Source organism: Trachurus japonicus, chromosome 9, assembly GCF_045865225.1.
Source record: "Trachurus japonicus isolate A0001 chromosome 9, Traja_1.0".
NCBI lineage: Eukaryota > Metazoa > Chordata > Actinopteri > Carangiformes > Carangidae > Trachurus > Trachurus japonicus.
The window spans coordinates 37,872,469-38,016,647 of NC_140915.1; the positions used below are offsets into that span (position 1 = coordinate 37,872,469).

Here is a 144,179-nt window from a genome sequence, read left to right on the forward strand (position 1 = left end):
CTAGTGTAGCTGCTTACCTGACTAGTGTAGAAACAAGCATATTGACACACTAGCTGTCTGCATGTGTGTGTACATCCATTAAAACGTAACAATGACACCTCCCAGCCGGTTTAACTGGCCTGTGTGCTCATTAGAACTAGAGTGATACGACATTTGTGGCGACCTGCACCCGGCTGATAGATTGTTGGTCTGAGCCAAACATGTCCTCACACAACGCTGTTAGAAATCTTCATTTAACGTTCACAACACAACTTAACACCAGGGATTGGTGATGTTATTTCAGTTGCGTCTGGAATTAGTAAAACTATGTTCAAACAAGTAAATCTTTTCTTCCACCCTAATGGCAGTTTTCTTCCATCTTAGGAAAAGTAAGATTAATGTAATAAAAGATTTAGAGACTTGTTAAAAGAGGCTGCTCGAAATGACTCACAAACATAACAGAAGCTACTGTGAAAACTGCCAAACAACCCCAAACAGGCAGCGACAGCAATGACAGCATGCTAACTGCCCCTGTAATTTACCTGCGAGGAGTCAATTATCTCCATTAAAAATATGGAACATGTTTTGCACCATATCTACATAATAACTGATCATGAGCAACTGTAATTTATTGTTGTCAGTCTCACGACAAGTCGGCCTGGCTGCCTCATCAAAGGAAGCAACGCCTCAAAGCGACAATGATGACAAACACGGGCGGTGAGAAACTAAGGCGAGGAATTAAGCAGATGATTTACACCGGAAAGCTCTGCCTCCAATAATGGGTTGGCCTGAGGGATGACTCACATCCAGCGGAGAGAGAGAAAGAACGAGTATAAAGACAGTAGCGAGCCTCGATTCCTCTTCATTGTTTCCAACATTTACTCTCCAATGTTAAATTCCTCATCTGATGAAGAGGTAAATCCTGCTGGTCTTTTATTCAGAGCTCAGTATAAAGGAGGGTGAGCCTGAGAAGTCATTCATACACCTGCGCAGGGCGTAATGCCTCCATCCTTCTCCCTCAGGGTCAAACAGGCAGTAAATCTCTTTGCAGAATAACTTCCTTTCAGCGGCCTCGTAGCAGATGTGCCTCTATAATTCTCATACAGATACAGATGATGTCCTCGGAGACGGAGGAGGAGGAGGGGGGTGTCAAAGAGCACAAAACAATAAAGAAGGAAGAGGAGGAAGGAGAGACGAAGGGGAAGCGCAGAGAGGATCAGGATAGAGAAAGGTAAAGGCAGAGGAGGTTGGAAGCAAAGTTGAGAACAGGATTGTAGATGTGGTTTGATGTCGGTATTACTGGGAGCAAAGTGAGAGGTGGCGTAATGTGTAAAATATGATGAAAAGGAACCAGCTGTGGATTTTATTTTTTTTTTGCTAAAAACAATTATAACCCACTGAATTCATACCACAACATAGAGGTATTAAATAATGAGCTTAACCCCCCCCCTACTCCCCCAAACACAGATAGAGGGATATTTGTGTACACCTTTTTTGATCTATGTGAGTGTAAGTACAGTATGCTCTCCAGTGTGTGCGCTCATGCTGGTGTGTGAAAGAGAGAGAGAGAGAAAGGGAGTGAGTGTTGTATTGGATTTGCAGGGAAACATGATTTATGTTGTGGAACTTTGATCTTCTAAAAGGCTTTGGGATTTTACACAACAATAATTCTCCTTGGCCTGAGCTTAAATAAACGATGTGCCTGTGGCAAGTGTCCAGAATAGGTTTTAATAGACTTATCGGTGTTGGACACAGACACAGAGGTGGGGGGGGGGGGTGGCTGTGGCTGCACTTGACATTTCTGCAGGTTTTTGGAGACCTCATTTCAAAGATATGGGATGTTATAAGATCAAGTTACTTTATGTGAAAACAAGGCCTATAAAGGGAATGTGCGAGTCTTCTGAGGCCCCATTTATTTGAAATCAGAAAGCATTTTAAAATAAATATGCCTGTCTTGCCTCTCTCTGTGTTAGGACAAACTGATACAGTGCTCACGATGGCTGTTATATTTAGATCCTACATTCATGGCAGCAGCACCGACGACCACCTGGCACCAAACATGCACGCAAGCAAGGCCTTATCCAGCTATCTGGTCTTCGTTCCACTGCAGCCAATGTGCACTAATGAAATCAATGCAGCACATTAAAGTTGAGGTAAAAGAACAATTGACTGTTCACTATGCCCCACCCCCTTAGTTTCTGTTGCTATGGCTCTCTATCCTCTCTCTGTCGCAATTCAGGGAACGCATCCTTCAGGGGCCGCATTTGAAGACCGATTGCATCACGTCGGCGCGACCAGACCGTCCCGTCTCTGAGGCCTCCTCAAATGCAGCCTTCTTTTCCTGGGCAACCAAAAGATCCAAGGGGTGGATCCTTTGTGGCCCAACGTATCCAGAGATTCGAGGCGCACTGGTAATTAAAGCAAACAACACTGACAGAAATGTTGTGTTCCAGCTCAGTTAACGGCACAATGGTTGAAACCAAGGGCTTTAAAAGTACTCCCTTCCCTCAAAAGTTTTCCAGTTTGATGGCTACATGGACAGTGTTGCACTGGTAGACTGAGGCGAAGGCTAAATCCACAATCCAAGGTTTTGATTTTAAAACACATCACTTTTGGGACATGTACACCTACATTACACTACTACAGCCTGTATAATGGAGACTTTTGGATCCTGCTGACTGCAATTTCATCGCATGCCAGGATTACGTTGTAGTCTGGACAGGCAGAAGCAGAGACCTTTGGAAGTGATGATGCAGACACCCACAGTCGCCTTCTCATTGGGTCTTATCAATCATGACTACCTGTGATAAATTACAACATGGACTATGAATTACAAGCAATACTGACCTCATTGTCTTCGGTAGCAGCTTCCAGGTAAAATCCTGCATTTCAACTAAAACTGCTTCTTCAGAGTATTTTCTACAACTGACCATCTGCAGAGGAGACAATGAATCTGCTCCCTGTTTACATTGGAAGCTTCCTGCACAGAAATGGACAGAGATTGTTTCTGATACAGAGCTACAACACAGCACAAGACTTACAATGAAAGATAATTAATCTTAATTTAACAATTTAATGCGGACATATCCTAAAGTCACTCCACCCAAGAAGTCAGCATCCTCATCAGCTGAAGATGCTGACTTCTTGGGTGGAGTGACTTGGAATAGAAACAGAAGAGCAGGACTGTTTTTGTTCTGCAGGACAGAGCTGGTCAGACAACAGAGTTGTATTCTGTTTAAGATCAGAAGTCATTTCTCTCTCTGACTTTAACCTTGTTTGGATATTTCCAGAAAACAAGTACCACAGAGGTCATGAGCGTTACATTAGGTTTCCTCACGGTTTTGCTCTTGTTTTTTTGATCTTGTAAAGGCTGTAGAAACAGATTAGTTCTGTTAATTGAGTTAATGCTCTTACTACTGCGCCATGGTGTCAATGTACAGTACAGAGAAGTCAGAACAAAGAAGCCAGAAATCAGAGAAAACTGTGTCGGAGATATACACACACACACACACACATGCAGCTGGTCACTGGAGGCAAATGTGTTTCTTTTCTATTTGCTTGGCCCCAGTTCTGAGAAGGTCAGAGGTCATTTTTCAGCCACAGAGCTGCAGCCCTGAAGCTGGTGGGACTCAGTGCCTTTGCTCTGGGGCTCCTCAGCAACAGCGTATGTTTGCTGACTCCTGGGCCTTGGTCGTCCTGTTGAAGGGCAGATTCTCCACTCTCACTACACATAAACAGACACAGTGCACCAGCTCACCACCACCACCACCACCACCACCACACAACAGGAAGCATCATGTGAAGCTTTGTTTCTGCTGTAGAAGAACGAGTTTACAAAAAAAGAAAAAGAAAAAAGCCTTAAATCATTACCAGAGATGTGGGATTTGTGTTTGTGTTTGTGTGTGTGCGCATGAGAACAAAGTCTGTGTTTCTCATTAAGTTTTGTGTAATAAGCAGTGATGAAATTGCTGCCTGCCGACTGCTAACCAGGTGTGTGCAATGCACCACACACTCACTTTTACAGCTGTGTTAGAGGATGAGGTCACCTACAAATGAGCACACACTCTCTTAATCTACCTTATAAGGTCAAAACTGCTGACAAAAATTAGAGTCGCTTAAAGTCAGATCACTTAAAACGGAACATAAGCACACACACATCCTGCTTATACACAGACACAGACACATATGCACCAATAGTAGATAAAGGAACTCATATGCCTATCTGAGGTCTGAGGTAAGATATACTCCTCAGTAGGAGGTAGACATGTAGCTATAAAGGTAAGGACGGGTCTACTTAACACCCTCAATAACAACCACTTCCTATCTTTCTGTCAAACTACTGTTTAAGTTTTATCTCCTTTTTTACTCAATTTGTAGGTTATCATGCTTTAAAATTACACTTCATCACTTTCTTGAAATTTCACTATAAATCAGATGCAAGGACAGTTTGATGTATATACATGTACAGACTTTAATTTTCTCCTGTCTGTCATTTCCCCCTCTTACTGAAAGAGCAGGCGGTCTGTCAGGAGGAGAATTCCTCCCTGCAGGACTCCTGAAATGAACGACCTTGGCCTGGCCATGGATTTGGTTTTAATAGCGGCTCACACAAACACTGTAAATTTACAGCTGGGAACCGCTTACTGAAAAGAACTTCAAATTTGCCAAAGCCATAAGTCCAGTCAGCAGTCTCTTTCTCTAACCGTGTCTCCGTCCTGTTCTTTCACACTCCTTCAAGTCACTCCCTCTCTTTTTTTTTCCTTTCTGGATTACAAAAGCGTTCAACCTGCCTATGGCCATCCATACCAGGCTGCTTTGAAAATGTTCACACAGGACTAAGTACTTAACAGGGCTAAACATGGCCACACCTAGCTATAGAAATTGTCTTTTTAGCTCAGACTACATGATCTCAGATGGGTCGTCATGACATTTAGGATGATTTTTTGTCTTTTCTGCACCGTTAGTTTGTTCAAATACCTGCAAAACCATTTCCATCAACCTAATTTTCTTATTAGCGACACTGAACTAAGATACTGAACCTGCTAACATCATGTAAGCTATCAGTTTGCATGTTGACTGCAGTGTTTAGCTCAAACTGCTATAGCCCTGAGCTGCTAGCATGGCTGCAGCCTTGTGACACCCAAAATAGCAGAAGGTGTTTATGATCTTCTGCACACCAGAGGAATGTTTAACTTTATTGTGTCTTGATGAACGTATGAAGAAAAGCACTTTGAAACAATGCAGTTACACCTACACTGTAGTCCTAGTACAGTGTGATCACCCCCCCCCCCCCCCCAACCACTGCAGCGACAGAGTGTATCTAGCTTGATTGACAAGTGGGACCAAGGTAATCCAACTGAAAAATACATTTTACCATCATCTCAGCGGTCACAAAGTTCTTTTGTGGACTCCTTGTTTCTGTTGTTATGACCACCCATGGTGAATATCATATTTTGTGATGAATGAGTCACCGCCAGAGTTTTTTCCATATAGAAAACCTATGTACGAACCGCAAAACCCATGCACGGGTTTTGGGCTCCATGTGCTAAAGGAGTTTCTCTGTGTTTCCTGGTTGCTGGCAGCTGGAGGTACTCAGCACTGACTCTAACATAGAGCTTTGAAATAGCAATCAATGCCTTTATACTGCAGGGAGGGCTCGTAAAAGTGTCGTTGGGAGGAATATATGATGTCGTATTTCACCCTCCCCTCCCTATTTTTAAACACTGAGTTATGGCTGCAGAAATGTGTACCCATTAAAGGTGATATGATGTATTTTCTGCCTTGTTCAGAAACTCATTCATCACCGTGGACCAAAGAAAACTGCACTTACTCTTTCACCCCCTCTCCTTCCTCTCCCATCTTTCCTACGCTCCTCACCCGAACACCCTGCTCAACCCCCCACCCCGTTCTTGTACGCTGTCTTGAGTAATTTACGATACACCGGTAGTGCAACCTTCTGGCAGTAGCTGCAAGAGCAGCTTGCTCTTTCTCCTGGCAACTAAATAACCTTTTATAAAAGACCAAACTTGGCCAAGTCATCTGCTGCTGCACATGAAGACAGACCAGAGCTGGACAGAGACTGTGGCGACATACAGGACAGAGGTGGCATCCTGATGGCTGATGTCTGCTCTTCTTCAGTGTTAGGACACCATGGAAGGGTTACAAAATAAAGGTCATAAACATGACTTCATGAACCAATTCAGTTTCATTTTTTAAAAATTGTTTACAGGATTTGAAATGTACAGAAAGCAAAACTTTTAATATTTGAGATTTGAACGATTTTTTTTCACGTTTGCATAACTTATTCAGCTTGACTTCATCTCAGAACACGTGACTGCGTAAGATGATCGGACAGAGGTCTTATCAGTTCCATTAAAGCTCATTTGATTATCTTTGATAGGCCAAATGTTGAGGTTTGGATTGTCATCTTGAATCTGGTGTCTGAATTTATGGCTGGCACATTTTACTTGATGGAGACAGTAGGGAAGATTTTTTTCTGGAGCTTGACAAGTGACGTTCATGAGCATGAAATATGTTTGCAAACGAGGTCAACCTTTTACTTCCTCAACTACATTTACATATTGAAAGAGACTGTAACATGTAATTTAGATACTACCGTACCAACTTGACATCTTGCAGTCTCTCAACTAGAAAACCCTGTCCATACACTGTAAAACAACATGTGAGTGTTTGTTGAAGATTTAAAATTTCTTATTTTTATTTTCCCACTCAATTTCCCAACAAACTTGACTTGATGTCTTGAACAGAAATGAGAGAGCTCACTTGGCTCACTGCATTCAGTAGAAACATCAGCAGCATATAAGCAGACTCTCCACTCTGCTGAGTGGTTTGAATAAGATATTCCAGGTGGAAATTGAAACTGCATAATTTTTGTGTAAACAAATTGCAGCTCATGTTGATGTTACCAATTATCACGGACATGATAGTCAGTAATTGTTTTGAATGCAGAGGAAAGGCTTTGTTCACCTTGCTTAATGTCCTCAGTTGGTTCAACACAGTCTCAGCAGAACTCGAAAAGCCCTAATGCAAACTGTTGCGTTAACATTTGTTTTCAGTGTGTGTGTGTGTGTGTGTGTGTGTGTGTGTGTGCTGATGCAGTCTGCTCCCAGAGTCTGCCGACAGAGGATTAATCTCCCCAGCTGAGGCAGTAGCTAAGGTCAGCAAGGGAAATATTTCATAAGTGTCAGCTTGGCCCGTAGCCCTCAGCGCAGAGTTCGAAATGAGAATGCACAGTCGCATAACAAACAGCCGTGTGTGACTTTGTGAGGCTCACATGGAGCACATGGGGGGGGGAGGTTGGGAGGCGGTGTGGGGGTGATATATTGCAGTGCTTCTCTTTCATGTATTCATCTGAGCTGGTGAATTACTGCCAGGAACAAGAACAGTGCTTTGTCACCACAAGGACCCGGCTGAGACAAATATTTTGGCCACACCAGGTCTGTGTCTGGAATGTCTTTTCCATTACTGCCTGTTCTCAAACTCCACTTTTTTTTCTACTTTTTTATTTGAGGAGAATTCATAAAAGTTAATACCAACTTCTTTTACACCACGTTTAGTTCAACTCAATAAAGCAGAACAGTTAAACACAAAGAAATCCAGCACATGTGTTGTTTTCCATCAGGTGTAGAAATGGTTTTCTAAATGGACTTTGTCACATTGGCTGCATTTAATACTCTCACTGTTGCAGGTTTTTCTGCTCCTGCGGTGACCCAGGCTTGTCAAGCGTATGCAGAGAGATTAATGACATGGGCGGGCCGCCTCAATAACCGTTTGTTTGATGTGTCAGGCATGAAAGGCGCTGATTTACTTACACATTGATAGGTTTTTAATTGAGCGATGCCATCCTTGTCACATCAAAGCCGTGGCAGCTGACATGACTCGGCGGGTTGCTGTGATTGACATGTTCTGCTGAACCCGGCCTGTCCCATCAATCATCATCATCTCCAGTTATGTTTTGCTTGGCAGAAACTTTGCGCATAGACGCTGCCTCCAACTACTCCTGTTCTTTATCAGGTCATGAACGCGGGAGAAAGGCCGGTGGTGCTGAGCCTCACAGGCTAATCGTGATGAGATGATGAAAATGTGATGCGGTTTTGATTTAATTAGAAAACAGGACTGGTTTCAAAGACGGAAGGAGAGAGTCCGTGCAGCCGCCTCCTCCGAACAAAGGTTGGATGATGAAGACACAGACGCTGTGACTCTGACTGTGAGTGGAGGAAGCAGAACTGACTTTAACAAGCGTGAGGAATGTGCCGGGGAGATTTTCTTTGCACGGCTTGTTGTTGTTCCTTCAACCAGACCTGTCATGGGTCCAGCTTGTGAATACCTTGATTGTGCTTCTATCAAAATGACCCCCCTCTGTTTTCAGACCAGTGGAAAATAAAACATCTTTTGATGTCATCTGAAATTTCACACAACAATGCAGGATGATCTGATTTGAGTCAGACGCTGTCTGGCAGTGCGGGCCCGTCCTTCCCTCCTCTCTTCCTCCTCCTCCTCCTCCTCCTCCTCCTCCTCCTCCTCTCTCCGTGCTCTCGATAACTTCTCCGTGTGGAGGACAATGGCAGCTTTTGTCTCCCCGTGTGGAGAGGACTTCGGGTTGCACGGGTGTGGGCGGTGTGTGTGTGTGTGTGTGCATCCTACGTGCCTGTCTGTGAATGCGTTTCAGGTGTAGCGAGTACGACAAGGCGGAACCCTACACGCTGTAGGATTCAGAAATAAAAGTGCCAATCTGCGAACACAGAGGGAAGCCTATTATCCCAGTGTGATTATAATGCAGACAGATAGACGACAGGTAGGCAGAGTGGATAAGAGCGCTAGCTTGCGAGACGCGATGAGCTGACAAGAGAGACAATCTCCCTCCTAAACTGGAGAGATAAGGTTGTCAGCCGCAGCTCTGACTCTAACACACACACACACACATACACATACACACATACACATACAGATATAGCATGTAGGCAGTCAGATAGAGGATAGTGCACGAGAACTACAAAAACACACACTTCATAAGATGGTATCTTGGACAGTGTGGCCTGTTTTGTTTGTGTTTGTGTGCACAGGCTGCATTTTCATGTGTGAGTGCACGCACATTCAGCTGTGAAAGGATTAGTATGTGTATGTCAAAGACAGAGGGAGAGGCAACCACAGAAAGATAAACGAGGAAGTGTGAATACATTAAGTACACTGTGTAGATATTGTTTGTGGACCTTTCAGCTCAAGGAAATCCTTGTTTCAACATTATGTCCTGGCTGGAATGTTGCCTGCGAGGCTCTTTTTAAGTGTTTGGTCTAAATGCCATGTCTGCTACACCCCATGAAACTGTCTTAATCCACTTTTTTCCCCTGGTTTTATTACTGCTGGAGAACACATAGGGGTAGAGCAGAGCCCCAGCCTCAGGCCTCTATTCCCATTCCACACACCCCATAAGTCAGTCACAGATAATTAAATAGGAGTTATTTACACTCGTTTTCCCTCCTCTGCCTCTCTGGCACTTTTATCATTTCTCTCTCCTTCTCTTTGTACAGTGCTGCACACAGCCAGACCTTGTCAAAGACTGGCTGACACCAGCGAAGGCCTGTGGAAGTATAATAACTTGAAAAGAAGAAAAAGGGAAGAAAAAAAAAACGAGACTCTTATGAGCTCACATGAATGTCAGCCCCTCATTAAACAATCACACGGAGCATCTACACAACACTAATCCCCGTGTGCGCCGCAAAATGCCTCGGCACTTCCAAACATGGAGCAAAAGACAAACGAGCAGATGAGGATTTGCTCGAGCCAGGTTTGAAAAAGTCAGCTGCCTAATGTCAGCGTTATATATTTACTCTGGAGTCAGGCAAACAGCAGCTTTTCAACACGGGGATGAATTAGGCCCCGCCACAGAGCTATGGCGTCTATTACAGGCCTCAGCGGCTCTATAAATCACAGGATCACAGGGGCATGTGGGGTCTGCTCCTCCTCACTCCTCCTCAGCCCCTATCAGCCCCATCCTGGGGGTTTTGTTTGGCTGCTGTTCCAGCCAAACCCACTGCTTTGATACAGCCATGGAAAGGCATGGAAATGCCCCGAGGGCCAGTGGGACCTGGACATGCTGAGAAGCCTCTTTAACGGGAAAGCTGTCCCCTTAAAATATCCACAACAGGAAACAGCCATCAGTCATCGACACGCCAAAACAGCTGTTACCAGCCTACATCAAGGGGACACATGAAAGGAGCTGCTCCCTGTTGTTTGAGCCCTCCCTTGTTTCATTCTCTCGCTGCCTTTGTCTGGCTTTTCCCAGTGCCCTCCTCTTTGGTCTCCTTTTAAACGCCCCCCTTCCTTATGCAACCCCACCCACACTGCAGCGTCTTACCCACTCACCCTTTTAACAAGTGGATGACTGCGTGATAAACAAGAGCACAATCGGAAAAGCTCAAATCTTAACTGGCAGCCTGTGCTGTAAAAAAAAGAAAAAAAATGTTTGAGATTCCCTTTAAACTCTCAGTGTTACCTTTAAAGCTCAGGGTGAGAACGCAGTTGTTATGCGTCACCTGTTTATGTGTCTCGGCCCGAGGTGGCGACAGACGGCTTTAAACAAACAGACACCGATTCAAAAGAAGATTGTGCAGCACTTAGCCCAGCGGCGTGCACGTCTGCTTCACATATTCTTGGATCTCTGCAGGTCAGTGAAGCGTGAGTGGCAGTGCGTGGGTGATGAGTGACGGCTAAGCCTAATGATGACAGGTCAAACAGTGACTCTGTTGAGTGAGGCTGAAGTGACTTCATCCTCATCAAGCCGCCTTTCCTCTCAGCTGCAGATAAATGGCGGCAGCCATTATAGCCGGGGAACGGTTTGATGTCAGTAGCTACAGTTTGATAAGACCCGTCTGTGCTGTGAAATGTCAAACAAGTTTACCTATTAAAGCTCAGAAGAAAAAAAGGCTTGTTCTGGTTTCCTTTAGCCACTGATCAATGATCTGTGACACCAATTTAAACAGACAGTGTTTTATTATGGATCAGGTAGCTCAAGACAAGCCATCAGATTAGTTGAAGAGGTGGAAATTCCCCTGGAAAACAAGGCGTTTTGTTTTTTGTTTAATGGCGAATGAAAATAAGTTATGAACATGCGAGGAAAACTTTCACGCTTGCATGCTTTCAAATGTAAAAATAAAACATACGGTTGGAGTCGCTCGGAGGGAGTGGATTGAAATGCAAAAACTAAAGATGTCATTTACCATTATGGCAAAAATACATAAAAATGTAATCATGTGAATTTGCTTTATGCTGGATAAATTGAATTAAGCCCATGCAGTGGCAGTTTGGCTGCTATAATACAATAAAGCCATTAACATACCAGAAATGTCCAGAGACAGCAGGTTATTATTTAGAATTAAATGCAGCTGTTTACAAGAAACATTCCTTAGAAAACTTAACACAGTTAGCTGAGGTGTTGACCCTCACCAGGAACATTAGTGTTTCATCTCACAGAGAAGAACCGCCCCCCCCCCCCCTCCTTGGTTTCCCTGTTTAACCCGCTGTCATATCTGAGGTAGGAAATTTGAATGTTTTCAGTGAAGTTTGTGTGTGGCTTATGGAGGTCACTGACACAGATTTCCTCAGCACATTACAGCCTGGGTCTGAGTATGACGGTGAGGGTGAGGCTATGGGAGACAAGCCGCGCCCCCCTCCCGTTAGTCCCGCCCCTGGTTATGAATGCGGGCACTTGTGATTGGACGGCGGCTCTTTGCTTTGAAATCCCTCCCCTCCCCGTCGCTAGTAGCCTATGTGGAAGAAGTGAGGTACTGTGAGGCTGCTGCAGAGGGAGAGATACGCACACCAGAGGACTGACTGACTCACGCACTCACCATCCTCTGCGGGGATATTCCTTCACTTGCTCCGTATTTTGATGAGCAGTGGCGACTTCTGCTGTTTCCTTTTGTTTTCCTCTTTTCCTCAACACTGGATGAAGGAATATCTAGCAATAATTAGCGGGTGGTATTAAAGAGCCTGATAAAGGATGACATCTCAGCGATTTGTTCGTCTTTAGAGACAGTTTGGGTCGGACACGGAGGACGCGCACTGCGCACATGCCCCTTTTGGATTACCGCACTCTCTTCTATTGAATCAATCATCATGAAACGTGCTGGTGAATGAGTTTCGGCCCCGCGTCCTCTCGTTACATGCCGTCTTCCCAACTCTCCCCCCGAGCCAGATGAGAGATCTCCCCGGTGGAGCTGAACCGCTTTTACGCAGCCAGTCCCCGGAGCGCAGCGCCGCCGACGCCAGCGGCTTCCCACACCCCAGGACCGGAGCGGAGAGACCGTCCGTTTCCACACCCACGTCGTCTTCCTCTCCCTCGGATCCTTCGCGCCAGGCCAAAAGACTTCCCATCCGGATCGTAAAGATGTTGACGGCGCACAGCGGCCACTTGCTGCACCCGGAGTATCTCCAGCCTTTAACATCCGCGCCAGTCAGCATCGAAGTAAGTGAAAAAATAAACTCAAACTAAAATGACATATTGACCACGATCTTATTTTATCGTCTGATAATACTTTATCATTAGTTCATCAAATAATATTGGACACATGGCGTCGGTTGCTATGGACGTTCTTCTGGCAAAAATGTCAGCGTATGCGCCATTTTACGCACAGCGATTATTGGCAACTTTGCAAGATACCACACTTTAGAAATGTAAAATCACCGCAGATAATGTCCTGTTTTCCTCGTATGAGTACAATTTTATGGATACAACATAATTATATATTCCCCTCATATTTTTTTTCACATGTTTTTTTAAATTCCTCCTCTTTTCTTTTCGTTTCTTTCTCAAACTTGGCTTTAGCTTTTCATCCTCTCACTTCCTTATGTAAATGCAAAAAAAAAAAGTGAGGCTGTTGTGGACTTCCCTGGTGTTTAGATTCTGACAGGAAAATATACTGTCAGGAAATAACTGCAATTATTGAATAGTTCAGTTATCTTTGTGATAGAGCTGGTATGGAGCTAAAATTGGATTAACTCTAAAAACAAACAGTTTGTTCACCTTCTTGCTCTCTTTTTTTCCTCCTCAGCTGGATGCCAAGAAGAGTCCTTTGGCTCTGCTAGCCCAGACCTGCTCTCAAATTGGCAAACCAGACCCCCCCTCTTCTTCCAAGTTGGCCTCCCTCTCCTCCGGCAGCCTGGGAGACAAGGAGTCCTCCAGCCGGTCATCCAAGTCTGGAGAGCAGCACCAGTCCCTGGAGGACAAGTCCAGCTTCAAGCCTTACTCCAAGTCATCAGGCGACTGTCGTAAGGACGTTCTAGTGACAAAGGGGCCTTCAGATAAAGCTTTCCGGGTGCCAAATGGAAACTCCGGAGGTGGCGGTGCTTCGTGTCCGTCATTTCCTCCCCATTCCCAGTCACCCAGGTCCAGCTCTCCTCCACTGCACAATCAGAGCCAGCCACACAGACAAAGCCATTCTCCCTCCACGCAGCCCCCGCCACACTCCCAGGCCCCGCACATGGACAACAAACCTGGGGGCTCGGAGCAGGCCAGCTCGGATGCTAACAACAACAACAACAGTGCTGGCAAAAAGGACTCGGATGCAGCTAAATCAGGGATGGACGGGGCTCAGTTAGCCAACTCCAGTCACGTACGAGCTAGCGCCAACTCCAGCAACGCCAGCTCTGCCAGCAGCCCGCGGCCGGAGAGCAAGGCCGACCCGCAGGCCTCTTCCCAGCCTGGCCTGGGCTCCGGGCACATCGCCCCCGTCTCCCCCTTTAAGCCAGGACATTCTGTCTTCCCCCTGCCTCCTGCTACCATGGGCTACCACGGCTCCATTGTGGGGGCCTACGCTGGCTACCCGTCCCAGTTTGTTCACGGTTTGGATCATACCAAGTCTAGTTTGGGGTTAGGACTTCCGGGTAAGCACCCCAGCTCCAGCCCGCTCACCGGAGCCTCCCCCCCCTCTCTGATGCAGGGCTTATGTCGGGACCCGTACTGTCTGACTTACCCCAACGCGCCCCACCTGGGCGGCAGCAACTGCTCCACCTGCGTCCACGATCCCTCAGCCCTCAAGTCCGGTTTCCCCTTGGTTTACCCCTCACATCACCTGCACTCCTTGCACTCCAGCGCCTTGTCCTCCAGCACCACCCCCACCCTCTCCCACCCCCTCTACACGTACGGCTTCATGCTCCCCAACGAGCCGCAGCCCCACGCCTGCAACTGGGTCTCGGTCGGAGGTCCCTGCGACAAGCGTTTCTCCACGTCAGAGGAGCTACTGGCCCACCTGCGTACCCACACGGCGCTGCCGGGGATGGTGGACAGTAAGCTGCTGTCGGCCTACCCCTCCTCCGTCTCATCCACGGCCTCCTGCCATCTCCACCTGCCCCCCCCCAGCAGCCCAGGAACTCTGCCCAGCTCCTTCTCCCTACGAGGCTCCCCCGGGCTGGGCCTGGCCCGGTATCACCCCTACAGCAAATCCCACCTGTCTGGAGCCCCGGGACTCCCCATGCCATCCCTCCCCTCCTCTTCAGCCTATTATTCCCCCTATGCCCTTTACAGCCAGAGACTGGGCTCAGCCTCGGCCCTCGGATACCAGTGATATCTGAAATAACGTTGTTGACGCCCACAGATCGCAGGCACCAGCTTGGACTCTCCGGAGCAGCCCTGAAGGTGGATTCTTGAGATTGGGGTCATCAGCAGTGCGGGGCATCACGCCTGCCAGGACTAGCACCTGTTAGCCTCAGCGCTGTGAAGGCAAAGAGCCAGTGATGGATTGTCAGCACCAGAGAACCAACAGACTTTAGTGATTAAAGATGGTGGGAAGCAGAGCTTGAAATGATGAATATTGTGGGATTATTTCAACCGTTTTGATTTTGTTTTTCTCCATATCTGTCTCCTGGAACTGAAAGTCTGTATTTATTTTTTACTCAAGCGCTTGGTATTCAACTCTGGGGGGAAAGTTTTGCTGTCCAAATAAATTGTTCTTAAGTATTCTAACTGAAAAAGAATGATTTAAGTATAGTACCATTATGCCTATCATACACTCTAAAAATAAAAAACTTGCACCACGATGAAGATGGACTGTGAGGCTTTATTCTGGGGACCTCTTTTGATCTCTTTTCCTCTCTGCTGTTGTTGTTTTGTCCCCCCCCCCCTCCATATTCTACTGAGCGTTCAGATTTCTGGAGAATTGCATGTCCATGAGAATTACCTTGAACAATGCCATTATTTTTATTTGTATATATGGAAAGATGTAATATTTTTTCAAGCTTACTTGGGGTCAACAGGTCGGGGTCACTCAAACAAATGGTACAAAGATAAGATAAGATGACATAAATAAAAACAATTGATGATGGCTGTGCTGTCCAACCAACAGGAAAAGGTCTTATTTTGTTAAATAAATGATACATGAATTTGACTTGTTTTTTCCTCCTTGACTATATATAGAAACATCCTGTGTCACAAACGATGGAGTAAATCCTGCCAGACCGTTGCACTGCACTTATCTAGACCTATCTATCATTATGGCTGTTACAGCCACGCTATATGTGGCTATGTGTAATATTTCATGGCTCATATCAGTTGACAAGGCTGTCCCAAGGAGGGCAGGCCGGGTCACATTAGCCCTGTTAGCCGGTCTCTAAGGACTTTCACTCCTCCGCCTCTCTCCATCACCCACATTGCTTTTGTTGTTGCGAGTGTAGCTTTTAATTGCTGATTCTTGTTTGCGAGGCTTGAAAACAGCCGCCTCAGCAGAGTGGATGGCTGTGTGGAGTGGCCGCTGGGTCACTGGGACTTCAATAATGACCTGAGGGAGATGTCGACCCAGGATCTCCTCACGGTCTGATGGATTGGGCTGCAACACAAAGGCCAGAGCTGACAATGGGAGGCGGTTAATAGAGAAATATTCATCAAAGTCCTGACACCTCCCCTGAGGAGAGCGGGCTCTCTTACAGGAACCACAAACACGGAGCTGTGTGTCCTGATGTGAAGAGCCATTTTCCCCGCTGCCCTGTGGTTTACTGAAGTCAGCGTTCTCCACTCAGCTGTTAGATACTAATTCGAAGGGAAGGAGTCGGTCTATCTTAAAGCCGCACCAGTGCCATTAGAGTGTTTGGGCCCTGATAATGCCTCCGTGTCTCCACTCTATTTGGCTGACAGGGTGTAGGTGGCACAGAGCAAAGAGGCTGTAGTCTCCGAGGCGGCTATTGACCCCGACTCCCAGACTCCTCTACTCTTGCGGTTCATTAGCACTCCAGACAGGGGAAAGGCGAGCACAGGTGTCACTTGACAGGACCATTAACAAAATGGATGACCCTCCCAAACCACATCCAGCCCCTGCCACACCAGCAAGGTCACGGTGCCCTGATCACCGCTCTGGGTAGCTCTTTGGGACACAGCACTTATTTTTCTTCTTTAGAAACTGGAGCTATGCGCTCACATCTCTGCGAGAGGACAGACTTTACTTTTCCTGTTGCTGCTCTTTTGATGATGGAGTTTTAAAAAGTAGTCTAGACTAAATGGGTCAAGGAGATTCTGCTTATAACTCTGCATTGCATTTATGTATTTAGTACCACATATCTCTTGTAGGAGTTGTGCCACGAGGGATACACTGGATTGTGTTGCCCCCTAAAGTTGTGTTGGTGAAGTACAAGTGAAATCTGAATGAAGGCAGGTACGTGTCTCACACATCAGCGGTGTGTTATCTTGCTTTTGATGTGTATAAATGTGAATGTTGGGATGCTCTTTGATAAAGCGTGGAGAGAGGAGCGGGTACGTTGGCTTGAATCTGGAGGTCACGCAGAGGGGAGAACTTTCAATCTTGTCGGGGAGGTGGAATTAATTCCACTGCTGCCAGTTTACACTCGTTCATCAAATGCCTCACTATTCTCCCTATCCCCGCACTCATCAATCTCCTCCATCTATCTTCTCACCCCTCCACTCCCCCCCACACACACACACAGACACACAGCTGAGTCAACACCCACACACTCCATTTATGTCGCCTGTGTGTAAGTGTGTGTGTGCGTGTGTGTGTGTGTGTGTGTGTGTGTGTGTGTGTGTGTGTAAGCATGTGTATTCAGCCCCGATCCTTTGTCCATGGTGGGTGACACATGAGGTTTCATTCTACTGGTCTGTGGAGACACAAATGTTATTCTGCCTTAAAAGTCAGAGCCAAACGCAAAATGTTCCGCTTTTAACCTTTAAGTGCAGGAACACACACACACAAAAATAAATAAAGTTCAGATCCAACTTCAGAGTTTTTATCAGTTCATGGAGAAGAAGCAATTATTAGGCTTTTATTTATTTTTTAAACCTTTAAAGCCAGTATTTGATTGTGGTTTTAGACAAACTGATGATTAAAACTGATAGAAAATACAAATTGTCAAGTAATTTGTCATCACACAGTATTACATATTATTATTTTTTTAAGAAAAAAAAAGGTTGTTTGAAGACATTTTTTAAAATTTAGATCATTTATTCTCCCTCTCACATCTGTTTGTTGAATAAGAAGCCATAGCCTGTTAGCATAGCACAAATGCTAAACTGCTAACCTGTAACAAGATCCACCTCTCAGCACTTAAAATCAGCAAATGACCGGTTACATCTCATCTTTAATTCATACAAAACCAAAAAACGTGCAAAACAAAAACCACCCGACTGTTTTCCATAGTGTTGACCTGTAACAAAGCGGTAATTGTTGGAGGGCAGATAGTATCGGTCTGGAGGAAGTCGGTGGCGGTCATGCCAGCAGCAGCAGTGGTAGAATGATAGCAGAAATCAGAGTGGTAGTATCAGTAGAGGTGGTGATGGAGGGGACTAATATTTTCCCCTCTGTGCGTCAGTGCAGAGACGGTGCAAAGTGCCACTGTGAGGTCCTGAGCAGCGGCTGACAGGCCCGGTGATTAATGACGACAGGGTGTGGAGCTGCTCTTCAATTAGACGCCAGCTCTACCCCCGGCTCACCATCGCTGCTGACAGCTAGGACAGAGGGGGAGAGAGAGAGAGGGAGAGACAGAGAGAGATCATCAGTCTCTCTCTCTCTCTCTCTGTCTCTAGAACAAAACATTAACCTCAACTCCATGACTACCACCTCTGTGTTTAACATCAGGACACAATACAGAGCCCTCGGCATCCAACAGTGACCGCAGTGTTAAAGCAACCCAGATGGCGTGAACACATCCCTCATCAGGGCCTGTCATACAATCTCTGCTTTATTTCTCCACATAACCCCTGTGACTAACTCTTTTACATGGCTGTTTCAGCTCCCCTCTCATTCACGTCTGCAGTCAGGCATGCTGCTGTAGCCTGACGCTCGCTCGCTGTGAAAACAATAACAGCCACATTGCACTTCTTCCAGGTTGTTTTGCAGGTTATAGTATGTGCTGGTCGGAGCGACTTCCTCCCACAATCCCATGAACAGTAACATTTGCCTGCATGGTCACAAAAAACCTGACCTCTCTGTTTAGTTCCCTGTCAATACTTGGCTTTTTGAAACAAATATTACAACAAACTGCTGGTCGCTGCAGACTGTGGATGAAAAACACAGACTAAAGGATGTCGGTTTGAGTGCAACAGAAACCGCTCGAAAACAAAGACGACTCTTTAATGCTGTGAACAGAATGGTTTCTGTATTTACATTATAATCTGTACTGACATTTAAATGAAACTACACAAGAACAAATGAAGGATGAAAAGAACATGCAGGAAACTACTTGTTGGCAGAAAAGACAGAATAAATAAATGTTTTCCCAACAACATCAACAGTTTATGTCTACTGTAGGCCTCCCACCTTGATTCCCCATTTAAAGCCATAGTAAAATACTACCAATCCAATGATAATCAGAATTACCAATCTATTAATGGGTTAGACTGGTGACATTGTGTTTAATTTAAAGCAACACAGCACTATAGTTTACAGTCTTATGCTCAGTATGCTGAAGAGGTCTCTGTCTCCTTTCGGTGGCATCTTATCTGCAGTCTTAGTACGAAACGTGTTGGCATGGACAAAATGTTGGCAGCAGAGGACAGGGAGTCGTCTGAATTACAATTCTTTTTCGCCAGTGCTTGAGGTCTGGACTGACACTGATAACTGACCATTGTCAGCACACTCATCCGCTCTCACCTCCTCCGTGTTTGTCAGTAAGTGTAATATTTGTACGTGAGGTGAACCTCAAGATCGTCCCCCTGTCCTTCCAGTCAGTCAACTGCTAGCATGCTGAAATCAGTTAGTCTTTGTGAAGACACATTGAAATACAACTTTGTCCCAAACACAGTGCCAACAGGTTTAGTCAAATATTGGCAGGGAGGGATATTTCTAATTGTTAGGGACATGTCCCCACTGTCCAAATGCAAACCTACTGTATGTCCTTGAGATAAAATATTTATATAGATTAGATAGAATGTCCATATACATAACAGTTTGTGTTCTTTCTAAGGTTGATGACAATACACCAAAGTGTTTAGTTATTCAAATCAATGATAAAACATTGGCATGCATCATGCCAGCAGAACTCTTAAAAAGCTAATGGTCATAATGAGCTGCTGCACAGATGATCTATAGAGTTGCTTTTTTTTCAGTCATCCCGACCCCTCTAAATTTTGTAGATATTTTAATGATGTTGTGTTAAGCCAGTAAATGTACATTCCACATTTCAGTCTGACATTCACCCATAAATATTCAAGATGCTTGTTTGAATTATAGGTCGGGAAATATTCACACTGTGATGCAACAAATCATCAGTCCTGTTTTGGGTTTATTAATTTATAGATCAGTAACGGAGGAGCTGTCAGCTCGGCTGAGTTCACTTAGAGAAATAGTGCTTTTAATTTAATTTTCATCCAGCCCTGACCTTGGCAAACCTCACTTGGCCTCCACATGGACCGCTGCCCAGAGCTGCTGTGGTCTCTCCCAAGTTCCAGTGGTGTGAGTGCACACCGTTAATAGACATACCCTCCCTAACCACCAGTGGAGAAATGAACATTTCAATTACAGTATGGTGCGCTGCTAATAGCACTTGGACCACGTGTCCAGCTGGATTCCATTTTGTTGCCGTGCCGGGAGATCGCGGCGAAGATGTCACGAGCGCTCGGAAATGAACGTGCCTTGGCGAGGAACGAGCAGCGGCGCTGACGGTCGTGATTCATGCTCTGATTGACAACTTGTTTTTTTCCGTCCACTTTTGGACAGCCTGTGGTCATAATGTACTCACTTTAAGTATCATAGGCCTCACGTCTGTTTTATGTCTCCTCTGGATGTTCATCCAGACTCACCCTGCCATTATGATGATTGTCCTCATCGTATCCTCTGGTCTGCAGGCCAGAACACACAGTTCAGACCCACTTTATATTAGCTGCATAACTTTTCTTGCAGGATTATTGCAGCCACATTAACGGCTGATTGACTCTTTCTACAACAAAAATAGTACAGGCATATACAAGATGATAAACAATAGGAATAGATCAACTGGAATAAATTAGCTTTAAACTCTTAAACTGCTGTAAATGTGAGAGTGACGTAATGTAAATTTGCCTTCAGTTCCTCAGCCAAGCTTTAAAAAATACAGACATCACATTATCTCTCTTCAGTCTCTTAACACACACAAGATGTTTGGCAGCTGACTGACGGCAGAGTGTGACTTCAGCTGCCAGGACCCAACCGTGTTCAGTGTGTGCGTGTGCCACCAGACATACTTGTCTGACAACTGTTCAGACAGACATGCTATTTGTCAACACACTGATGAACATCTGTATCCATTACACATTGATTCAGTAATACGTGTTTGCTCTGTTCTGTGCCTGTGTAATGGTTCATTAAAGCTGGGAGTGAAACTGCCGTATTGGAAGTTGTTTACAACGACAGTGATTGTTACACACAACCAGTCTGCAGCTCATAGGTGTTCACAGCTGATCATTTAATCTGCCTGTAACATAAATGATTGGTCTCGTCCATGATGTGCTCCCTGAAGCCATGGATTGCATGTACTACACCAGAACCATGGGACTGGCTCACATCTGGACCAGTAATATTATCAATCATCAATGGTTTTGTGCTGACCTGTGTTTTTCCTGCTACGGCATGTCATCACGTCTGTCATGATGAGGTGTATCTGTGCAAATGACCATGAAATCTCATCAAAAAGGTGAAAAACCTAGAGAACTGATTTAGAGCTGCAGTTCAATAAAGCTGATGAAAGACAGGAGACAGATTAAAATATGATGTCTAAAATAACTTTACTGTCCTTCAATCAGCAGATCAATACATGCAGCATCCTACGTTTCCCACACCTTCATTTTAAACTATCTTGTCAAATGCCTCAGACTTGACTAAGCTGCACAAAACTTTACACAACTGCTGACTAGTGCTTCTTCCCATGGATAATAATGCACTATATATACTGTAGATGTGTAAAATCAATGCAGTACCACTTTAATGATTTCCCAATCACAACCTTAATATTGATCAGTCCTACAGTAAATTACTAGATGTAAGTAGCTTTATGACTGACATTACACATGAATAATTGAGCGACCGAGGCGGACGGTACTTACTTGACAACTGTTTTAATGTGGCTATATTCAGTTATTTCAGATTAACAGAGACTCACATGACTGTGCATGTGAATGATGTCACTCACAGTGATGATCACCTGACTGATGTGCGTTTTAGCATCTTTCAGTTTATTGTTTTTGCTAATCATCAATTGCTTGTCTGTCTTGGTTCAGTATTAACACTGAGAAAACTGTTTCTTTCATGGCAGCAAAAAGTAAAATTTGCAACTAGCTGGTGGACAATTTAGCAGCAAAAGAGTCAAATATTTCCCTCAGGTTGTTGAGGGTGACTATCTGAATATCGACACACAGACAAACAACTCTGTAGAAAAAAAAAGGTATGTGCAAAAGGCTGGAAAATGTTGTTAAAGGGATAATTCAACATTTTGGCAAATGGGCCCATTGCCATAATCGCTATAGTTTTAGCAGTAGGTTTGTTACCTTTAATTGTCGATGAAAGCTGTTTTTAGAACGGCCGAGCAGGGCCGCGAGCTGCTCAGAGCTACGCTACGGAGGCTAATATTTCTTGGTTTCCCTCATCAAACTCATCAAATACACAATCCAACAACTCAAAAACGCTCTGAAGTTGTGACCTGCACATTCACCACGCTATGAGATAATAACACAACGTTACCAGACAGAGTTAAATGGAGGTAAATGCAGAGACTGTTGATGAAAAACTGCCCCAGACGAGAACTCTGTCTCCGTCTCATAACATTCTGTTATTATAGCGGTTATATATATTATAGCGTGGTGAATGTGCAGGTCACAACTTGTCCACCAGAGCGTTTTGGAGTTGTTGGATTGTGTATTTGATGAGTTTGATGAGGGAAACCAAGAAATCCCATGAGCCTCCGTAGCGTAGCTCTGAGCAGCTCACGGCTCTGCTCCGCCGTTCTAAAAACAGCTTGCACCGACAATTAAAGATAACGAACCTACTCCTAAAACTATAGGGATTATGGCAATGGGCCAATTTGCCAAAATGTTTCACTATCCCTTTAATAAGTTCACTGCTTCACTGAGTTCAGGTTTAAATAAGGAGCATATACATACATTGTTTTCTAAGCCGTCCCATTTTCTGATGTGTATTGTGTAACCTGGCTCTGCTGGCCCGGTCTCCCTGAGGTGCTGCGCTGACAGCTGCAGAGTCGTTGGACAGTGTTGGTCTGGAGCGACACAGTGGCCTGATTCCTTCACAGCCGACATAAAAGCTGTCCTGTCCTGCAGATGGAAGGAGACAGACAGGAAATTAGACAGAAAGTCGTTTTACCCAGCGTGTTCAAAGCATGTTCTGGTTTTGACTGCCTCCTTCAGAAATCATTCTACTTGACCTCAGCTCTAAAACGCATCAGTACGGTACATGTTTTCTAATGGCCTAACATGTACAGGTGGGTTTCCTGATTGCAACGATGTCAAATCCACTATTATTCTGACATCGTCACATTTTTACTTTGCAAGTTCAGCTTATGTTGTAAGGTCCCTGACAACCTGAACACATTAAGGCATTTATGGTTCCTATTAGCGACTCCGCACCACCCGTGAGTCCTCTGTGTTTGATTAAGCAGAACTGTGTCAGAGTGAGAGTGTGTGTTCACATATACAAGTTTATATTAGCGGAGGCCTCGCGGTTTCTGGAGTACGGGTGAAAAAAAAAGAAACTTTTTTCCACAAGCGCCGTGATTATTTTTACTTTTTCAGAGAACCGTTTTAGATGTTTGGAAATCCCTCCCTCACCTCTGCAGTCCCTCCTCCACCTTCACCTCCCCTAATAGTGAATTACCCACATGCCTATGATGGCGCTTGGGGCAAAAAAAGGAAAAAAAAGGGGTAAGGGGGAGGAGGGAGAGCGACAGAGAGCCAGGGAGAGGGCGGGAAGGGAAACAGAGCTGATTATCCAAATACAGTCATTAAAGGGGAAATGTGTTTTTCAAGCTGTCAAGATGATTAATGGGCGAGAGCAAATCCTCACAAATGCTCTTGTTTAGTCTAACTGGCAGACACGATCCTGCCCATTGATTTATGGCAGGCCTGCTGTGTGAGACCATAGTGAGGTTAGAGGGTGTGTGTGTGTGTGTTTGTGTGAGTGTGTGTGTGTAAAGTTAGGGTGTATGTGTTCATGTTTAACTGTGGGTTTGTGTGCGTACGTATGCATGCATGTGAGAGCAGTGTGTCGGTCCACATGAGGGATCAGAGCACAGGGCAGAGCAGTGAGTAAATTCTCCTCATCAGCTTTCACCCTCTGCTCTGACAGAGCCGCTACACAAACCAGGGGTTAGCCCAGCCCCGTTGGATTTTACAGCTCCATGATTGAACATCAACAACGGGATCGATGTGGCATCCAGAATGAATCAAACAGCTGTCCAGAAGTACTTGGGCTTTCATCTGTCACTTGCCAATAACCCTCCTCACAGATGAAATTGGAGCAAAAATAAACAATATTTCTCTCATTGCTCAACTGAAACTGATGTTTATCTGGCCTGCGCTTTAGATAACATCACCCAACAATGCTGCTTAATAGGGCAAGGCAAGGCTCAGTTAGAAGTTAATAAACTGCACGGTGTTGTGACATGTTTTTTAAATAAATAGGCACAGTCCTGAAGGGTTAGGCATTTTAGGAAAAACATGTTTGTTTTCTTTCTAAATTCACTATCATCTTGTAAAAAATGAAGCTAGAGCCATGTTAGCTTAGCATGAAGACTTACACGTCAGAAGCTAACAGCTTTTGACAAACCAAAACCTTTAGTTAAATGGATAGTTTAGGTTTTTTTGACATGGGCTTGTGTGAAGTAGTGAAGCATAATGTCTACATTACTAAGTTTGGGGCACTGGCAGATCAAAGCATAGCACAGGGCCGCTTGAAAAATGTGTTAGACTCTTTTTTTACAATGTGCACGCAAATCCAATAGGCTATCTGTATAAATGTGTGATTAATGTAGAATATTTTCAGCTGCATGTGTATATCTTCTTTTCTGCTGCTTCTTTTTTTTCAACTGCTGCTTTCCCTGCACACAACTGAACCTCCAGAGTGTACCATACAGTATGGGCAAATTGTCCGACTTCCCATTTCTCCACCATACATTTCTATATTTTTGCGTCCATTAGTCTGACCCCCCATTTCTCCGACTTAAGTAACTTAAGTAACTAACCCAATCTAACCCTAAACCTAACCATAACCCTCTAGAATAAGTCGGATTAATCGGAGAAATGGGTGGTAAGACTTTTGAGTGGTCGGACTGACGTTTTCTCATCACCATATACCGTAGGCTACGCCACTTTCTGATTCACTCATCTGACCTTTGGCTGCAGCAGAAAAATTGCACTCCCTCTGCACTATGCACTACACATGACCACATCAATAACCCAAACAATTCCTTTAAAATTAGCATGAATGTTGCAGTTGTCGTTAAAGGCGTCCGTTTTCTCTGCCGCTTAAACGCAGCAATGATAAAACTCACAAACAAGTGTTTCCACAGAAACTCACTGGAAACGCTGCAAGGCTACAGCATGTGTGGTGCTATTTCCATATCAAAATACTTCCTGTTTCTCTCAAGGCTGGAAAGTTTGCATGCATGGAGTAGCAACTATTATTATTTTAAGGAACAGCTGCACATTTACAGAAGTTGGTTTTCTTTCTTCTTTTTTTTATTTGCTGAGGTATCAATACACAATAATTCTCTCGTCTATTCTCTAAATATGAAGGTAGCCTACTGTCAAGCAACAATTATCTTAGCTTATCTTTGTTTAGTTTAGTTTAAATTACAGACTGGAAACAGGGTTGCAGCTAGCCCGGCTCTATCTAAAGTCAGAAAAATCCAACCAGCACCTCATATGTAACAGAATCTTTCTCTGAGTAAGAGAGACAATACACTTATTAAAAAAGAAAATGTCAAATAATTACTTTCAGTTGCAAAGAACCTCCTCCATGAGAGGAGCCTTTTTTGTCATTTAGGTCAAATTTCCTGAAATGTGAGACAACAATCACATGAACAGAAACCAGTTAGCTGAGTTTTTCATGACAAACAGGCGTCTCTTTGTTTCTACTGTTACAAAATGCATTTGTGGATGAAAGTGCATGGTATAAAATGTAACACACAGACCTACTTGTGTAAATATATTTCACTATTACCACTATTCAGGGCCGGCTCTCGCCATTTTTGTGCCCTAGGTGAGATTACTCCCAGGCGCCCCCCCAACAATGATCAATAATGATCTCATAACGATAGTGTATCTGACCCTGAGATACACAACTTGCGCAACAATCAGTAAAATTTCATTGAGTAAATCCTGGGTGAAGACATGAAAAAAGTCTACAGTCATGAGAATAACCTGTTGTGGTGCTTGAAATGGGTATATGAAAGTCTTGACTTCACAAAAGCAGTGGAATATACTGTATGAATTAAGGCTAATAGATAAGTGTGGAAAACAAGTTAAAATTACGTTTTTTGAAATCGCTTTTTGAGCATAAATGTTATCTGTCATTCTATTTTCACCAAATGTCTCAAATGTGAGATAAAGGAAGCTAAATATTGACTTCACATTACATTTCAAACTTCATGAGATGTGTGTAGCCCTAAATGAGAAATTAGCTTTTTTTTGTCCAAACAAAATATCAACTAAACACACAAAATGTACAATATTTAGCCTATATAATGTACCCTACTATTCACTACATCAAAAATATTTCGCTGTTGGTACATCCATGTACAATTGCTGTTCTATTCTTACTGATGGATAATATAATAGGTAAGAAATCTGTGACTGTTTTGCTGGAATTATTCAAATTGATTTCTGGGAACAATTTTCAGACAAAGAAAGAAGCAGCAACATCCACCTGCACTTGTCTGACACAAGATCTCAGCAAAATTAAAGGAGTAACGATGAGCAACAGAGAAAGCACCATTTACATAAATGATCACAGATCCTGGATGCTGAGAGAATAAAGAGCAATATCAGTGCTTTTTTCCCCCAGTTGTCTGGAATACATTTGAATAAATTCCTTAACAAACGTCCAGTACATCAAACCCTCAGATGAAGATGATGGCTGCACACTTCAAAATACAGGAAACTGTTTTTCCTGCCTGTATATCCTCTTTATAGTTGCTACTGCAGGAATCCAGATTTTCCAGTCATAACTGAAGTTTCATTTTATTGTATCTGAATAAACTGAGCCTTCCAGGGATTTTAAAACAAACTCCATGAATTCATTGCAAATACTTACTGACCCTGCACTGACGGAAAGTCCCACTGCACTCGTCCCCCGAAGGTGAATACGTCACCACGGGGCGGTCCGGTCCAGCTTCTCTAGGCTGGTCCAGATGGATGGCTAGCAGCTGTTGGCCCTACAACCTCTTCCCTCAGCACAACCATTAGCCCTATCTGTCTGCAATTTCCTCATTCTTCCTCAGCTCCCTCTGAAGTCGCCTCTGATCGCTTTCCCACACCCCCACAACTCGGCCCACCGCCGCACTGTATGTACACTGCAGTATCGTTTGGCCTGAGCGGACCTGAGCACATTCACAGGACCAATTAGCTTGTCCACCCACATTGTCCATATACGCACACACAGGCATACATGCACACAATCCCACGGACACATGTCCTTTGATAAATTTCACCATGAAGCAGAAGCAGACACCCATGAGGAAGATGTTAAAAGGAGATTTCTGCAACAGGGGGGGAAGATTAATGTCGCACCACAGAGAGAGGCCTGTTGTGTAACTGTGTGCATGGACCTCCTCTGGGACTGTGCAGCGCTGAGAGGAGCAGGACGTCCTAAACCTTCACATATTAATGGTAACAGATGATAGCGAGGAAAAAAGAAAAGAAAAGAAGAGAGGAGGATGAGAGTGGACGTCCAAACCTTTAAAGTTAAATTGTGACTTATTGGTGTCACGACCTTCATGTTGAGCTCCAGCTAGAGCAACAGGATTTCTCACTTTCTATAAAGCTGCCATAATCAATATTTATTTAATATCAATGAATCAAATTAATGTCTCATGTCAAACGGTTTGTTCCTCATGACAAACACACAGAATTACAACCTGACTTTTTAGCTCCTCTCAACCCTGTTGAGTTTTATAGTCTCATTGTTTTTGTTTCTTGGACCACAACTTAAAAGTTTTACTTCAGTTTCACTGCTCTCATTAGTCTAATTCAGGCTGCAGTGGGCAGTTGTTCTAAAAACCCCAGTACCTGCCCAGAACCACACAGCAGAGAAACAGCCTCAGGAGTTTCTGGAGACAAAAACAGAAGAGCGAGTATTGAACTTACATGTGTCAGGTGGCCAAACACACAACTCCAAATGAATGCTAATGTCTGTGGCTGCTGGAGGTGTAAAACGCCAGTTATTTGTTAACCCAGTCCCTGTTTTAATTTAAAAGGTGATATAACTATATATTTGTTGTTTCTGCTGCTTTCAAGTTCCCAGTTTGATGAATGATTTTAACTTTGGTTGGACTTAGAGAAGTATTCCCCCTCCATCTTATTATGGGGTTGAAATAAAATTGTTATTTTGGCCGCATATTAAATTTAACAGAGACAACTCCTTTATTTTTTTAAGCAGTCTGAATACTAACCAAAAAGAGGCTACATCCAAACTAAACATATTACTATTTTTTGCCTCCCTAATATAGAGACTGTTAGAAACATTGCGTGTCCTTTTTTTATTACTATTATTTTTTATTTTTTATTACAGATTGCTACCAGTGGTGATTGCAACACAAAGTACAAGCTTCACTGATCTTATTGTCTTGTTGTAGCAACTGAATTCTGTATTTTAACACTACAACTGTCTTTGCTTTTCACAGAGTTGGCACTCGGCTACAGTAACTATTTAGACCAGGATGCACATGGCCAACTGTGATGAAAGGTTCTGTGATATGTGTGTTTTTAGTGCATTCATGTGCATAGTGATGATTTCAAATCTAAGGTAAAATGGTCACCTAGACTGAGATTCTTTTGATGTTAGATCAGTCATGCATCAGTGTTGATGGAGCTGCAGAGAGGCTTGGGAGCAGAGCAACATTTACCCTGCAAATGGTTTCAAAAAAATTGCAAACACTTTAACATTTCTGCACTGAAACCATGTGTAGGGGCCATTAAGTGCAAAATCCAACCTGAGCTGACCCTGAGTCAGTCAGACCAGCTGACTCCTGTTGGGTTTGGGTACAAATATGAATCCCTGAAATTTAAGAGAAGTATGGGGGCTTGGAATGGGGAGTCCAAGAAAATCTGAGGCATGTTGCCCAGCTGTAAGTTCACTCTGTATATATATGCACTCAGATTCACTTACCGTCTGTATACATGTTCATTTCATTCCAGCTGCAAGCTCTGCACCCGCTCCAAGCCACACAGCTCCATCTGTGTGGAGGAATATATGGGCATGTGCGTCCATGTGTCAGCGTCTAATGATTAATGACTCACCACGCTGCTTTCTTCTACTTCCTTCCTCTCCGGTCGTGTCACACACATCATCACGCGTCACGGTAATGGACGCCGGCAGACGGCCGGAGCAGCTCCTGCTTGGCCTCATGGACACAAACAGACCATCACTTCCTCCACGCTCATACATATACACTCATACATTTAAAGCTGCACTGATACACATGTCAGTAGCTCCGTTATGTGACATCAGGAAACTACAGTATGTCCTCCTCTGACCTCCAGCAGAGGTCAGCTTCATGATGCTGTTGTGACTGGCTGCTCTTTTAACTGCCTTCTGTTACACTTCATTGTTTTTGAAGCTGGTATGAAGTTGGTATGACTCTTGTTAAGAATTGTGTTCAGGTGTTGAATGAAAGTCAAGCTATCAAATATCTAACCAAGAATATTTGTCTTATTTTTAGTCAAAATGTCATTTCTAGTCAAAACTGATCTCATTCGACTTAAAATAAGACTCATCACATTAAAAAGTAGCTTGTTTTGAGACACTTTTTACTTTTTCACTCGAAATAAGTAGAAAAATCTGATAGTGGAGCAAGTTTTTCTTTCTTATTACAAGCACAAAAAACTTGTTTCACTGGCAGATTTTTCTACTTATTTCAAATGAAAATTTGTTTGAAACAAGTGAGAATTATCTAAAAACAAGTACATTTTTAGGTGATAAGTCTTATTTTAAGTGGAAAGAGATTAGTTTTGACTAGAAATGAGACATTTTGACAAGAAATAAGACAAATATTCTTGGAAAGATTTTGAGTTTTTGCAGTGCAGACCAGCAGAGCTATTTCTGATGTTTCTCTGCCAACACACATGGTTTCATGCCAGGAACAGGCAGTGGTGAGTTTGACCACTGTTGTGCTTACAAGACAGGGTTAACCCTAACCAAGCAGACATGCCTAACTGCCAACCTCAAGGTGGACAGCTGGACAATCCACCGCTGCCATGCTGGACTGGGCACCGTCTTCTTCTCCCTCCCTTCCCCCCTCCCCCTCTCTCTGCTGTCTCTGTTCCTCTACCTTTTACATCTCATGTGGTCATGATAGTGCGTGGGAGGTGGCGTGGGGACTCGGCGGCATCGGCCCGCGCCTTGCCCCGTTCTCCCGCTACATCCTATGCTGGCGCTGGCCAGATAGGGGGAGATCCAGAGTCGTTTCTGACTTCACTAATCCAACAGGTAATAAAACCACTCTGTGCAGCACTACATGTAAAGAATATGGATCAGCTTAAAGGGATAGTTCAACAATTTGGCAAATTGGCCAATCCCTACAGTCATAGTCATAGCAGTAGGTTCGTTACCTTTAATTGCCAGTGCAAGCTATTTTTAGAACGGCGGAGCAGAGCCGCTACGGAGGCTCATGGGATTTCTTGGTTTCCTTCATCAAACTCATCAAATACACAATCCAACAACTCCAAAATGCTCTGGTGGACAAGTTGTGACCTGCACATTCACCACGCTATGAGACAATAACGGAACATTACGAGACAGAATTGTTTTCGAGGGAAATGCAGAGACTGCTTGCTGAAAAACTGCCCCCGACGGGAACACGGATCAGAGGTTTTGCATGAATTTATTATGGCAATGGGCCAATTTGCCAAAATGTTGAACTATCCCTTTAACAATAATATATAATTACATGCATGTAGTGAAAATATTCCATAGATCTCATTTTGTTTCTCCACTGTCAGACAGCTGAATGCCATGTGAGCTGAAGGTGGACTGAAGTGGGCCGGCAACTTTTCTCATCTTACACGTAACCTTTAGTTTAGTGACAGCAACAACTTCTTGCCTCAGCTACAGCAAGCAACTGATGATAAATCAATCTCGTTTTAGCAACATTTATATGCAAAAAAAATCTGATAGTCAAGGTTTACATATGGAGCCACACAACAGCTCTAATAAGCTAAGCTAAGCAAAGCAAATAACCTGCTGACTCTAGCTACATAGAAAATCTCTAGAGTCCAGTTTGAACAATTTGATTGTATTAGGATCTTTGTCACTGGCTGTCACCAACTAATTATTCAACATTTACATTTAGGTGTAAATTCTTGAACCGCAAGTGACCTGAGACAGCTATGATTGGACCTACTGAATGGACATAAATCGTACATGTTACATTATACTATAGCTGTGTTAGTGAAGGAAAGAGCTCACATGCTCACATAGAGCCAGTGAACACATCTCATCCATCAAAAAATCATAGACTTTTCCAAACTTGTCCTGTCAAAAACTATTAGGTAGAGATGCCAAAAAAAAAAAGTGCTGCAAGTGTGTTCATGAACACATGTGTCGTGAGCTGTGCTCATGCTGCAATGTGCTATAAGTGTGAAAGACAGGGGGAAGATAGATAAGAGAGAGGGAAAGATAGAGAAAGGGAGTGGTAACAAAGAAAGAGAGAAAAGAAATGGAGAGAGAGAATGGAAGATAATGAAGGAAAAAGAATGAGCAGTGGAAAAAGAGGCAGCAACGAGAAAGAAAAGGGAACAGAGCAGAGAGACAGAAAGCAAGCAAGTCTTGCATGTGTGTTGGTTCCCAGCCCTGTCAGGGCCCTGTCAGACTGTGATTTATGGCACCGAGACTGGGAGCAGTCTTTGCTGCCAGCTCAGTATTGTTACAACTGACAGCTAATGAGGCCGGACGGGCTTTCAAGCACAGCACTTAACAGAGGCCTCCATCTTCACAAGTCACGAGCTCTCCTCTTTCTTTTCTCCCCTCTCTTTCTCACTCCCATTTATTTCTTCTTCCAGGGTGGCAGCAGTGTGGCGAGCTACCACAAGATTTCTGAGGCTGCAGAGAGAAAATAAGGCAGGCCGACAGAGATATATGGGCGACACTCTGTTACTGCTGCACTTCCACTCTCCTCCTCCTGCATGTTATTAAGCCAGAGGCTCAGCTCATATAAATGAGGGAGAGGATGAAATACACAAGGGGAGAGAGATATCTAGCATCTACACTGCGCACAGTGCTTCTCTTCTCAAACTAAAAATATTCTACTCCTGCAATTACCCTGTCATGTTCTCAAACCCCGGAGTTACGTGTGCGTCCTCTCTGTCTGTGATCGTGCGAGTGTGATGTGTGTGAAGGTACCTGCATGAAAATTATAGCCTCGGCTGTGGTGTGTTTTACCTTCAACACCCCTGGCCCGGGCTGCCTGGACCCCGCTCTATAATCACTACCAGAGTCTCTGGCAGAGCGGCCCCCCCCCCCCCCCCCACCTCCTCCCTCGGCCCCTGGTCTCTTGTCAGTCGTGATTAATGGCACTAGGGCCCCGGCGCGGCTTACGCTGCCAGTTCCAGCGATGTTCCCTTGATACTTAATGAACTCTGACAAACTTCTTTTTCCTTGCTCTGTTGTTCCCTTTCCCCTCCACCACCCCGCCCATCCCTGTTTAAAATGCACGGCACAGAGCTGCCACTGCAGCACCTTGGGGTTAGCTCTGGTCCTTTGTAAATTTCTCAAGAGGCCGGTGTCTAAAAATAAAGCACAGCCATTTTAGTGTCAAGACCCCTTGGTTGTGTATCAACTGGAGGCTTGTTGCTGGTTGAAGATGAAATAAATCAACCTTTTGAGTTTTGCAGTGATTGCACTTTTCACTTGGTGGATTGCGACCAATTTTCTTTAATGAGTGTATACTTTCTGTTTGTTCTCATTTCGTATCCTCATTTCCACTGAAAATAGTTAGACTGTTCAAATCAATAAATGCTGCAATGTTATAGGGGGGAAAAAAGCAGTGCAATTTTAAATGCTGAAATTATGGCAGATCAAAACAGGGAAGTCCTCTCAGCCTGATGGAAACTCAGCAGCATGCGTTGACTGGTCTCTGGTGCCATCTGCTGTTCACATTAGGAAAGTGAAATAGTTTTTTAAATCAATGTAAACATTAAATGCACAAGAAATAATATTGCAACAAAAGCGATGGGAAAACATTTGAAAATGACATGATTTTCAATTTAAAAAACCTAAAAAATATACACCATAATAACACAGATCTTACAGACACACTGACTCTCTGTATCTCTAGTACCTGACATACATTAGAGGCTGTTGATAGAATATATTTTGCATTATACATATAATGGAAATTATATCTGATATACTTGTAAGGGAAGGACCCTCCCTTTAATATTAAATATGAATGTTACCATTTGGTGCACTGAACCAGAATTAACTTCAGGCTCATTTTCATTCCTGCAAGTCACAGTTTAAACAGTGCTATAGGCAAAAGACAAACAATACAATATAATACATTTACACACAGCAACACAAATCAAAAGCAAAGATTATTTGATACCAGAATACTGCCACTATAGGATTCACTAGGCAAAAAAAAGTAAAGGAAATACTGAGAGCATTCACCTGAGTAAAAGTCCACAGTGCACTAACCTAAAACATATCATAAAACCATTGGAATATTACAGCATAAATGTACTTGAAATATGAAAAGTTCATATTAGACTTTTATTAGTGATGCATTAGTGTGCTAGTTTCAATGAGTTGTCTATACTGTTAGATAGCGGTTCCCAAACCAGGGGCTTAGGGCTTCGGTCATTCACAAGATCAATCTGAGGGGTCATGAGATGGTTATAAGGGGTTTCTAATAGAAAGTCTCCAGCTTGAAGCACATGTAGCTACAATGAAACACAGTAGGCCTATTGAGTTTATGTTGTTATATGATGATGCAACAATCAGTGATCAATTTATAAAGAGCTATTTGGTACAAGGATTGATTATTGTTTGCTCCAGCCTCCATCAATCTGCTAAACACTAACACTTAAACCTTAATGGAATTCATCAATGTGCAATAGATACACGGCACTTTAATGCTTTGCACATTTGTGCATTTTCGGACTCTCTCTCTCTCTTTGTTACAACCATCCCCAGTCTCCGGGGACCGGCGATGGTTGCAACACTTTTTGTCTCAGCTCCCATAACTTGCAGAGTGTTCATGGTAGAGCTCTCAAATCTTGACACAGAGTACCCTCATTTGTCCTCTACAAATAGCAATGCCCCAAAATTCTCGAAGTATATCACAGAATTCACTATTTGATGTCAAATGCAAGGAGTGCCACTGTTACAACCTACCCCACTACCAGGGTTGTAACACAACCTGGCGTAAATTGTAACAATGAGATTAAAAACTAAAAACTGAGACCAAACCAAAAAAACATTCATCTATGTAAGTTTATTGTGCATGTTCCAACACTAAAGCATCTTCCTATGGTTCAGTATGAACAAAAAGAATTCCTAACATCAGAAAGCTGTCAGTGATGCTGAACATTTATGAATGGAAACCTTCAGCAGGAGGTCAGAAGCAGATCATACAATTACAGGAAAGACGGTGACACTTAATGACACTTTGAGTAATAAAACAATAAAGGTAAAAGGTGTAACCATCCCCACCCTGCAGCCATTGTTTGACTAACTGTACCACCATGGTGGTTTAAAATAAACATGGATGAAATTACTCATATTTTACCTAAGAACCTGCTCTTTCATCTTATACGAGTTACCTAATTCAAACGTCAACGGTATCCATACTAGTCAAAATTTAGGCTTGGTCCAAAATATTAGTTTTTGACCTAAAAAAGTGTTTTTTGGCCGTAAAACCTACAGTAGCTATACACACTTGCTGACACGGCCATGCAAATTCACATGCAATGTCAGGGAGTGAGTGGGTACACATGATATTGATCACATAACTCTAATGTTATCTCTTATTGGTGAAAGTGATGCTGTTACAACCATCCCTTTGTTACAACCATCCCCGGTCTCCCCTACTTGAGTATGTTGTTATATGATGATGCAACAATCAGTGATCAATTTATAAAGAGCTATTTGGTACAAGGATTGATTATTGTTTGCGCCAGCCTCCATCAATCTGCTAAACACTAACACTTAAACCTTAATGGAATTATCAATGTGCAATAGATAGCCTACACGGCACTTTAAAGCAGAAGTAAGCGATCCGGTGGTTTTGGCTAACTTCCTGTCAGCAGATGGAGTTAGCAGTCCCCGCCCTCGTCATGGATCTATTGGTCCTCGTCCCTACGTCACCACATTCACGCGCATCCCTTGGCTGCACACACAGAGAGGACTGCCCCTCTATGCCGTTCTCTCTCCTCATTGGATAAAGGTTGTAGGATACAAGGAATGTTTTCTCCTCAGCTTACAGCAGAGCAGAGTGACTGACAGACCCGTGTTTCAGACCAAACACTCTATAGAAGTGATTGCTGTCGGAAGATATAACTATTTAAGACTTAGATTAACACAAACATTCCGCTTACTTCTGCTTTAATGCTTTGCACATTTTTGCATTTTCGGATTCTCTCTCTCTCTCTCTCTCTCTATCTCTTTGGGGCAATTACTCTGACTGAAACTGGTAAATTGTGTTTACCATTATGCAAAACTCACCTTTTCATTGTTTTAGTATGTGTATTTGTGTATCCAGAGTGCCTCCTCACCCCTTAAACGTCAGTTTTGACAACTAGGGTGAATTCGCCTAATGTGGGACATTTTTTGCAATTTAGACTTCTGGTGTATATTGTGATATGAAGCAAACACTTTCAATCTACATCCTGTACCATTCTGAAATCCTTAGGTTGTGATCTAATGGAATCCAAAGAGAAAATTCTGATTTCACACTCCTAAAAGAAATACCATACATATTTCAACTCTTATTGCAAAGTTTTTTGCGGCAATTTCCGTTCCCTAATGTGAGACAGTCATGCTCCTAATGTGGGACACTAAAAAGTCTGTTTAAAAGTCATCTTAATATACATGATAAATGCTAGATTGCAAACCAGTGTTCAATAATATCACATATTGTCCTAGTTCTGCTTCATCTTCTATAGTATTCATGGTTTTCTACCAACTGTGTGGTGGACGTGACCTTTTACCCTTCGCTAGGGTCATTCCAAGCCCTGGTCAACAACTTCAATTGTGGGACACTACCATCCTCAGTGATCCCCCTATATTCAGTAATGTCTCCCCTCATCCTGTCTTTTTTCCACTGGTTGAGTTCACTTGCTTGATTATTTTCCTTTCTTTTCCCATGTTTTCTTTCCCTGATTTTGTCTCATTGCCTTACTCTTTTTTGCCACTGTGATCTGAAATACATTCAATTTAATTAATCAGTAATGTGCTATCCTTTGATTACTTCTAAACACAACATTTTTCATGAACATTATCAAAAAAGACAAGATTTAGAAACAAGAAAGAAAAAAATTCAGAGCCATTTACTCCTTTAACAGTATTATGGCCACTTCCAGTTAATAAATATAATTTTCTTTTGTTGTAAAATATTCAAAACAATGCATTATAACAATAAAGCCATGTAAACAACCATTGTTATTGTTCAACCTATTAGTTTTACCTGGAAAAGCCCTGTCCCACATTAGGAAAAACCACCTGTCCCGCTTTAGGAAAGCATGTTTCCTAAAGTGGGACAGTAGAAATGTTGATCAAAATCCTAAATATTGAGAATGGTTACACCATATTAAGATATATTTTAATGCATCAACATATTATAAACACATTTTGACAAAAAATTGCAATAATTTTGTTTTTTTTTAATAAATTATGGCCTTAACATTATTTTTGTCCAAACCCTAAGTACCTAGCATTTTGGTGGTCTTCACACAGGGTGCCTCCGGTTTGAAGGCTGTCCCTCCTAAACCTATGATTGGACATTTGGGATGTCATGTGATTTTGATAATGCAATATCACAGCTTGTGTGAGACCACATTTACATTAACTTTCTTTTGCTATAGGAAGACCTACACCCATTTAAGCTTAAGTGTCCCACATTAGGCAGTGTCCCACATTAGGCGAATCCACCCTACGTCAATATTTTGTAAACTGCCATAGTCAGAAAATGTGTCTCTTAACAAGCCGTTTTAATTTCACCCGGCTTATTACATCACAAGCCGGGTGATGTGAATATTCAAGCCCGCGCTCCCATGGTTACCATGGTTACCTCAGCTACCAGAGCGAAGCTTCTAAACCGACCGTTTGGAGCAGGGCTGTGAAACTGGTGTGTAGAGAACCAGCTGTGCTCAATCTTTTGTTTTTTCTGACCAAAGCATACACTAACATTACTTTTAGACATCAAGGTACCATGTCAAGAAGCAGAAATGAGCTGAATATGAAATTAGTAATGATGTTATAAATATGAAGTTAGTATGGTATGGTAGCCTACGTAACATGTCTGTATAATGTCACTCACTCATGTTGCTGGTGGAGGAGGTGGACATCAGCCCCTAACACACTGGAGGAGAGCGCTGTAGCCCACTGTGAAAGACGAGGCCCACCCACGGTCACGGTGCTGTGGGTAGCCGTGTCCCCAAAGATATTCAATAAATGGAAAGATACTCCATGAACGGCTGCTCCAATGATATGAAATGGTATACACTTCCTGTCTCTCTAAGTGGGCGTGGCCAACCGTCACCCCACCTCGTCTGTGAACGTGTGTGTGGATTTATACAATTTGTAGGTAGATGAAAGTGAGATATTTATATTTTCTTATGATAACATTAAATATTTACACTACTAACAGTAATATTTAGCATGCCAAAAATAATTTAAATCATTTTCACGGGAGTTCGCGGGCGTTTGTTTGACGTTGCCTAGGAGATCTGTGCCAAATCTCGCGAGAGTGTGTCGTAGAGACAGAGACAGGTCTGGAACAAAGTGGATTTTCTCCGGATCTCTCCGTCTGAAAATTACCATTTTGGTGTCAAACTGTTCAGAAGAGATGTGGCTTGTGAAAAATGAGTCCAAAATTTGCTTCAGTGACCGTGGGGAGAAAGACCCGACCATAATCGGTGTTCACATTAAATTGTCCCATAGGAATCAATACACTCCAAGCTGCCTCTGGTCTCTCTAAAGGGGCGTGGCCGTGCAGAAGCCCACGTGACATGCATACAGGAAGCTGACTCGTCATGAAAGGTCTTGGTTTATAAACCGTCTTTGGTGTCCCCTCCGGCGGCCAGCGGCCAGCGGGCAGCAGGGGGCGCTGACACCGCCGCCTGGTGCTGCTGCTGCACCATGAAACGAAGAAGAGGGAGGTCCCCCGGTGCCGAGCTACCTGTTTCCTTTCTGTTGTCGGTGTCATCTCGCTTCAAATCACAGGTAAGAGCTGCTAAAGAAACAACAACTCGAGTTATTTCTATTTAAACGCAGTGTGCGACGCCCCGGGTGGTTGGTAAGACCCGAGCACGTCGACAGAAGAGGCGACGAGCTGAGACTATTTTCGCTAAGTTGTAACTCAGGTTAGGCTAATCAATATCTGGCCTTGTGTTGAGCTTCAGCACTGATACTGGGGCGAAGGTTATGACACACGCGTTACTGGTATTATGTGTAAAGTTGTTTGGCATCGGACCAGGCAGCTTTCTGTGAAGCTACAGCTACATGGTATCCTCGGTGCTGCTAATGCTCTTAGCCCCGCTGCTCTGAAAACCAAAACCCACTCAAGTGTCGGGAAATGTTACGTTCACTTGCAGATAAGTCACACGTACCTGTGTTAGTTTCATCATGTCAACACAGAAAACCATTGTGTGTGTTCGTTATTTTCATTCGGCATACATGTTTTACCAACACTGTGTGTATTTCCACGGTGTTGATGTTGAAGCTCCGTCAGGCGGTGGTCGGTTCATTCAAACAGGAAGCAGCTGTAGCTTTCACTTTCCCTCATCCCGGGTTATTTCCACTCACAGTTACGTTCAAGTGAAAAAAGTACAAGTCATCATGTAAACAGTACAACTACAAGTACAAGTCATCATGTAAACAGTACAACTACAAGTACAAGTCATCATGTAAACAGAAAGACCAGTGCAGTGAGCTGCGATGGGCAAAGTCTAAATACAGGCACGTGTTTAGAAGATGCTTTATTATGATGTATTGGTTTTGTACAAGTAATTGATTTTAACAAGTAAAGGGGAAATGAACAGTCTTCATGTATGACACTGGGTTGCAGTGAAGTGCTGTGTTGCTGTGTTGAGCAGCAGGATCACCAGATTGTATCTCTGCAAATCCTTTGAAACCGTAGCCGAGGCCGCTCCTGGTCCAGCATCTCTCTCAGCTCACACCTGCTGCACTAAGAAATATCTATCTGCACACACAACGACACAAACACCATGTCTCAAGGTTGTGGTGACAGACCTGTTGTATATGACGAGCATTCCTACAATGTTTCTGCACTTTAGCCTCAATCCTCTTTAAGTGTGACAAGGTCACTGAGTCCCAGCTGATGCCCGGTTAAGCCTGAGCTGAGAGGAGATAAACCAGTGAGCAAGATGCCAACCCCAAAGTGTTACTACAGCACTACGCAAGCAGGTCATGCTGACTGGATGGCAGTCTGTCTTTCGTTCGGAGTTGGAGGAATATCTGAACGTTTGAGTATAATTAAAGCAGGATATTGTGAAATCCCTCAAAGGGGAAGCTCTGTTCCCATCTGCTCTTCTTCACATGCTGTATCCTCTGCTTGTGTTCCAGGATGGCACAGTGGGGTGCCATATTCTCAATAATTGCTGCTCTTGGAGGAGCAGCGCTTTTAGCATCTGTACACAAGATCGATGAAGGACACACTGGAGTTTACTACAGGTGAGACGGCAGCACACACATGCATTTTCCGTTTTGTGTCCAGGTATAAACTACTGTGCTGAAATAGTGGCACATTAAAGTCCCCCTCCAACCACCCTTTTTAGTTATTTTAAAGCATTCTCAGTGGTCTTTAAATTGTGATAATGAAGTTTTTAGCCAAAATCACGAAACCTGAGCCATTTCCCAGGGCTCTCCTTCTGCAGAGCACCAGCAGCTCATTAGAAATGCGCCTCTGAGTGGTGGGCGGAGACGGCGCTGATCTGCACCCAAGACCCCCCCCCGACCTCGCTGAGAGCTGGACACTGTAGTTCAGCACGTTGAGCGTTTATTAGCGTTCCAGCGCGACCTGCCCATGCATACCCAGGGCCGGTTTTAGCTATGGGCAATATGGGCGACCGCCCAGGGCACAATCTTTGTGAGGGCGCACGAGCGCTCTCCAAAAAAAAAAAAAAAAAAGCAGACAAAACAAAACTTGCCGTCAAGTTAGTGGAGTGGTCGCTGGGGCGCCCCTATGTCACGTCAACTTGCTGCTGAGAGTCGTAGGCCTACTACAGGTTGTGTGTGTGTCAGCAGAGGCAAGGGGGGAGGGGGGCGGGGGGGATCAACTTGCGACTGCTGAGGTCTCGCGTCGGATGCTCCGCCGGCCCAGAGTGCTCTCATGCGGGGAAAGAAATGAGGGTTAAGCGCTAAACTCCTCGCCCTGAAGTTGGCTTCATGTTGGTAATGTTGCTATGGGATGCCCAGCAAATTCCTCTTCTTCCTCTTCAATGTCCGGTCTCTGGTTAACAACATGAATGAACTGCGACAGGATCACGTTATTAAAAGGATCCTGGACTGTCATGATGTTTATAATGAGCGGTTTAACAGCAACGTCACGCTGTTTCCAAAACCACACCGACTTCAGCAGAGAAGTGAGTTTAAGCACATTTTTACTTTAGCCTACAGATGGAACAGTGGTTCATGTCATTACTTTATATTCAAAATATCACCATGTTGCTGGCCCTACACTCACAAACAAAAACTATTGTAACTAAATTGTGTATTTTTTTTTAGAGGTTCAGAGGCTGTAGTCAAGCTGCTCAGTTTTAATATAGCCTAAGCCTATAATTTTATGTGATTGGCTATTTTAAAAAATCATTTAAATATGGCTGGATGATCAATAACAAATTAAACTGTGGTCTGACAAATTCAAACACATTTATTTAATTTAAAGGAACCACGGTAGCCTATAAGATCATGTGTAAGATCAAATTCAGTGTTAAAGGCGCTCAGGCAGGTGATTTTGAAATACGCTAAAAGTAATCCAGAAAGTACTATTAGTATTACTTTACTTGAGTAATCGAAATGCATTACAGATTACAGATTTTGGGACATGTAATCAGTAATCTGTAGGGGAATACATTTTAAAAGAAACCCCCCCAACACTGATTAGAATATATTCTTGTGTTTGTTCGTTGGTGGGTTTTTTTTTTTGGGGGGGGGGGGGGGGGGGGCGGATGGTTTCGCCCAGGGCGTAAAACTAGCCAGGACCGCCTCTGTGCATACCTGTGTGTGTGTCTGTGTGGTGCGTGAGAGAGAGACCGAGTCCAAGTGCAAGTTTTCTGCTGATATGTCTTCTATCATCAGAAAAATTACACAGGACCATGTGAACAACATGAAAAACACGGTTTTCATCGGAGGGGGTCTTTAAAGAAAAGAGCATCTGCTTTAGAGGTGTTTACCTCACACAGGGGTTAAACACCTGGGTGGTGGTAAGAATGCTAAACCCCACCTTTAGTTCTGTGTCCTTGTTCGTTACCTTCTGGGTGCAGAGTCAATAAATTCTCTTATCACCCGGGCAGACAATAACTATAATTAAAGCTTGTGGTTTCAAATCAAAGTTGAATCCAAATGTATCTGAGAAGATCCCTGTTTTCCTTTTCCTACCAGCAGCAGAATAAAGTACAATGAAAGCACCGAGGGCTGCTGCTTACGTTGGCATTGGCCAACAAACAGTCTGTCATCATGTCTAGAATGAGGGCTACATCAAGTTCTGTCATGTGGATCTAGATGCATAGCTTTAATATCGCTAACCACAATCTCAGTGTGGTTTTTTTTATATCAGAAGCTAAAATCGTCCTCAGGATGTACTTAAATCATCTGTTCTGAAGCCTATCCTAACATTTAACGATCACTGTGTGTGTGTGTGTGTGTCTCTCTGTGTGTGTACATAGGGGAGGAGCTCTCCTGACCACCACCAGTGGCCCAGGTTTCCATCTAATGCTTCCATTCATCACCACCTACAAGTCTGTTCAGGTGAGTCATGTCAGTTTAGTTACACAAAGTCATAAATCTCATGTGTACGTTAGACAACAGCTCAATCCCGTTAAGTAGAGCTTGAGTGATTACATAAAGTGACGGGACACACGCTGTAGTAAGGTCACAGTAAGAGGAGAGAAAAACAGAACATGGAGACAGTATCCAACACTTTGTTCCAAACTGAATAATCAGATGATAATTTAATGTTAGTGTAGTGTATGTTAGCGTCTGTTAGCTTCAGTGTGTTCTATTAGGAGACTAGAGTGCTACACGTGAACACAACAAACTCATCCAACCTATCCCGCAGCCGTGGGAGCAGACTGTAGCAGCCGACCGTACGCTCTGTAAACCGGCCATGGACGGACCGAACTGGCCGTGAACGGATGGCCAGTAGCCCCCTGATCACGCCATCGCGTAACCATAGCAAACAAGTGCCTCATCAAACCTGTGAACCCTGGTTTAACCCTTTGTTTTCATGTAACCAAAGTCTTTGGTATTCACGATATCAAAACAAACTGGCTGTCTCACAACATGAACGCATCTTGTGTCACTGTGAGCGTTATCAAAGGCGAAGCTGCATTTTTTTCTTTGGTCCACCATCCCACCAATAAAAAAAAGATGAGCCTATTTTGGTCATTTGAGAGAGAGACAATCAGACAGACACAGACACAGAGAGAATCATCGGTCATGCCGTCGAAAAACAAAAATATAAAAGGTTCAAAAGAGAGTTCTGCTTTTTTTTTTTTTAAGTATATTTTTTTGCTTTTTTGCCTTTATTTGATAGTACATAATGAGATAGACAGGAAAGGGGGAGGCAGAGAGAGGGGGGATTGACATGCAGGAAAGGTCTGCCCGACGCGGGATTCGATCCGGGGACGCCTGCGTTGAGGACTGTAGCCTCTACGTGGGGCGGCCGCTTTAACCCCTGCGCCACGCACCGCCCCCAAAAGAGAGTTCTGCTTGACTGTTTTTCTGAGAATTATCCTCCCAGAATGCTGAATTTGGATAAAACATGCTGTATTCAAATGAGGATATGTGCAGAGGTAAATTCATGCAAAACCGCTGATGCACGTTCCTGTCAAGGGCAGTTTTTCAGCAAGCATCTTTGCATTTACCTCCAAAACATCTCTGTCTCGTAATGTTCTGTTATTATCTCATAGCATGGTGAATGTGCAGGTCACAACTTGCACAACAACATCACAATGAGAGCGTTTTGGAGTTGTTGGATTGTGTATTTGATGAGTTTGATGAGAGAAACCAAGAAATCCCATTAGCCTCCGTAGCGTAGCTCTGAGCAGCTCGCGGCTCTGCTCCGCCGTTCTAAAAATAGCTTGCACCGACAATTAAAGATAACAAACCTACTTCTAAGACTATAGGGATTATGGCAATGGGCCAATTTGCCAAAATGTTGAACTATCCCTTTAACAGGGGTGCAAACTTGTCACCTTTCGGCGAAATTTGCCGTTTTGGATCCCAAATGGGTCATTTGTGTGATTCGTGTAAACGTTTGTGAGCATGGCGAGTGAAAGAGTCGGAGCTAGGAGATGCGTCAGCAGCGTTGTGTAGGTGCTGTATGGGACCGTGTGTGTGTGATGATCGCGATTGCGACCAATTAGCGATTAGCGCGTTTAGCATTTATCAGCGCTGCAGAGCGACCTGAGCAGCAGCAGCAGGAGGAGGAGGAGGTTGACTGACTGTGGCAGGACACCTCTGCCTCCGTTTCACTTTATGTTGCTGGTAAATAATGTGGTTGTAAAAGTAGTAGGCTAAATTTAGTATGCACTAATTAAAGGGGCAGAGCAGACATTTTAGCTTTTATATTTTATAAGATATAAGTTTTGTAAGAACCATATAGGTTTTATATTTCAGTGAATATCTAATTGTTCTTAGCATTTGTTAGATAACTTTCTTTGCCCAATAAATTAAAACATGTTGGAACTATCAATGTCTCCTCTGTTGCAGCCAGAATCTCACCTACTTTTAACCTCAGACTGTCACAATAATGGATCAGATGTCAGACTGCCTCATTCTTTCAGTTTTAACCTGAATATACAAGACATGATTGATTTTCCCAACGATCAAAGTATACCAAACTGAACTGAAAACCATGACCACAAAACCGTGAACCAAACCGAAAAGTGGATTTTGTGAACCGTTCCACCCCTAGTAAATATATCACGCCTGTTATATAAAAATTAGTTGTTTGTCTTTTGAAGACCCTCTTCACATGTTTCAAAACCAAACACAGAGAGACAGATTGTGCAGGTTTAACAGGAGCAAAAGCTGTGCAAACCTGAGTAAATCTGGACCCTAGTCTCATGCTAAAATTGACTGTAAATTCACCTTTAAAGTTGTTGTTTTTTTTAAATTTATGTAATGGTGACATATTGCCACACCTAATTTGCTGCATTTTCCTGTCACTTATCGGCCTCCAGCCACACTGATACTAATATGCATCTCTGTTTGAATGTGTAAACCTTGTTTATTAGTGAATATATGCACTCTTTTGATGCTCAGAGAAAAGAAGTGAAAAGCTTTTGGTCTGTTGGCACACAGCCTTTATTCCAAAGATGAATCCAGTATCCCAGTCCTGTAATGTGAGCTTCCTTTGTAAAAGTTCTAATGTTCAGCGTGTGTTGCAATATTGTGTCAAAGAGCTGTCACTGAAATATGAAGCTATTCCATTTCATACAGTGCTGATGGATTAATTGTTTTTACAATGATGTCAGATATGCACATCTGGAGTGCCTGAGAACAATGTATTAAATGTGCTTCTTAATTTGCTCCTCACAGACAACGATACAGACGGATGAGGTGAAGAACGTACCCTGTGGCACGAGGTGGGTTGGCTGTTTTTGCTGCTTTGACTTGTGTCAGATGTGGACGTGAGACTTCTTACACGTAGGAGTCGCACTCCCACAGTACAAAAGCAAACACCATCAGAGATTCATCAGTCCATGTGTCTAAACCGCTGACAGCTTTAGATACGATCCTTTCATCACATGTACCGGTATGTTGTTTTTCAGTGAAAATGTGTGGTCAATTATAAAGTTTTTTATTGTCTTCTTTTTCAGCGGAGGAGTGATGATCTACTTTGATCGGATAGAAGTGGTCAACTTTCTCATTCCAACAGCAGGTAAACTCTCCAGTGTTCAAGGCCAAAAACATCCATTACTCCATTGTTCTTTTTGTTTTAGATCTTGTGTCGGTCACTCAGGCACAGTAGGGCTGTCACTCTTCCCCCAAATCAGATTGGAGTTTCTAATGCTTCTTACGTTAAATATTCTAATTATATCCGAATATTTAATGGTTTTTTTTGTTTATTTTTAGCTCATTATATACTGTACATCTATACCAGCTTATTATGACGTCCCGCGTCCACTAAAGGGCATTCCAAACAAATCTGTTATGTAACATTTGCAACACACCAACTCAATATAAAACTTCAAGAAGGGAAATCGAGATATTTAGTAGAGGTGCAACAGATCACAGCTGATCCACGGATCCATCGATAAAAACAAAAAAAAGAATGTGTGTGTGTAGTGTGGGAACACGCAGGCGCAGCCTAATAAACGGCAATTAAAAAAACTCTGCTCGTAAATGTGAAGCTGCAGCTCTACGTCGTGCACAACAACTAAATTGTTTGTTTCATCAACATGTTTACCACCCTGAATGATGCGACGCACTACGTTAATTTGCATCATTGTGGAAGGCACACATCAGTTTTCACCTTTGAATATTCTCATTTTGAAAATGATTCAAATTCTGTTCGAATAGCGAAGTTCGATCTGACAGCCCCAGAGTGTGTCATGATGCAGCTGGCTCTAACTTCACCACATCCATCTCTGTGTTGTGTTACTCAAGACTTTTGTTTCCCTCTCTGCAGTGTACGACATAGTAAGGAACTTCACAGCGGATTACGATAAGGCCTTGATATTCAACAAGGTTCACCACGAGCTCAACCAGTTCTGCAGTGTCCACTCGCTGCAGGAGGTCTACATCGGCCTGTTTGGTGAGTGCAGCCGGCTGCAGACTGGCTATAATCTCACTTTTAATTTGAAACACCTTCCCTTCTGTTTGGGTTAATTGTACATTTTGTAAGCCCACACAGCCTACAGCGTCGGCCTCAAAGGACCCTGGATTTATAGTTTACACACAGCTGCAATGCATATGCACTGTGCTAAAACGAGCATGTAGATGCAACCATGGTGAAACTACTGTACAACTTACTCAGGATCATTTATCAGATGAGAAAACATGTAGGGACATTTTTTCTGAGCTGTAGATTTTATGTTATGTGCTCTGACTTGAACATGCAGCGTCTTACAGAAATGTGAAGGTCAAATAAGCAGCGAAGTTATTGAAACTATAAAGTTGGCCTTACGTAAACATAGAGCAACATGTTTGAACTGACAGATTAAATACACATGCTCTTACTTTGTTTTCATCTCTCATGTGCAAATAAGCTGCAGAGGAGCTTCTCGTCATGTTAAACATATGAAAATGTTTTTTTTGGTGCCTCTGTGACAGCCAGAGGTATATCGTTTTTGTTATCATTATCGTACGTCTATCCCGTTCTCATAGATTCAATATCACACTCTTTAAATTCACCACAGACATTCACTTGGATTCAGGGATGAGCTGTGTAGATTTTGGTGGTTAAAGGTTCAAAGTCACAAAACACAGCTTTGTGGATTTACCATCTCAGAGACGCCTCAAAGGAGATTCTTCAAATTTGATGCAAACGTTCAATTGGACTTGAAGACAAACTGATGAGATTTAGATGGTCAACAACTGAATGTAAACACAACTGCTTTTGATAGAGTAGGTGAGTGAAGATGAAAAAAAAATATGAGTTCAAATTTGTCATCTGAGACGTTTGTCCAGGGACAGGAAAACATGGTGCCATCTGCCTTTCTTCACCACATGCCACATACACTCAGTTGGTGCTTTATGAGGAACATTACACCGGCACTGGGTGGGCTGCACCGGGTGGGCTCTCCCCACGGGGTGAGGGGGGATGAAAACCTGCCTGGGACTAGTTCACATACAACATGTGTGACAAAACCGTTACAGTAATCAGAGCAGAGCAATATATAAAATATAAATACCTGCATAGTCAGATTGTTATTTACACAGTCGAATAAAAGATTGAATGAAACGTTTACAGTTGTAGATTGTGTTACAGTCATAAAAACTGGTCATATGCCTTATAACTACAGGTTAGTAGACAAAGAGGTGATAACTCAGACTGGACAGAAGAGTACTAAGAGAAATAAATAAAGTGTGTTTTTTCTGATCACACAGACTTTGAGTATTTAAAGGGATAATTTAACATTTTGGCAAATTGGCCCATTGCCATAATCCCTATAGTTTTAGCAGTAGGTTTGTTACCTTTAATTGTTGGTGGAAGCTATACGGTGGAGCAGAGCCACGAGCTGCTCAGAGCTACGCTACCGAGGCTCATGGGATTTCTTGGTTTCCCTCATCAAACTTATCAAATACACAATCCAACAACTCCAAAACGCTCTGGTGACAAGTTGTGACCTGCACATTCACCACGCTATGAGATAATAACACAACGTTATGAGACTGAGTTGTTTTCGAGGTAAATTCATGCAAAACCGCTGATGCGGGTTCCTGTCCGGGGCAGTTTTTCAGCAAGCAGTCTCTGCGTTTACCTTGAAAACAACTCAGTCTCGTAACGTTTCGTTATTTCGGGGGCGGGACTAGATAAGCTTTTGCTTCTCCCGCTTTCCCTTTCGGCCATGTGTATTGTATTACTTGAACTAAGATGATGTGTGAAGATGATGATCTAACTGACATGCCCGAAATAAACAAATAAATAAATAAAACCGTGGCTGCCCACTGCTCCTCAGAGATGGGTTAAATGCAGAGAAGGAATTTCACTATACTAGCTGTATATGTGATAAGAAAGTACCGTTACCTTTAAATGAATAGAACATTTGTACAGTGAAAAGTACTATTATTTACAAATGCTCCATGTTATATATCCAACAAGAAAATCTGTATTTTACACCTAAAATATCCCCCCAGAAATATTGAAAATACAGATGAGGTGTTATTACGTGAGTCCAGTGTGTTCTCTGTTACATAAAGGTGAACTGTTATAGAGTGTTATTGCATGTGACAGGAAGGATCTGTTTATGAATAAAACCTGTTGCATTCAGTTAGCAGTTTGATGTGTGTGTTTTGTTAGATTCAGGGCAAATGCAACAAAGCTTTGTGCCAAAAGCTCAGAAGCCTGTGCATATTCTCATTTGTCCAGGTCATAGTATCTCAAAGGAGTTTAAATCGAAAGCAACTGGACTTGGTTATTTATCTATGAAGACGTTTCACCTCAAGAGGCTTCATCAGTTCATGTAGCATCTGACCAGGCTGGGACTGGTCCAGCTCAAAAGCTCAGAAGTCTTTTTTTTCCCACTTAGCCTGGTGGCAGAGGGCTTCAGTGTGGAGTGCAGCAGCCAGGTCATTTGAGGAGAGGACAAGAGGAAACAACAGAGTCAGAGGCGCTACAGCCTGATCTCGGTCTGAGAGCTGTGGAGAAACCTGACACCATGTGCACACACTGCGCTACTCGTGTTGCTCGTGCTAGCGGCAACTGGTTCAGTATGTTGGCTCATGTTGACATGACTGCATCACATCATTTCTGCAGATTCATCAGCAGCACTCTCACATCTGCCAGCTCCACTTCTACCTCATCCCAGATGTGTCCTGCTAGATTCAGGCAGGAAGTAGCCAGTAGAGGATCATAAAGGGATGTACGTGGGCAGCAACAATACTCAGATGTGTGGTACTGAAACCACAACTGGTTTGTATTACTGGAAACCAGCAGCAGCAGCAGCCTGCTCTGACCTACCATCTGCTGCCTCAGCTCCAATCCAGCTTCATTAGGCTGGATATGTTTTCCACCCCCCCCCCCCAAAAAAAAAAGAAAAGAAAAGAAAAATTCTACTCTACCAACCATAATGATGTGACGAAACTTGAATGAAATACCTTATCGGACCAGACACACAGGCAGGAGGCAGCAGAAGTGTAGTAGCCAATGAACAGCGCCGATTCAGTGCATTTCATAATAAACAACCCACATTACAACCATCTATAAAAACAAAAGAAAGGAAACCCAAGGCCCAACCTGGCCCGTGTCATTTGTATATCTTTTCGGCCTGAACCAGCATCAGTTTGGGTTGGTCGGGCCGGCCCCGGCCCGTTGAGGATTCAGAGTTGTTTTCCTGCTAAGTGGCAATGAAGCGGTTATTATCAGAGTTACTCTAGACTTTCTGTCTGCTCCAACCAGCTCTCATTAACAAAACATTTCTTTTTTCTTTTCTTTAAGTATTTTTGGGGGCCTTAAATTGACAGGACAGTTTAGAGAGTCAGAGAGGGGGAATGACATGCAGCAAAGGGCGACCAGGGGAATCGAACCGGGGCCGTCTGATTGTATAAGGAGCGCCTGTTCAACCCAGTGAGCTGTACGACGTTCCAAACAAAACATTTCTGTCCAAACAACTGCTGCTCTCTGGGTGTTTATTGTTCCACCACTGACTGGACCCGTGCAGCTCTCTGACCGGACGGAGCAGTTACAACTCTGAGATCTGACAGTGTGATAACACCTGAAAATCACTGGTGTCAAGTGCTCACACAGAGAGTGTGTCGCGATATGACACCTACTTCTACACCTTTTGTCTGCATGAGAGAAACACTTTGTGAAATCAAAGAGCCGCTCAGCATCATCTGACTCTCACTCTGTGTTCTCCACCACAGACCAAATCGATGAAAATCTGAAGCTGACGCTGCAAGAGGATCTGACCAACATGGCACCTGGACTCATCATACAGGTACAGTTAGGCCACTCACTTTGGAAGAGCTCAGAGTATCAAGGTTATTAAAGGGGTACTTCACCCAAAATCTACTCACCGTCATGCCAAGGAAGGGTTTGGAGAACTTTCTGAGTTATCAAAATGCTTTTGGAGTTCCAGGGGGGGTCCGGCTGTGAGATGTTCGTTCGTCATTGTAAACCGTTGGATGTTTGATGTAAACATGGAAGAACATCTCGCAGTAAATCTCGTGCAGCCACTGGGAGCTACTACTTCAACAAGGATAAAAACAGAGATCAAATTAATTTTTTCCGAACAACTTTTTCATGAGGCGGCTTCAGGACACTTGGGACAGTACGGACGAGCAGTATGGAGGTATCTGGATGTTTCATAGTGTGTCGTTTGGACGATTCAAAAGTGAGCTCTATCCGACGCCATTATATGAAAATCTGTTGCCAGCCGGACCCCCCCCCGGAACTCCAAAAGCATTTTGATAACTTCGAGAGTTTTCCAAACCCTTCCTTGGCATGACGGTGAGCAAAATATTGGTGAATTATCGATTTAATAGTATCCCTTTAATAATACTCCCAGTCTGTTGCTCTAAATCAAGCTTTGCAGGATTTACAAAGCCTCCTGGAGCATTTATCATAACGGCACGAAACAAAATTGTTTTTTGCGGAATGTTTAATAAAGAACAACATCACAACTGACTGACTTTAAAAGACCCACTTGTGGTTTCTCCCCTATCCCCCCCCTCTCCTCCATTTCTTTTGTGCCTTTAAAACGCTCCTCTGTGTCCTGTAAAATCTCCAGACACACTTGAAATAACAACTTTCTTCTCTTCCTGAGAATCCAATAGGGTTAGAGTTCAGAGGGTCTTTGAACAGGACCCTGTCTCAGGGCGTTTTGCCAACTGGTGTTTTGTTGCTTAAGAATCCCTTGGTGATTTTTTTTTTTTTTAATCTAATGTTGGCTACACTCCTGCTGTTTTAACAGTCTGTATCTTTGTGTGACTGGTGAACAGGCGGTCCGTGTGACAAAACCCAACATCCCAGAGAGCATTCGCCGGAACTACGAGCTCATGTGAGTTTTCTTCTACTTTTTTTTTTTTTTGCCCAACAAAGAATGTTCCTTGACCTCTGGGGCTTGTATTGTGTATTTATTTTCCCTCCCAAATGGATGGATGTGATCTTCATCCAACTTACTCTGCCAATTCCACTGTTTCATGTCAGTCAGTGAACGTCTTACTTTCGCTTTATGAAGCAGAAGCATCTGCTCAGTCACAGCCACTGTGGTCGGATTAAGAAACATAAGACTTACGGTAAACTCAGCTGGAGCCAGAAGCACTGTGAGTCATCACACATTACATGTTGCATTGACTGAGGGTTAATGGTGAATTGGTTTACTGTACTCTACTTGCACATTTCCCAGAAACTTCTTTTTCTTCTTCATTGCAGATAAGATATTAATTTGGTGCCTTACTCGGGAAATGTGAATGAAAACAGACTGAACGCACAGATAAATCTCTTTATCAGTGACTCACACTGTTTTAGTTCAGAGGAATAAACCTGTAAACACGCAACAGACTCTTTGCTGAGGACCATCTCTCATTGTTCAAAGCTTTCTGTTTCACAACCTGAATCCAGCAGGTTTACTTTTAAAATTCTTTTAATTTAGTCATCTTTAAACCAGCTGTCTGTGATTTCAGACAGAGGTAGAAAAGAAAAAAGCAAGCATCTCCTTCTCAGTGAGCTCCGTGAGCATGGAGAAGTCTCTGGATGTCTGAAGTTGCCTTGTTTTGAAATGAGAATCCTTTGGTAAAACCACCTCTTTATTAGCAGATGCATGAAAAAGTGGAAACCAAAGCTTCATGCTGCAGGCAGGAAGTCAGCATCTCTAACTGGAGTCTGCAATTTAACTAGAGCTGTAAAACACAAGCTGTCTCAGTGGATATAAATGTACCCATAAGTAACTCATTAGCTCTGAAGTGCTAATGAAAATGTGCATCTGTCCAAAGAAAATACAAGTTCTAGTTCAATTCTACCTTCAGAACTGTATTTATTATTTTCATTAACCACTTTGACTGGTGCTGCATATACAACACTTGAGATGCATTAGAAGAAGAAAGCTCTTCCATCACAGGCCCGGAGACCTAAAACTGTACTGATGAATCAGGGATGTCCCTGCCAAGTGATGAACTGAGACACAAACACAGTCTATCAATAACCTGCAGCGGCCTTTTAAGTTCACTTTTATCATCACTGCATCTAAACATGTCACTTATCAGTTGCTATCCAAAAAAAAAAAAAGGTTATGTGCTAACTGAATCATCAAAGTCGAAAGTCAAAAGTTGGACACCAAGTGACTTAGATAGTTTATTCATATGTTCCACAGATGTTTTGTGCAGCTGGACTTTTTTTTTTTTTTTAACTAACTTATACCCTATGTCACAAAATATCCATCTGCCAAAAGTGCAGTTTGTCTGTAACGTCATGCCTGGCTCTAAGATAGACTGTACACACAAGAAACAAATAGAAACTCACCATAGAGCAAGAAAAGTAAGTTTTTGTACTATGTTCAAAATTGAAGTTATTAGACTCTTATTTTGGAATTCAAATGACCTCTTGTGTGCCAGCTTTTCCCCAAGTCATCTACATGAGGTCAATAGTATGTCATATCTTATGATGTGGGATGACGTTACAGATGTTGTTAATGTTGGTTAATGTTTCATCGGTTCACTGAAAGGAAATACCTAAAACCTGAAACAGTACATTGTCCACAATCCTATGACTGTGCATTATTAGTTCTGCCTGCAGACCAAACTATGCGTTGGGAGCTCGGTCTGATCACTTCCATGATGCCCGACCCCGTCACACAACTTAATACTGTGCATCACTTCCCATAATTGTTTGCCGGTGTTGTTAATGACATACTGTAGTCGTCTGCAGTTGCACCTCAGACTGTTTGCAGACGTCACACTGGGTGAACACTTTCACTGGAAATTTGTTGCGTTATAGATTTCAACTGCACACAGAGGTCCCACAGATCCTCATGTTAACGTTTTTTTTTGCTTCTAATGTTACCCTGTAGCAACCATCCACACACACAAATCATTTGTTGCATTTGGCAAATGTTGTTTTAATAATCTGAGGTTTGTCCGGCCAGAGAGAAGAGTTTCAACACGCCTTTCACTTTTTAACAAATGCCATTTTAATAAAGAACATTCACTGCTTTTACTTTCACTTCAGAGTAAAATGGTTCATTATGTGTTTAGATCACTTTTGTTTAAGCCTGTGAGACAGTCTGTGGTATTACTTACCATGGACTGTGTCCATGAGAGCAGCACTTCTCAGCAGTTGAAACTCGACCATGGAAAAGACGGCCTGGACTGTTTGAATAAGCCATTGAAGGACCATAAACATAAGATAAACACATTTCCTTTAAATCAGCACTTAGGTTGTTTAATATGGAGGTTTAGTCAGAGAGAGGAACAGACCCTCTACATCCCACTGAAACCTTTTGAGTCAGACACTTCAAGCAAGAAAAGAAATCCCAGATTTGTTGCATAGGCTGACAGCCATGTGTCCATGATGGTGCAGTATTCACACATGATGAACGGGAATCTTTGAGGTTGAAATCCTGTGGTCTGATGCCAATATCTGGCTTTATGGACATTCTCCAAATGTGTCAGGGTTTAGGACTGTCTGGCTATGCTCAGGGACATTCTCATGGACTTTTTGGACACTTTGTGGCCAGTTTTTTTTATAAATAATGTTTTTGTTTTTTTCTGGGAATATCACCAATTCATTGCCTTGTTATATTAAAAACATATGAAGTCTTAATAGTTGTCACTGCCACTGCTGTTCCCAGTTGGGTCCAGTCTGGTCACACTGACTACATTTTTTAGCTTAGTGGGAATATGTGGTCCCGTGGGTGTGTGTTTTTAGTAGGTGTAGAATAAGCTGAGGACAACAGAGGACACTGAGGTTGGACTTTAAATGAACCAATGAGAGGCTGCAAGTAGTGACAACATTTAAAACAACACAAATAATAACAGGGGTCCCCACAGGAGTAATATGTCAACAATCACATACCGGTACAACAACTTGATCAACACCACCAGGGCAGGGAAGCAGATGAGGCAGATCAAGTGCCGTCCCGGGGACTCTGTGAAGGCCTGTGTGGGTGCACAGTGTGCCCCCCGGCAACAAAATAAAGATTTCTTCAATTTGTTCAGTTGTTAAGTATGCGTTAAAGGAGACATATTATGCCCCTGTTCCACACATTAAAATAGTTCCCAGGTGACATGTCTGTGACATGCTGTGGTCAAAATCCCCCAAAGATCAAACATCACATCTTTTCATCCTCTCAAAACAGCCCTGTTCAGAACGGCTGGTTTCAGTGCCTGTCCCTTTAAATGCAGATGAGCCACTGCTCATCCAATACCGATGCACACAGGTAGTGGTGGTATTATGCAAATTTCAAAAACTAATGACATCATTGTATGACAACGGATGGAACAGCTCGTAAAGCCACGTGGATTTCAATTTAGGTTGCCTGAAAATTACAGATTTTTTTTGTCAAGTCTCACATTTTGGGGGCCGAAAGGCAAGCCAAACACCCAAATATATGTTAAAGGGACATATTATGGAAATATCACTTTTTGAAGGCTCTTTATTTGGGGGTTTGTCTTGCCTTTCGGCCCCCAAAATGTGAGACTTGACAAAAAAAATCTGTTATTTTCAGGCTCCCTAGGTTGAAATCCACGTGGTTTTGTGAGCTGTTCCCTCAGTTGTCTTCAGTGATGTAACTAGATTTCCAATTTGCATAACCCCACCCCTACCTGGTACCGGTAGAAGGGGCGGGGCAAGCAGTGGCTCATTTGCATTCAAAGGGACAGGCCTTGAAATCAGCCGTTCTGAACAGGGCTGTTTTGAGAGGATGAAAAGAGCTGTGATGTTTGATCCTTGGGGTATTTTGACCAAAGCATGTCACAGACATGTCTTTAAGACACCTGGGAACTATTTTAATTTGTGGAAAATAAATGGGCACAATATGTCTCCTTTAAAGAGCCTTTAAAAAGTAAAATTTCCATAATATGTCTCCTTTAATGTTTGCAGGGAGAGTGAGAAGACGAAGCTGCTCATCTCTCAACAGACACAGAAGGTTGTGGAGAAGGAGGCGGAGACGGAGAGGATCAAAGCTGTGATAGGTGAGCAACAACGGGGGAAATAATGGCGGTGGTTCAGGGAAAGGTGCACGAGACGCATCACGGTTAAGCTGACAGCTAAATTATTTTTCTTTCCTTCGCAGAGGCCGAGAAAGTGGCTCAGGTGGCGGAGATCAAGTTCGGACAGAAAATCATGGAGAAGGAAACCGAAAAAAAGATCTCAGAAATCGAAGGTTTGGATGGAACTTCCTCCAATCACTGCACTTAAAGACAAACTTTGCCTTAGTACAGGAGCTGGGGAGTGCTACCGTTTGCATGACAATAGTTTTATAAGCATAAACACTCTAGCTGCCTCTGATTGAGCTGCATCAGATCTGTCCTCGAATGCCCTCAAGTGATGTCAGATGAGTTGGCACAGGCTCTGTCTCAAGATCTTGATGTACTGAGTTGGAAGAAACTCATGTTGACGTGTACTCCTTCAGTTGCCAGGTTTAAACACAGTAGAAGAATGTGTGAAACATAGACAGGTTGAAGGAAGGTGATATTTGCTTTTAATAGCTGACGATGTGCAAACACATACCTGCACATGTACAGTTGAGTTGTGGCACGTTTCAAAGGTTCTGTAGCCGCTGTCTCCAAGACAGCAAGTTCACACTTATTATTCATTTGTAACCGAGCATTAGGCTGGCTGGGAAAACAGCTTCCTTGTGTTGATAACATTATGAGTTAGCCTTCATCTGCAGCAGCACTGCTCTCGGGGTTTAATGGACTCTGACTGAGGCAGTCAACTGTGGCAAAAGAGACAAAGGCTGTCTTTACACTGCATGGTTCAACTGGCCCAAAATCAGAATTTTTTCCTCTCAAGTAGCCCAGATCGGATCTGTAACATGAACGTGTAAACGGGACAAATACTCATGGAATCGGATATTGTCAGATCAGATTCAGGCCCCTATCATATGTGGAAATAAATCAGATACAAATTGGATTCCGGCCAATACGTCTGTAGTATAAACAGACGGATCAGATCTTTCCTGCCAATGTGTGTCGTACGTCATCAATAGTAATATTAATTCCCATGCCCACACGTTTCGCTGAACCTCTGTAGCCTGTGATTGACACGTGGGACTGACCTGGACTAGACTACCATGGCCAGCTGTGGCCAGCTGTGGCCAGCTGTGGCCACTGGTACAGGAGTTATTACACTGTTTCATTTCATGGCATCTGCTTTTTTCCCCTCACTAGTTCTTTGTTCATATAACATTCATTTATATGCGGATCCAGGGAGTGAGTGACAGAGAGAGCGTACGAGAGAAACGCCAGATTTCACGTTTTCCTACCGGCAAAAACTGAAACAAGTCGATTATAAATCAAGAGAGGAAACAAACAATGTACATATACAGTATGTGTCCAAGAGGCTTTGTCACCATCAGCTACTCATCTGACAACAGGTCCGCTCCACGCAGCCACTTCACTAACTTTATTTTTTAAGGACAGACTAGATGTTCACTTTGTAAACAGTGACGTGTTGGATATAAACTCTGAGCACCAGACTCACCTATTCATATGGAATTATAATGTGACCTAATAAATATCCCGTCTTTAAAAAAGTCCACAAGCTTATTTACTTTTCAGCGGGTTGTTTCAGTTAGGCAAAGCAGGTGTAAAAGAAAATATCAGACATGGGACACTTCTGATAGAACATGTAAATAGACAGTCAAAAAAACAAACAAATCGGAACTGGGTATCAAGGCCTGTAGTGTAAAGACAGCCAAAAAGAACATCGTTGCTCACCTGGCACTTCAAAAGAAGATGATCCGTCGCTCCTGACTTCCTCTCCTCGTCTTTAATTAATGTGCTGGGTGATGTTGTCCGATGATGTAACAGATATAATTTGAACATCCTGCCATTTTGACCCACGTTAGTCATTTTAGTATTTTTAGTTTCACATCAAAATGTCCAGTGGAACCAAAACACTGAACCTGAAAGTCTGTGTTGTGGTACTTGGGTCACAGAGTTTTGTTGTGACGTCTGATTCGCCGCTGGAGCCGGAGAAACAGCTGCTCAGTTGGAGCTGCTGCTTGTTTTCGACCTCCTCCCTGCTGTCTGAGCTATAAAGAGTGAACTTTTTACATCATCCTGCTGCTGTTGACTCCTGACAGTGTTTGTTTGTGATTTTCAGACAGCGCCTTCCTGGCCCGACAGAGAGCCAAAGCAGATGCAGATTTCTACACAGCACAGAGAGTAGCTGAGGCCAACAAGGTAAAGAGATGACACAAAGGTAAATCTTACCTCAGCCAGGAGAAACTGTTTCTAATCTGACCTCTGTCACCTCCTCTCGCAGCTCAAGTTGACACCAGAGTACCTGCAGCTCATGAAGTTCAAGGCCATCGCAAGCAACAGCAAAATCTACTTTGGGAACGACATACCCCAGATGTTTGTGGACTCTGGCTCCGCGGGGAACTCCATAAAAGCCTCTGCAGCCATGGACATTATGGGCGATCAGATCCTGGACCTGGATTAAGTTATGGGATCCACAGGACCACCCGGGGGTGGGGGACTATCTGCTGGGGGGCAGGAGCCTGACCCACAGGCGGGCTGAAGTGCAGGTTCTCCCTCTGGCCTAGAGAGGCTCTGCTGACCAGGGCCTGTATTTCTCAGACATCTCAGAACCACTGATAGAAATCACATTGAAAGTTTGAGGAGGAAGTTAAAAAACCTTATAAACCTCAGGCTAAAGGACATACGTAAGTTATTTTTGAAGTTTCCTGTTTGATATAACAGAAAATGCTATAATTTGGATTCAGAACCTCAAGTAAGGTTGAGGAAGCATTAAATAGCACCACCTGGGGGTGTGTGATGAGCTCTTTTAAAACTGACAATTAACCAAAACAGTAATTTAAAAGAATTGGCCCTGCTGTTGCACTGCTGGCACAGTCTGTGTGGTAAGTGTACCCAGTCTAATGTGCTCATACTGTGTTCTCTCTTTGTTTCACGTGTGTCCTCACTGAGCGTTTGACACACTGAATTGTTCTGAAGGATTAAAGTTCAAAATATTTTCCAATCAAGTCACTAGCAGGTTAATATTCATCATAATTAAGCTTTTAGGTGCACTGAATTCAGTCACAGTCATCGACCACCCAGCCTGCGGCTTTTGATGCATTGTCTTGTACATGGAGTCTCATCCCTCTGAGTAAACGATGCTACAAGCTTTCTGCTCCGCAGTATTTAGTGTTTAGTAGCATAACAGTGGGTCTTAAATTACATACATTGTTGGACAAATGTAGATTTTTAATCACTAACCTCCAACAACCACTTTCACCAGTGTTGGCCTAGAGCTGGAATTAGCAGATTAAACTATTTGGTTATTTTAGACATGTATACTAGGGGAGACCGGGGATGGTTGTAACATTTTTTATCTCAGCTCCCATAACTTGCAGAGTGTTCATGGTAGAGCTCTCAAATTTTGACACAGAATACCCCCATTTGTCCTCTACAAGTAGCAGTGCCTTGAACTTCTTAAACTATATCACAGAATTCACTATTTGATGTCAAATGCAAGGAGTGCCACTGTTACAACCTACCCCACTACCAGGGTTGTAACACAACCTGGGGTAAATTGTAACAGTGAGATTAAAAACTAAAAACTGAGACCAAACCAATAAAACATGCATCTACAGTATGTAAGTTTATTGTGCATGTTCCAACACTAAAGCATCTTCCTATGGTTCAGTATGAACAAAAATAATTCATCACTGACGGATAAATAAGCATTGACAGTGGTGTGGATCCTAACATTAGATTAAAGTATTAAGTATTAAAGAACATACTGGTATTTTGATAGTACCAATGAAGGGTGTGTATGAATGGAAACCTTCAGCAGGAGGTCAGAAGCAGCTAATAATCAGGGTAAAATTCTAGGAAAGATTGTGACACTTAATGACACTTAATAAAACAACAAAGATAAAAGTTGTAACAAACATCCCCTCACCTGTCAGCCATTGTTTGACCAGCTGTACCACCATGGTGGTTTGATATAAACATTGATGAAATTACTCCCATTTTACCTAAGAACCTGCTCTTTCATCTTATACAAGTTACCTAATCCAAACGCCAACGGTTTCTGACCCAAAAAAATGTTTTTGAGCTGTAAAACCTACACACTTCTTCATAGAGCCATTCAAATTCATATGCAATATCAGTGAGGGAGCGATAACATGATATTGATCACATCACTCTAATGTTATCGCTTGTTGGTAAAAGTGATGCTGTTACAACCATCCCCGGTCTCCCCTATATGTATTGATGACAGCTGTCCTCTGCGGAGTTGAAAGGATTTATCCAAAAAGTGGCATCATTTCTTAGGTCCCTCTTTGGGATAAAACCCTCTCTGTATGTAGCACCAAATGCACTGAATTGGCATCACTGCAGCTTGGGAACAGCAACACTCTGCTGAATTATTTTGAAAGTGCAACGACCAACGAGGCATCGGCTGTCTGGCCAATGCTTCAAATTCATAACTCTGTCTTTGACTTACTCAACCAAAAACATTCAACTCTTATTTTAACCCCGTTTTTCTACTTAACTGAATGCAACTTTAATTAATACTTGATACAAACAAACAAAACAATATGTTTTTACCAAATATGAAATGAGAAGATGCTGGATGAGGGACCATTACAGTCTGATGTTAACTTAGACTCTGACCTGCTTCGTCACAGAGGGCTGAACTCTGAAGTAGACGTGCTAATTCTGCTATTTAACGTAAAATAAATAAATAATGTGGTTAGTTAATAAATAATTGGTGAACTCGTGACCCTGTTAGCCTCACATGCTAACAACTGCAGCTTACATTAGGAGTGGATGAGCACATTGATCAGTTCTAACACATTTTGTTTCACCGAAGGACAATCACTGTTTAGTGGAAAAGTTTAACCATCGGTCAGTGCATCCAACAATCTCCGATAAGTCCAGTGCAGGGCAGCTGAGAAGCTCCGAGACCCTGGAGGAGATTAGAAAAACAAAGCAAGATTATAACACAACTATTACAATGTTGATTCTCCCACGAGAAACACCAAATATGGGTCTTCTTCAGCTTGATAAATACTGGCCCTGGGCTAACCACAGGGATGAGAACGTACTGTGTGTGTCTAGGATATGACTTCATCACTCCATTTGTTTGCTTTATTATGTTTTTGTAAACACTTGTTTTCAGTGTAGAGGGCACAATGGATATTAATTAATTATAAATTGCACCACATTTTGCTATAAACATGAACACACCGTTGCTTTAATGGGGATTATTTGTGCAACTGTTGGTCTTGTGTGTGTTTGATATATTTTTATTCTGCACAGCGTCCGTCTAGAACAGACCATGTTCTGATGTCACAGATTTTGTACTCCGGTCTGACAACCAAACGACGGACAAATGACATCGGCTGCATTCTGCCATGTTTTAAAACGATTCAACAGAACCATTTCATGCTCGTCCTGTAAGAACGTTTATGGGATACAGAGTCATGAAAGTCAAACCTTTTTATTAACACAAAGCTGAACCCTGTCTGGACCAAAAACACGGTGCGAGGTGTTGCACTGGATGCAGGGCTGTGATGTGTTTCTGAAGAACACTTTACACACTGGAGAGAACCGACTCATTTCATGTAGCCCGAGGCAGGGGAAGGTTGCACCATACTTGTTGGGCATGTTTAGGCGTTGATTCAGGGACCTTGGTATGTTTTTTTTTGTTTTTTGGGGTGTGTGTGTGTGTGGGGGGGGGGGTCATTTGTTTTTCCTTGTGTGTGATAAATGTTAATTTTGCTCAAGTTGAATGTCATTTATTCTGAATTCACTGTGACTCAATACAATTTCCATTTAATCTTGTTCACACAGTCCGACAGTGTATTCCATGTTACTCACACTGCTGACGGCTGCTCCGGTCGCCTGGTGTGGCCAGATTTCTCTGATTAAATAGGAGTTAAAACGGCTTGAAAGGCAAATGTGTTGCACTGATTTGGTCTTTGATTTCAACTGTGAATTTGTAATTGAGATGAATAATGAAATGTGCAATCAAATTTTTATTTACATTACAAGTAAGAGGTTCCTTCGTGTTAAAGGGACAACGAGGAGTTTCTATTTGGTTATAAAAAAGTCTCACGTTAATGTGGATGAATCTCCGCTACCCACACTTGTTAATGGGCCCATTTTCGATAAATATATCGTTTTGTCTCTATCGTTATTTTGTTATTATTAGTGGTGATGGAAATGCTGGTCGAGCCGACCAACGTTTCCTTACTTTCGGTTTCGTGGCGAGTCATGAGAATAACGCAGTCGAATCGCCGTTTATGGTTGCAACTACGATGGTATGTGCTCGTCTTTGAACCTCTGACTTTAATTCTTGATGAATGAAACATAAATCTGTCTTGCGCCGGTCAAAGAAATGTACAGTGCGCGTGGAGGCTCATAAATGTAGTGTGAAAACGCTTCGCTTTTACAAAACCCCTCGTTGTCCCTTTAAAAAACCCATCACAGATAGAGCTGTTAAAAAAAAAAAAAAAAACATTACAGATAGAGCTGTCACAATCATGACATTTTAATTGACAATTCATTGCCAAACAAATAATTGCAATTAAAAAAACATAGTTGAATAATGCACATACAGCTTATGAAGAAGAAGAGCCCATTATTGGCGTTGGAACTAAATCCATGATGCTATTGTCAATAGATGCTTATCAAAATGCGGTTGTTGAATATTAATAATTAAGCGCTTTAAGATAAACAGTTTGTGGCTCCGCTCATGTGTCATCGAACCTTAGAAGAAGAAGTGGGCGCAACATTATAATAAAACCATATCAATAAATCATTATCAAACCTCAAACAGTGGAAAGCAACTGGGGAAATAGTGGTGGAAACATGACATTTCTGTTCATTTCATCCAGCTGTTTTTATACAGATGTGTGGAAACAGTTTGAATGATTATGCAAAATAATTGCAGTCAGCTAAAATAATTGTGATCAGGCGATTATGTAGAAACTGTGACAGGCCTTATTACAAAATAAGAGCTGTGTGACTCAAACATAATGATCTAATCCCCCAGGTTACTGGATAGTTATGAACGTGTGAAAAGGCACATTTGAGTCATAATTATACCCTGACACTTTTTTGGATAGTTTCTAGTACATTTTGGTCAGTTCCATCAATTGATTCCTACTGTATCTGAACCTGGTTGTTTGATGAGTTTAGTTAAAGCAGTTGTTGCTTTTCAGACCCTCAAACTCTTCATTGAGAAACACGAGGTCCTGAGTCACTGTAATGAGCCAAGACAGGTTCAGCTGACTTGATGACAGATGATCCTCCCTAATGGATGTGTTTTGGGATGACAGACCAGGACAGATGGTGTATCATTAGATTATCTGATAGATATCTGCATCTGTACACATTGACAACAGCCTTGACAATCTTAAATGCCACTGAATCATCATCAAAATGAGATGCTCAACCCACATCACATCATCTTTTATCTTTTATTTTCTTCACACCCAGAAACGTTTTCCCTTTTATTCATTAGGGGAGACCGGGGATGGTTGCAACACTTTTTGTCTCGGCTCCCATAACTTGCAGAGTGTTCATGGTAGAGCTCTCAAATCTTGACACAGAGTACCCTCATTTGCCCTCTACAAATAGCAATGCCCCAAACTTCTCAAAGTATATCACAGAATTCACTATTGATGTCAAATGCAAGGAGTGCCACTGTTACAACCTGGGGTAAATTGTAACAGTGAGATTAAAAACTAAAAACTGAGACCAAACCAATAAAACATGCATCTACAGTATGTAAGTTTATTGTGCATGTTCCAACACCAAAGCATCTTCCTATGGTTCAGTATGAACAAAAATAATTCATCACTGATGGTTTAATGAAGAACAGTGACAGTGGTGTGGATCCTAACATCAGAAAGCTTCTTTAAGAACATATTCTGATAATAGCAGTGAATGCTGAACATGTATGAATGGAAACCTTCAGCAGGAGGTCAGAAGCAGATCATACAATTACAGGAAAGATGGTGACACTTAATGACACTTAATAAAACAACAAAGGTAAAAGGTGTAACCATCCCCACCCTGCAGCCATTGTTTGACCAGCTGTACCACCATGGTGGTTTAAAATAAACATTGATGAAATTACTCATATTTTACTCTTATACAAGTTACCTAATTCAAACTTCAACAGTATTGATACTAGTCAAAATTTAGGCTTGGTCCAAAATATTAGTTTTTGACCTAAAAAAGTGTTTTTTGGCTGTAAAACCTACAGTAGCTATACACACTTATTGACACAGCCATGCAAATTCACATGGGAGTGAGTGGGTGCATGTGATATTAATCACATAACTCTAATGTTATCCCTTATTGGTGAAAGTGATGCTGTTACAACATCCCCGGTCTCCCCTACAGAGCACCAGCCAAAACCAGTCCTGGGAGAGTTTATCTATTATAATATAATTTTATCATTTCATCTGGCTCATATTCTGTCAGTAATTAACTGATCATATCCAGTATCACCACAGATAATGTTTGTCCTACTTGTAAACCGTGGTATCAGATCATGTCACCTGGGTCCATTGTTGATCATGAGACACTCCTTTCCCAGAAAGCCCCCACTTTCCCAACCGCGTACAGTAGGTGTTACTAACACATGACAGGATGAGGGGATTTTTATTTTACTTTTCACTGAAACGGTGAAGAAGAAGCAGAGACGTTTTGAATTGGTTTTATATGGATGATCTGACCCTAGACTCCTCCCCAGTGGAGAGTTTTGTTCGGCTGGAGAAGGGGGGGCGGGACAGCAGCCGAGGATAAACACCTACACATCACCTTAACACCACTTTTTGGAGAGGATAAATCAGGGGACGAGGTTCTGGTCCCGGCAGCCCTACAGACAGCAGACATACAGACCCGTGCATGATGCCTCCGCGTTGTCTCTGCTGCTTGTTTGGAGGAATCATTGTTTCAGCGCACACGGGATGTAAGAGGTCGTGGTGAAGAAGTGACCGCTGTGATGGACGCATTACCCACGGATCACGGAGAGGCATGCGCACGTGTGCTCCAGGGGCTGTGGGAGCACGTGAGGGTAGGACAGGAGACGATCCTGCCCTCGCTTTACCTGCCCGCGTCCTGCGCCTTCCTGACGCACGTCCTGTTCAGCGCGCCGTTCTTTCTCCTGGACGCGCTGAGCATCGTGTGTCCGCGGGTCCGGTCCTGGAGGATCGCCTCGGGCTCGGGTCCGGCGCCGCCCCTCAAGCGGTGGTTTGAGTGTTTCTGGAGGGTCCTGTACAGGTACCTGGTCGTGGTTCTTCCCGCCACCGCGCTGTTCCAGACCCTGCGCAGCCCCGCGCTGCCGGCGCTCGCCCCCTCCTGCTGGCAGCTCTTCGTGGAGGTCTGCGCATGTCTGCTGCTTTTTGACACTTTCTTCTTCATCTGGCACTTATCCTTGCACAGGTGAGCACGAGCACAACAGGTAGTGCAGGTTACTGTAAAGAGTCCGCATGCAACCATCAGCTGCTTGGTAACTTCGATCCTCAGTCAAGTCCCAGCCTGATCCACAGCCTCATTGTCTCCATCACTCCACAGCGATTAGTCAGTGCGGGAAAGTGTAAAAGAGAACATTTACGCAACAGTTTTTACTAGTACAGCATTATGTTGTGCTTAACATCTGGGAGACATTGTAATCCCCACCCCATGTATCAGTCTGCCATAGTTGGGTTACAACGACCTTATATAACAGAGAAAACGAAACCATTCTAGTAAAGACAGAATTAGTCTCAGCTCAGCAACAATCAAATGCCTCCAACACGTTAGAGCCTCGGCTAAATGAAGAACAGATGAGCTGTGAACTTAAATCTCTTCTACCTTGTGATTAATGACACCAGATGCCAAACAACAGACTCCAATTTTGACATGTGATGTAGCTCCGACCAATCCTAATTAATCACAGATTTGTTTTCCACGTCTTTCCATTTTACTTTCTGTTTCACAGCAGTCACATTAATCCGGAGTTTACTCATCACAAACTGCTGCAGATAATGAATTATAATATAGTTTAAACAGTGTCATGCAAAAGTTTGGGCACCCCTGGTCAAAATTTCTGTTAATTTGAACAATTAGACAAATGGAGGCATGAAGTTCAACATGAAACACTCTTTTGCAATATTTTAAGTAATGTCAGTGTATTATTTTTGTTTTCTACAATTTTAAAGTGAAAAGGGGAAACACAGCAGCAGCCTGCAAAAGGAGACTCCAGCTCTCAGATAACTTTGACCAAGGTATCAGACAAGCTGTTTACTATTTACACGCTGTGATAGTACTAACTGCAGGGTGGCCAAACCTGAAAATGTGAAAGATGGCAAATATTTATATATACAGTATATACAGTATATATGTGTACTGTTTAAAATGTAAAGGGAATGTTTCATCTCTTGCCTTTTGGAGATCATTTCATCTTCCACTTGATTAACTGTTCACATTAACAGAAATTGTGACCTGGGGTGCCCAACTTTTGCATGCCACTGTATGTACCTTTAAAGGGATAGTTAAACATTTTTGGCAAATTGGCCCATCCCTATGGTCATAGCAGTAGGTTCGTTAACTTTATTTGTTGGTGCAAGCTGTTTTTAGAACGGCGGAGCAGAGCCGTGAGCTGCTCAGAGCTACGCTACGGAGGCTCATGGGATTTCTTGGTTTCCCTCATCAAACTCATCAAATACACAATCCAACAACTCTAAAATGCTACAAGTTGTGACCTGCACATTCACCACGCTATGAGATAATAACGGAACGTTATGAGACAGAGTTGTGGTTGAGGTAAATAGAATAGAATAGAATAAACTTTATTAATCCCTTGCACGAAATTCTTTCATCACAGCGCTCCAGTGTACAAAGGTAAAGAATATTATAGCAGAATAATACAATACAACAACTTAAAATAGGAGAAAAAGATAAATTACAATTTAAATATTATAAAAATTACAAAGTTAAATATTACCAGAATTACAAAGTTAAAAACTATAAGAATAAACCCCAAAATGTCCCCCTCCCCCTTCCCCCATCTTAACAATATATACAGAAGAAAATATAAGCATAATGCATAAATGCAGAGACTGCTTATCCAAAAACTGCCCCCGACGGGAACGCGCATCAGCGGTTTTGCATGAATTTACCTTTATCCCTTTAACCTGATGCTGTGTGTTTTTAAAGTTGCATTACTGTAAGTAGGGTAATTTTCCTCTTCAGCAGACCGCCACAGAGACACTGACATTTACAGTATTCCGGGAATGTGTACTAGTGATTTTCCATTATGGCGGTAGTATAAACAGAGACAGCTGTTTGTGTATTATTCCTCCTCAGGGTTCCTTGGCTCTACCGCAGCATCCACCAGCAGCACCACCGGCACCACACTACATTCGCCCTGGCAGCCCAGGACGCCACCTCGGCCGAGCTGCTGTCCCTGCTGCTGCTGGCCCTGAGCAGCGCCTGCGTGGTCGGCTGCCACCCGCTGAGTGAAACCATCTTTCATCTCCTCAACAGCTGGATGGCGGTGGAAGACCACTGCGGCTACGATCTGCCCTGGGGTCTGCACAGACTGATCCCCTTTCTGGGAGGAGCTCCTTTCCACCAAGCCCACCACAGCTTTTACAAGTTCAACTATGCCCCCTACTTCACCCACTGGGACCACATCTTCGGCACTTATCACGCAGGAGCGCCGCATTCACATCCAGCGTGACGGCACTGTGGCATGCAGCAATTTAGATGGACTCACTTAACTGCACTTAACTGCATGAACTGAAGGTTGTTCCTGCAAAATCTGCTTAACTCAGCTTTTATACGCACATTAAGGGGTGAAACCATACAGGTTTGACGCTTAAAACTTTTTTAATGGGAATACATTTGAGGTACAAAATCATTTTCCCCTTTAGATTTTGTGTCATAAGTGTTTTGTTGTCTGGTGTGTGTTGCTTAGTTTAGTGTCTGGTGGTGTTTTGGTGTTACATGTGTTGGTATGGTATATGTTTCTGTTTTGATTATGTATTCATGTCGTTAGGTGTTGGTGATGTTCCTATTTATGTGGCTCAGTGACAGAGCGTGAAAATGAAATTCCCTATGGGACAATAACGGCATTCTATCTTTTATTCTGGGATTCCACAAGAGCAGCTTTGCATTGTTTACGGTTCAGAAGAGTCCTTTATGTGCCTGTGAGTTGAGCCTCTTACAGAAACTTAAAGAATTTGTGTCCTGGGACTCCTTAAGAACTAACTTCCTTTTTGATTGGCTCTGGAGAGACCTCTGCAGACACAGCATGCACAGACACTGGGAGCACCGGCCCATGTCCTCACCAGAGGGGAGGCTCTGAGAGAAAACTGTAAAACTCACTTACATAACTTAATTGCCTGGACGTTTACATGTTTGAGCCTGAATCAAGAATGAGGAGAAAACAGAATAAACGCCTACAAGGATTACATCATGATGGATGGATGGATGTCTGGTTACTCTTACACCCATTACCTGCGTATTGGGTGACATGATGGTGGATTGAGTCTTTCAATCAGAGTCCATATATTGAGAGTTTTTTATACACTCTACTGTCAACAGTTGCTTGTGTGGGTAATGCGCTAAAATACAGACAAGGTAGCAAATATATTTTATGTCTGATAAAAGAAAATTGTCATTACAAAGAATGCACTTCCCTTAATGAATGTGAAACTGAACTAAATTACAGTTCTGATAGCACTTAAACACAACAAGCAGCGCTGCAGTACTGGTTGGTGTGTGTGTGTGTGTGTGTGTGTGTGTGTCTTACAGCATGGTTATATGCGGTAGCCTACATGAAATTTGATATTAATTGATGCTACTATTTTACCCAACAAAAGTTTCCAACAATAATACAGTCAATTGTTTGACATTTTGTAGTTTTTATAATTTTGTATTTTTGTTATCCAGGCACAGTTTGTATGTTTTGAACTGAAAAATATATATCAAATGATAAGTAATGTGTATTTTCCTTAGCTTAGGCTACTCTGTGGTGGTATTTTTATGAAACATGACGTAAAAGAATTTTATGTTACTTTTAAAAGTGTGGTTAAGAGTGTGGTTTGTTTTATTGTTTTTACAATCGAAGTATGATCATCTTAAATTATCTGATGTCAATTTCTTCAATATTATATTATTGTTTGCTTTGTTTGTTTGAAGGGGTGATGCTTTATGATTGCAATTAACTCAGTAAAGCCATCGGCCCAATTAGCGATTAATTTCCTTCATTAACTCTTTGCAGCTAACTTTATCAGCCGGTACATGACTTAGTGATTTAAAGGCTCTTAAAGAGCAGTATTGATTTTGGATAGAATAACTTGTCTGTTCTTTGTGATGTAACTGTCCTTTACACTAAAGAAAAGCATAATACAGGCACTTTAAGATGTGATCACACAGTGGCATTTGTACAGTATTTGAAATAAATATATTCATCATTCTCCAAACAGGACTATGATTATCTACATATGTTTCCTTGTCAAATTCACCAGGTTTGTGGACAAGTCTCTTGCTCCCAGCAATGCTTGATACATACATGGGGAAAATAAGTATTGAACCGGTCAACATTTTTCTCAGTCAGTATTATTTCTAAGCGGAGTATTGACATGAAATTTTCAACAGATGTTGGTAAAAACCCAGATAATCCACACATACAAAGAAATCAAAACATACTGTATGTATCCATAAATTAAGTTATGTGTAATAAAGTCAAATGAGACAGGGAATAAGTATGAAACACACAAACAAAAGGAGAAGGAGCAGAAAGGAGTGGAAAGACAAGAAACCAGCTTGAATCTGTCAGTATTTAGAAAGTAATCCTTTCCCTATCAATGCAAATTAATATCAGCTGTTTTAGTCCTAATTGATGCCAATTAAAAGGTTTCTTATCACCAAGGTGTCACACAAGCAGCATCTCATGATGTGTCAAAGCAAAGAGCTCGACCTTAAGACCTTCACAACCTCATGTTGAAAAACAGACGGGCAGCATTGGTTACATACGTGTTTTTAAATGCCTGAATGCACAATTTGGACCAGAAGTGAAAAGAACATAATTTTTTTTTTAAAACAGCCACGACCCGCGGGGGTCTCATTTATCAAAAAGGGGGTAAAAGTGCTACTAAATTTTGATGTACGGTGAAAAGCCAAAAATGGCGTACACCCAAAATATTTACACCCTTTTCAGGTCTATCAAACTGCGTACGCACAACTCTCCGCAATTTCCATCAATAAATCACACCAGACACAAGAAAAGTGCGGATGTGAACATGCCTTATATTCTGCCCTAATACACCCAAACACAACCATATATGGCCAATGCAAAACAGCACGTCGTGCATATAAAGTAGCCATGTGCGCTCTGGAAATTTGTGGAGTGACGTCAGTGGAAGATGGTGAATGCGCTCAAAGTCAGTTTTCGCCACAGCCACTGAGGTTGGTGATTGGTGTGTTTCATAGTGAATGAATGTAGCTTCTTGAAGATCACAAGACAGTGCAAAAAATTCCTGAACTAATGTGTAACCGATGTGGCCTCAACATGGGTGTGTGTTTTTGTAGGCGTAGCAAATGGTTTGACAGATTTATACTAAAAGACTAGTAAAACTAGTGTGACATTTTGGGAACTTGTTTGCTTCCTTGTCAGAGATTAGATGAGAAGACCACCCTCACTTGGTACAGTGAGCTGAAGCTACATCCAGCAGCCTGTTAGCTTAGCTTAGCACAATGACTGGAAACAAGGGGAAACAGCTAGCTTGGCTCAGTACAGACTCCAGGATGTTGCTTCACCTAAAGACTGACAGATCAGTAGGCGAGTGTTAAGTTCTGGTGGGGGGATCTTGTTTGCTTTTACTCTCCAACTCTGAGAAAATAGGCCAATGAGTATATTTTCCGAAATGTTGAACAATTCCTTTAAAGCAGAAGTAAGCGTGATCTGGTCGTTTTGTCTAACTTCTTGTCAGCCGATGGAGTTAGCAGTCCCCGCCCTCGTCCCTACGTCACCACATTCACGCGCATCCCTTGGCTGCACACACAGAGAGGACTGCCCCTTTATGCCGTTCTCTCTCCTCATTGGATAAAGGTTGTAGGATACAAGGAAAGTTTTCTCCTGGGCTCAGAGCAGAGCAGAGTGACTGACAGACCCGTGTTTCAGACCAAACACTCTATAGAAGTGATTGCTGTCGGAAGATACAACTATTTAAGACTTAGATTAACACAAACATTCTGCTTACTTCTGCTTTAATGTCATTAGTGTAATTAATGTCAAAGTCTTCCTTTATTATGGAATGTATTATTTGCACGATGTCAATGTCTATCTATATATAAGTTTGCACAATGTGTATATATTTCTATAATGCGAGAAAATGAAGTTTAAAGGGAACAAGCTGTTTTTAATTTGTACCATGTCTTCTTCAGGATAGAAAATATCATTAACAATTAGTGCTTTGATTGGTCCTGCACACATCATTGTTACGTTTTTCAAAATAAAAGACCCAGCAAACATCGTATGAGAAAGAATAGAAAGGCAGGACCCAGACTTCAGGTCCAGACTTGTGTTGTCTGCGGCTGTGGTTGGAGATCTGTATTTTCTTTTCTTTTTTTCTTTTTTCTTTTTTTTTGAGGGGGGGAGGGGGATCATGTATTTATATCCCTGATACCGGGTGTTATGTTTTCAGAAATGAGAATGGCTTTAGTTAGAACCTGCTTGTCATCAATACAATTTAAAGTTTATCATCTCTTTGTTTCACTAGGATTTGTAGCCACGTCTCCTTTAGTGCATCAGTTCTTTTCACACAAGGGAAGGATAGTAAGCTCTTATTCAACATTGCTTAAGCCTCCTGTGATTCATCACAGTGAGGTGAAGTGTGTGAAACATCATGTGGAGCTTTGTAGCACTAACAAAGTTGTAACATTGGTCATTATTCATCATTACTCACATGCTGTGTCATTCGTGTGAATGCACAGCTTTTCTAATCTGGACTTATGTCACAGGCAGCAGCACATTAGTGAACTAATGATGGAATTTTCTTGTGTGGTTACCTTTAATGAGGTATGACAGCTGTGTATGTTTTTTGTCTTAACTTGCCTTCAACTCACTTTGCTGAGAAATCAACATGGAGGTAAGAATGACTCGGTCTGCATAACTGAACCAAGCTACACTAAACATCTGCTTTTCATTACAGGCTCATTCAGTCGGGTTTTTGGAAGTTTCGCAACAGCAGAGTCAAAGGGAAATTGTTCAAGTATGCTCGTATATTTGGAGGTACTTTAACATATCATCACCATGCAGTGGTTGCGCAAACTGCAGATTGTTCCTGGGAAATGAGGGAACTCAAAGAAAGAGAGAGAGAGAGAGAAGAGCACTGGGTGGTGGTGGTGGTGCCAAGAGATGGCATGATAATCATGTGCCCCAAAACGGAAACAATCAGGACTTATTACAGCCCCCACGTCAGAGTCAGGGCGAGCCATGCAGTTTTGGATTACACACCAAAACACACGTTCACAGAGAGACACACGTCGACGTCCCGCAGCCGACGTCATGATGTCAGTCTGCAGGATTTTGAAGCAACTTTCTGTTCAGTTTGTTTAGTAAATGTTGTGTGCGCTCCAAGATGAATCACGTAGGCTGAATCCTTAGAAACCGTGCAGTGAGACCCAGCAGCCGGATTCTTAGATGAAGCCGTGTCAAAGCACGAGAGAGGAAGCGCAGGGCTCTGCAGCTGGACTTATCATCATAGCAAATACTCAAGACTTCCCATTCATATTTCCTGAGTGTTTTCCTTTCAGTGACAAAGGCCAGATTCATATTTCCTGCACCGTTCTGTAAATATCCAATTAGTGAGCCTGACATAGCTGTTGTCACAGTAACTGAGTTTCTTGCCCTGTGGTTTGTAACCATTTTTAGACAACCTCTGCTCTCATCTGACATTTTAGGTCAGTCAGTGCCCGACTTGTTTTCTGTCTGAAACATCACAGTGCACTTGTCATTAGTGAGATGTTGCCAGAGACATTTTTTTCTCTCTCTGAGAAACCATTAAGGAGTTAATGCAAGTGTAACAGCATCCAAGACCTGCAACTTTACATCTGCAATGCACATTGACGGACTGCTTCGATGCCAAATCTGTGATGTGCAATAGCATAATGTTTAATGATAAAACATATTCGTCCAAGTTTTGTCCAAACAGGATTTTTTTTGTCCTCGTGTGGCAGGGAGGATGTCTTTTACAGAGGCTTACCCAGATGTTTGCATCACCCTGATTCCACTGATAAACAGCAGATGAGATGTTTACTGTGACTGTGGATTAGGGGAGACACTTTTTGTCTCAGCTCCCATAACTTGCAGAGTGTTCATGGTAGAGCTCTCAAATTTTGACACAGAGTACCCTCATTTGTCCTCTACAAATAGCAATGCCCTAAACTTCTCAAAGTATATCACAGAATTCACTATTTGATGTCAAATGCAAGGAGTGCCACTGTTACAACCTACCCCACTACCAGGGTTGTAACACAACCTGGGGTAAATTCTAACAGTGAGATTAAAAACTAAAAACTGAGACCAAACCAAAAAAACATGCATCTACAGTATACAAGTTTAATGTGCATGTTCCAACACTAAAGCATCTTCCTATGGTTCAGTATGAACAAAAAGAATTCCTAACTTTAGAAAGCTGTCTTTAAGAACATATTGTGATAATACCAGTGAGTGCTGAACATTTATGAATGGAAACCTTCAGCAGGAGGTCAGAAGCAGATCATACAATTCCAGGAAAGATGGTGACACTTAATGACACTTAATAAAACAACAAAGGTAAAAGGTGTAACCATCCCCACCCTGCAGCCATTGTTTGACCAGCTGTACCACCATGGTGGTTTAAAATAAACATTGATGAAATTACTCATTTTTTACCTAAGAACCTGCTCTTTCATCTTATACGAGTTACCTAATTCAAACTTCAACGGTATTGATACTAGTCAAAATTTAGGCTTGGTCCAAAATATTAGTTTTTGACCTAAAAAAGTGTTTTTTGGCTGTAAAACCTATTGACACGGCCATGCAAATTCACATGCAATGTCAGGGAGTGAGTGGGTACACATGATGTTAATCACATAACTCTATTGTTATCTTATTGGTGAAAGTGATGCTGTCACAACCATCCCTTTGTTACAACCATCCCCGGTCTCCCCTATTACTGAACCACTGTCTTTCACTTTAGAGTTTAATTTGGCTCATATGTCCTCTACTAGAGCTTTTCCTCTTACAGACTTGGTAATAGTAAGAGCACAATACGGCTGTAAAGGGGGACTAGTTAAATGTGAATTCACACTTGTTTAGCATCATGTGAGTGAGCATACTTTTTCTTAAGATTCTTAGAAGCTTTAAGAAATCATGACGAAGGAAGCAACTGATGTATTTAATGTCACAGAATAAAACTTAAAGTGCCTTGATTCTGTGTTAACCACAGACCTTCATTCAACCACCTAACCTGTCATATTTTAGGTATATTTATTGTCTAAGGCAGCCTTTACCATGCACTCAAGTCCACAACAATTTTCCCCTGTGGGACAATAAAGTTTATTCTATTCTAACCAGAAACCAATTCATAAATCCAGAGACTCTGTCTCTATGCTCCCCTGCGGGGTCTGCTTCATTCCCTGTAATGTCTAGCAAAGCAGATCATTCAGGGAAGGAATAACTCAAACTGAGTCAAACCTGCTGCAGCCATGCTCAAGGATACTGCTGTGCTTCAGTTTGTAATGCTTACACTCAATCCTGCAGCAGCCATGCTCAAGGATATGCTACCTATCCTGTGCTTCAGCTTGCAGTGCTTACACTTAATAAATTATTTGTTGTTGTCTGACTGAACTGTTACTGTTGCAAAAATCTCTCAAAGGGCTACATACAGTAGGCTGCAGGGCTTAGGCCTACTTTCTTTCTTGCCTCATGTCTGTTGATAAGCCTATAGTCCAAAGCTACAACCAGGATACAGTTAGCTTAGCTTATCTTAGCACAAAGATTGGAAACAGCTATTTACATTTTAGAAATTAGAAAGAAAATGAGCAAAGAGGTTGAACTGTAGGGGAGACTGGGCATGTTGTAACAAAGGGATGGTTGTAACAGCATCACTTTCACCAATAAGGGATAACATTAGAGTTAGTGATCAATATCAATATCATGTGTACCCACTCACTCCCTGACATTGCATGTGAATTTGCATGGCTGTGTCAATAAGTGTGTATAGCTACTGTAGGTTTTACAGCCAAAAAACACTTTTTTAGGTCAAAAACTAACATTTTGGTATCAATACCGTTGAAGTTTGAATTAGGTAACTTGTATAAGATGAAAGCGCAGGTTCTTAGGTAAAATACGAGTCATTTCATCAATGTTTATTTTAAACCACCATGGTGGTACAGCTGGTCAAACAATGGCTGCAGGGTGGGGATGTTTGTTACACCTTTTACCTTTGTTGTTTTATTACTCTAAGTGCCATGATCTGCTTCTGACCTCCATCCATACATGTTCAGCATTCACTAGTATTATCAGAATCTGTTCTTAAAGACAGCTTTCTAATGTTAGGATCGACACCACTGAGGCTACTCTGTGTCAAAATTTGAGAGCTCTACCATGAACACTCTGCAAGTTATGGGAGCTGAGACAAAAAGTGTTACAACCATCCCCAGTCTCCCCTAATGAGTTTGCAACACAGCCTGACAGCACTCTGTCATCTTCTATCTCTCACACACACAGCGTGTTTCCTCCTGTATCTCAGCTTTCATATGATTCAGACACACAAAATAAACAACAGAGCTTTACACATTTCAGAGGACAAATCCGATCTGTATCCTTTATTTACATCTTCAGTATCCATTTGTACATGGAAAAAATAACACACTGCTCCTGCGCTGTGGTTTAACATTCACAGAAAACATAGTGGGAAAAGAAGAAGATACAAGTCCAGATCTTTGTCTCTTATACACAGTTTTCCCTCACCAACAGGTTTTCCATCACAGCTGTCTGCATCTGCTCGCTGTCAGCCTGAGCAGCAGGCCATCCATTCAGTTCATTAGTGGACCTTCCACTCAAGTTTCCCATGGTTCTTTGTTTGTGTGTCATGTATGAACTGTGACCTGCGAGCTGATATTGTTAAACCAACTGATCTGAATGTTAGTAGATCATTATATCATTGGTCCGGCAGCTTCTTCCCTAAAGAAATGGAAGAGTAAGGTGACAGACCGAGATGCTTCGGCTAACGATTGTAATGTGGAAAATAAACAAACGAATTAACAGTAAGGATCAATCTCAGTTTGGTATTTTGACTCCATATATTTAGGTTCATCTTGGTCGCGGTGTGTAAACTTTGTGGAAGGATCTCTTATTAAGTCATAGTAATGGCAACTTTTCCTTTAAGATTTATTCAGTAATTGTTATTTATTCTCTTAAAAACTGTCACCATTTATCTTCCCAACATAATTCATTTTGTGCTGCAAACACATTGTCATGGTTACAAAACCTGGTCTACCCTAAGTAACTTACAAATTTACATATATCTACTCTGTTGTAAAAATTAATAAATTAGAACAATAAATAGTCTTTAATTGACACAAGCAGCAGAGGTATCAAAGGCTTATAACAAAAGAAAAGAACAGCATTTCCTTTGGGGATCCAAACAGGAATGCACTGAGGTGCCCCCCCCGGCCCTCCGGACCTCCAGTCTTTATTAGAGTATAACCGTCCAAAAAGCACATTTTAGACATAAAAGTGATGGATGACTCAACTGAGGAGTCAGGGGCACATGTTGCTGGGTCAGTGGGTTGAGCCAGTTAAGATATTTTGTTGCCTTGGAATGTGTACAACCTCTGCCCCCTCGTCCTGTTCCACCCCCTCAATCCCACCACCTCAAAAGATGAATGTGGATGACGCCAAGAATGGCGTCCAGTTCTCCAGCCTGAGTGGTAGCAAACATGGTTCTCAGCCCCTGACACCTTGCTATCGCTGCTCGGGGGAGTGGAAAAGAGGCATGTGAAGTGGGGAAACAGGGTTGGGACAGATAACCCCGCCGCCGGGAACCCCTGCACAGCACCTACGTATCAGGAGGCTGCAGGAGGCAGGAGGTGGGCCCACAGAGTTTATGTCTTGTCAGGTTGCCTTTGGGAGGTCATTTCACTGCACCAGGACACATGAAGTGCTGATTAGTGTTTGCATCCAGCGGGAAGGCCAGAGATAAGTTGAGAGGAAGACAGATGTCAGGGGGAAGTGGAGGGAGGGGGACGGACGGCCCACTAGTTCCCACCAAGGCTGCACACACAGTAGGATGTGCTTGGTTTGGTCCTTTGGGAAATCTTGTGCCTTTTTCTTCTTGTTGGTATGATTATTGTTGACTGTAGATCTGCGGCACGTTGTCTCTCCACCGTCTAAACGGTGGAAACATCCTTTTGGCCAAGTAAGAAGAAGTACATTCTCACTAACCCTTGCTGGGATTCCAACAGTCCCTTTGGTGAAGACATTCTTGGCTTATCTTCTTTTGCAGCTTATTGTCTTTTCAGTGTCTTTCCTCCTACTGTAAGACTTCACAAAGAGTTATGCTCTCTCAGACCAAAGACTATCTGCAGCCACACTCAGCCACCACCATGCCTTCAAACTTGTACTTGTAGGTGACCACGCCTGTGTCGTCCAGGTACAGCAGGGAGATGGGGTCCAGCTTGGTGGGCACACAACAAGCTCGTGCCGCCTTCTGAGGGCTGTTGATATTGATCAGTGTTTGGACAATGGCATGCTTGGTGGGTGTGACGTGTTTAGTCAGCGGGAAAGAGCAAATGCCAGTGCACTCGTAGGCATCGTAACCAGTGGGCGCCAGGATCCAGCTATCCCATCCAATGTCTTTGAACTCCACAAACAGAGATTGCTTCTTGCAGTGGTCGCCTTTGGCGTTGCGTCGGATGCGCGACGCCGTGTCGTAGATCAGATTGGAGCGCATCTGGATGAGGTCTTCTTCATCCGGTTCAGATTCTTCATTTCCCTCTCCACGGCCCCTCCCCATCTCATCCCACAGGCTCGTCCCCAGGTTGTTCTCCACAACCATGTTGGAGGTTTCATGGTCGATCATCTCGTTCAGCTCGCGCTTGTCACCACGGTGATCGCTGCTTTGGTCATCAGAGAAAACAATCAGTAGAGGTTTGTGCTTTTCCTCAGGACTGGTGTCGATCTTCATGTCCCCTTCAGGTGTATCGGTGGCGTTGTTGTCTTCTGCCACACTCTGAACATCATCGTTAGCTATGCTGGCGATGTGCACTTCCAGTCGGTGTGTGGTGCCGTGGTGAGATTTGCGCCAGCGTTGAACGGCGGCGGTGAGGTCGAAGGCCTCCCAGCCGTTATCGGTGCCGTAGACCTGGCGTGAAGCCAACTCCACCGTCTCAACCCGCACCCCTCCTTCTCTGAACGTGTCTCCTCTCGTTGTGTCCTCGTCAGTCGTGTTGACATCCAGGTCGCGCGATTCCAGTTCGTAGATTGTGACCTTGCGGTCGACGCCGGCGTAGAGGTGGCGGTCCGTCTGGACAAGGGTGTAGAGACGAAGCTCGGCCGCGGTGATGCGTTCATGTTCAGGGACTGACATGTTGAAGAGGAGGGGATGACGCCTCACCCCCCCAACACCCACAACACTGGGAGATGAATCTGGAGAAAGAAATAAGAGGTCAGAGTTAAACCTCTGTCCATAGTCTTTTTTAATAATGTTTTCAGTTGAGTTCTCTAATGTACCTTAACCAGGTTACTGCAAACGTCTATTTACTCATGAATGACCATTTTCATGTGAATGTTGCCTTGGAAAGAGAAGTGACATTAAGAAGCAGAGTTGTGACTCTTTTTAATCAACTCAGGTTTTCTATACTACTTACATTATTTGTCTTTGCAGATAAGGGTGTGATTAATATTAAAACACAAATAATACTTAAAGAAAATAGAAAGCATGCTATAATACATAATACATAAATGTATTATGTAGCTATGTGTATGTCTATGTATATTTGTATGTCTTCCTCTTGTGTATGTCTTCCTGTCATTTTTTGTGTCTGGGCCCCTTTTAAAAGTCTCATTTCACATATGAAATCACAAATATTTTAATGATTTTATACCTTTTCTATATGTGAATAAAGATGTGAATATTATTATAGAGGCATCATAATCATCATCGTCATCATAGGAGCAGGTGAACCATACCTTCATTTTTGAAGCTGCGGATGATGTTGGCGGTGGGCATGGCTGTGTGGTCGTTAGCGAAGCGGTTGTAGAGCTCCATCATGTACTCGGGCGGCTCCTCTCGGGTGCTCCCAGCAGGCAGCTGAGGCCCCGGCCCCGACAGGTTGAACGTGCGCAGGAACTGTTCCTTCAGGCTCTCCAGCAGGCTCTGCATGTCCACGTTGCCATCCTGCTCCAGCAGCGACAGATCCACCACCCCGCCGTGCCCGTCCCCCAGCCCTGGAGAGGGGCGATGCCTCTGATGGGTGCTGGAGATGGGGTTGCTGTCTCCATAGCGAGGCCCCTGGAGCAGCAGGAGGGAAAACAGCAACAGCAAAGTCTTGATTTCCAGTTGAGAAAGCCAAATAATCGCCATGGAAAAAACAATCTTCTGTTGTCTGTGGACAAGCTGATGCAACGAAAGGACAAAACTATTGTGATCTCTGGACCCGTTAATCCAGAGGTCAGTTTCAGAAGTGTTCAGAAAGCTCTGGTTCCCTGGCAGAAGTCAGTGGTGCCGTTGACCCTTGCACTGACCAGCGAGCCTCTCTGCAGGCGCATGTATTCCTGCTGCCTTCCTCCAGATCTCACAGCATTTATTCTCATGAACACCTTTTGATGTCCTTTGTGACAGTCCATCCGACTCATCTCTGTTGTGTCCTCTCCCCTGTCAGTCTCTCCCTCTGTGCTCTGCTCTCTTCTTCCCAGCTCTTTCTTTCTGTCCCTTATCTATGATATGGTGGGCTCTGCATTGCTCAGTGCTTATGGTCTCTTTGCTGGTGCGTGTGTGTGTGTGCGTGCTTGTGTGCCCTCAACTTTGTGTGATGCACACGAGCGTGTGTTATCTTACAACTTCCTTAATTAGGGTTTTGTAAACACTATCCTGTAGCCTCCTCCTTGTGGAATCGCTATTTTGTTTGGGTGGATGCTCCACTATTCTTCATTTGTTTATTTGCTTTGTAAATGGTGGAGGTCTGCAGGCTGCTGTTTAGGCTCCATTGAGCATTTCTTTTTGACAAAATACAGCAAGGCTCTGTTGATCTTGTTGAATGTACCAGGATATATCCATGAGACCACACTTGTCCAAATGAAATTGAAATGCAATGAGGTGTGAGGCCTTAATGATCCACAGTGAAAGATACGGAGCTCTAGAGCCCCAAGAACAATCTCAAGTAGCTTGTGAGAGAGTAGAACAAACTGGTACAGAATAATCACTCATGTTCATACAACAAACCAACAATGTTATGTCAGGCCAGCTGAAATGTCCTGCGTGTACTTGCTCCTCTGGTAAATAAACAGACTTGTGTACAACATCCTCTTTAAAAATGAGTAGACAGAGCTTTATAGATGAGGGCAGTGGCTCTTTAACTTTTTCCCACCAAGGACCCCTGCATGTTTTATTACAAAACCTGTTTGAATCCTGTGAAACAAAATAAAATCACATGTTTTTATTTTGTGAAAACAGATGGAATTCTAGTATAAATAAATGACTCCTTTAAGAAGAGCTTAACGAATGCCTGGGTCTTCTTAGACCACAGAATTGGGGCGACAGCAATAAGGGAAATGTGGTGGTTACGGAAACTGATTTGACTCCCACCATCCAAAAGGTCATCACTGCATTTTGGATATAGCGTTCACGGAGTACCATACCAGCTCCCCAAACACCAGGATGAGAATCATTAACGCATTTGAACAACTGTCCCATTCAACCATCTGAACCCTCGTCCCACTACGCATCCGTCCTTCATTCCTGAGCTTCTTTGTGTGACCCTCAGATACACTCCTGATTGCGGCGCAGCACAGAGATGGGAAGGAATGAACTTTTTCCTGCCTCTGCCACTCATCTGCCAGGCTGACAGTTGACAGACGTGCTGTTATCTGTCGCTCTGTTAAACTGCTGCCACAACAGACTATCACATCTTCCTGATGGCCGTAAGAAGGCTTGATAGTGGCAATGTCCTCTTGCGCGCACACACACATACAATCACACACACACACACACACACACACACACACACACACACACATACAGTCAAGCCCCTCCATATGGCTTCTATTATTGTGTAAGAAATGAGGATTTATGATGTGGGCCAGAGTTGCTATTTTTGGACTTAACCTTGCACCAGGGGATAGTTTGTATCTGATATCCTGATTTTATAATTTTTGGTTTTACAGTATTGTTTGTTTGTTTTTTTAAATCGAAAGCATTTTTAAAATCAAGTTTGGAATAATTAATCCCATTTTGCTCCTCACCAATTCCTGAGAGAAACATCTGACTCGTTTGTTTGCTTGTTTTTTTTCTTTTGCCTGCAGTTTTGGGGCAGTAAGTGCACAGTTTTTTTTTTTTTTTTCCTGCAGCATCTGGGATGAATGTTGCTGCGAGTGAACCAGAGCAATAAGGCTACAGAATGTAAAACTGAAACAGTAACATTAGCCTTTGTTAATATCTAGATATTGATTGATGCACTTGAACTGTTCTCTGTGGCTGAATAAAAGCAATGTCTGACTTTTCAATGCGGATGTTGTTGTTTGTCCAAATACAAAAAGGTGAATAATTATCCTGAGCTGGTAACATTGCTTGTTATTTTATATTTGAACATCCGCATGTCAAAGCACTGTGTCACGCTGCTACAAGTTTGTCAATAAAGCTCAGATGTAACAGTTTAACCAACAAAACACACTTTCCCCTGTGTCTCCTTCATGCTCCATTGCCTCTTGCTTTGGCGAGGTCATCATCATGTCAAATTTCTGGAAATTCACTGATGTTTTGGCAAATACAATAATGTATTATTTTTGTATTATAGATTATTTTAAACATCGACAGAGATACTTTACACAAATACAATTTTATTAATTTACCACTGAAATGACACATCACAAGACCAACTGATTGTCTGTTCAACATGACGGTGCACGTCATAAAACGATGCACTTTAGTTGTCCTCAAAGAGTCTAATCTACGCTGATGCTGTTGTTCTGCCATGGAAACTCAATTCTTCCATTTTCACGTTGTTGAACAAGATTAAAATTTTGCAAAGAAATAATCTCCCAAGTCTGGTGCTGCACGGTCCAGGAAGTTCATACAGAGTGACGCAGCCTTGGAAGTCTTGGATGTAGATGATGAGTAATGTTGAGACCTCCCCCGACAGACACAAGAATGTGAGTAACCTTCAGGTCCAAACAGAGCTCAGATGGAACCAGTCCAGTCTTTTCCCACTGGAGGATGGTGGTATTTTCCATAAAAAGCTCCTGTGAGATCAGAACTGTTCAGCTACAGTAACTAGTCGTGACTGGAGAGTCTGATGATGAGGGAGAACGATGTTTAGGTGGGAGCTTGTGCCTTTCCGCCGAGGAACTGCTGAATGTCTCTTTGGAGCTCACTGTTGCGTTTTTGGGCCTCGTCTCGACTGCGCTCAGCATTCTTCAGGCAGATCTCCAGAGCGGCCACACGGCGGCGCTCTGCCTCCAGAGCGGCCTGCAGCTCGATCACTGTGGCTCTCAGCTCCTTGTTCTCTTGCTGCAGACTGAGGGAGACAGCCAGAGAGACAGAGGGTCAGACACACAATCAGACGATTTACTGTTCTTATGTTCGTCACTGTAGAACAGACGAGTCAAGTCCAAGTTGATGTCAAAACGATGTCATACTGATATAGAGCCCCTTTGTGTAATATACTGACTCATAAAATGAAAATGTCAAAAAAATATCTCAATTTCCCTCTTTTCTATGTTTTCCCTTGTTGTTCATGTGGATGTGGATGAATGATTTTAATGTCACTGAATATGAATATGAACGTTCTTTTTTAATTTTCAGTTGTTTCACTTCAGTTTTAGTTGAAGGACTGAATCCTCCCCTTTGATCTACAGTAGCTTTAAAAAAAATCTGACAATATTCATAAAACAGCATTTTCATGGATTCATTTTGGGGTCTTTCACCCACATCTGTCTGAGTTGTTGTTTTTCTCTGTTTCCCACTGTCTTTGACCTGTTTGTTTCTATACAGCCCTGCCAGTTTTATTGTCATTGTAATGTTTAATTTCACCCCCTGTGATTTTATTTTGTTGTTTTAACTGCAATCCTCATTTTCTCTGTTTAGCACTTCGTACTTTCATTTGAGTGCTCTATAAATAAAGTTTATTATTATCATAAAAGTTGTATTAATGAGCATAACACATGTAGAGGTTGGTGGGGGTCTGTTAGTCTAGATGTGACTCACGTGTCTCCAAGCTGCTTGTTGTCTTTCTTGGGTTCAGCCTTGCTGTTGAGCTGTGGACGTGGAGCGGCCGCTGGCAGCGTCTCTACACTCTTCTGATGGGGCAGCACCCGGGCAGGTTGGGGTTCGCTGTTAGGTTTCTGGTTGCCAGCTGTCGAAGAAGCTGCACTGTCGCTTCCTCTTCGGCACGCAAGCTTCTCCTCTCCTTCCTTGTTGTTGCTCAGCTGAGACCCCCCAAACAACGACCCTGAACCCCGCAGGTCCAGGATCTTAAAAATGTCCTCTGAGAACGTCCCGCTCTTCTCCTCCCCACTCTCCTGGATGCGACTCCACCGGTTGAGCGCGTCGGCCTTGGCCGCCATACCGGTGAGGGGGCAGTTGAAGGTGGGCAGGGTCTGGGTGCGTTTGCGGGGACTTCCAGCCCAGTCCTCTGTGGACTGAGAGACAGGCTCTGGATGGACCTGGCTGCTGTTTTCTTTGAACGGACCTGGACTGTCGGTGTCCTCCTCCTCCTCTGGAGACTCAGACAGAGACGTATCACCCATCTGAAATAATCACAGAATGGATGATTAATCACAGTGTTCATGAAGAGAAGTAGAAAATCCATTCATAACAAAAAAAAAACTATGACTCATGAGTAATACCTGTTATGCTATATGTCTTTTAACTGTATGAATGAATGAATTTATATTTATATTTTTTATATATTATATTTTTCAGTGCAAGATATTTTTAGAACGGCTTATGTGATGAGTTTGATGAGGGAAACCAAGAAATCCCATTAGCCTCCATAGTGTAGCTCTGAGAAGCTCGTGGCTCTGCTCCGCCGTTCTAAAAATAGCTTGCACCGACAACTAAAGGCAACAAACCTACTGCTGTGACCATAGGGATTATGGCAATGGGCCAATGGGCCAAAATGTTGAACTATCCCTTTAACTAACACAGTGTAAATGAGCTGGAGCCCAAAGAAAAGGTCAGTGTCCCATCCTTTACACAGTGTTTTATCTCTGAATAAAAGCCTTAAAGGTAAACACTCAGGGAAACCAAATCCTTCAAGGCTGTTGAGTGGATCCAAGTGGGCGGGCAATGACATCACAAAGTTACATAAGTCTTGACAGCTGGTAAAGCTTAGTTTGTGAATATTGGTGGTGCGCTTCTCCTAGTGATTCAAGGCTTTGATACTTTCACAGCAAAAGATATTAGACAATATGGGACCTTTAAAAAATAAGACAAAACATATGCCTCAAACTGTCGGCAACATGTTTCTGGGATGTAGAGAGTGGATCCACATTCACACAGATAGGCTATTTCATATAGCAATGAATTTACCAAGCTAGTATTAGTACCCATACCAGAGTGAACTAATGGTATAAGTAACACACAGCAGACATAACCACTTATGTCTGCTGTGTGTTACTTACCCAGCTGATAGAATAATGCACTTTCTCATTGGATACAACACAAAATATCTGAGATACTCTGATGTGTTTTCATCTCTTCTTGTACTTCAGAATAAACCCCCAAAACAGGACACTAAAACTAAAACTGCTGGAGATGTTTAATGTACCTCTGCAGACTCCCAGCCCACAAAGCTTCGAGGAGTGTTCTTCTGGCTCTCGGCCTTGTTTGGGGGAGGGGAGGGGGCCACGTCTTTGGAGAGAGGAAACAGGGTTTCATGTTTTCTGATCATCACTGTCATCAGCTTCTGGATCTGAGGAGTTGCTGCGAAGAAAAACAAACACAAATGAGAAAAGATTATGAGCGGCATGTCTCGTTTTTTGGTTCTTATGCAAATCCTTCACTGATGTTGTTCAAGCTTCTGAAAAAATACTAGATTACTTTTTGATTTCTCTCATGAGCTTTCCTTATATTTCAGATATGATGAGATTTGATCACCACTGGTGAAGTGTCTGGAATTGATAAAGTTAAGACATGTTTACAAAGTCCTAATGTCATGTTTGTTAATGGCTGTATCCATTTCATGAATATTCTGTCCAAAAAAGAGAAGTATGTAGCTGTGTGGCAGTATTGCCACATCGTTGCTCAATAGAAATGGCAGTTACATACGATTTGGATTCTGAACAGTAGCGGCTACAGTTTTCACTGTCAATACAGAGAAACATCAAACACATCCACATCTAGACAAACATCTAATTATCTCCTCAGCTCCTAATTACACGTTGTGAGGAGCGTGTTAACTGATCAGTGAGCAGTGTGTTCTCACCCTTCATCACAGTGATGGGGTCTTCTATCAAAGGTTTGAGCAGGTTGATCCCCATCACTGTAGCCAGGTTCTCCACGTTCATCTTGTTCACGGCCGCGTGCAGCTGCACCTCAAACAGGAACCTGAAAACAGTCAGACACATGGGGAGACACAGCTGAGTGTCTTTTTGAAGGGACATTTAGTGGAGTATATCCTCGCTAACAACAATGTCCCATAATGCTTTGTGCTGCAGCTTCTACTCACCGGCACACGTAACTGAGGAGGTTGTAGTTAACTTTGGGAAGAAGAGCGACTTGTTTCTCTAACATTTCCCAGCCCTAAAAAGGAGCAAAAGATGAAAAAGACATGCACATTTTAAATATTATAATAATGCACACACACACACACACACACACACACACACACACACACACACACACACACACACACACACATGTTTCCAGTTGCAACATGTGGACAAACCTCTGTATTGCTGTAGTCTATGTTGTTGGTGCAGTCCAGGAAGGCGTCGTACTGAGACCAGGGCACCACGGGCTCTGGCAGCTCCCGCAGGTACAGCTTGAGCAGCGACGCCACCGTATGGACGTCTGTGTCACTGCAGACATTGACACATATTCAGTGGACAGACATTAAGAGTGACAAACTGTAAATACTCATTGAGACAATGGGCCAGTGTTGGATGAATGAGTAGGCTACCACGGGCATGTAGTTTGCTGGATTTTATTCCATCAAGATAACAAATGTGTAATTATTTTTATGCATATTTACATAGTGGACTGTCTAAACAAGGTCTTTTTACATTCTACTGCGTGGAAGAGAAAGTTTTCTAGGAAACTGCTGTTTGGATCTCTCGACTTAGTTTTGCACACTGAGCACCAGGCTGATGTTTATTTGTGCTGTCTTGGCTCAGTCAAAAACACAGTCAGGCGGAAAAACACAGAATCTTGCATCCTCTGTTTTGTTCTTGGCCTGAATTATGACATAAAACATCTTTCAGTAGCTCTTGTTTACACAAGATTGCAGACAAAGATGTTAAATGGATGTTTTAATCAACAGCGCTCTGTCAGAGGAGCCTGTGATGTTGAGTAACAGAGACGTCCTCCTCTGTGCCTGCTAGAACAGGATGTGGTGTCGCCTTCAGCTCTGAGCTGACAGAAAATTATCTTCATCTCTCTCAAGTGTACTTGCTTCTCAGAAGGGAAAAAGCTGATGCTGTTGATTGAGGTTATGGCATTTTCACCTTATATAGCAGTGACCTTCTTCAGCTCACGCCATGTATACCAAGCAGATTTAAAGGTTTCAAATGATTTTGACAGGTGTGTCACTGTAATGAGCAAACCACTTTTGACTTTTTTTGTAGTCAGTGAATATTTAGCATTTGTTGTGGTTTTCAATACCCTAGATACAATATAGTATTTGCCCCATGCACACTAAACCACCTAAACCACTGCTCATAGTTACTAAAGTGAGTTAATTCTCCATGTTGTTATAGAGTTAGTTTTATTTTATTTTATTTTTTATTTTGCACGAACATATCATTTAAAATAGTATGAACAATTAGCCTGTTATGATTGGGATGTGTGAAGGGGAGGTATGAAACCCAAAAGGGCTTTTATGAAAACCTCACCCATGAAGAACATAATCAAAAAACAAATTTGTTAAAGGGATAGTTAAACATTTTGGCAAATTGGCATTGCCATAATCCCTATAGTCATAGCAGTAGATTTGTTACCTTTATTTGTTGGTGCAAGCTATTTTTAGAACGGCAGAGCAGAGCCGCGAGCTGCTCAGAGCTACGCTACGGAGGCTAATGGGATTTCTTGGTTTCCCTCATCAAACTCATCAAATACACAATCCAACAACTCCAAAACGCTCTGGTGGACAAGTTGTGACCTGCACATTCACCACACTATGAGATAATAACGGAACATTACGAGACAGAGTTGTTTTCGAGGTAAATACAGAGTCTGCTTGCTGAAAAATTGTCCCTGAAGGCAACATGCATCAGCAGTTTTGCATGAATTTACCGTTCCGTTATTATCTCATAGCGTGGTGAATGTGCAGGTCACAACTTGTCCACCAGAGCGTTTTGGAGTTGTTGGATTGTGTATTTGATGAGTTTGATGAGGGAAACCAAGAAATCCCATTAGCCTCCGTAGCGTAGCTCTGAGCAGCTCGCGGCTCTGCTCTGCCGTTCTAAAAATAGCTTGCACCAACAAATAAAGGTAACAAATCTACTGCTATGACTATAGCGATTATGGCAATGGGCCAATTGGGCCAAAATGTTGAACTATCCCTTTAAGTTAGTTCAAGTTAAAAGCTACATGTGTAGACAAAATGAGTGTGTTACCTGGGGAAGGAAGGCCTCTCTCCTGCATCGAAGGCATCTCTGAACTGTTTAACAACGTTGTCCTGCCCGGGCAGCCGGAAGATGCCCTCCTCCTCCAGCCCCTGTTCTTTAATGAACTCGACACACTTCTGCACCAGGATCGGTACCAGGTGAGGCCCGAAACGCTGCTCATATATCACAGTGTCCTTGAGACTCTTTGCAAACACTGCAGAGAAGTAGAAAGATTTTACATGAAATTCTTAGCCCAATAATGTGCAACCAGAAAACATTTGAGGTGCTTCAACACAAGACACAGTTTTCATCAGTTTCAGCCAAAAACCTGCATTTTGTAAAATGACCACTAGAGGCTGGATCCAAAAGTGAGTTGTATTTTAAAATGCCCAATTTTACGGCAGAAATAAAGTTGTTTTCAGGGGGTCATCCCTATGATCCCTGGGTCTTATGTTCCCCACTTTGTATGTGATTGGGGAACATAGGACCATTTTTCTAACAAAGGGTCCTATGTTCCCCGCTTTTCCCCAAAAGGACCATGGGAACACGCAATTTTTGGTCCCATACCTGGAAGTGGAGTAAGAAGTGGAATTGTCCCATTGGTTGGGTTTAGGTAATGAAGAAAGGAGTTGGTTAAGTTTAGTAAAAACATCAGGTAGAGGCTAGACAGGCCAGATAGAGAGAGAGAGTCCAGATAAGTAGAGAGAGTATGTAGCCTGTTGCGAGCAGGGAACATTGGACCCTTTTGGGGAAAAACGGGGAACATAGGACCCGGGGAACCCGTTTTCAGCCTGGTACAGCTAATTAATTTCTAATTAACAGCAGTAGGGGCCTACCTGGTGTGAACACATTTTAAATTCATTAAGGCTTAACGTTAATTGTGGGTCTGAGGGTTTTAGCTCACCATCAACCCAACTTATTCAACTCACTCATCTTAACCATTGGTAACCTTACTGTACCTTACCTGGCTTACTAGCTTAGCTTGTCAACTAGCTAATTAATAGCTAGCTGTGCTAGCTATGCTAATGGGAGCTTGTGCTTGCTATATAAAACCAGCATGTGCCAAAATCTTGGCTTCACACACGCCTCACCTCTTAACCCAATTTTGGGTTTAAGTTTGGTGGAGTCAGACATTAACAGGGTCCATGTTATTTGCAGCAGTGACTGTTTGTCATTTGTCATTTTTGGAAATACCCTTTCTTTCATGCTGAGATAGCACTTTCATGTCTGCATGGGAATATGAGTCCAGGAGATATTTTTGCTAAGTATAGCCATGATCAATAAATTCTTATAGTCTTTATCACTGCAATGTTGCAGGGCTTTTACATTAAAGAAATTAGGTATAAATTATTAATGAGTGAGATTTACTGGTGCTGCTTTGTTAGGCTACCCAGACAGAGCCAGACGTTATGCAAGCTGAGATACTGTCTCATGGGTGTGACTTCATTCTTCATGTATAAGTTGAGGGACATCATAATTATTTTCATCTTTCTTCATAGGAAGCTGAATGAGCAATTTTCCCAAAAACAACACTTTTGGGGTTTTTTGGTGGTCTAAGTGTGACTTAGCAACTATTGCTGTGATGACTCAGCAACAGATCTACGACATTTCTCCCTGCGTGTGACCTAAAGGTTCTTTCATCAATAATGTAATGTGGATACAGACAGAGCCTTCTGTTTGTGCACTGCATTCATTTCATGCTGTATCCTGAAAGCTTATAGGGATCAAATGTAGAACCACCAGAAACCACGAGGGCAGTGTCCCACATTTCAAGCACGACTATTAAAACACAATAAAGGACACAATGAATAGACTTTCAGAAAGTGGCAGGACATTTTTGAGTAAAGATAGTGTGAGTTGATGAGAAGTTATAAACATACTATAGGCTACATACAGTATGATGATGTGAGGGACAGTTAACTATTAAAGCAGAGCAGATGGAGATGAGACAGCAAAGGGGAAGTGGAGGTCTATGACTGGTTCAGTGTGACACCTCTAGTCTATGTAAAGGATGATTAGGGGTATGTGGTCAGTGATGGTTTTAGATTTTCCATATGTATAAGTAATGCATAAATCCAGTTTTACTGAACCTCCACTTGTTGGCGCTCCAATGACTCTTCGTAGGGTGCGGACCCACTCCTCCATGTCACTCTGGCAGCTTGCCATGAGCACATATGGACATCGTTCTCTGTCTCCAGTTGAACCTGTGAAATGAGTTTTAAAGAAAAATGATGTCTTAGTCAAGAAAACCTTGAGAACGATGAGTCAGATTTACAGTGAAGCCTGAGGATGTTATTACTTCTACATAAACGGTCATCATTCTCTGTCTCCAGTTGCAACTGTGAAATTCATTTTCATAAAATATTATGTCTTAAAAAACAAAACCTTGAGAAAAATGAGTAAGATTTCCATAACATATTGTTATCATTTCTTGGTAGCTTCTAACTTAAATAAAAAACAGTGAATTACACCTAACGGTGGAATGTTTAGGTGCCGTAATAAATTTGCCTTCAAGGATCTAAAAGTAGGTTTTGAGTCAACTCTGCTCTTTAAAGGTTGATCGTCTGCTTACGTGGTATGATCTCAAAGAGATATTTCCCAGGGTCATCTGAGTTTGGAGGGAGTTCATTAACTTTACTGAACCGTAGCTGGATGACTCCCTGGAGAAACCAGGAACACACACACAGAAAGAGAGAGAAAGAAAGTCATGCAATATCAAAACCAGAAGTCCTCCATGTCAAGACTGAACCATTTATAGACAACCCCATCCTCCCACTTTTAAACGATTTTTTTTTGTTGTTGTTGTTTTTTGGGGGTTGGTACAGTTTCCTTAATTCCAGTTAAACCGTGTCACGTGGTGTTGTTGCAGATGTAGGCTACAACACACTGAAATGGGCAAAAAAGAAGAAGAAGAAAAAAAACACACTTCTGAATGGTTATCTTTTGTTTAATGTCCTAATGTCAATTCATGTTCACTGTTTACATCACAGCATTATACAGTGTGCTGCAGCCCACTCCTTCAGTCCCACCCACTGTTTCATGTTTTTACAGCCAGGTCAAAAGCAGCAATGGCTCTTTGACCATTGGAGTTATTCCTAACAATTCTATGGCTCAGTCAGCTCAAGGATGCAGACAGCATGTGTCTGCCCTTGATCACTGACCCTGGATGAAAGTGATAGTTGTTTTGTTCTTAATTTTTCATTAACTGTCCTCTGGCTTCCTGTGTCACTACCTCTCATTTCCTCACAGGAAGTACATCAGGGGTTCAAGAGAAAAATGAACACATGTAAGAAAGGAGGTGATCAGGCATCAAACAAGGTTTGCCCAGACTTTGCAAAATGTAAAAAGAGAGTACAGGACCCAGTCTGGAGTATAAACCAGCTGACCAACAAACAAGAAGGAGGACTGAAAAATGAACACAAGACCTCTCAATTCATTTTGTTTACAGGAAGTGTGCAAAGTGTCTGTGGTCTTGATTGGGACAGATAACCGATAGGCTGCATTTATTATTAAACTCTGAACGAAACTGCAGAAATTCTGGACATTTAATATGAAAACATTCAGCTGTTGCACTTAATAATGTAATAAAAAGCAGCCTGTAGTGTCTGAGCATCTCTTTGTTAGCAGGAGACCACCACAGACCATCAACGTGTGATTAAATAGAAACGATTAAGTGAATACATGAGCCAGATATAACAGGTAATTGTTGCCTTTTAATTTCCTAATATGTGTGAATTTCTTCGGAATAAATGAGCATGTGTTTTATAGCAACAAAGGGCAAAACAAGTACAGACAGATGATAAATAATAAAAGATAAGTGGGTCTGACCTGGACAGTTGTCTCCTTGTCATCTTTGTGGTAGGTCAGCGTGCTCCCTCTCAGTACAAAGTAACGCTGCTGCCAGTTCTTGACTAAAGACCTCTGTTGTTTCTTGAGCCAGCCGGCCTTCAGCGGCCTCTCCATGGACCTGGAGGAGCGCGGTGAGCCCTGGCCAGGGCCTCCCTCTCCAGGGGTCACGCTCTTGGATCGAGCTGCCAAACACCACAAGGGAGAAGTTGGGGAGACAAATTCAACAATCCCCAATGCTCTGTCACAATCGAAGCTATGAAACTTTACCAACATATCAGCACTGCTGGTTTGCAGCACAGCACTTCCCCTTTTTCACATGAATATGCATCAGCCTATCAAGGTCGAGAGACCTGCTCAACGTAGTCTATTTTCCTTCCCCACACATCGGCTACAGGCTGAAAGGAAATTGCTGGTCAGAGCTGACCCGTTTCCTGTGCAGGGTGCACGAATGCAGCTGTGATTCTACAACTGCAACTCAACCAACAAGTGATATATGTTCAGAATGAAGTTGAAGTGAAACTGACACAAACAAATGTCATGTTATTTTGAGGTTATTCTAAGAATGTCATCCTTGACTGCCACACTTTGTCACCCATGAGTGTGTGACCATGAGATGCCTTCATCGGGGTGATTAATGTTGCGATCAAAGGGCAGCGGCAGAGGTGTACGTGGCCTGGAGAGGACACAGTGGGATGGAAACAGCCTGAGCAGCACACAGGGTGGTAAGACTGCAGAGATAACCGGACCGAGATCAAACCCCGGTGCTCTGTTATTCTTAAATTCACCATGTCTTCTTAAACAAGATGATAGAGGAGAAGAGAAGAAGAAGGGCTGCACTGGGGTAAACAGGAAGCCGCCGTATAATCGCCAGAGACCCGTAACACTTTGAAGGTCTCCACCTCGCAGCTTGAGAGGCCCTTGGTCTAAATTTACTACCATCACCCTCCCTTGATTAGTGGAAAGTTAAAGTGCTGTTGAGGAACCATGAGCCCACACACAGAGGTCGATGTCACACCACGCCCTCAGCTGACAAACACACTTAACTTTAAACTGCCCCAATTCATGATGAGCCAGAGGGTCTGTGAACACCTCAAAGATGCGTTCGACGCCCACCATTTAAGTTATCGAGGGCAACACTTCCTCATCAAGATGGGCACGGTGGAGAAAGAGATTCAGTCTCCAAGATAGAGATGCTTTTCCTCACATAAAAAGAGAAAAAAAAACTCTGCCTCTCATTGAGAAATTCTGGATCAGGTGACCTCCACTGATTGTGGGTGAAAGAGCATCTGTATCATGAGGGTTAGAGAAGGAGACGTCAGGTGGACACATGGTTGACCTCTGTAAGCTAAGAAACAGTGTGTTAGTGGTTGTGCTGATGCAGTTTTCTGCTGAGCCGTGAGTATCAAGATACACTGAGAAAGAAACAGAAAACGCTCCTGACCTTTATTATGTAGGTGTAGCTTTTAAGTGGCAGTGGCTCACATAGTGTAGTGTAGCAGTTATTAATGCTAACTCTCGCTGTTCGTTAGTTCCAAAGCAGAAATAAACAGTCATGGTGTCAGTGGTGTGCGAGGGGGGGCTTTTTTTTTTCTTTTCGCCCCTGCCCTTCAAAAAGTCTGTGCACGCCACTGCATGGTGTTGACTGACTGGTGAAACTGATGAAATGTGTAAATTTCAGTTAAATATTTACCCTTTCCTGAAATGTCAATAAATAGCATGGTAGGACTAGGATGTATTCAGACAGAACTGAGATGCAACTGAACTCCTTTTTCTTTTCTTTTTTCAACAGAAAATGTCATGAGTTTCTCATCTAAGTATTGGCAGAAAACAAAAATAGCACAGTTCCTAAAATACTGAACTATTCCTACTTCTGTGTCAGCAGAACAGGAAAAGCAATTTATAGCATCATGAAGAATTTTAGTGTCAGGATTATTCAGTTACCATTCATTTCTGTACACTCACACTGGCAAGTGTTTGGTTGTCCTTTCAAATTTCACAAAACACCATTGTGTGGTTTATGTGCGTTGCACACACGTCATATACTGTACACACACCCCCGTGCTGCAGACACTGTTACACGCACTAAGTGACAAAGTCAAAGCTCTGCAGGAACTTAGCTCTTGCATCAGTTTCCTGAGTCACTCCCGTTCCAGGGTATAAAATCTATCATCCGTCATGGCCCACAAAGCATCTCAAGGTAAAAAAGAATTGCGTGCGTGAATCACCGGCTTTCAGGAAGTTGTACTTTTGTACTGCAGCAAGAGCTTGACTGTTACAGCAGCTGATATTCAGTTGATGTGAAGCAGATAATGAACAAATGCCCTGCAGGCAGCTACTTCCTTCCCCAGTGCTGAACAACCAGTACCAAAAAAAAAAAGATTAGAGCAGGAGCCCACATGATGCACATCATGAACAATGGCAGGGCTAACCTACACAGTCACTGCTGATGTTGTACCAACCGTTGTGCCATCTGACAGGAAACAAGGCATGTTACTGCACTGATTCCACCTTATGCAAACACTGGTGAGCACAGTATTAGTAAGTCTAGACAGCTGTGCAGTCACCTTGAAATACATGCCTGCATATGCACAAAAATTAGTCAATGTCTTGTTGAGTTACTTTGAATGTCTGGCTATCTCATAGCTCAAACTATATGAAATGACAGTGATTTGTGTCTTATAAAAAAGTCTGAAAACAACTCTGGTTACAATCATCACGTAGCAAAAAACCACCAACATACACAATGACCCATAATGAGAAAATATGTTGCAGTGATTAGTTATACTGCATACACAATCAATTTGCCAATAGAAATGCAGTAGCTACTATGATTTTCTTGAAAATAAAAAAGGCAAACCCATTTTAAAAAGAACATAAATAAAGTCTATTTGTTTCCTCTCTAACATCACCTGTAGTTTATCTTACATTTAGTGAGTTTACATCCCATCAGATGACTGCAGCAGCTACATGTCCAAACTGTAAAACGTCTGAAAATGTGAAGTGTTGAGGTGTGCTGCATCCACAGTGCCAGCCAGTGAACGCAGCACGGACACTTGCTTACCTATGCGAGATGTCTCAGCCTTGAAGGTGCTGAAGTCCCAGTTGCGAGGTAGTTTCAGAGACATTATCCTTAACTCATAACACAGGTCAGTGGTTCATTTCACACATACAGCCCACCGGAGCATGTACGCACACACATCCATACACACACACAAACACACACACACACATATACACAAACACGCGCGCACACACTGACACACAAACTCACACACACATGAAAACTGGAGATATCGCAGATCACACTTCCTACTTCCTGTGTGTTAATTTTTCTTCTTCTTTTTTTCAGCCACTCAAAACGTGTCGTCTCATGTTGCCTTTACTTCCATGTTCACACTTGTTCTCTGTGCTATGTTTTAAGTCTTCCAGTCTTGATTCAGTATAAAGTCTCCAGGGGCTTCATCATGTACTGGGGACTTTTCAGATGACTGTTCACCGGTTCACATTAAAAGCAGGGGTGTCTTCTCAACGGAAACGGTTTCACCTCTTGGTTTTACTCCTTCAGAAAGGATGTTGCTTCACCGCTCGAGCTGCATGAGAGAGGAGGACAGCATCAGTCAGTGTTTATAAAAGCTGCTTTTAATTACAAAGCTTGAGGACTCATCATGTACATGTACTGACCTCTGGCTGCAATGCTGCTCCATCTTTAGAGAAACAAACGTGTTATATAATGGGTCAGTAGGTGTTATGAGTGTCTATTTCAAAATGGGGAAGAAGAGCAAGAGGGAAGAAGCCAGTCAGACAGTGGCCACATGATGTGGTTTTATACATCTTTTTATTTTTCTCTGAACCAAGGCGAAGCACATTTCAGCATCAAAGGGTACAACTTTGCTCTAAGACAATTGTACAACTCAACACAAACCATTGCACAGTTTAAGAATAATATACTGAAATCATACAGGGGTGTTCCTTTTTTTTTTTTTTTTTGAAGAGAATCTATAACAACAGAAGAAATCGTCCACAGAGGGGAATCTACACAGTATGTGGGACAGTCACAACTCCCATACATTCCTATTAGAGCGTCCTGGCTGGGCAGGACTCACAACAGCAAAGTGGCACTGTGTTGATTAAAAAATGGCACAGAGGGTTTCCTGAGCGCCGCCAAACAATAAAAAGCACTGATGATTTTTTTTATTTACTCCCTACGTGAGGTGAGCAAATCTTTTATTTCAGGGGCACTGGAATGTATCAAACAAGCAGAAACAAAGGCTCAAACCTTTTTTTTCTGCTTCAGATGCAGCATCAGTGTTACAACTAATACAACCGACCACATGAGCTCCAGCTCTCTCTAGTGGCCATCTGTAACACCAGACAGAGAAATGGCAGTACAGAGCTGCAGGGGGGTGGATGAAAAACCTCAAAGACTGAAACCACAACGGAGGCGGTGAAGCCTGAGAAATGTGAGATATCTTACGACTGCTGAGCCGCCAGTCCTCACGGTACTTTCAGGAAACGTCCTGTCTACTCGAAGGGAGGCGATGCAACACAGCGCTACAGGAATCTGCAGCGTTGCTTCAACTCGCACTGCGACACAGGAGGTGGTTCACACAACAGCTATCAGGGAATAGCCTAGAAAACACGCAAGTGCACGAAAGCCACAGCAAGAAAAGACAAGAGAGAAAATACTTTTCTGCTATCTCAATATTTCTCCTATGATAATAATAATAATAATACTTTAATTATTCCTCTAACGAAAAATACCAAAGAACACTCAACATATCTCTAAACATCTTCTTAAATGTACAATATAGTCACTTTGAAAAGTCTGATTTACTTACAGTAAATAAAATAAATATTGTAAGAAAGATCCAAGTTAAGACTGGTTGATGCCACACAAGTTAAACCAAAGACAAGAATGAAGTCACATCAGTCAAGATGTAAATGGAGTGACATTCAGATTCAACGAGAAAACAACATGTAAAGCCATGCTTGGTTCATACAGTGGTTCATACCTTCTGGAAAAGTAATGATGTCAACTCCTACAGATCGATTGCCTTCATGGAGCAAAAGTAAATTCTGGATTAGAAAAAGTTTTAATACTTTGCTTAAAAATATATACTAATATTGTTGACTGGTTCTGATTTTAAAAGAGGAAATTGAATGTGTCAGAGTGTTTCCAAGAAGTGAAGCAGTGTATCTACATATAGCCATAATGAACACTGGTGTTTTCTCCTCTAACACTGGACACAGGAACATTAACATCTACAGTGCTTCACTCCCCTTCCCAGAGTTCATTTGGCTTCAGTGGTGAGGAGAAATTAATTCTGTTATCTGATTGGACAGAAAGCAAAATGATGAAAAAGAACAAATGTGATGAAGTGATCAGAGGAGATGGACCCTCGCACATTAAATATACTTTAGTGTTTGCCTAAGCTCCTATTTTGCACCCTCAGTTCTCCATAGCAACCAGTTCATTTGTGATTAATGATCATTTGCAGATTAACTTGGCGAGGTGGAGATAACGTGAATTTTTAATTGCATTTCCCATAATGCATCTAAAAAATAAAAAAAAATTCCATGTGATCGTCATAAATTGTTTGTATCACAGTCTGTTAGGTAAATCTTCAAGCTTAGTCTGTGTCATCCTCAGTGTTACTTTCCTATTCACAACCGTCGTTGTTCTGATGTTTGTGTGTTAGATGCGGTCAGGTGGTGCCCCTTTAAAACGATCTTTTGGAAAGTTTAAAAAACAGAAATGAAGCCAACAGTAACGAAGCTTCTGCTTTTATATTTTCCCTCCAAATCAAACAAGCATTTACCAGTGTCACACATGTCACAGAAGCCTCCAGGGAACCAACACTGGTGTGTGTACAGTACAGCAGCTGACTGTGCTGGCAACCTCCAACTCAAACATCTGATGCACCAGAGGACAACGGCTACCTTAGAGACAAAGTTTCCTTCAAATCAGTCAAGTACACCAGTGATAGTCACATGTTCTGCTCTGAAGCCGTGAACATGGCGGCGGTACAACACATAGGAGCAGATACTGGCAGTGAAGAAACCATCACCGTGCCATGCCGTGGTGAACAATCTCACCGCCTCACTAAAAATGTGTAAAACCTATAACAGCTCCTTTTTTACAGATAAAAAAACCCCATCTGAACACAGATTAAGTCAATTAAACAAAAACAATAAAATAAAACATGACTGGGATCAATCTTCTACTTATTAGCATCCAGGGAGTGCGTGTCTGGATTGCGCTGGTGTCTGTCGCACTGGACTTCATTCACGATAAAGACTGAATTGTTAAACTGCTCCTTTTTGCACAAAACCACCACCTCACAAGCTGGACCCAGTGTTTCAGATTACATCAAATACTTCAGTGTAACGTAGTTGTTCATCTTATATTTCTGCGTGACAACACATGACAGCATGATGACAATGATTTGGCCAAGCACGAGAGGCTTTGAAATGTCGAATGGCAACAAATACAGCAAAACAAAAAGAAAGAAGACATACTGTACACACAAACATGTAAATGCACATGGCAGATGGTAAAAATGTAACAAGCTTGAATAAAACGGACACGGACACAACCTTAAGATATAATAGAACATAGAAAATATAAAAACCATCTATGTATAAATAGAAACAATCACAACAAAGAAAATTAAAACTTAAATTTCTGGGGAGGGGGCAGCTGAAGTAACATTACAGTGAGTAACAGGGTTGAGAGCAGTGCATTAAAGAAAAAAATGTACAGTAAAATATTAACACATTACTTGGTTCTGTATATAGAAGGTAGAAATGAACAGCTGACCGACATTTGTTCATCAAGATACAATTTGTCTATGATGGAAATGTGTTACAGTAATCTCCTAACTAAACCTGAAACAAGATTCACAGACTGTGTGGACCAAACGCACGCCGCTCTCGTACCCAAATGAAATGGAATGACCCAAGGCTGGAGTTATTTGTGGTTTTCTTTGTTGTTTTGATTTTTTTTGATGTGTTCTCGCTCACACAAAGCACTTCGAGTCTCCCGGACCTCCAGAGCCGTGCAGGACCTGTGGGTCCCCCCCCCCACCACCACCACCAGGGCCACGCTGGTGCGGGTGGATCTAGGCGGCGGCCTCCTCCAGCGCTGGCAGCAGGCCCTTCTCCGTCAGGTGAGCCTTCAGGGAGTTGAAGATGTGGAGCTGCTGGTCGGCGCGGAGGGCCAGGAGCTGCATGATGACTTTGCTGGGATTGGGGCCCCTGGGAGGAGGCGGAGAAACACACACCCTCATTTTACTAAATCACACAGTGATTGGTCAACTATATCATAGCAACTTTGTCAACAGAGTACACAAAGCTGCAGTAAAACAAATATAAGTGTAATGAATGGATTTAATGGCATCTATCTGCTTTAAAGGGGTAGTTCAACATTTTGGAGGCTCATGGGATTTCTTGGTTTCCCTCATCAAACTCATCAAATACACAATCCAACAACTCTAGTTGTGATCTGCACATTCACCACGCTATGAAGATGACTTGTTTTCAAGGTAAATTCATGCAAAATCGCTGATGCGTGTTCCCGTCAGGGGCAGTTTTTCGGCAAGCAGTCTCTGCATTTGCCTCAAAAACAACTCCGTCTTGTAACTTTCCATCATTATCTCATAGCTTAGTGAAGTGTTGAGTGATGAGTTTGATGAGGGAAACCAAGAAATCCCATGAGCCTCTGTAGTGTAGCTCTGAGCAGCTTGCGGCTCTGCTCCGCCGTTCTAAAAATAGCTTGCACCGACAATTAAAGGTAACGAACCTACTGCTAAAACTATAAGGAAGAAAAGGTGAAATAATCAACTGTAAGCAAAGACCAAAAACAACTTATTAAATTGTCATGATTTCATACAGACGTTGTGCGTTACCTGATAAAGCTAGCAATGTAGACATTAACAAATGTGGCCATGAGGTACTGGCAGTCGAATCTGTCCATAATGCCACCGTGACCGGGGATAGTGTTGGCAAAGTCCTGGAGGGAGGAAGAAAAGTGCACATACAGAAAAGCCATTAACAGTGATGACATAGCATAGATCAATGTCCACATCATGTATGTGATCACGCATCATACACTACATACATTACATTCTGTGCATATGTGGGACTACTGGGTCTTTTTTTTGAGCAGGTCAACACCACATCTGAACAGACAGAAACTCAGACTGCAGCAGACTGAGAGTGGAGGGACTCTGCAGGTTTGCTGATTGGTGACTGAGGGTTAAGAGTCATGTTCGTCTCTACCTTGATCTTGAAGGCCCTCTTGAAGCCGCTGGCGAAGAAGCCGCCGAATGGTCCCACGATGGAGGCAAAGCTGGAAAGAGCGATGCTGTGGATCTGGAAGGGGTAGAGGCGCACGGTGGTCTGTGGAGACAACAGGGAGGGGGGTCATTAAAACAGAGCAGCTGCTGCCAACACGTCACAACCAGTGATTTAAAACAGGGCGGTCTAATGAAGCCTTCTTCTGATTTTTCTAACTTCTTTTTCATCATCTTTTCATTTCCTGACTGGAGTCATTGTATCATGGATGTGAACTGAAACTACAGATCCCAATATACAGGGTTCCTACACATTTGAAATTTCCAAATTCCATACTTTTTCCAGACCCTAATTTGTGATATTTAAGTAAATAGATGTGCATAATATTAAAAAAAAAAGCATGCAATTTATCTTGTTTTGATTATTCTGAATGTGTATGCCATTATGCAACCAAATAATTTCCAGGAGATTGTAGCTAAGCACAATAGCACATACAAAGTAGTTAACCCAAATAACTTCAGATAAGACCAAACCAAGATAAGATAAATAAAATAAAATATATTTTCATACAATAGTTTCCATTTTCCATACTTTTCCAGACCTGGAAATGTATAAAATCAAATTCAATACTTTTCCATACTTGCATAGGAACCCTGGATATAAAAAGAATGAATTCCCAACACAAATACATTATTGTGTAACAGTGGTTCCATCTTTCAATCAGTAGCACAACATAGCAGTTTCCTATTTTTCTACATGACGCCACTGATACGGAGCATCAGTCTGACAGAGGAGGAGTCTTACCCATCCAGTGAGTGACTCCAGGACGCTGGGGAGGGCGTACTCCTGCAGCTGGAAAAGGTCCGATGGCTCACAGTCCACCTGGAAACTGTTGGAGTCGTTGTTGAACTCCACCGGACACACAAAGTAGCGGTAGCCGGCCATCACGTAGGAGAGCTGGGAGGGAAGGGGAGCAGGGCTCAGTTACTCTGCATCACTTCCAGCCGCAGCACCGACCTGCTGCACGCTGAAGCCACACTATACAGGTCAACGTCAGTTTACAGGTCACGGAGAGAACTAATGAAGTGAAAACTGCTGTGTTATGTTTTATGTGGCTGTGGATTGTGGATGTGGTTACTGATGACTAGATGGTATGTCATATTATATACAATTATGTTTTCTTGTCATATGTAGAATAAACTGAAACCAGGATATAAGCTCACACTGCATTTAGTGTATATAAACATACCATTAGATGTCAGAACATGAGGCTTTGGGTTACGAAAATGTCAACACTTGTAGTCTGAGAAAGTTCCCTTTTTTGGAAACTAGTAGAAAAACTTGTGGGGAACAAACGCTGCGGTGTGAGAATGCAAAAGGTTTACTTCTCTACAAAGGAGCGTGGTAAAGTGGAAATGACATCTCACCATGATGCCAAACACAATGGTGGCGAAGAGGCCACCGATGAAGCCTTCCCATGTCTTCTTAGGCGACAGCTGCAGAGGACATGGTCCAGATGTGAACACCAGATCAATACATTACCATGTAGCAGACAACACTTTAAATGATCCATAGCCAATCAGAAGTCAGAGTTCACTCACAATATATGTGACTTTTGAGTTTTGTTTCTATGTTTCTGTGTTTGCTTGTCTGTTTACTGCTGTGGACTTTTACTTTTCTATCTGTTCTTGGTGCTTACTGAGGTGAGATTCCCTCTAGACGCCTCTCCAGGTTTTTTAAATCTCACCCCCACAATCTGCTCGCTGTATTGCAGTTATTTTGCTGGCTTGTTTATATAATTGTGCAAGTAAAATTAATCCTTAAAAAAAAAGAAGCTCCAGACACAGATTTGACACACAGCACACACTCCCTAAAACTAGACAAGAATAATCTTCAAATATTGGGCAGTAATTCACAACAAAAATGTGTTGTTGTTTTTTTGTATTTATGTTTCACAAGGATTAAAAAGACTGATGTTACAAACTGACCTTGATAAGAGGGGTGCGGCCGAAGAAGAAGCCGAACATGTAAGCCATGATGTCGTTACAGATCACACAGGAAATTGGTACAATGAACCTACACACACACACACACACAAGGACAGAGCATCAGTCACTGTTAAGACCAAACGAAACAAGAAATGTGTTCTGAGGCTGAAAGTACTGATTCAGTAGGTTCTGTCTGAACATGTTTACGCAGGAATGAACCATAATTAATTGATACAGAGCCTTGCAAAAATAGTCATACCCCTTGAACTTTTCCACATTTTGTCACATTATTACAGACCAACACAAAGTAGCACGTAATTGTGAAGTGGAAGGAAAATGATACATGATGTTTTTTTCACAAATAAAAATCTGAAAAGTGTGGCGTGCTATGTATTCAGCCCCCCTGAGTCTTTTGGGGTTTGTCTCTAGCAGCTTTGCAGATCTACAGCTGCAGTTTCTGCCCATTCTTCTTTGCAGAATAGCTCCAGTTGAGTCAGATTGGATGGAGAGAGTCTGTGAACTGCAGGTTTTAAGTCTTACCACAGGTTCTCAGTAGGATTTAGGTCTGGACTTTGACTGGGCCGTTCTAACACATGGGTATGCTGTGATGTAAACCAGTCCATTGCAGCTCTGGCTGGATGTTCAGGGTGGTTGTCCTGCTGGAAGCTGAACTTCTGTCCCAATCTCAAGTCTTTTTCTACCTCTAACAGCTTTCCCTCCAGGATTGTCCTGTATTTAGCTCCATCAACTCTGAGCAGCTTCCCTGTCCCTGCTGAAGAAAAGCCTCCACAGCCTGATGCTGCCACCACCATGTTCCACAGTGGGGATGGTGTGTTTCCATCACACAATAGCATGTAGGCCAAAAAGTTCAATTTTGATCTTTTATTTGTAAAAAATCTTGAACACCATGTAGGCTACAGTATCATTTTCCTTCCACTTCACGATTATTCGCTACTTTGTGTTGGTCGATCACATAAAATCCCAATAAAATACATTTAAGTTTGTGGTTGTAACGTGACAAAATGTGGAAAAGATCAAGCTGCATGAATACTTTTGCAAGGCACTGTAGATAGATACTGTAGATAACTTTATTTCAGACTCAGATTCATTATTAGATTTCACTTCAGGAGTAGAGAGACACAGAGATATTCACACTGATGTAGTTATAAAGGGAGATAAAGGACTGTTTACTCACCAAATCATCCCCTCAAACAGGTTGTGAATGATAAGATGAGACTGTGTCACCACAATCAGCAGAGTCACATGGGTCCAACCGAACTGTGGAGACGAGATTAACAAGTGAGTGAGTTTAAATTAGCTTTGAGCTGAAATCAGGATCATCATCATTATGTCAGAGCCTCATTTAAGTATAATTGACTGGATGGAGAGTTATAATATTTCCTGGACGTTTCTGTAGGAAAATGACTTTAAGTCGATGTGGACTGACTCCGCCTGAAGTCGACAATGAACAGTGGCTGCACAGTGAGGGGTTGTACCAGGACAAAATGTGTCCAGTTAAGTTTTATTAGTTTAGTTTTATTACAGCTCAAATGTTCATGGAAAAATGTGTTTCTGCTCCTGGACAGTAAGAAGCTGCTGTACTCAGCTGTCAGGAGGGAATCTCAGTGTTTGTGTCTGTGCTCTGTAAAAACCTGCTCTGGATGAAAACTTCAATAACCACAGATAAAAGAAGAGGCACATTCTTCTGTCCTGGGTCTCCTCCTCTGTACTGACAGATCGGCTTTTTCTCGCTCACACATTTAAAGGGATAGTTCAACATTTTAGCAAATTGGTCCATTGTCATAATCCCTATAGTCATAGCAGTAGGTCCGTTACCTTTAATTGTCGGTGCAAGCTATTTTGGAGCAGAGCCACGAGCTGCTCAGAGCTATTCTACAGAGGCTAATGGGATTTCTTGGTTTCCCTCATCAAACTCATCAAATACACAATCCAACAACTCCAAAACGCTCTGGTGGACAAGTTGTGACCTGCACATTCACCACGCTATGAGATAATAATGGAATGTTACAAGACTGAGTTGTTTTAGGGTGTTTTCACACATGTTTAGTGCGCACCAAATGTTAAAATGATACATTGTTTAATTTTTCAGTTAGTGCGGTTGCTTTCACACCTGCTTTTTGTCACTCGGGACCAAACTTGAAGAGCGTCATGTCTCCATGACTACCGGTTGAAATCTGGAAGCGCTGATTGATAAAACTTTCACGATGGAGACTCAAGTAGGGCCGGTTGTTAGTAGCTCTGGTCATTTATTTCTATATTGTTTGCATGTATAACTCTGTTTGGTACTTCCGGCTGGTTTCCGGTTGCGTTCACCCAGCTCAGTCCCGTTAGTTCCCGGTTAAACGTTAAACACGGGCGGACCTCTGCTGCTCGGTAACCACAGTAACCAGCTGCTCCGCGGACACAAGGGACGGGCCCACTGACCTGTCGGTGTCTGAGCGCCTCAGCGGGCACGCAGCGACCGGCTGCCCCGCTGCTGCTGCTGCTTCGTTTGTGGGGACAGACCTGCGTAGGACCGGAGCACCGGGCGGTCTCCCCGCTGCGTTAACCCGTTGTCAACGACTACAGGAGCCCTTTTAGCTCAAACGTGTTGAGTTCGCCTGGCAGTTGGCTTGCACCAGAGTGCGGTTGCTTTCACACATCAACTAGTGCACCAGAGTTCAGCTGGAGCCGAACCGAGACGAGACGAGGCCACCTCCTCAGGCCGCACTAGTTTTGGTGCATTAGAGTGCGATGTGCTTTCACACTGACCCAAACGGGACCAAATTTAGTGCGATCTAAATTTAGTGCGCACTAACACTGCAGGTGTGAAAACACCCTTAGAGGTAAATTCATGCAAAACCGCAGATGAACTCTGTCTGGTAACGTCTCAGTATCAATGTGCAGGTCACAACTTGTCCAACAAAGCATTTTGGAGTTGTTGGATTGTGTATTTGATGAGTTTGATGAGGGAAACCAAGAAATCCCATTAGCCTCTGTAGCGTAGCTCTGAGCAGCTCGCGGCTCTGCTCCACCGTTCTAAAAATATCTTGCACCGACAATTAAAGGTAACGAACCTACTGCTATGACTATAGGGATTATGGCAATGGGCCAGTTTGACAAAATGTTGAACTATCCCTTTAACTGAACACACTCGGTATTAACCACGTGCCAGACATTGGAGCGATCTCCGGCCCTTTCTCCACCGACTCGAGGGCCTGTAGTTTGTGCTAGCCTCATCAATAACCCAGCAGACTGGATGCCGGGGGCCGGGGAGGAGCGGGCTGCGGGGGAACTTACCATGTAGAACTGAAGGCGGTAGTGTTTCTTCACCAAGCTCAGCACGAACATGCAGAAACCTGCAACACAAGGTCAGACAATGTGTGAGAACTAATGGACACGGACAAATTCGGAGCTGTGGAGCCGGTGAGAAGGAGATTAATTAATTGAGAATCCAGGTCATCTTTGGTCAAACGCTGACTAAATTTAGCTCGACCTATTTCAGACAGAGCCCGGTGTTAATGTGCAAAGAGGAGCTCGGGGTGACTGCAGGCTTTTCTTTCATACTGTATATAAGACAAAGGTGAGGACAGGATGTAGCAGGGCGAGGTGTATCTGAGACAAAGAGCATTTCTACGGGGAGAAAAGAAGTCAAACCGAACACACTAAAGAGCTCGGGAAGCTTCTCTTTGTTATGTTAAAAATAGCTCCTGCAGATTTTGAACACATTCGACCACTTTGGAGAATGATGACGTTATCTTCTTAAGGAGACGTGAGGAAGCCGGGCCATTCAGTTTTATACTGAGAGTAGCTGGCAGGAGGTTACGAGTCACTGCGCTTCCTTCCTCCCCACATCCTGTTTGCCATCAGTTAGCAGCTGTAGTAGCGCCGAGGACCCAACAGACAACCTGCAGCACAGGAAGCACGGCCTCTTGGGTTACCATGGCGTCTCTGAGACAACCGCGTACGATCAGCTCATCTAATATGTGATGTGCTAACACCAAAGACCACAGGCGTATCAAACCTGGTGTCTCCTTTCCTGAACAGACCTATTTGTGACTGAACATTTATTTATATTTACTTCCTGGAGAGGCTGAATTAATCCAACACTGAGAGCCTGAAGCTCCTGGTGACTAACACCAAAACCATTAGATTAAATATCTGACCTCTGAACACCAGTTTAATGTAATCAAAATGAAAACATATTAATTTTATTTGGTCCTGAGGACATTTACTAACTACTGGGTCACCCTCTGACACCTCAGGTGCTGGTACCTCATGTGGTTTCTCCTCTTGGCCCATAAAACTGCCTGTGTAGTAAAATGTACTGTGCTAGTACAAATGTGGAGCGTGACATAATCTTTAATCTGGCTAACACCACGGTAGGACACATTTACAAAACTAGAGGGCAACTGTGATCTCAGTATTAAAGGGATAGTTCAAAATTTTGGCAAATTGGCCCATTGCCATAATCTCTATAGTCATAGCAGTAGGTTACCTTTAATTGTCGGTGCAAGCTATTCTTCAATCGGCGGGGCAGAGATACAAGCTGCTCAGCTAACGCTACGGAGGCATGGTGGAGGTTTCCTCCATCAATCTCATCAAATAGTTGGTGGATTGTGTATTTGAGTAGTACCATATGCCTCCATAGCGTTAGCTGAGCAGCTTGTATCTCTGCCCCACTGATCGAAAAACAGCTGGCACCGAACCGTTAACAAACCTACTGCTATGACTATAGCGATTATGGCCATGGGCGAATTTGCAAAACTGTTGAAATATTCCTTAAACAGCTGGCTGCTCCATTAACACCTTTTATTTCCTCACACTCATGAGACAAGTGTTTCTTTTCCCCCTCCGGGGTTTGTACCTGTGAGGTAGAGGGCGAAGGAGATGAAGCGGTGGTATTTGCTGAGGATACGAAGCGGCTCCTCCCTCTGCACCAGTGTGAAGAAGTAATCCGTTACTGTCTCACCGTAGAAGAAGTAGTTGACGCACAGCAGGAAATACCTGTGAGGGAAAGAAAGATTGTAGCACATGTACACATCTAATCCCACTCTGAATTCACTCTGCCTGAAGAAAAACCACTGATATGCTGCAAAGACATGTCATGTTTTCTACAGGGACTGGTGTGACATGAATCCACCATGTGAGTAAACTGAAGTCACAATATTTCTCCACTCCTAAGCACAAAGTGCACATGATGCTTTGACTCTACATCGGGTTTATCAGGCACAGTGAATGTCAGGACTCTGCTACCTGTCTATACCAGAGGTCTTCAAACTGTGAAGCTGTGCCTCCCCCTGGGTGGCGCTGAGGGCGAGAGTGTTTAAACACAAGGAAGTTACTGCTGAACAGCTGCAATCTGAGTCATTACACAGACACAGGAGATACAGGTTTTGATTTTCTGGGACTTTATATTCTATGGGGGGGTGGGAGCACAGTGTCAGACTGAAAACCTCTGCTCTACACCGTACATCACTACTGCTAAAATCAAACAGCACCCATGATTCACTGTCTTTCAGCTGATTGGCTTATTTATCCTCAGTCTACTCAAGATTTAAGACAGGAAACAAACCTCAGGAAGTCTGCAACAAAATAAAACACGAGACAAAGTAATAAGAAAGAAGTAAAACAAGAAATTTGCTGCGTTCACAACACGTTTGGAAAATGTGACTGTGCATCTGTATGTATGTCTGTGTGTGTGTGTGTGTGCGTGTGTGTGTCCTCTCACCAGCTCAACGTCCTGAACCAGGGCAGGTCGTAGGAGTGGTAGACGCTGTAGCCGATGGTGATGATTTCTTGGAAGCACTTGATCTGAACACAGAGGACCTGCACAGAGAAACTGTGTCACCACATGCAAAGCTAATGAAGCACCAGAGCTCTGTGTAAATGTGTGTGAGTGTGTGTGAGTGTGTGTGTTGTGTGGCCTGCTGTCCTAGTGACACAAAATGGTTGGCAGGTCCATTTCTAGGGAATTCCCCTATGGCAGGAGCTGCAGTCCTGCATGTTATTAGCGAGCCAGGATCTCATTAATCCATGAGATTACATCTTTCATTAGTGTGTTAAAGCTTATCTTCATCTTTAAACCATGAATCCAGTTGGTGTTTCACTCTAGTAAAGTTATATCATATTTTCAGGACTATATGTCGCACCGGAGTATTAGTCGCATCTGTCAAAAAATATGTTGCACAGAGGAAAAAAAACATGTCACAACAACAAGTCACGTCGGTCTATAAGTCACATTAATTTTTGAAACATTTATTTCATAAGAATCTGAAAACAAACATTTAATCTGGAAAATTCAGTTAGTCTACACAATAGCCTGAAACAAATTCATAGAGGGACCTAACGGTGTATCATCTTGAAATTTCCAACCAAGTCACAGACTTTACTTTCACTTTTGTCAACTTACCAAATGTATCTTTGAATTCTGCAGTATAGCTTTTTCTTAATTGGTGGCATTTTATCTGTGTTCTCTCTGTCTTTATGGTTTAGTTGTGTAATTTTTTGGTGGTGCAGTAGCAGCGTTTCATTGTCATGATTGGCATATATCTTTCTTCAAAATGCGATGCCATGACCAGGCAAACTACTAAAAAAAGCGCAACTTATAGTCAGGAAAATACGGTATATATACTGTACAAAATGAAACAAACTCCAGAGCAGTCCAGGCTTCATCAATGCTTTTGTTACTCACAATCATCATAAGCACCATGGGGCCCAGGTAGATGATGAAGAAGAAGAAGGAGATCATGGCGAGGGTGAGGATGCCTCGTACCCACCAGTTCTTCCATCTGAGGGAAGCACACACACACACACACATTTGTTCAACGTCAGCTTCAAGACAACAAAACACAGGAGACTAGAGTGGAGCACATTCCTCCACCAAGACCAAACACTCCTACACGTGTGTGAAAAAAAAATATATATATATAAGGAGAAACAAGTCTGAGATGTTAGAACACAACTGTTATTGTTTTATTTCTTGCATGTTGAATGATTGCTTGCGTGTGAAGCAGCTAAATGATGCAGGTGTCATGTGATGTCCTGTTACTCACTACTAATAAGTACAAGTCTGTATGTGTGATCCAGATTCAGCAGGTTTTCTTCCTCCCACTTTGATCTGCACCAAGTACAAACTCATGGATCTCCACAACATAAATATGCCTGACTGACTATTTATATCTAGACCCAAACACTGTTTCCTGAGAGACAGAAGAAAATCTTCTCTCTCAAAGTGAAGTGATGATAACAATCCCTGGACTGGACCCCTGTAACCACAGCAACACCAGATTTAAAGGTCCCATCCCTACACCAGACTTGGTGCATGTTAGTTCAAAACTTTGGTAACACTTTATTTGACGCCTATCTCTATTTAAGCAATATCACACGAGAGGGAGTGCTGTTGTACTGTATATCAGCACGGGTGTGATTCGGTCGTAGGCAAGAGGCCGCATCTATTGCATGTCTGTCCGTCCTGGGTGAGGGATCCCTCCTCTGTTGCTCACCCTGAGGTTTCTCCGATTTTTCCCTGTTAAAAAGGTTTTCCATGGAGTTTTTCCTCAGTCGATGTGAGGGTCTAAGGGTAGAGGATGTTGTTATGATGCCATGTGAAGCCCTTTGAGACAAACTGTTTGTATACAAATAAAATTGCCTTGCCTTGCCTAATCCTAACCTAACCCCAACCCTATACTGTTGTATAATTGTTAGTAACTCGCTGACAATGCCCACATCAATAATGCATTATAAATATAGTTATAATGTGTTATAATTGTCTTATAAACGTGTATAACTATCATTATAAACACTCATAAATGATCATAAGGCTTTATTACAATAAGCATAACACATCATAGAGCATTTTATGCGCACTCACAACCCAAAAACGATGCGGTAGCGGCGCGTGTTTGATGCCACTCGGTTGTTTTTTTTGTGCACGTCCATGGCGCATAGCTGTACGGACCTGCTTCTCCCTCCGGTATTCAATTCAAAAAACTTTATTTATCCCCGAGGGGCAATTGTCCCGGTTCCCCCTCGGCCTGTGTCTCTCCTACTGTTTCCCACTGAGCTCTGTCCATGTGTGGAAAAACGTCGCCTCCGAGATGTAGAATGTGTATTAGAGAAACACTACTGACTACTTGGGACTACTGACTTGTATCATCAGAACCAATTGTCAGCCTCCTTTCATATTTAGGCTGAAAATCACAGGGCAAGTCAGCAGTGCAAAGCTCCAGCCTTTGGGAGTATCTGAAAGTCCAGCTGTCAAGATTTTTCATTTTATATCATACCAAACACCAAAGATATGTATAAATGAAAATTATGAGCTTACAGGTAATATAGAAATAAATGATTAGGCAAAAAGGTGAATTTAATTTCATCTCGGCCTATTTGAATGTCCGGCCCCCGAGGTGTCTGTTGAGAAAGATTCTGGCCCTTCAACAAATATAGTTGATGACCCCTGCTTTATATCTACAGCATAAAAACAACAGTGTAATTGCTCTCATACACACATAAGACAGGTTTGTTATTATTGTTGTTTCACAGCTCAGTGACTCATCTGCTGTTCATAGTGAGGAGATTCTGTGTGAATCGTAACACCTCCACATGTGTCGTCATGGAGAAACACAAATCTCTGGTTTAGCTCGGTGCCTCTATACACACACATATCAAGTATCAACAAATACATTCGATTTTTCTCTTGAGGCCAAGTTTACTTTAACTTCTGCTACAGAGACACTTTGTTAAACACACAGCTGTCATCATTAACAGTGATGGTACCTTGAGGAGAGTCCGGACAGAGCCTTATTAAGAACCTCAGGCGTGTCATCAGGAGGGACCGGCACCTCCGGGACGCCAGAGTCCACCTTGGCCTCGGTGTCTGAAACCCCGTCTTTTTCCACCTTCTGCTCCGTGTCTGAACCCTGACACACAGACACAGGAGAAACAAGACACACAGAGGATGTATTTAGTAAAGATTAAGATTAAATTAAGACACTGTGAAGAGCAGCTCACCCGTGTTTATCAGTACGACATTTCATTCACATGTGTGTTTGTCCAGCAGCACGAAGCTGAAGGAAATTGAGTAAAGCTCTTCATTTCACCATGTACACAGTCAAAGTGCTTTTCAAAATCAAATATCCTGCCAATCTCACTTAAGCACACAAATACAGTCTCAGCTAAATGCAAATGCAAAAAATTTAAACAGCTTTTATTGACAAATCTCTCTTGTCAATAATAATCAATAATGGTTCATTATTATTACTCAATAATGATGAAATAAGGTCACAACATGTCTCTCCTTCCTGTTACACACTCAGCGGCTGATCGACCTCAGGCTTAGATGAAACATGTTGCCATAGCAACTGACTCAGGATTATTATTTATAATACGATAATTCACAGTACAAAAACACACAATGCATCCTTCACCTTGTTTCCCTTAGAGAGAACCATCTTCAAATTAAACTAAAATTTAAAAAAAAAAGATAAGTAAACTAATAACTATTTGACGTGAAAAACTGTGTAACAACAAAACCAAAAACTTCAAGTGGAAACAGATGCTACTCAAATCAAATATCCTGCCAGGCTCACTAAAGCACACAAATACAATGAAATGAAAGATTCATTTAGCTGCTTTTTACTGACAACAAGAAGTTCACAGGTGTTTTCACTTGTGTCTGATTAAACTCCTCTGCTAAGGCTGAGCTTTGTTTTTAGGTCATCAAACTTGTTTATTTCAAAGAGCAATAAAGTTTTAGGTTACCAAACAGGTGCTGCAAAACAGTAAATAATGACATCACATATCAACTGGTAGCTAAGCCCTGCCTCGACATGCTACTGCTCCAGATTTCAGTGAGAATTTGCATGACGGGTACATCATGCAAGGTGTAGGCTAATATTGACAGACTGAGGCTACAGGTACTGTAAAAATGTAATAAAAATGCCATTATGTCCCAACAGTAACATGTTTGAATGGTTACTCACCTCCATAGTATATTTCACTTCATGAGAACCGAGTTAGTGAAACGTCAGGTAACAAGTTTAGTTGTAGGTAAAGGACATGATGAGCTAGTAATACTATGTCACTGCAGTAAGAAGGGAGCTAGTCAGGAATCAATGCTAAAACCTGTAGCTTGTGTTATAGCAGACAAACGAATAGACTTTTTTTATGTTATAATTAAGTATTGATCATTCTGTGGCCGCAGGCGATCAGTTTGCTAAGATATGATTGGACAGGAGGGGCTTAAGGTAAACTACCCTGTGGTTCAGAAGTGTGTCCAGTCCTTTCATATCCACAGTGTGTGTTATGTGTGTGTGTAGTCCATGCGCTGTCATTTGATATGTACTAAACAAATGTTGATATGTCACTGAACAAATGGCCTGAGGCTGCTGTACCAGACGTGGACATACTGTATTCAGCAAACAGCAGCAGGGCTGTCAGTGCAGGGTTGTGTGTGGGAGGTGAAACGCTGCACCGGATCATCTCCATCCATATTGTTGATTTCTCAGAACCATCTGTCCACTTGAAGGAGACCCGGTTAAAAACACACTGCTCTCTACTTCTCCATAGTAACAGGCATCAAAAGGATGGCGACATCAGATGATGGCAGTTTCAGACAGGCAGTTACAGCTCCTCTGGTGAAAACAGAGAGGTTTTCTCAGGCCGCTCTGTCCTTTCACTTCTCTCACTCTCTCCCCCCTACTGACCTCTCCGCTGCCGGTGACCAAATTAGGCTCAGAGAGCTCTCACCCGGCAGATGGCCGACTCGCTGCGCCGCCCACTCAGTCTCACACATTCGTCCTTACACAGTCAGACACCGCTGCAGTTCTGCATCTGGAAACTTTCTATTTCAAAAATACACCACAATACTTCTCTATTGACAGCTGCTCAGTTATTTTGTTTTGTCTTGCTGTGCAAAGCTGTTATGTGTTTTTCTGCCCCTTTCCACACCGCTACTCTTCCAGTCAAACATACTGTGAAGACAGAACCAGGAGCATTTCTCTTATTCTAAGCTTATTTTGAACTTTACTGCCTCTCTGAAGCAGGTTAAAGATGCATTACAAAGACTATCATAGTGTAACCACCCCATAATTATATTTCAATGAGAGTGATTTTATGTTATGAGGAACAAAATAACCACAACGCCACATTACATCAGAAGTCAGTGTCATGGTGCATTCAAGCCCACCATATAAACATATACATATAAACACAGTCTTAATGTGATGATATGGTACTTTAACCATTTATATTAAAAAAGACCAATACATTATGTTCATGAACAGAAAAACTAGTCAAATTGATAATAAAAAAATGATCTGCACCTATAGATCCTGGCAGACTTATTTCTTCTTACATTATAAACTAACTCCACCACAGTGTATTGCTGCCACTAAAAAACTATTTGCTCAGTTCCTTGTTGCAATAACAAATCTTCTTCTGACAAGATCTTTTTCACATTATAACAATTTGACATTTCTTGTTCTTTTTAAATAACTGCTTTATCTGATTTCATCATGAAATACGTATTATATACTTCTACTCTTATTATAATAAACTGACCAATAGTCAGAATAGAAATACAGATACAACAGTGACGTTGGAGAGCACTTTATTGCCATTTGCAACAGTGATTCCCTCGCTCACCACCACATCTCTCTCTGTATCAAATCAGCTTAATGGGAAAAAAAACAAACATTTTCCAACATTTAAAAATATAACTAACCTTTCTCTGAATTATACAATAAAATATTATTATAAACAACTAACAAAATAGAATAAAATGTAAGTAACTGTCAAAACCTACATAGAGAAGCATGCATTGCACACAGATACTGTAAACACAAGCATGCAAGGAACACACATACTCCCTCACTCTCTCTGTCTCTCAGCCTGCTGGTTTCTATGGAGACAATATCCTTCATTCAGGATGCTTGAGTTAAAAATAGGAGCTCGTTTCACATAAACACTCCTCCCCTTTCATGCTTTCTGAGAGACAAGCGGCAACCCTGAGTGTCTTTGTTTTGTTTATCTCCGATTCGGTGGAAAAAGATAGTCGTGCAACCTGTGAAAGGATGAACACAATTATGACCTAATGCCCATCTTCTGTGGGATTTTAGCGCTTTTATAACCAGAGGAGAGTGGGTCCTTCAACCAGAGGGAAAGATGAGGTTTGTCATGCTCAGTTCATCAGACGCAAATATCTTCCAGCAGCAACTGTTCTGAAATGTTTTGAATAGTTTAAAAGACCACGGTGGTCATTTACTGACAGAAACAACACAGCCAGATGATCCACTATGGTGTCACGTCGTTTAATCAAAGTGTGAATTAATTAATCATGTGTGAATGCAATTTTGCAGTAATTCTATGCATGTAAACTGCCATTAAAAAAACAACATCATGTGAATCACAATGTCATTTTATAAACCCGCTGCCTTCGAACGGCCATCCGGATATAAATGTCACAGCAGGGTCAGAGCAGATTTAATAATCACCTCTTTTTCTTTTTTATGATCACCACGTCACTGACGGGGGATATCTAATTTACTTTCCCTCCTGACATCCACATCACCTCATGGGACACGTGCTAAAACTTGCATCGCCTCAGATCTCATTACATGATTTGCATATCCACATTAGAACCACAAAAGCAAAGCGACTTCGGTAAGTACTCGCTCCAGTGTTGTGCAACACGATGCAACCAAGAGAAATGGAATTAAAAAGCAGCACATTGAGAGAAAGCACTAAGTGAGCCTCACTGGTAAATCAGCCATTCCCCTGTGAGGGTTGTCGTGGGGATGCAGCTAATGCTTCAACTCATCTCCCATCTGCTTTAAGCTGTTCTCCAATTTTGCGTAATCACGTCCTTGTCTCGTCCCAGACAGAGCCCCCTGCATCCATCACTCCATCACCACCACACACCTTTCCCGGATGTGACTATTCACTGGGAAACAACTGTTAAATCCACATAAACAGCACAGATGATGCATTTCAGATTTAAGTCCATTACAGCATCCTGTCGACAGCTGATTGACTGCTGTTGTTACTGTAGCAGCAGCAGTCTGGTTGATAGCAGCCCTGCAGAAGACAAGCTGAGACAGTGCTGTCTTTAGCTAACACCGATGGAAAACAAACAGTTTCACCACAGACTACAGGTATCACATACTGCATGAGTGATTAGCTTCCTTCCAAATTGCATTGGGAGGAGGGGGGCAATAACTGGTCATAACTGGTCAAGCCCATATTCTGCACAAACATAATGAAAAGAGCCACAAGGTCAACAAACTATTTTAAATAGTTGGTTAAAGCTGTAGGAGGACGCCACAGAAACGTGCTGGTGGGATTTAGCTGATCTAAGAACTGATCAGCGTTTCTCTCTGGAACAAATGTGGTCTTTACACTGTGGTGTGGTGTGCTATGTTCATAGCTGCCTAAACCTGAAACTGTCATTAGTTCATCTGCCTGGTAAGAAATAGCTACAATGTGGCAAGTTGTGTCATCATGATAAATTAATAATAAGCATGAGCCCTGCCAGAATAAACGTGCTGATCACCACAACTGATTAACAACTAAATAAAATGCATTAAAAAATAATGGTGATAAATGACTGAAATAGCTTGTAGGTAGGCCTACTGCTGTAACGAATATGGAAATGCCAAAAATAAAGAGGTAAATGAGCACACATATACACTGAGTTATTTTTGGTTTGACAAAAAAAAATCTTATGAAATCTTAAACCCTCCCCCCAGTGTTTAACCTAAAGTTACGCCCTTGCCTGTGTGTGTCTGTGCGTAGACCTGCCAATCATCAGTCAAATACTCCACAGTTTACTGTTGTTTTACGTAAAGCACGTAAAGGAGACGACACAAACTTGGCCTGAGTTGTTACAGTATAAAAGTGCAGCGACTGTAAACATCGGCCTGCACCTGGCACGTAACAGTGCAGCTAAATGCAATGCAACTTCTACTTCTGTGTGCGGTTTGTTTGGTGTTTTCGCGACGAAAACACACCCAGGAAGACGGCGACTGACTAGCATCAGCCAATCAAGTCTAAAATGTCAGTGAATTGGCGGATGATTTGTAACGTTACAGAGCGTGACAACAGCGGTTTGTAACGGCGCTGAAACGTTACGGCTAACTGTCCGGGGAAAGCCCGTTAACCCCCCGTGTTGTTTTAATGAACACCGACATCACCTCTCCTCTAGCTAACGTTACCCGACACACTGACACCAGTACGTCCAGAGAGCTGGCAGGCTAGCTAGCGTTAGCATCACGTCCAAATGGCAGCAGGCAGCGGGCAGCGGGCGGGCAGGGCTGAGCAGGCTGAGCTACCTTGTCCTCGGACGGCTGCTGCTGTAGCGCCGCCTCGGTGTCTTTGGCTCCGCGGTGCCGCAGCTCCGTCATCTCGGCGGCTCGCAGCTCAACGACGACAGCGACGGTCCTGTGGCTCCCTCCGACACACAGTCACACACACTTGTTCTACTGGCTGACAGGTCTTCTGCTACGGTTCAGTCAGGGGTTTTTTCACAGCAGCAGCAACACTGTTCGCTCGAGGAACCCAATCAATGTCACTCAACCAGGAACACACGGAAAAGTAAACTTCCGGTTTTCAAAATAAAGTCCGTAGGCTACACGACAGACGGTTCTCTGGTGCACTTTGCGTCCCTCAACTTTACATCAATCAAATAAAGTAACACAATTTTTGCATTTTATACCCATCAATTGATAGATCCACGTGTCTTTGGATTATAGAAAGACAAAAAACAACAGAAATCTTTTTTTTCTTTTATTTTTATTTTATTTTATTTCAGTATTTTCAGTAGATGACAGCCAAATACAGTATCCCTGACCAGAATCACCTTTTCATTGTATTTCAAACAAAGATTGCAATAAACTTACTTTTTTTTTAATTGATAGTATTCCTGATTACTTCAACCAAAGTAATATAAACATCTGAAAAAATATCAGTTATGATCTCACAACATCTCACTTCTTTACTTCATATTTAATTTACACATTTGCTTCCAAATTCCAGATTCAATTTATACAAGAAAACTAAGCTTTCATTTAACAAGAGACACTTGGAAGTGTGTTGTTTCTATGCCTGTTCCTGAATTAGCATGGTTTTTCCCTCTCACTCAGCCAAGTCATGAATCAGCAGAGATGTTTCATTAAACCAGCATGTTTGTAATAGCATGTCACATATGTCTTATCACTTTGCACTTCCGAGATTTGAGGAGATTAGAGTGGAGGAGTTGGTATGAAAAATATTATAATATTTCTGATTAGTGAGTTGTAAAGCAGCTGAGAGAAACTCGACTAGATGCTGGTGTCACCTTCAGAACTGTGGATCATGACATCCTTTTAACATATATCTGTCATCTCTGATGGACAATGAATCCTCCCATGGGGACATCCTGACAGGACCAGAGAGCTCCATCAGTGACCGGCCAGTTATTGCAGGTCCTTCCTCCCTGCAGCTGTCAAACTCCACAACAAGAGCTGTTTTCAGCACGAAACATGATTGGATTGGAATGTGTATTACTCTTTTTATTCTTATTGATTACAAATACTGCTTTCTTTGTACTGCTATTGCTATTTAATATTTATTATCTGTGTTAGCCTACATACTTTGTTGTTGTCTGCTGCTGCAACCTTGTTAATTTCCCCACTGTGGGAGCAATAAAGGATTATTTTAACTTATATAGGGTACAACACTAAACTGGGTGAAATCATATATGAAGCATATTTCCAGTTGTTCCAGGTCAGTTTTCTTCACAGGGTCATCTGGAGGACACCTCTGTTCTCATGCTCATTCTTAAAAACCTCATTTCCATCTCTACCTCCAGGGGTTAAAAGACATTTATATATAAAACATTTTTAAAAAATGGTTGACTGAAAAGAGGAAGCTCACACACTGATAAATTCTCCCATTTTTTATTCTCTTAATACACAAGAGAGTGAAACACTGTGTCCCCTGGGAGTGAGGTGGACTGCTGTCCTCTGTAGTGGATCTTTCATCCACACTTTACAGCAGCAGCTCGGCTGGTTCAAGGGATGAACAACAGATAATTGTTAGTCACACAGGCAAATATATAGATAAAGAGGTATGTCACCAGTCTGACTCATACTCATCTTTATCCTCCATAGTTTACAGCAGCAGCTCAAGTGGGAAAAAGGAAATACAGTAAATAATGATTAGTGAGACAGACAAAGAAATACTCAAGTTACTAAACATGTTCACACAACAACACAAGTGTCTGTCACAAGTCAGAGGCCGACACTCACCTGTACTGTCCATGGTGAACAGCAGCAGCTCAGGAGGCAGAGTGGGAGGAAAATACACAGTGGTTAGTGATGTTTGACATACTACATTGAACATACATGAATAAAGTGTACACATTAGTTTAGACTACTGTCATTACTGTATATGGTGTTTTATAATGATGCTGATCATACTCACTTTCTCTGTCCATGGTTCTCTGTCCATCAGCAGCTCAGGAGGCAGAGTGGGGGGAAAAGACATAATGGTTAGTGAGGCAGACTAGTGATGTTTATTGAATATGCATGAATAAAGGCATGTAGGCCAGTGTACACATTAGTTTACACTACTGTCTTTATATTGCATTATATAATGTTGCTGATCATACTCACTTTCTCTGTCCATGGTTCTCCGTCCATCAGCAGCTCAGGAGGCAGAGGAAGAAGAAGGAAAAAAAGAAAGGTCAGTGAGACTAATTATCTTAATAATAACAATTAATTATAACAATAAACATACAGAATACCAGAGTAAACAGGTTCTCACAATAACACAACTTGCTGCCTAACTACACTATAGGTGATTTGTTTTCCGTGTCAGAGGCTCATACTCACCTTCTCCGTCCTCATAAGACAGCAGCTCTAAGAGACAAGTTCAGCTCAGGAGGCAGAGGGAAGTCATGGTTAGTGAGATGAACAAGAACTAAACATGGAGGTAAACAGCATCAACGTAGAGAAGCTCACACTCACCTTTTTCGTCCTCGTCAGCTGGGATCTCCAGAGTTGATCCCAGCTGACTCTGGGCGAGGGGAAGGGGAAGGGGGAGGGGGAGGGATGTAGCTAAGAGGGGGGTTGGGGGTTCGATGTAAGAGGGAGAATTATGATGCTCGACCAACAAAATTGACTGAACCCCGCCAGACGCAAAGGCCAGTCCCAAGAAAGAAAGAGCGCTGGTCGAGCCACTGAACCTAAATGTGCAGAACTACAGAAAAACCAAGTGCAGTAAAGTGTTTGGTGAATAATATGATGCTCAACCAACCAAACTGACCGAACCCCGCCAGATGCAAAGGCCAGTCCCAAGAAAAATGGTTGATCGAGCCACTGAACCTGAATGTGCAAACTACAACAACTACAGGATAAAAAGCTCAGGTGCAAGACGCCACCTGGGCGGTTCACGGCCTCGGAGGAGGTGCAGGTGAGGTGACTGAGTGATACCTGCAGCAGAGAGTCTCCTCCTCTCACAGCCGGGGCCTCTTGGCTGGAGCACCGGACACCGCCTGGTCCTCCTCCTCCTGCCGGCGCCTCCTGGAGGAGCGGGGTGGAGCACCAACAGGCTGGAAGAAAACATGAGCAGAACCAAGAGAGACGCCCCGGAGGGCAGAAGGAGGAGAAAAATGCAGAAGAAAAGAGGCAGCAGCACGAGCAACAGGCGGGAAAGGAGCAGGACGGCGAGGAGCAGGAGGAGCAGGAAGTAGAAGAGTAGGAGGTAGAAAAGTAGGAGGTTGAGGAGCAGGAGGTAGAAGAGTATGAGGTGGAGGAGAAGGAGATAGAGGAGTAGCAGGAGGAGAAGGAGATAGAGGAGTAGCAGGTGGAGGAGAAGGAGATAGAGGAGTAGCAGGAGGAGAAGGAGATAGAGGAGTAGCAGGTGGAGGAGAAGGAGATAGAGGAGTAGCAGGAGGAGAAGGAGATAGAGGAGTAGCAGGAGGAGGAGAAGGAGTAGCAGGTGGAGGAGAGGAAGCAGCAGGAGAAATGGGACGGAAAGGAGGAGCAGGCTGGGAAGCAAAGGGGGGAGAGCTGCAAAGGGGAAAGCTGGAGGAGTGGTCAGCAGGAGGGCAGGGGGAGGAGGGGGAGCAGGGAGAGGAGGAAGAGAAGGAGGAGAGGGAGGAGAGGGAGGACAAGGAGTCTGAAGAAAGGTGGGAGGAGAGAATGCTGGAGCCAACAGGAGGCAGGAGAGAGCAAGTGCAGTCTGCAGGAGAGCAGGAGAGGCAGTCTGCAGGGGGAGCAGGAGGAGGTGCAGCAGTGAAGGCAGGAGGAGCAGTAGAGTAAGAAGGAGGAGAATTCTCCCAGAAAAAGGGAGGAGCAGCAGAGTAAGAAGGAGAAGAATTCTCCCAGAAAGCAGGAGGAGCAGCAGAGTAAGAAGGAGGAGAATTCTCCCAGAAAGCAGGAGGAGCAGCAGAGATGAAAGGAGGAGTAGCAGGAGGAGGAGAAGGAGATAGAGGAATATAGGATGGAGTAGAAGGAAATAGAGGAGTAGAAGGTGGAGGAGAAGGAGATAGAGGAGTAGCAGGTGGAGGAGAAGGAGATAGAGGAGTAGCAGGAGGAGGAGAAGGAGATACAGGAGGAGATAGAGTAGAGGGTGGAGTAGGAGGAAATACAGGAGTAAAAGGTCTAGGAGAAGGAGTTAGAGGAGAATAGGGTGGAGAAGGAGATAGAGGAGTAGAAGGAGGAGAAGGAGATAGAGGAATATAGGGTGGAGGAGAAGGAGTAGAGGATGGAGAAGAAGGAAATAGAGGAGTAGAAGGTGTAGGAGAAGGAGTTAGAGGAGAATAGGGTGGAGGAGAAGGAGATAGAGGAGTAGCAGGAGGAGAAGGAGATAGAGGAATATAGGATGGAGTAGAAGGAAATAGAGGAGTAGAAGGAGGAACAGGTCGGAAAGCAGAGGCAACACGAGGAGCAGCACGCTGCAGAGAAGGAGGAACACGCTGCAGAGAAGGAGCACGAGGCCTGACAGCAGAAGGAGCAGGCCTCAAAGCAGGGACAGCAAGAGGAGGAGCAGCGCTGAGAGGAGGAGCAGCAGCAGGAGAAATGGGACGGAAAGGAGGAGCAGGAGGAGCAGGCTGGGAAGCAAAGGGGGGAGAGCAGGGAGAGCCATCTGCAGAGGGGCAGGTGGAGCAGGGAGAGGAGGAGGTGTCTGCAGGGTAGCAGGTGGAGGAGGAGGAGAAGGAGGGCCAGGAGTCAGCAGAAGGAGTGCTGGAGCCAACAGGAGGAAAGTAGGAGGCAAAGAGAGAGCAAGTGCAGTCTGCAGGAGGAGCAGGAGGAGGCGCAGCAGTGAAGGCAGGAGGAGCAGTCTGCCAGAAAGCAGGAGGAGCAGCAAAGTAAGGAGGAGCAATCTGCCAGAAAGCAGGAGGAGGAGCAGAGAAGAAAGAAGGAGGAGCAGGAGGAGGAGCAGCAGCAGCAGAGAAAGAAGGAGGAGCAGATTGCCAGAAAGCAGGAGGAGCAGCAGAGAAGAAAGGAGGAGCAGACTGCCAGAAAGCAGGAGCAGCAAGAGGAGGAGCAGGCTGCCAGAAAGCAAGAGGAGCAGGAGGAGCAAGAGGAGGAGCAAGAGGAGGAGCAAGAGGAGGAGCAAGAGGAGGAGCAAGAGGAGGAGCAGCAGGAGGAGCAGGCTGCCAGAAAGCAAGAGGAGCAGCAGGAGGAGCAGGCTGCCAGAAAGCAAGAGGAGCAGCAGGAGGAGCAGGCTGCCAGAAAGCAGGAGGAGCAGCAGGAGGAGCAGGCTGCCAGAAAGCAAGAGGAGCAGCAGGAGGAGCAAGAGGAGGAGCAGCAGGAGGAGCAGGCTGCCAGAAAGCAAGAGGAGCAGCAGGAGGAGCAGCAGGGGGAGCAAGAGGAGGAGCAGCAGGAGGAGCAGCAGGAACAAAGAGATCAGGTGCAGCATCCATGAAAGCAGGAGAAGCAGCAAAGTAGAAAGGAGCAGCGTCACCTGGCTGGTGGTCCTGCATCCTGGTGGAGGAGGTGATGGAGGAGGTGATGGAGGAGGTGGTGATGGAGGTGATGGAGGTGATGGAGGAGGTGGTGATGGAGGAGGTGGAGGTGGTGGAGGAGGTGATGTGAACCGCTGGGTGGAGGACGGGGGAGAACAGCCAGCTGGGGAGAAGAACATGAAAATGTCACATGATCCATTTGTAAAAGCAAAAGAGGCTGAAGCAGGACGGAGAGAGAGGTCAGTGGTGTGAGTGTGTGTGTGTGTGTGTGTGTGTGTGTGTGTGTGTGTGTGTGTGTGTGTTGGTCGTAGCTGCAGCAGAGGAACCACACACTCATCATGGGAACCTCCAAGAAACACTCTGCACTTTGAACTAGTTTTCAGATTGACAGGTTTCTATCTCTGATCAATAGCTCACATCAGATCAATAGTCTCATTCTATCAGACATCCCATAGTCCTTATTTATAAAGATAAGATACAAACAGCTTTGTCCATAGTGAGGCAAAATGATGCATGATGCCACAAACTGTGAACTCACTTGTTTATAATAAACACTGCACACTTCAGACTCACAACTATAAACTTAGTGTCACCACTTTCTAATGAAGGCACGTGCTGCCGACAGTTGAACTGTGCGTCATTACGCACGCCAAGGACACGAGGGACGAGCAGTTTAATGACATAATCGTGCATTAACAACAACACGGACGTCTGTGCTTTTTAACAAGTGTCTCGATGCTGCTGCTGTTATTGACGAGTTGCAATTCACGCAGCAGGAGACTGAGGGCGCGCGGACACGAGAGACAGACAGATGTTTGCCAAATCACATTTCAATACAGCTGTTGACTCGTCTCTCGTGTTTAATAACGTCACAGTTCACAGACAGATACTGTGTCAGAATAAATACTTTTTAAATGTAATAAACTGTCTATCATCTACAGTTCACCTTCAACAGGCAGACAGAGGAACGGGCCCTGACTGGACCTGCACGTTCTAACGTTTGTTCCATTATCTCCATGGTAACAACACTTATAGATTTGTATTAATTAGCATTTTTTGAAAAAAAAATCCCAGTCCCAATCTTTAATATTATATTTTCGACAGCAATTTGTTTTAAAAACTGTAATATCAAACCAAAATATCAGCATGTTTGAGTCAATACTTCATTGTTAACACATTCCACATCTGGCCCGGGAAACAAGGCCCAGGTTTTCTGATAAATCATCATTTTACACCAAGAAAATGTCAAGTATCACTATGAAGCTAACATTCTATTCATGTTTTTATGCTAATATTCAATAAATTACATCAATTGAGAGATATTTTGGGATTAAACCCATATTCTGGCGGTTCAAGAAGATGAACTGAGGCATCTGGTAGAATATAAAATGAAAACATGTCTTACCTACAAAGGACTGGGTCCAAAGCAGGTGCTGCCCGGTGGGGGGTCCGACCGGGCCTTGCTTTCCGCTGATTAAATCTGCAGGTGGGTCTTCTCCAGTTGAGTCCTCCAATCGATAGTTTTCCGAAGATCTGTTCACAGCTTTCCAAAGGTGTCCAAAGGGTTTTGTAGTCCGCTCAAGTCCGCAAAAGGTCAATTTGCCAACAGAGGTTTTGCGCTGGGTCAACACAGAGTCAAGTCCAAGTGCAAATGAGACACAGAACAGTTCGGTCAGATGTCACAGTTCCGTTGCCATGACTTCCACGGAACGTCGGCGCGTGCTTTCGTGCGTGTGCCAGATAGAGAGATGCCACATGATGAGATAAGATATAAGATCATCCTTTATTCGTCCCACGTTACAGGGTCGCAGCAGTAGACAACAAAATAGGAGTATGAGTGTTAAAATGCAATAAAATAGAGGTGTGTCTCACACAGCACTGGTCTGGGGTCAAGCCAGGTCAAATGGAAGCTATATTGAACTAACATACTAATATTTAAATTATGATAAATACATTTTTAAAAAAATTGAGAATTGTTAAAATGCAATAGGTGAGTCTCACACAGCACGTGTATGGTCCTGCTGCACTGGTTTGGGGTCAATAGGTCACATGACCTGGAAGCTACTGAGCTACAGTAAAACGCTAATATTTACATTATGAAATTTATTAAAAATTAATGGGGAAATGTAGCCGACAACTGCAAATAAATGTAGGTATAGCACAGTTATTACATAGCAAATAGCAATAGCAGTATTTATCTATTATTATTATTAGGGTTAGGTTTGAAGAGCTCGTCTAGGGGCACCCCCTGAACCCCGCTGACCAGCAGCTGTCGCAAGTCCTGGGGACCTCCGCATCCCGGTGCAAGAGCCGGACACGGATGCGGGGGTTCCTGGGGCTAGACCACTGGAATGGGGGTACCTCAGCGGTGTCCTGCCCCCCACTGTCCAACCAGACAAATGACAACAGGAGCGTCCTGCGGATCAAGCGGATGTTCCTGTTGTATGATAGTTTGGGGGCAGAAGAGGCTGTGGTGGGGGAGCAGCTATGGATGGTCGTTCTAGGCGACTTGTATGGAAACATCCCAATGGCTGACCTGAAGGCCGATCAGGAGCCAATCCTGGGAAAGGTGGTGGGGGCTAACCAGGACACCTGACTCATCGAGTTGCTGTCCAACAAGGATGTATTCCCCTTCCCCCATGTCTTCAATGTGGCCAAGCAGGTGGTGATCCAGTCCGGTAAGGACCCCGATCGTGTCTGCAGCTGGGGCTGGACAGCCTGAAACTCAGGTGGTTCCCTTACGTCAAAGTTTGGGAGACCAAGAGGGCCAAGGCAAGCTGGGACGGCAAATCCTTCATTGAGATCTATACGAAGGAAAGGGAGGCCCAGTTAGTGTCCAGGGTTGCAGTGGTGAGGGGCTTTGTCCTACAGGAGATGGAGAGACGAGGACTTTGTTTCCACACAAAGCTGGAGTCCTCGTCTACCTGTCCTCCGTTGCCTTGCTAGAAAACAATGAATTTGTGGACTTCGAGGCAATGTGGGAACTCCAAAAGGAACTGACCCTCACCATTGCCAGGATGCAGGAGTTGCTGCTGCTGTCCCGGTACCTGTTGGAGAAGGGGGCACCATTCCTGATCTGGCGTGTACATGACACAATCCCCACCAGGATGCCGGTGGCAGCAGCAGCAGCAGCAGCAGCAGCAGCAGCAGCAGCAGCAGCCCTGCCAAACCCTGGAGCAAAGAAGGCCAGGGTGGAGGAGGACCCGTAGCAGGGCAAAGAAGATGTCCAGGCGGTGGGGGACTTGCCCCAGGAGGGTGAGGTGAGGAGGATGGCAGGGAGGTTTTTCCCTGGAGGTAGCAAGGTACGCTGGTCGTCGGAGGAGCTGGCCCTGATCCCTCTCGACCCCAGCATGGCCAAGGGAGAGGCCTACAAGAAGTACCTCAGGGCTTGTGAGGAGAAGACCTTACCTGCAAGAACGTACAAGGCGTTCTTGAAGAGGAGGGGGCAAATGGTGACTGAATAAGCAAAACACACAGCCCCAGAATTATGGGCTCTCTTTTAGAGTCTTGTTTTTTGTTTAATTATGGCTTCGAGGCCTTGGTGATTTTTTTTTTTTTTTTTTGCACGCACTCACACACTCACAAACACACTTACTTACATATGCACACGCTGCATCCACGACACTTACACACATTACTTTACACATTACTGATTTATTGTACATAGTTCTTTTAAAAAAAAAAAATTCCCCCCACATGGACTCTGCCTTGTCATGGCGTGGGGGCTTAAGTGCCTCAGTGGTCCTGTGGACTCTGGGGGTTGGGTCTATCCAGCTGGTCTACTGCTGTTTGGTAAGGCAGTAGTAGACCAGCTGGGTAGTCCCAATCCCTAGAGTCCACAGGACCACTGGGGCACAACCAAAGAGTCCAAATACTTACCTTTTATCACTTACCTGCAAAAAACTACTAGCGGAAATATAGAAAGTGCTAGCGGACTTTTGTTTCTTTTCAAACCCTATTACAGTATTTGTAATGGAGTATTGTTAATGAATAATTAGAATAAAAACATATATATATAATGTTTTGGAAAAAATTGCATTATTTTCTCAATGTCTTCCAGGCCATGTGACCTATTGGCTCAAAATCAGTTTAGGACTATAATGCTAGATTTACTGTGTGAGACTCACCTCTTTTTATTGCATTTTAACAGTCCTTTTTTTTTTTTTTTTTAATTAATTTTTGATACATTTCATAATGTAAATATTAACGTTTTAGCTCAATAGCTTCCAGGTCATGTGACCTATTGACCCCAAACCAGTGAGTGCTACATGTGCTGTCAGACCCACCTATTTTATTGCATTTTAACTATTCTCAATTTTTTAAAATTAATTTTTAACTTCATGATTTTTATACTATAATTAATTATTAGTATTAGTTCAATAGCTTCAAGGTCATTTGACCTAGGCCACTGACCCCAAACCAGTGCTTAGGCTATATCTTATCTCATCATGTGGCATCTCTCTATCTGGCACACGCACGAAAGCACGCGCCGACGTTCCGTGGAAGTCATGGCAACGGAACTGTGACATCTGACCGAACTGCTCTGTGTCTCATTTGCACTTGGACTTGACTCTGTGTTGACCCAGCGCAAAACCTCTGTTGGCAAATTGACCTTTTGCGGACTTGAGCGATCTACAAAACCCTTTGGACACCTTTGGAAAGCTGTGAACAGATCTTCGGACAACTATCGATTGGAGGACTCAACTGGAGAAGACCCACCTGCAGATTTAATCAGCGGAAAACAAGGCCCGGTCGGACCCCCCACCGGGCAGCACCTGCTTTGGACCCGGTCCTTTGTAGGTAAGACATGTTTTCATTTTATATTCTACCAAATGCCTCAGTTCATCTTCTTCAACCGCCCAAATATGGGTTTAATCCCAAAATATCTCTCAATTGATGTAATTTATTGAATATTAGCATAAAAACATGAATAGAATGTTAGCTTCATAGTGATACTTGACATTTTCTTGGTGTAAAATGATGATTTATCAGAAAACATGTGCCTTGTTTCCCGGGCCAGATGTGGAATGTGTTAACAATGAAGTATTGACTCAAACATGCTGATATTTTGGTTTGATATTACAGTTTTTAAAACAAATTGCTGTCGAAAATATAATATTAAAGATTGGGACTGGGATTTTTTTTTCAAAAAATGCTAATTAATACAAATCTATATAAGTGTTGTTACCATGGAGATAATGGAACAAACGTTGGAACGTGCAGGTCCAGTCAGGGCCCGTTCCTCTGTTTGCCTGTTGAAGGTGAACTGTAGATGATAGACAGTTTATTACATTTAAAAAGTATTTATTCTGACACAGTATCTGTCTGTGAACTAAGACGTTATTAAACACGAGAGTCAACAGCTGTATTGAAATGTGATTTGGCAAACATCTGTCTGTCTCTCGTGTCCGCGCGCCCTCAGTCTCCTTTATGCTGCGTGAACTGTAACTCGTCAATAACAGCAGCAGCATCGAGACACTTGTTAAAAAGCACAGACGTCCCTGTTGTTGTTAATGCACGATTATGTCATTAAACTGCTCGTCCCTCGTGTCCTTGGCGTGCGTAATGACGCACAGTTCAACTGTCGGCAGTAGGCTACGTGCCTTCATTAGAAAGTGGTGACACTAAGTTTATAGTTGTGAGTCTGAAGTGTGCAGTATTTATCATAAACAAGTGAGTTCACAGTTTGTGTGACGTTTTATCTCACTATGGACAAAGCTGTTTGTATCTTATCTCATCTTTATAAATGAAGGACTATGTCTGGTAGAATGAGACTATTGATCTGATGTGAGCTATTGATCAGAGATAGAAACCTGTCAATCTGAAAACTAGTTCAAATCATCATCATCATCATCATCATCATCATCATCATCATCATCATCATCATCATCATCATCATCACTGACCTCTCCGTCCTGCTCCAGCCTCTTTACAAATGGATCATGTGACATTTTCATGTTCTCCTCCCCAGCTGGCTGTTCTCCCCCGTCCTCCACCCAGCGGTTCACATCACCTCCTCCATCACCACCTCCTCCACCTCCTCCACCTCCATCACCTCCATCACCTCCTCCACCAGGATGCAGGACCACCAGCCAGGTGACGCTGCTCCTTTCTACTCTGCTGCTTCTCCTGCTTTCATGGATGCTGCACCTGATCTCTTTGTTCCTGCTGCTCCTCCTGCTGCTCCTCCTCTTGCTCCCCCTGCTGCTCCTCCTGCTGCTCCTCTTGCTTTCTGGCAGCCTGCTCCTCCTGCTGCTCCTCCTCTTGCTCCCCCTGCTGCTCCTCTTGCTTTCTGGCAGCCTGCTCCTCCTGCTGCTCCTCTTGCTGCTCCTCCTCTTGCTCCCACTGCTGCTCCTCCTGCTTTCTGGCAGCCTGCTCCTCCTCTTGCTCCTCTTGCTTTCTGGCAGTCTGCTCCTCCTTTCTTCTCTGCTGCTCCTCCTGCTTTCTGGCAGCCTGCTCCTCCTGTTGCTGCTCCTGCTTTCTGGCAGTCTGCTCCTCCTTTCTTCTCTGCTGCTCCTCCTGCTTTCTGGCAGGCTGCTCCTCCTGCTTTCTGTCAATCTGCTCCTCCTGTTGCTCCTGCTTTCGAGCAGACTGCTCCTCCTTCTTTCTCTGCTGCTGCTCCTCCTCCTGCTGTTCCTCCTTTCTTCTCTGCTGCTCCTCCTGCTTTCTGGCAGATTGCTCCTCCTTCTTACTTTGCTGCTCCTCCTGCTTTTTGGCAGTCTGCTCCTCCTGCCTTCACTGCTGCGCCTCCTCCTGCTCCTCCTGCAGACTGCACTTGCTCTCTCTTTGCCTCCTACTTTCCTCCTGTTGGCTCCAGCACTCCTTCTGCTGACTCCTGGCCCTCCTTCTCCTCCTCCTCCACCTGCTACCCTGCAGACACCTCCTCCTCTCCCTGCTCCACCTGCCCCTCTGCAGATGGCTCTCCCTGCTCTCCCCCCTTTGCTTCCCAGCCTGCTCCTCCTGCTCCTCCTTTCCGTCCCATTTCTCCTGCTGCTGCCTCTCCTCTCAGCGCTGCTCCTCCTCTTGCTGTCCCTGCTTTGAGGCCTGCTCCTTCTGCTGTCAGGCCTCGTGCTCCTTCTCTGCAGCGTGTTCCTCCTTCTCTGCAGCGTGCTGCTCCTCGCCTTGCCTCTGCTTTCCGACCTGTTCCTCCTTCTACTCCTCTATTTCCTTCTACTCCATCCTATATTCCTCTATCTCCTTCTCCTCCTGCTACTCCTCTATCTCCTTCTCCTCCACCCTATATTCCTCTATCTCCTTCTCCTAGACCTCTTACTCCTGTATTTCCTCCTACTCCACCCTCTACTCTATCTCCTTCTTCTCCTCCCTCTTCTCCTCTATCTCCATCTCTATCTCCTTCTCCTCCACCTGCTACTCCTCTATCTCCTTCTCCTCCTCCTGCTACTCCTCTATTTCCTTCTACTCCATCCTATATTCCTCTATCTCCTTCTCCTCCACCTTCTCCTCCTGTATCTCCTTCTCCTCCTCCTGCTACTCCTGCATCTCCTTCTCCTCCTCCTGCTACCCCTCCTTTCATCTCTGCTGCTCCTCCTGCTTTCTGGGAGAATTCTCCTCCTTCTTACTCTGCTGCTCCTCCTGCTTTCTGGGAGAATTCTTCTCCTTCTTACTCTGCTGCTCCTCCTGCTTTCTGGGAGAATTCTTCTCCTTCTTACTCTGCTGCTCCTCCTTTTTTCTGGGAGAATTCTTCTCCTTCTTACTCTACTGCTCCTCCTGCCTTCACTGCTGCGCCTCCTCCTGCTCCCCCTGCAGAGTGCCTCTCCTGCTCTCCTGCAGACTGCACTTGCTCTCTCCTGCCTCCTGTTGGCTCCAGCATTCTCTCCTCCCACCTTTCTTCAGACTCCTTGTCCTCCCTCTCCTCCCTCTCCTCCCTCTCCTCCTTCTCTCCCTGCTCTCCCTCCTCCCCCTGCCCTCCTGCTGACCACTCCTCCAGCTTTCCCCTTTGCAGCTCTCCCCCCTTTGCTTCCCAGCCTGCTCCTCCTTTCCGTCCCATTTCTCCTGCTGCTTCCTCTCCTCCACCTGCTACTCCTCTATCTCCTTCTCCTCCTGCTACTCCTCTATCTCCTTCTCCTCCTCCTGCTACTCCTCTATCTCCTTCTCCTCCTCCTGCTACTCCTCTATCTCCTTCTCCTCCACCTCATACTCTTCTACCTCCTGCTCCTCGACCTCCTACTTTTCTACCTCCTACTCCTCTATCTCCTTCTCCTCCTCCTGTTACTCCTGCTTTTCTACCTCCTACTCTTCTACTTCCTGCTCCTCCTGCTCCTCGCCGTCCTGCTCCTTTCCCGCCTGCTGCTCGTGCTGCTGCCTCTTTTCTTCTGCATTTTTCTCCTCCTTCTGCCCTCCGGGGCGTCTCTCTTGGTTCTGCTCATGTTTTCTTCCAGCCTGTTGGTGCTCCACCCCGCTCCTCCAGGAGGCGCCGGCAGGAGGAGGAGGACCAGGCGGTGTCCGGTGCTCCAGCCAAGAGGCCCCGGCTGTGAGAGGAGGAGACTCTCTGCTGCAGGTATCACTCAGTCACCTCACCTGCACCTCCTCCGAGGCCGTGAACCGCCCAGGTGGCGTCTTGCACCTGAGCTTTTTATCCTGTAGTTGTTGTAGTTGTAGTTGTAGTTCTGCACATTCAGGTTCAATCAACCATTTTTCTTGGGACTGGCCTTTGCGTCTGGCGAGGTTCGGTCAGTTTGGTTGGTTGAGCATTTTATTATTCACCAAACAACTTGATTTTTCTGTAGTTTGCACATTTAGGTTCAGTGGCTCGATCAACCATTTTTCTTGGGACTGGCCTTTGCGTCTGGCGGGGTTCGGTCAGTTTGGTTGGTTGAGCATTTTATTATTCACCAAACACTTTTTACTGCACTTGGTTTTCCTGTAGTTCTGCACATTTAGGTTCAGTGGCTCGACCAGCGCTCTTTCTTTCTTGGGACTGGCCTTTGCGTCTGGCGGGGTTCAGTCAATTTTGTTGGTCGAGCATCATAATTCTCCCTCTTACATCGAACCCCCAACCCCCCTCTTAGCTACATCCCTCCCCCTCCCCTTCCCCTCGCCCAGAGTCAGCTGGGATCAACTCTGGAGATCCCAGCTGACGAGGACGAAAAAGGTGAGTGTGAGCTTCTCTATGTTGATGCTGTTTACCTCCATGTTTAGTTCTTGTTCATCTCACTAACCATGACTTCCCTCTGCCTCCTGAGCTGAACTTGTCTCTTAGAGCTGCTGTCTTATGAGGACGGAGAAGGTGAGTATGAGCCTCTGACACGGAAAACAAATCACCTATAGTGTAGTTAGGCAGCAAGTTGTGTTATTGTGACAACCTGTTTACTCTGGTATTCTGTATGTCTATTGTTACAATTATTATTATTTTTTTATTAAGATAATTAGTCTCACTGACCTTTGTTCTTTTTTTCCTTCTTCTTCCTCTGCCTCCTGAGCTGCTGATGGACGGAGAACCATGGACAGAGAAAGTGAGTATAATCAGCAACATTATATAATGCAATATAAAGACATTAGTGTAAACTAATGTGTACACTGGCTACATGCCTTTATTCATGTATATTCAATAAACATCACTAGTCTGCCTCACTAACCATTATGTCTTTTTCCCCCCACTCTGCCTCCTGAGCTGCTGATGGACAGAGAACCATGGACAGAGAAAGTGAGTATGATCAGCAATATTATAAAACACCATATACAGTAATGACAGTAGTCTAAACTAATGTGTACACTTTATTCATGTATGTTCAATGTAGTATGTCAAACATCACTAACCACTGTGTATTTTCCTCCCACTCTGCCTCCTGAGCTGCTGCTGTTCACCATGGCCAGTACAGGTGAGTGTCGGCCTCTGACTTGTAACAGACACTTGTGTTGCTGTGTGAACATGTTTAGTAACTTGAGTATTTCTTTGTCTGTCTTACTAATCATCATTTACTGTATTTCCTTTTCCCCACTTGAGCTGCTGCTGTAAACTATGGAGGATAAAGATGAGTATGAGTCAGACTGGTGACATACCTCTTTATCTATATATTTGCCTGTGTGACTAACAGTTATCTGTTGTTCATCCCTTGAACCAGCCGAGCTGCTGCTGTAAAGTGTGGAGGAAAGATCCACTACAGAGGACAGCAGTCCACTTCACTCCCAGGGGACACAGTGTTTCACTCTCTTGTGTATTAAGAGAATAAAACATGGGAGAATTTATCAGTGTGTGAGCTTCCTCTTTTCAGTCATGTTCAGCTGCCATTTGTTTTTATAAATGTCTTTTGCCCCCTGGATTTAAGTGTGAGGTAGAGCTGGAAATTGTCAGCTAATGAGGTTTTTAGGAATGAGCATAAGAACAGAGCTGTCCTGAAGAAAACTGACCTGGAACCACTGGAAATGTGTTCCTGATATGATTGTTGTACCCTGATATATTAAAAAGATGTCATCATCCACAGTTCTGAAGACAACACCAGCTTCTAGTCCAGTTTCTCTCAGCTGCTTTGATGCAACTCACACATTAGAAATATCACTCTCAGCATCTTTCCCCAACACAAACATCAGCATTTCTTATTGTTCCATCATTAGTGGTGTACCTGAATCATATTTTGGAAAGGCACAGATAATGAGATGGGTCTGAATATTTTTCTACCAACTCATCAACTCTTATCTGGGAACATCTGCTGTTTCGTGACTTGGCTGAGTGAAGGAGGGGGGAAGGATGATAACGCAAGAGCAGGCACAGAAACATCACACTTCCAAGTGTCTCTTTTTAAAAGAAAGTTTTCTTGTACAAATTGAGTCTGAAGTAAATGTGTAAATTAAATCTGAGGTAAGGAAAACTGTAACAAGGTTATTTTTTAACTATTGTGTCATTGTGAGACTGTAACGTCCCCACACACTACACTGCCCTGATTGCTCTGATGACTGACGATGCGTGTTAATGTCAGGGTCTGTGGAAATGGGCCTCTTTCTCAGCTGCCATCGATCTGTTAGGCTGGCTACAAGACGGCGTCTGTCTCCCTCTAGAGACCAGCCTTGGACACACTGATGGAGACCAGGACAGTGCACACACATGAGAGAGAGCTGTGAGCAGTAATCGACAGAAAGGCCAGGAAGTTAATATCATGATTGATCCTAATCTAAGACCACAACACTGAGAACAATCTGTTTCTGTCTTTCAAAAAAAATGCATCTAGTTATGGCTGAGTTGTTAATTAGTGTAACCTTCATTAATAATCATATATCTACCACATACTGTACAAATGTCTGTGTTGGTGTCTGACAGGCCAACAATGTAAAGATGACTAAAGAGAGCTTTGACTGGAATAGAGAAAATTTGGGGATTTATATTTATATAGTTTTGTGTTTTGTGCAGTGTAATATAATAATACATGTATTTATTAAATAGATAGTAATATGATATGTCTCATATGTTTGTTTTTTAAAACTAATTTCACACTCAAAACTGTGCAAGTTTGAAAGTAGCGAATGTGTGCTTTTATTTTTGAGGACTGGCTGCCTATTGTGCAGCTGTGCTCTGGTCAGATTGACACTATCAGCTGAGGCCTCTGACGTCAAAGGGGGTGTGGCCTGAGTTCAAGACAAATACTGTGGCATGTAGATGATCAAAAGTAGTACAGTATCAGATGCAATTGTTAGTACATTCTTGTATTATCTGAAATGTGAGAAAAGAATAATGCTATTAGATATACTGCAAATACTACATTAAACACAGTGGTTGATGATGTCCAGGCTCCCACTGAGCTGAGATGTTTTGTCAATGGGTCAAATGAGGTCTTTTGAAAAGTTAATTTTACTATTGATAAACTATATATTATGCTACACAGCTACATGCTACATGACTCTCATTTTCAGGTAGGATGATGAGTGGTTGTCATAGTAATGCATATGACATAATAATTTTACCAATGACAATAAAATGTCAACATTTCAACAGGTAAAATACTGGGCATGTAACTGTCATTATCACTGTGATGAGGGCTGGAGTGACTGGTTGATGGTGCTGCTCATGTCCTGCTTTTAAAACTATCTGCAATTTGCACCTTTAACACCAAGTGGCAGCAAAACCTCACTGTAATTATGTGAGTGTGTTTGTATATGTGTGTGTGCATGCACGCGAGCATGTGTGCACTTTCCAGGTATTACACATGTTGTGGGGACCTTAATCTGTTTATACAGCCTCACTATATGGGTACAAAAAGGAAGTCCCCATATTATAAATCACTAAGGGTTAGTTTAGTTAGGTATGAGGTTTGGTGAGGTTAAAGGTTTTTGCATAATGAATTCAAATCAGTGTTATATCCAGTCATGGAGACATAACTGTGTGTGTGTGTGTGTGTGTGTGTGTGTGTGTGTGTGTGTGTGTGTGTGTGTGTGTGTGTGTGTGTGTGTGTGTGTGTGTGTGTGTGTGTGTGTCAGTCCTATTGCCTGACAGAAGCCAGTAGTTATAAATACTTAATGGCCTACTGCTGTTGCAGCAGAAGGAAAAGGAGGTGAGCATTGCAGCCCAAATATAACAGTTCAATAGGATGTGACATCATACTGTAGCGTGTTCACTAGACTGTCTGTGATGAATGGTACCTACGGAGCAGAAGAGGGCTGGGCTCATAAATCACCCCAGACAACAAGCCACAAACTCGGTGGTTACATAAACCAAAAAAAAAAGTGGGAAAACTATTCTTCATCTTCTTTACTAATTTGCAATTCTTTTATTTATTTTTTTTATTTTTTTTGCTGCATTTTCCAAAAATATGTCACAGCTGCCTGTAGTGAAGGCAGCGCCCCACAGCTTTGCATTACCACTGAGAAAAGATCAAATAAACCTGTGCAGGAGAAGTTAGAAACATTCCAAATAAACAGATAAAGCGATCAGTCCTCTGCTTCTGTTCCCTAAATCATCTGTATGTGTCAGTTTCACACAAGAGGAAGTGATGTTCTGTTGCACAGCTTTGATTTGGTCTTTACAAGGCCACAGCCACCACCACACCATGTTAGTTAGCAGTAATAAGCAACATCAGAATATAGTTTTGTTTTGTTTTTCATTTATCATTTATTTGGCTACATTAAATGTAGCTCAGATATCCAGGCTTCTTTCTTCCTGGACAGAACCCATGCCGACACAGAACATGCAAACTGCCAAGGCCTGGAAGTTTAACCCAGATGTTAGACATGTTGTGGAGATAAAAACGTTTTCCATTTTTAAATAATGTCTGATCATCACAGCTGTGGTTAGCACCTCACAGCTGGCACACTGTGTCGCCCCTCTGCACTGTGGTAGAATTTAAGACTTTTTACAAAATAAATAACCTAATGCTAGCTGTAGCATTTCTACAGTATAACATAACATAACAATGATATTGTGAAGTGATACCTTGATACCAAGTGCTCACAAATTTTGAATCATATTGGCTTTTCATGTCTTCATAATGCATTTTATCTCATGTTAAGCAACTTGAATTAAGTTTACTATATTTAAAGATGCTGTACAAACAAACTTCCCCTAAAAACCAAGTGCAAAGGCTACACAGAAAACAATTCTTGTCCTCATTACTGTTTTCATTAAAGGGATAGCAAATTGGCACATTGCCATAATCCCTATAGTCATAGCAGTAGGTTCGTTACCTTTAATGTCGGCGCAAGCTATTTTAAGAACGGTGGAGCAGAGCCGCAAGCTGCTCCTCACCACAGGCGGCCCCGGTTCGAATCCCGCGTCGAGCAGCCCTTTCCTGCATCTCATTCCCCCTCTCTCTGCCTCCCCCTTTCCTGTCTATCTCTACTGAGTACTATCAAATAAAGGCAAAAAGCCAAAAAATATACTTAAAAAAAACGCTACAGAGGCTAATGGGATTTCTTGGTTTCCCTCATGAAACTCATCAAATACACAATCCAACAACTCCAAAACACTTTTGTGGACAAGTTGTGACCTGCACATTCACCACGGAACATTGCAAGATGGAGTTATTTTTGAGGTAAATTCATGCAAAACCGCTGATGCACGTTCCCGTCGGGGGCAGTTTTTCGGCAAGCTGTCTCTGCATCTGCCTCAAAAACAACTCAGTCTCGTAACACTCCGTTATTATGGGCCAACTTGCCAAAATGTTGTACTATCCCTTTAAAGTTCCTCTCCAGACACAGAACCTCATCTACCCTGATGTCCTCATTGTGACCGTCTGACCACCGCTGCTGGTGCTGGGTCCACAGGTGAAGGAGCAGAGACACTCAACCGACCTGAGCCTCAGTCAGACCCAGACCCTGACCCAGACCCAGACCCAGACCCAGACCCTGACCCAGACCCAGACCCAGACCCAGACCCAGACCCAGACCCAGACCCAGACCCTGACCCAGACCCTGACCCAGACCCTGACCCTGACTCAGACCCAGACCCTGACCCAGACCCAGACCCTGACCCAGACCCTGACCCTGACCCTGACCCTGACCCAGACCCTGACTCAGACCCAGACCCTGACCCAGACCCAGACCCTGACCCTGACCCAGACCCTGACTCAGACCCAGACCCTGACCCAGACCCAGACCCTGACCCAGACCCTGACCCTGACCCTGACCCAGACCCTGACTCAGACCCAGACCCTGACCCAGACCCAGACCCTGACCCAGACCCAGACCCAGACCCAGACCCAGACCCAGACCCAGACCCTGACCCAGACCCAGACCCAGACCCAGACCCTGACCCTGACCCAGACCCTGACCCTGACCCTGACCCAGACCCTGACCCAGACCCTGACCCTGACCCTGACCCAGACCCTGACCCAGACCCTGACTCAGACCCAGACCCAGACCCAGACCCAGACCCAGACCCAGACCCAGACCCTGACCCTGACCCTGACCCAGACCCTGACTCAGACCCAGACCCTGACCCAGACCCAGACCCTGACCCAGACCCTGACCCTGACCCTGACCCAGACCCTGACTCAGACCCAGACCCAGACCCAGACCCAGACCCAGACCCAGACCCAGACCCTGACCCTGACCCTGACCCAGACCCTGACCCTGACCCTGACCCAGACCCAGACCCAGACCCAGACCCAGACCCAGACCCTGACCCTGACCCAGACCCTGACCCTGACCCTGACCCAGACCCAGACCCAGACCCAGACCCAGACCCTGACTCAGACCCAGACCCTGACTCAGACCCAGACCCTGACTCAGACCCAGATGTTGTTGGTTATTTGCTGCAGCTCTGTATTTTGGTGTCTGATCATGTGTCTGTTTCCACTCTTCCTGTACATGACTCTGTTTATCAGTCGCCTGCACTCAGATTCATCACTTGTGAGAGTTTCTACACCATCACTGCATTTTACGTGAAAAGGACACCTTCACGTGTCAGATACTCACTGGTACCTCTTTATTCATCGAGTTTTGAAAGGCCACCATACCTCTGTACCTGATTAAACTGGTCACATAGCAACTACTCAACACCTTCACGTGATTCATTAATACCACACAAACACTGAATTTGGGTCTGTTTAAAACTATGATGAACAATGTCTCTGCCTTTATGTTTTAAACTGTGTTCAGACTATTATTGTGTGGTGTTGTTGTTGTCTTGCACTGTCATAGTGGCTGGGCTAATGCTACCTCTTGCTTTATGTAGTTACAGGGTCACGACATGTCTTGTATTAGGCTACATAATATAAAAACACAATGTTAACCAGGTTAAACTGTTTGATTTCCATTGATCTTCAAATCCTAAGGACTCAGTAATCACTGTAAGACTGACATGATGAAAATTATATCAGTACCACTCATGTCCATCTTGACACACTCTTTTACTTCAGTTTTTTCTAATATCGTCTTGTATCATCCTTTCAATCATAACTCATGATGTTCCACAGAAGAAATTGTATTTTTTGTTGTTGCCTGTTTTGGTCTATAGGTTACTCTGACTTCACTGTATTTATGCCAAGCCTCCACAAATCAACTTGAAGTGATTTTGTTGATTTGATAGGATTATATTCTTTATAAATTGCACAAGGAACGAACATGTTTGGAATAAACACACACAGTGTGATTAATATTGAACATTCACAATCAATCCTGGAGGTTGAAACTTTGAAACAGTTGACCATCACCCAGCGGTTATTTTAAAACAAGACTTTAAGAGCAGAAGAGAAAGAAACAGTGAGAAAAATGAACATGACAACAGAAAATACCCTGCCATTCGCTCACATACCACCCACCCAAAGATTATGACTGCAGTGCTTTTGACTCTATTCTGTTGGGGGCACTTCATCCTTGCCGCAGTGTTGATGCCGCGGACGTTGCTGAGTTATTCTGCACAGCATACTGCACATGCACACTGATACCGTGTACAGCCCTGTCATGGTTCAACTGTCCCAACTTGTGGTACACAGTTAGTGTGACGCTTCCGCTCGTCTGGGCTCAGCGTGTCAGGCAGCCAGGATTTTTGGCCGGGACTCCTCAGCAGCTCTTCCAAAACTGCAGGGCTCTGGGACATCTGCAATGCAGAAGTCTATATATAGCAATAGACTTACCGGGAGAGAGAGAGAGAGGGGGAGAGAGGAAGAGAGAGAGAGAGACAGTGAGAAAAAGACAGGAAGATGAGTGGAAACAGAGAGGGGAAGGACGAGACAGAAAGAGACAATGAATCAAAACACTGATCCCTGATCTGAAAATGAGCTGGAGACTGATACAGAGCAGACACCAAGCAGCTCTGTCAACAGTTCTCTAAGAAATAAGTTTCACTACAACATTTGTTAATTCCTACTTTGTGCAAACTGAAAACTATTATTATAATATTATGTATCTATAAGACCAATTATAAAACGGAAAGGTGAAATCCGGCGATCTGATTGGCTGTTAACCGTGGTATATTGAGCATATACCACGGCTACTATTCTAAAGCCTTATCACAGCGTATGAATAAAACTACATGAAATTGATTGCGTATCCCTCTTTCATATTGCCTTTATTGGTAACCGTTTATAAAAGCAATATAAAATAACCCTCAGAATCGGGATGTCAGCACTTGCAATGGCAAGGTCACTGATGTGTGTTTGCCAGTATCTCTGTGTTTAACTCACTTAAAAGCAGAAATGTAATTATATGGTTGGACCAGGGAAGGTTGGTTGTTAAATGCTGAGGTTGAGTATTTATTGCTTTATCTGGAAGGGTCTCGGGGGTGCAGTGGAGGAGGAGGAGAGCGGTTCAATTATGCATGCACCTCCACAACAACAGAATCTGCTGACAGCAGAGCTCAACACGCACACACGCAGCAGCAGCAGCAGCAGCAACGTGGCCAAATCAAGGACGATTCCACGGTCCAGCCAGCGGCAGGCCGCCGGGCCCGCAGAGCCGTGGGATTGATCGGACTCTTGAATTTTCCATAAATCTGCCCTCTGACACGCTGCCTGTCTGATGCCCCAGCACACGGGCCCATGCCGAGTCATAACTCTCCCTGTGTCAGTGAGGAAACACAGCACATCAGTCATACGCTGAGAGAGGAGGGTCTGAGGAGCAGCAGGCTTTGGGACAGGATCCCTCTGAAAAAAAAAATGTTGAAGAGAATAAAAACTTACTACCAGACTGAAAAGCACCATCCTGGTGTCATCAATTAATCTTACCACACCCAACAGACTTGGTATGTGATCAGATGCAACCACCAGGGCCGTTGTATAGGGGAAAAAGGTGATGATAATTCTAGGGCCCAGCGCCCAGTGGGGCCCACAAAAAAACCCAGGAGTATAATGTTTGTATGACTGAATTATTCTTCATAAGACCCTGATTAATGTCTCAAGGAAATTTAAATCGAATGCAACTGGACTTGGTTATTTGTTTTTAACCATGTCCAGTTGCATCTGATTTAAATTTCCTTGATATAACTATGACCTGGACAAATGAGAATCCAATCCAATCAAATCCAATTTATTTATAGAGCACAATATTCACAGGCTTACTCATAGTAATGCTGCATTATCAATTATTCAAAACAAAGTAGTAGACATACATAGTCTAAGAAAAAAAAAAATGGAAAAGTCAGGGGGTAGGGGCCCACTTTAGTATTCTTTAAGGGGGCCCAGAATTCCTAGCAACGGCCCTGGCAACCACACCCATCGTTGATGTTCACATGTGCATCACTGCAGCACGCCGAGAGGTTAAACCGCTGCAGGTCAGCAAAAACAAGATTTCCAGGGAGTGTTAAGTTCCTCTTTAACCGTATTGATTTACAGTTATAGACGAGGCTGTCTTCACCACGCTCTTTCATTTGGTTGCTGTATCATCATCGTCAGGGAACAGGCTGGTTGGCTGTGTTGCAGGGGGATCCTGAAGTAAAGAAGATCGATAATTATCTGTTTCATCAGTACAAAAAACAAAACAAAACAAAGCATAGTGGAACTGCAGGTTGTTAGTTGTGAAAAAGGAACCTAACCCTTTCTGCACATACAGACCAGCTGCTCCGTGTGCAGGAGACAAGGAATTCATTATTGATTAAGCAATTAATCCATTCATTCAATCATTAATTTGACATGCTGCTTATTCTTGTAGATAGTAGGGTGGCCAGGGACAGTCCCAGCTGACACAGGGCGAGGCCGGGGTGCACTTTGATGAGGTCACCAGTCTATCACAGGAATGATGTAGAGCAGAAAGGTGATGATAGGGGCCCACAGCTCAGTAGGGCCCACAAAAACCCCCAGGAGACTGATTTTTTAAATTTTTTTTTACTAAATTCCTCTTATACAAAGTCAATCAAAAAAGTGGCAATGAAAAGTCAGGGGGTGGGGGTCCACTTCAGTATTTTTTCAGGGGGCCCAGAATTCCTAGCGACGGCCCTGGAATGATGTACAACACATTGACATCTATGGGCAGTTTGGAGTCACACACATTAAGCTCTGGACTGAGAGGAAGTTGCAGATGTCATGCTGACAGCCTGAACCTCCGCGCTGTGAGGTGACAGTACCAACCGCTGTTCACTGTGCTGCCCACAGAGATGCACTGACACAACTCTGAACACAGATAGTGTGATAGTCCATATACCCTTATTATCTCTCCTGCAGCATCAGAGCGATCTGTCTCAAACAGTATATGACTACTTATTGATTGTCCTGGGCACATCCGCAGATGTTTTTGCAGCTCTTGTCTTTTCACTTTGCTGTATCATGTCGCGTTTTCTTTTCCTGAAACTCACGTGTCCGTTTCATCTCCCTCTTTTGTCAGAACCATTTGTCCTCTCTACTTTCCTCCCGTTTCCCTGACACTTTTATAGATTGTGTATTAGTGCTATAATGATGTTTTTGCCTCTGTGCTGCACACACACACTCACACACACAGGCTGGACTCTGGTCTGTGAGCATGGAAACAAACAGTCTGGAGCTGTGATGAAGTTGTGTCTGCTGACAGCTGTGCTGGTGGGCTCCTGTTGGCAACTGCCATCCATCTTAGCCGACCCCATCTTTCACCTCTGGGTGCAGGCAGGCAGGAGCGGCGCCGATAGAACACCCAGCAGACATCATGCAGCTCCGCCCTTAAATGACAAGGTATCGACCGCAGCTTGAAGGCTCGGGGGGCGGGCAGCCTCCTGCCTGCAGGGACACTGTTTCTATTAGTTTTGTGGGAATGAAAGTAAATACCTAGACATACGTATCTTCACAGAACAAATGCTATCAAGGTGCCTTTGAGCAAGGCATGCACCTTCAACTGTTCCAGATCTGCTTTATCTGTGCTGTAATGTCTCAGCCAGGCCCGCTGATCCACCCACATCAGATCCCGTTCCAAGCAGCACCTGCAGTCCAGCTCCCTGCAGTGGCAGCAGGCTGGGAACAGGTTGATGTGTCAGCTGATGCTCTTACACAGTGGGAGAAGAGAACATGTATCCAACCGACTAGGATGGGCCGGTGCATTTGGACCATCATCTATCATGGCGCATCAAGGTGCATCAGTGATGTCACTCGCTCCTCACAACAATGTGTGTTTGCTTAGAAGAGTTTGCACATAAAAGTGAAGTGTGAACAGTTGAAAGACATTCATTTGTCACCTGAAGCGTAAACAACAGAAAACAACTGAAACGTCGGTGAAGGAAATTGGCCTCACTGAAATCAACAGAGCAGCTAACAGACAAAACATGATCACTGGAAGCAGCTGCTGAGTCATTTGAAGGTTAAGGACTGAAGATGAGGTGTGAGCAGTGACAGAGGAAATGCAGCTGTCAGCAGTTGTAGTGTCAGGTGAAGTGTGTGGGATGGAAGTTGAATAGTAAAAGGATGAGATGTTAATATTGAAAAAAGCTGAACTGGGAGATTAAAATCTCCAGGATATGAAGTTGAACCTGCCCACGGTAATGACGACCCTTTCACCCAAAGGCATGCTGGGATAGACTCCAGATGCTTATGACTTGCATATGAATGAGTGCCTTAGGCAGTTGGTGGTGTCAGGTATGAACATGTATAAACGTGAAGGTTTTTCCTCAGGACTCATCGTGTCAGCTTTTTCTGTAAAAACCATCAAATTGTATAATTCCTACATATTTTTAACCTTCAAAGTTCATCTTATATGCAAAATCTACATTACTACACTTTACACACTTTACACCAGCTAAGCAGTCTACAATACAATTTTACAATATTATATTCAGTTAAATCATGATCATAATCTCTATTATAGCACCAAACTATGGAGCATCATTATCACATCACTTAGCCTCATGCTTTAAAAAAATAATAATTAAATACATTCATTTTTACTTATTAACATCCTTTTAGAGATTTTGTGTATTTGGTAACACTTTATTTGACACCTATCTCTATTACACATTATAACCATATTTATAATGAGTTGTAATGCAGTTATAACACTGTATAACTATAGTTATAAACACTCATAAATGATCATAATGCTTTACAACAATAATAATAATAAGGTCAGGTATTATAATACGTTATAACTGTTAGTAACTCGCTGACAATGCCCACATCAAAAATGCATTATAAATATAGTTATAATGTGTTATAATTGGCTTATAAACATGTATAACTATTAATATAAACACAAATTATCATAAGGCTTTATAACAATAAGCGTAACACATCATACAGTATTACAACTCTATTATAATACTTGACCTTATAAGCCATTATAAAATGCTCTATGATGTGTTATGCTTATTGTTATAAAGCCTTATGATAATTTTGGTGTTTATAATGATAGTTATATACGTTCATAAGCCAATTATGCACGTTTATAAGCCAATTCTAACACATTATAACTATATATATAATGCATTATTGATGTGGGCATTGTCAGTGAGTAACTAACAATTATAATACCTGACCTTATAAGTCATGATAAAATGTTTTATAGTGTTATAATTATTGTTATAAAGAATTATGATCATTTATGAGTGTTTATAACTATATTTATACAGTGCTATAACTACATTATAACTCATTATAAGTATGGTTATAATGCGTTATAGAGATAGGCGTCAAATAAAGTGTTACCATATATTTTTCTGATGACATAATGTGCCCCTTTATCAGAATAGAAAAATACAATATAATATAATATAATATAATATAATATTGAAGACACAGAGATGTAGTGAATTTGGTTAATAAATGTTTTTATTTGGCTTTGAGAGGAATATCACTGCATGAGATAGCAGCACGTACAGTCACAGTTGTATAGCAGAACGCTCTGGAAAGTGTCAGCACTCCTCAGCCTCCCCAGAAACAAGTGAGATGCAGGTGAACATGTTTTATTTTAACTTTAAGTCATGGTTAAGGCAAGTTTTTTTTGTTTTTGTTTTTTTTGTTTTTTTTTAACTGAACACACAACAAGCAAAAATCTATCCCATCCTTTAGATATTCAAGCTCCAAGAGTCAGGCCATGCATTCATGCCTGTTGGTCGATTCATTTGTCAAGAGGGAAAAAAGCAAAAAAGGGTGAAATGATGAACGACCGTGATGCAGACAGTTCAGGGCAAAGTGATAGAAAGAGTTATGGTGAAAATAGCCCTTGTATGCGTCTCTACCGTATAACCACGACCCCAGCAGCATGTGCCACACCTGCCACTTGCAGTCTTGAGCTGAGGGCTGTCGGTGTCACCGTCAGCTGCACTGACACCGACAGCCACGCTCACCTCCACCGCGTTTTCCCAGTTCCCAGCTAAAGTAAAAAAAAGAAGCACCACCATGTCTGTGGAGGAGGAGAAAGAAAGAAGGGTTGCTTTTCTCTGAGAAGGAAGGGATAGATAGAGAGTGAGGGAGTGGATTTAATCATAAATATTCAACTCTGACAGGCGAGACATTTCTTGACAAATGAATCAATCAAAGGGGGATAATTCATATTCCCAAAATATATATATATTTATATATAGCAGCAATTTAAACTCTATACTTTTCATTCCCACGGATGCACTTCCTCGTGGAGGAGCTGCAGCACTCCTCCTTTTCCCAGCCACTGAAAATACCACCCACCCTCCCACCAACACATTTGTATATATACAGTTTTTTTCTGAGCCGAGTTTGCCGTTATTGCCGTGCTGTGACGCTGCAGGGGAACGAAACAGAATGGGAGAGGGCTCGAAATGGTCCTGTGGTACATTTCTTTTTGTCGTGGTGGGGTGAGATGTAGAACTAAGTGGAGAGTGATGGAAGAGAGAGTCGAAGAAAGAGAAGAGAAGAGAGAAAGAGAAGGGGGTGGGGGAGTGAAAAGCACCCGCCTGCTGCTGTATGTGAAACATGGGGTCTGACTTACAGTTCAAATAGAAGCTCTTTGTTCTGTCGAGCGTCCCGAACATTCAAGGTTTTTGAGCTGGTGGAGCTGTGTTCTGCCATAAAAACCTTTACTTACAGTACAGTACTCCCCAACTTTTAAATGTAAGAATCAAATAGCACCGTAAAAGTTGGACTGGCTGTTTTTCACATGCTCCAAGATCTGTGCGTTTATCTTAAAGTCTGTGTGCTGACGTTAATTGTTACTTTCAAGGTATTATTATTGATTGCTCTTTACTGTGACTACTGATCAGTGATGGCACATTAACTGTTGTTGCTTGTGTGAGGAGGAAAAAAAAATCGTTGATGAGACTTGGTGGCGTCGTGCTAACAGCTTCCCACGCGCCTCCCTGCACCGATGTGATGTAAAACGTTGATGTTGATGATGTTGATGATGGTTTGAAACCCCTCCGCCGTAGT

The 144,179-nt window shown here is 43.2% G+C and overlaps 7 protein-coding genes across 7 annotated transcripts in view; 3 read left to right on the top strand and 4 right to left on the bottom strand.

Annotated features, from left to right (window-relative positions):
- The first annotated feature begins 11,787 nt into the window (after window positions 1-11,787).
- Window positions 11,788-15,380, top strand: znf703 (zinc finger protein 703). Its single transcript, XM_085787754.1, has 2 exons — window positions 11,788-12,463; window positions 13,050-15,380. Exons 1-2 carry the CDS (start codon window positions 12,194-12,196, stop codon window positions 14,559-14,561), a joined length of 1,782 nt encoding a protein of 593 aa, XP_085643880.1. The 5' UTR covers window positions 11,788-12,193; the 3' UTR covers window positions 14,562-15,380.
- A 22,605-nt stretch (window positions 15,381-37,985) lies between these two features.
- erlin2 (ER lipid raft associated 2) lies at window positions 37,986-57,915 on the top strand. Its single transcript, XM_085787755.1, has 12 exons — window positions 37,986-38,078; window positions 39,441-39,548; window positions 41,762-41,843; window positions 44,640-44,686; window positions 44,921-44,982; window positions 45,733-45,858; window positions 49,632-49,705; window positions 50,709-50,767; window positions 54,805-54,896; window positions 54,998-55,087; window positions 57,034-57,113; window positions 57,196-57,915. The coding sequence occupies exons 2-12, from the start codon at window positions 39,442-39,444 to the stop codon at window positions 57,373-57,375; spliced, it is 999 nt and encodes a 332-aa protein (XP_085643881.1). The 5' UTR covers window positions 37,986-38,078; window position 39,441; the 3' UTR covers window positions 57,376-57,915.
- A 5,858-nt stretch (window positions 57,916-63,773) lies between these two features.
- ch25hl3 (cholesterol 25-hydroxylase like 3) lies at window positions 63,774-66,922 on the top strand. Its single transcript, XM_085787756.1, has 2 exons — window positions 63,774-64,346; window positions 66,252-66,922. The coding sequence occupies exons 1-2, from the start codon at window positions 63,907-63,909 to the stop codon at window positions 66,625-66,627; spliced, it is 816 nt and encodes a 271-aa protein (XP_085643882.1). The 5' UTR covers window positions 63,774-63,906; the 3' UTR covers window positions 66,628-66,922.
- Window positions 66,923-74,736: 7,814 nt separating this feature from the next.
- On the bottom strand, window positions 74,737-78,842 carry bmp10 (bone morphogenetic protein 10). The gene is made up of 2 exons (XM_085787762.1): window positions 78,133-78,842; window positions 74,737-77,589 (listed from the first exon to the last, which is right to left on the bottom strand). The coding sequence occupies exons 1-2, from the start codon at window positions 78,524-78,526 to the stop codon at window positions 76,520-76,522; spliced, it is 1,464 nt and encodes a 487-aa protein (XP_085643888.1). The 5' UTR covers window positions 78,527-78,842; the 3' UTR covers window positions 74,737-76,519.
- A 1,448-nt stretch (window positions 78,843-80,290) lies between these two features.
- arhgap25 (Rho GTPase activating protein 25) lies at window positions 80,291-94,060 on the bottom strand. The gene is made up of 11 exons (XM_085787760.1): window positions 93,836-94,060; window positions 90,754-90,956; window positions 89,498-89,585; window positions 89,016-89,129; window positions 86,935-87,139; window positions 85,047-85,179; window positions 84,828-84,901; window positions 84,585-84,706; window positions 83,928-84,082; window positions 82,364-82,905; window positions 80,291-81,674 (listed from the first exon to the last, which is right to left on the bottom strand). Exons 1-11 carry the CDS (start codon window positions 93,897-93,899, stop codon window positions 81,473-81,475), a joined length of 1,902 nt encoding a protein of 633 aa, XP_085643886.1. The 5' UTR covers window positions 93,900-94,060; the 3' UTR covers window positions 80,291-81,472.
- Window positions 94,061-97,159: 3,099 nt separating this feature from the next.
- On the bottom strand, window positions 97,160-115,640 carry cds2 (CDP-diacylglycerol synthase (phosphatidate cytidylyltransferase) 2). Its single transcript, XM_085787757.1, has 13 exons — window positions 115,385-115,640; window positions 109,833-109,975; window positions 107,752-107,848; window positions 106,789-106,886; window positions 105,925-106,064; window positions 104,358-104,416; window positions 102,253-102,335; window positions 101,058-101,145; window positions 100,497-100,565; window positions 99,874-100,026; window positions 99,055-99,174; window positions 98,682-98,785; window positions 97,160-98,031 (listed from the first exon to the last, which is right to left on the bottom strand). Exons 1-13 carry the CDS (start codon window positions 115,454-115,456, stop codon window positions 97,896-97,898), a joined length of 1,362 nt encoding a protein of 453 aa, XP_085643883.1. The 5' UTR covers window positions 115,457-115,640; the 3' UTR covers window positions 97,160-97,895.
- A 28,036-nt stretch (window positions 115,641-143,676) lies between these two features.
- Window positions 143,677-144,179, bottom strand: part of neff1 (neuronal intermediate filament family member 1) — a 5,817-nt gene continuing 5,314 nt past the window's right edge. The window contains exon 4 of the mRNA XM_085787765.1: window positions 143,677-144,179. This exon is cut by the window's right edge and continues 669 nt beyond it. The gene's annotated coding sequence lies outside the window, so the exon portion shown is untranslated.

What these genes read in the sequence shown, in the direction of transcription:
- erlin2 (XM_085787755.1), top strand. Translation starts at nt 39,442, where the DNA reads ATGGCACAGTGGGGTGCCATATTCTCAATAATTGCTGCTCTTGGAGGA. An exon ending in CACACTGGAGTTTACTACAG is followed by an intron (nt 39,549 to 41,761) that starts GTGAGACGGCAG and finishes GTGTGTACATAG; the next exon opens with GGGAGGAGCTCTCCTGACCA. An exon ending in GGTCTACATCGGCCTGTTTG is followed by an intron (nt 45,859 to 49,631) that starts GTGAGTGCAGCC and finishes TCTCCACCACAG; the next exon opens with ACCAAATCGATGAAAATCTG.
- bmp10 (XM_085787762.1), bottom strand. Translation starts at nt 78,526, where the DNA reads ATGGCGATTATTTGGCTTTCTCAACTGGAAATCAAGACTTTGCTGTTG. An exon ending in CCGCAGCTTCAAAAATGAAG is followed by an intron (nt 77,590 to 78,132) that starts GTATGGTTCACC and finishes TTCTTTCTCCAG; the next exon opens with ATTCATCTCCCAGTGTTGTG.
- ch25hl3 (XM_085787756.1), top strand. Translation starts at nt 63,907, where the DNA reads ATGGACGCATTACCCACGGATCACGGAGAGGCATGCGCACGTGTGCTC. An exon ending in TGGCACTTATCCTTGCACAG is followed by an intron (nt 64,347 to 66,251) that starts GTGAGCACGAGC and finishes ATTCCTCCTCAG; the next exon opens with GGTTCCTTGGCTCTACCGCA.
- cds2 (XM_085787757.1), bottom strand. Translation starts at nt 115,456, where the DNA reads ATGACGGAGCTGCGGCACCGCGGAGCCAAAGACACCGAGGCGGCGCTA. An exon ending in CCATGGTGCTTATGATGATT is followed by an intron (nt 106,887 to 107,751) that starts GTGAGTAACAAA and finishes TTCTCTGTGCAG; the next exon opens with GTCCTCTGTGTTCAGATCAA. An exon ending in AGAGGGCCTTCAAGATCAAG is followed by an intron (nt 98,786 to 99,054) that starts GTAGAGACGAAC and finishes TCCTCCCTCCAG; the next exon opens with GACTTTGCCAACACTATCCC.
- znf703 (XM_085787754.1), top strand. Translation starts at nt 12,194, where the DNA reads ATGAGAGATCTCCCCGGTGGAGCTGAACCGCTTTTACGCAGCCAGTCC. An exon ending in CCGCGCCAGTCAGCATCGAA is followed by an intron (nt 12,464 to 13,049) that starts GTAAGTGAAAAA and finishes TTTCCTCCTCAG; the next exon opens with CTGGATGCCAAGAAGAGTCC.
- arhgap25 (XM_085787760.1), bottom strand. Translation starts at nt 93,899, where the DNA reads ATGTCTCTGAAACTACCTCGCAACTGGGACTTCAGCACCTTCAAGGCT. An exon ending in TGGAGCGCCAACAAGTGGAG is followed by an intron (nt 87,140 to 89,015) that starts GTTCAGTAAAAC and finishes ACTTCTCTGCAG; the next exon opens with TGTTTGCAAAGAGTCTCAAG. An exon ending in CCCCATCACTGTGATGAAGG is followed by an intron (nt 84,083 to 84,584) that starts GTGAGAACACAC and finishes TTTTCTTCGCAG; the next exon opens with CAACTCCTCAGATCCAGAAG.